General features: G+C 41.4%; 1 protein-coding gene, 1 long non-coding RNA gene and 1 other non-coding gene across 4 annotated transcripts; 2 read left to right on the top strand and 1 right to left on the bottom strand.

Moving 5' to 3' along the window:
- The first annotated feature begins 54,145 nt into the window (after window positions 1–54,145).
- Window positions 54,146–54,279, top strand: LOC123646790. The gene has a single exon (XR_006738040.1). It is a non-coding gene; the product is annotated as a U11 spliceosomal RNA (small nuclear RNA).
- A 12,489-nt stretch (window positions 54,280–66,768) lies between these two features.
- SLC1A1 (solute carrier family 1 member 1) lies at window positions 66,769–143,674 on the top strand. The gene is made up of 12 exons (XM_045563911.1): window positions 66,769–67,086; window positions 105,501–105,641; window positions 120,174–120,266; window positions 121,876–121,990; window positions 123,217–123,259; window positions 124,623–124,721; window positions 127,375–127,559; window positions 128,724–128,831; window positions 131,090–131,212; window positions 131,578–131,772; window positions 139,753–139,887; window positions 141,473–143,674. Exons 1-12 carry the CDS (start codon window positions 66,996–66,998, stop codon window positions 141,717–141,719), a joined length of 1,575 nt encoding a protein of 524 aa, XP_045419867.1. The 5' UTR covers window positions 66,769–66,995; the 3' UTR covers window positions 141,720–143,674.
- On the bottom strand, window positions 79,209–85,189 carry LOC123646677. 2 transcript variants are annotated; one of them, XR_006737969.1, is made up of 3 exons: window positions 84,498–85,189; window positions 81,440–81,670; window positions 79,209–79,532 (listed from the first exon to the last, which is right to left on the bottom strand). It is a non-coding gene; the product is annotated as an uncharacterized LOC123646677 (long non-coding RNA). The 2 variants fall into 2 exon arrangements; XR_006737970.1 differs by lacking the exon at window positions 84,498–85,189 and adding an exon at window positions 81,780–82,380.
- Window positions 143,675–144,179: the final 505 nt, after the last annotated feature.

The following is a 144,179-nucleotide window of genomic DNA, read 5'->3' as shown; positions in this document are numbered from 1 at the left end:
TGTCTGCTTTTTCGTACAGATCTATGAGAATCTCCTGGAAGCCTTTCTGATTACCCCACCCAAACTTGATCTTGTTTATTTTGAATTCCTATGGTTCTCTGGTTCTCTGATTTCTTGAGCATTTCTTCAGGTCTTTTACCATACAGAGTCTTCTCCTAATCACTCTCCAAACCTGAGTGATCATCAGAATTCTCAGAAAAATACAGATACCAGGACCTCACTGCCTCTCCTAACCTCCTGAATCAAAATTTCTGGAATGAGAGGTGGGTGGTATGGGATAGAGAAGGCATCTTTATTTTTTATATTCCTCAGAGAATAAGCCATTCAAGACCAGGGCCTTCTTATTCCTTATGTCACTTTCACTGGGCATAATACAGTTAAACAGACAACAAAAATCTGTCCATTTTTCCAGTGCATCGAATGGAGGAAGATTCCCAGGAAGACCAGGTGGTGTCACTACTGCCTACTTAATATTTCTGGCCCAGTGAAAAGCATCTCACCCAGCAAAATTTGACCTTCCCTGGACTCACAGATTCTACACTTGAATCCACTTTCCCATCTGTCTTCTTTCCTAAGAAGGAGCTGCATGAGCTTCGCCAAGAAGATAGAGGAGAGCAAAACCTAAACAGTGCAAATAATTTGGGTTCTCTGAAACGAAATGATGGCATGCCCCGGGGCTGCTAGGCTTCATGTGAGAAAGCAAGAACTGAAAATAGCAGAAGTAGGCCTCTTATTGGCCCAAGGCCTAAAATTTCATTGCACTAGGTTCTTGGCATTAGCATTCTGAAGAGCAAGCTTCAGAAACACTCTTAACAAACTTGCAAGCAAAACTAAACGCCAGCCAGATTGCATTTCTTATTCACCTTTTGTAATCTCATTAGTTGTCTGTCACATTTGGAGCTGTTGTTTAAAAGTTTAATTTTCCTTTTATGTCTACTACTTTCTCGTTATTGACTTAAATTATTCCTGATTCTTGGATGAGCAAACTAATGTAGCTTTACCATGAGTTGTTTATTATGTTACATCTAAGGTGACATAGAACCCTTCACTTCTGGCAGAAACTTGTAATTACTAACAGGTTAAGAACAGCATGTGTTCAAAAAGCAGTTTCCATACAAACTCAGACCTAGCTATATTTTAGCATTTCCGAATTCTAATTCCTGGATGTATTAAAAATCTATCAAGATGGTTGAAAGAAATGCAATCTAAATTTATGGGTCCAAAAGGGGCCTTCCAATGTCCTGTATAACCCTTCTTAAGTAACACTGCAACTTGATCTTCTCTATTTGAGCACCTGCTTCCAGAAAAATAGATTTCCTGGAGAATCAGCCCTTTCTTTGTGTTGATTAACCACAAAATTATTCTGTGTTCAGAGGCTTACACTTTAATTAAAAGGGAGGTATTGAATGGTAAATGGATCTGCAGTTGTAGAAATCACTTCCCCCCTTGTCTAAAGGCCTTGTTAGCTGGGTGGTGCTAGAGAGAACTTGAATCCCTAATTACCCCGAGATTCCTCTCTTTAAGACTTACACTCCTAAGTACCAGTTGAACTACCCCCACTTTCTCAGGGAACAGCCAGCTTCCACCTACATTTCACAATAATCTGCTGGGGGTTATGGGAGAGTTGTGTGTCCTTGGCTACTGATTAGTCGTTTCACTTACAGGGCAGATGGGACTAGTCTCCTGTCTCCCACTTGGTACGGAAGAGGTTGTGGCCTTTGGGGGTTGCTGCCCAGCACTCTGTTCAAAGACTGTGCCTGTGACGTTTACAAGTTTTCCTCCTGGTCACTTCGTGGAGCCCACGCTTGCAGTGAATCCAGGGTGCTGGGCCTTGATTACGTGTTTTCATCTTTTGAAACAATAGCAACGTGGCCGGTGAAGGGGAAAGAAAAATGGAAGCTACCTTTCAGGTAATACTCTTCATTTAGTTAAGACTTACCCCTCACTGGGGAAGAACTTTCTATAAATTCCAAATGAAGCTCAAAGTTCATTTTTTAAGTTGTCAATATGAGCTTTGTGGTCTTTAACAAGGACTATTACTCATGGTCCATTGTTTGCCAATTAAAATTCATTTTCTTTCTCGCTTTCTCTCTCTCTCTCTCCACCCCCCCTTTCTTTCTTTCTTTCTTTTTTTTTTTTTTTTTTGAGACAGAGTCTCGCTGTGTTGCCTGGGCTAGAGTGAGTGCCGTGGCGTCAGCCTAGCTCACAGCAACCTCAAACTCCTGGGTTCAAGCGATCCTCCTGCCTCAGCCTCCCCAGTAGCTGGGACTACAGGCATGCGCCACCATGCCCGGCTAATTTTTTTCTATATATATATTTTAGTTGGCCAGATAATTTCTTCCTATTTTTAGTAGGGACGGGGTCTCACTCTTGCTCAGGCTGGTCTCGAACTCCTGACCTTGGGCAATCCACCCGCCTCGGCCTCCCAGAGGGCTAGGATTACAGGCGTGAGCCACCGCACCTGGCCACCCCCCCTTTCTTTCTTTCTCTTTTCTTGTCTTAAAAAAAATGTCACTATCTCACTTCTTTTCTGGACAGCAAGATGCCACCCACTGCCTTACCCCGGACCTAAGACCTCAGTCTCCCAGCTTATTGCAAATTCAGGGGCTAGGTAATAAATTACCTTTGCTTTTGAAAAATTTCTGACACCAGCTGGTTAATACCCACAGAGTGGTGTGTCTCCCGCTTACCTCCACCCCTTGCCCCCACTCCCACTCACTCAACCTTCGGCCCTCTGAACACATTCAAAATGTATCAGATGTCCGAAATGTATTGGCTGAAAGACTTTCCATTCCTTGAGATCTGAACCAGGAATCTGGAGCCTCAGTCCAGATGCTGTCGCACAATATGGGGTTATAACCTGTCATTGTTGCCATTTCAACTCACCTGTCAGCATTCAGCTCCTCCAGCTTCATAATGTTGCCCTGCAGAGGACCAGAAACCATGGACAGATGCCTCAGCCTTTTAGAAATTGCTTGTAAAATGATGATGGAGCAAGAGAGTTTGAAGAGTGTTTTGAATTTCTAAACAGAGGAAAATCTCCTGACGCACATCAGGAACAATTTGCTGTCGCCGGTGAACTGAGAGCAGCTAGGATGGCATTTGTCACAGGTTGACTGCAGGGCTGTTTCTCCAGTCCCTTGTATTTCCCACACTCAGTTTCTCCTCTGCTTCACTCGGTTTCTCCTCCACTTCCCTTTGCAAATAAAAATTTCAAGGATTTCCCCAACCTCAAAGATAAAAGTTGCTACCTGATACCTAATAGCTGCATTTCCAAGCCACATAGATGTTAGACTCCTTCCTAGACCTCAGACTTAGCCTGACATTCTAGAAAATGCTGTTCTTTTTCCTGGTGCATGAAGTTCACCCCATCCTGGAGCCCATCCAGAGACTTTTCTAATCTCCTGTAGCACTTAGCATCTGTACCACCCAAGTGACACTTAGCATAAAATGCTTTAGGAACAAATAAATACATAAGACATGGTCCCCAACCTTTTGGGCACCAGAAACCAGTTTCTCAGTAGACAATTTTTCCATGGTTGGGGTGGGGGGAGGGTAGTGATGGGAGCAATGGGGAGTGGCTGTAAATACAAATGAAGCTTCACTGGCTTGCCCGCTGCTCACCTCCTGCTGTGCACTGCCCCTTCCTAAGTTTAATGGAAGTCAAATTTTCCATGGAGATGGGGTATGGGGGGGTGGCAGGGCAGTGGAGCTCTGCAGCCACGATCCTAACAGGCCACGGCCCAGTACCCTCCAGGGCTGGGGACCGCAGCCTTAAGATTATGCATCCCTATCCCCATCTCACCACTCATAGCCAAATAGCAATAACCCCACTGGTTTCTGGTGCCCAAAAGGTTGGGGACCATGTCTTATGTATTTATTTGTTCCTAAAGCATTTTATGCTAAGTGTCACTTGGGTGGTACAGATGCTAAGTGCTACAGGAGATTAGAAAAGTCTCTGGATGGGCTCCAGGATGGGGTGAACTTCATGCACCAGGATGCACTGGGGATGAGGAACTGACGCCCTCCTTACGTGCTTTATTTTGATTATTCTTGTTATTATAATAACACATATCCACAGTAGAAATTTAAAGGAGAAAAAAACAGAATAAAAATAAAATCTCCTCTAATCACCCTTCTTTAGTAACTTCAGTAACTTAGCTGCATTACAGTGTTATCCCATTATAATAATAAAAATTGTATATATAAATATGTGTTACAGGACTCCAATGAACATTTTCATGGCTAAATCTTTGTGTGTAGCCAGGAATATTTTTAAAAATAAATTGGTAGAATTGATGGATCAAAATTTCAATCTGTCTAACAATAGTAATCACAACAATGCCATTAATATTAATGACAATCAGCTGGTATTTATTGAGCACACTGTACACCAGGTACTGTGTCAAGTACTTTATACTTACAATTCCAGGTGGTGGATATAGTGGGAATAAATTTATTTTGAAAATGAAGAAACTGAGGCTTGGAAACTTGCCTAAAATCTCTCAGAAAGTGTCCCAGAAAATTATCAATCGGGGTTCAAACTCAGGTCTGTTTCTGCAAACCATGCTCTTTCCATCATACACATGAAGGAGGATTCCCTCACTGTGCTACAATGAATACATGAATAGTGTTTTCACTAAAGGAATTTAAGTTCAATGAACCAAATGATGTCATATTGGGAGAAGCCACAAAAGTGCTTAATTCAACCCTCATCTGATATGTGAATCATCCTCTCAGCATTCCCAAGGATTATATAACCTTTATTTAGTTATTGCTACTGATAGCAACCTCTGTCTCTCTCTCTCTCATCCTAGACATTTCGCCTTTGTTCTTGTTTTTCTTTTTTTTCATTTTTTATTTTAGAGATGAGGTCTTGCTATATTGCCCAGGCTAGACTTAAACTCCTGGGCTTAAGTGATCCTTCTGCCTCAGCTTCCCAAGTAGCTGGAACCATAGGTACTCACCACCATGCCTGGATTACATTTTACCTTTGGACTATTCTAACAATTTGAAAATTCATTTTATTTTGAGCTAAAAATGATTTCCTTTTAGCCTCCATCCATAGTGCTGGGCACAAGGACATAACCCTCCTTCCTGTGATGTAACAGCCCTCCCATGTGCCGTCCATCCCCCACACCCGCCCTACTCAGGTCTTTCTCAAGCCCCGCATTTCTTTATTCTTTCTATCATAGATCATTGAATGTCCTCACCACTGGGGACCCTTCTGACCACATTCTAGGCTGAGTCTCTTCTAACAAAGTTGGGAACCAGCTGAGACACCAGCATGGCTATGCCTTAAGAGCAAGGAGCATGATCTGGAGCAAGGTTTTCTCTGGACCTGCCCTAACAAGGCCCATAGCAAAGCCCTGGCAAGATCCACAGAGGAGGCAGAATTTAGAAGATGAGTCCTGCCATGTTAGAGGGGCTTGGGACATACCTTGAGCTTTCCATAGATCTTCTCTAACAAAGCATAAGGCCAATGAGATATGAAAAATTCATCAGAAGGACTTACCAATCATATCATGTGAAACCAGAAAGCCTATGAAATTGGAACTAACCAACGAGCACACATATGCACAGAGGACAGTAAAACTCAACAGAAATCAAGCAGGGGGGAGGAAGGGATGGGCGATAACCTACTTAACAGGTACAATAAATACTATCTGGGTGACAGGCACACTTAAAACCATGGACTCAAGCATTATGAAAGTGATTCATGTAGCCAAAAATATTTGTGCCCCCATAATACTTTGAAATTAAAAAAAAAAAAGATGCCTGTATTTGAGGACAGACATAGACTGCCCTGATGCCCAAGTACAGTGGATAAGCGCATGTCCAAGAGAGAACAAAGGTTCAAATCAATTCAACAAGGATTTACTGAGCATCTACTATACCTCAGGCACTCTTTTGTTTATCCTGCCAGGCAATAGTGCCGGCTATCAAGAATCTGTCGGTGGCCAAGAAATAAGAAGCAACATAGTGTGATAAGTAAAATGAATGACACATAAGGAAGGTTCTAAGATAGTGGAGAAGGAAGTAATTAACTTGGTATGGGGATAAGGGAGTCATTCGTTTATTCCATAATCACTTCCTGAACAAATAATATGTGCTACAGGGGGCTAAAACCCAGACAAATAAAAAATTTCCAGCAGAGAAGAAAAGACAAACATTCCAGGTAGAGAAAACCACAGACATGTATAGATGCCTGAAAGATCACGGTATATTTGAGGAACTCTAAGACATTCCAAATTATGGAGAATAAAATTAAAGAGGAAAAGCAGCAGCTGTGGCTGAAGTATGCAATCACTCCTACTGTGTATTGGGGGCAATAATTCACATTATGTGCAGGAAACAGCACAATCCCAGGTATTGTTTGTATTATGCACCAAAATAAAATCTTAAGGCTTCCCCTGCCACCAGCGGACTGAATGGACCCCTTCTTGGTCAAGGGGATGTCTTAAAACTAAACTGCCTGCCACAAGGAGGGAGGTCAGCCATGCCTCATCATGCCCCCCTCCCTTCTTAGAGATATCCTTTGTAGCCCATTAACAGGCCTAAACAATGAAACATACATCAAGTACCTGGTGACTGTTATTCTTACAAATGTCATCTCCCCAGGGGACTTTAGGATGCACTGGTCTATGTAGGACCTACCTCCACCCCACTTAGCTGGGGTCTGTAGCCCCTTCTGGAGAAGGGATACTGAAGTCAATTACCTCTCAGTATGGTCCCAAACCTCAGATTGTATTGGGGGACACAGTTTCAGCTTTTTCTTTCTTACCTGGTCCAGGACTTCAGAATGTTTTCTTCTCCCTCCCAGATCACCCCACAAATGCAAGATCCTTTAAAGTATTGAAACTGGCAAGGCGCAGCGGCTCACACCTGTAATCCTAGCATTCTGGGAGACTGAGACAGGAGGATCACTTGAGGTCAAGGGTTCGAGACCAGCAAGAGCAAGAGTGAGACCCCATCTCTACTACAAATAGAAAAAAAATTAGCCAAGCATGGTGGCACGTGCCTACAGTCCCAGCTACTTGGGAGGCTAAAGCAGGAGGATCACTTGAGCCCAGGAGTTTGAGGTTGCTGTGAGCTAGGCTGACGCCATGGCACTCTAGCCTGGACAACAGAGTGAGACTTTGTCTCAAAAAAATAATAATAAATAAATAAAGAATAATAAAATAAAATAAATAAAGTATTGAAATTAAGGGAGGAGGGACACAGTGTTCATGACATCTTTTTGTTTCCTGATGAATGAATCATTTGCTTTTGCTATCACCCGAGGAAGTACCTCAAAGTGGTCCATTCTCTGAGTCAATCCTATAGGTGCCTATCAAGATAAGTGGAACCACACAAGATTATGCATAGGAACCACGTACCAGAATGAAATAGCTGGGAAAAATCCAGAACTGCTTCTTTAGGTCACTGCTCCTCCTGAATCACTGCTTTGGATGTATTGGACCTTAATTTGTTTTTTAAAGTAAGGGAGTTTTACTTGATCCAGCAATTCCATTTTGGAAGATTTGATAGAAAAAAAATCACTTTGGCATAATGTATAAAATGTGTGTGTAAAATTGTTTATTGTCATAGATAAGTGGCAGCCTTTTTATGTTATAAATTAATTTTTTATTTTGCAATAATAGTACAGGGAACTCCCGTATATCTTTCATACAGATTCATCCTTTGCTTACATTTTCCGTTTTTCCCCATTTGTTATACAGGCTTGTCTGTCTCTCTCTACACACACATTTCTGTTTCTATTTCTAGCTCTCGCTATGGCTTTTTCCCCATAAGTCATTTGAGAGTAAGTTTGGAGACACTATGTCACTTTACTAAATAATTCAGTGTGTATTTCACAAGAAAAAGGATATTCTCTTATATAACCATGCTGTGATTTTTCAAAACCAGGAAATTGAACATTGATACAATATTGTTATCTAATCCACATTCTATATCCATTTTTCATCAGTTGCCTAATATGTTTACTAACCATTTGTTTTTTTCCAGTCCAGGATTTCATCCCGCATTGCATTAGTTGTCATGTTTCATTAGTCCTCTTTAATCTGGAACAGTTTCTCAGTCTTTCTTTCTGTCTTTGGCCTTGATATTTGTAAACACCACAAGCCAGTTATTTTGTAAAAATGTCTCCTGGATTGTGTTTCTTTATGATTAGATTCAGGTTATGTATTTTTGGCAGGAAAACTAAAAAAGTAATGCTGTGTCCTTCTCCATAGATCATATCAGGAGGCACATGATGTTAGTTTGTTCATTTTTAGTAATACTAACTTTGATCATTTATTTAAGAGGAGGAGTTTTTGTTCTTTTTTACTGTTATTGTTGAACATGTAAGAAGGGCCTTATTTTAATCTGATTCTGGTTTTGCTGCCAATAATATTATCTTTTCTGTGACCTCTATGGTTCGATGGGCCTGAATTTGAATTTTTCACTGTAAGTACAGAGTTGCCAAAACTGGAACAGAAAATGTTCCTTCTGGGTGAGCCAGTAGGGGGTAGAATGTGGTGGACTTGCTAGACCCAGTTCCATTAAAGGCCCAATCCCAGGAAAATGACTCTCTGTAAAAACAAACAAACAAACAAAAAACAGTTCATGCTCTGATTTTATTTTTCACTGAATTTATTTCTAAATTTATTATGATTGCCCTTGGCTGCTAACACTGAGGACCCAGGATTCATCTCAAGGAATTAAAGTATAAAGCACAGAACAGCTTGAGTTCAAGTTTGGGGCTTTCATATCATTTTTTCAGGAGACCATGATTCAATTAAAAATTGTTTTTTATTATTTCAGAGCCCCTAACTCAAGGACTAAAGGAGCCATCTGGGGGAGTTCTGAGCCTTTGTTCTCTCAGGGAACATGGGGCTAGGCTTTGGGGTCTGTGTGTCAAATATGGAAGAATTCTTTACGGTTGTAGTTCTTGAACAACAAGCAAAGGAAAACCGTAAACTTCAAGCTTTGATTCGGTGGTTTTATGTATTGTTGAGTGGGTGGAAGGAAGACTTACCCTTCACTTGGGCTAAATGTATGTGAGAGACAATTCATAGCCATTCTGAAAGTAAGCTTCGTATCTTATACCAAAGTGTTTCAGAAAAGGCAGCCCTCTGCATTCATTTGATTTTTCTGAAGAAAACCTGATTTTGCACATCTGCCTCTACATTTGTTTTTACCGAACACAGACTTATGCAAGCACACTTTTCGTTCCTTTCACCACTAATGAGAAAGATTATAACCTCATACAGCTCTCCCTGTATTACAGCAATAGCAAAATGCTGCCAAATATAGCCGTGTCTAACTATTATGAATATCTTCAAGCCTAGAGACCATAGCTGCATCAGCTAGCACTATAATTAGCTGCTTAATCAGTCCGGCTTGGGAAAATACACCGTGAGTGCTATTCTTGCACCGAATATCCACTAGATGACTAATTGCTGATTTAAAAATTCAGAACCACAACTCTAGAATGTCTCTAACAGCGTAAAATACTTTCTAATTATTCATTAAGAATAAAATGGGCATTTATTGTGTGTCTCCAACATACTAAAGGTTAATGTTGAGGGTTTGATGCAGACCATGTTCATAAATTTACAAATTGTGCCCATGAATTTAAATCTTAGTAATTCAGCTTATTAAACTCCAATCACATCTTCTCCCTTAAAAGGCACTGTTTTACAAGTAGAATATAAATGTTTTCATTGATTTGTAATTTCTTATATGACCTTCAAAGCAAGGTGAGTCTCACAGGAGTCTCAGATGTCTCACTCCTATGTTGTTGAGTTGCTGACATGATTTTCTATTAATATTTACCCCTTCTCACTTACTATTAATAATTATAAAAAATCATATAGGGACTATTTAAATTTATCGATGGAGCTGGTTATAGTAGCATTCTCCTAGTCAAGACAATCAAAAATATCTCCAGACATTGCCAAATGCTCTCTGGGGGGCAAAACTATTGATCTAACTTGAATTCGTTGTTCTACAGTCTGATGTCAAGTTTCTGTTGTTGTTTACTATGGACATTGAGAATAACTGGCCATGATTTTCTATTGAATAATATCAAAGGAGGCTATTTTTACTTTTCTAAACAAATATAAAAGTTTCTTCATTCTCTGATTGGACTTCACTATTTTTAAATGAATGGCAATGTTCTTGTGGACTGATTATTTTGATTTCTTATTGACAAACTTTCTAGTTTCCTCTCTTTTCCACTTTTTTGTTATTTTCATAAGCAAGATTATCAAAGAGAGATTTCTAACTAGCTATCACTTTGAAGTCAATGATTCCTAACCATTTCTCCATCAACATTTGATGTGCAATTCAGTATGAGCTAAGTAGCGTCTCCCTGTAAAGATATGCACATGCACATATATATAAATTTTGCATATATTAGGAGATTCAAGGACACCACCTCTTTAGCCCTTTCGTGAACCCCAGATTAAAATTCTGTTTTAAAGCCAGTGCCATGAGTTCTGGTTTTGCAAGTTTGTGAATAAAGCAAGCCTAAATACAGGCGAGGAAGTTTGACTTCAGAGGGCTTTGCTCCTGGGGGCCTGTTTTCTAGGTAAATGCCCCAGGCACTGTTAGCCTTTTCACAGGCAGCCTGTTCTCTCGTGTCCCTTGTCACTGTGTTCTCCTGTATTTTTGCCAACCCATTATTGATCTTTGCTTTAATTACTGATTCTGATAGCAGTAGAGTCATATTACTTAGAAGGTGGGATGTGCCCCACCCTCCCTTCCTGCCTACCCACCACCAGCAGCTGCTCAAGAGAACCCAGCGGGGGCCTCCAAGGCTAGCGACACCCTGCTGGGAGCTGTCCCCGCCCCCCATCCACAGCTCCAAGCTCATTCCCCCTGCAAAGAAATAAAGAATGACATCACATGCACAAAAGCATTGGATTCCTTGAAAGAGATGAAGGAAGATGATTATATTGTCAAGCAAATGTTACCGAACCAAACTGGGGTCCGCTCACCCGGGACAGTAAAGCCAGACACTGAAGTGGAGAGCTGCAGTGGCAGAAGGAGGCGAGATTTGCAGGGTGCCAGGCAAGCAGCTTAAAACCCCAACTCACTGATGGCTAGCCAGTCAGGATTTTCAAAATCAGGGGTGCACATTTCAGGCAGGTCTAGCCACAAAAGGCAGAATATCTTGAAGGGGGGGGTGCAGAGGTGGATTCAGAGATTCTCAGATTAGCAGAAAAGAATGTTAGGGTGAATGCGACAGGCCCCTCATGCGGAAATCTAGAACAAAGAATGGCAGTCAGAGTTCAGTCTCTCAGTTCCCCCTTATCTGCTTTCAGGTGTGAGTTTCTGAAAAACAACTCAAGAACATGTTAAGATGCCAACTTTCAGTTTCCATAGGAAATTCTGGCTGGCTCGAAGGGCCATTGTTCTTACCAGGTTGCCCACTCACTTTTCAAGGCTAGCCGTGGCGCAGAACTTCCCCTGAAGGGATTTAAAACTTTCCTTTCTTTTCATGCTTGGTGGGGGCCAGTAGGCCCCTAAGAGGGGTCGCTGCTTATTCTCACAAATTTCTGAATATCTGTATAGACATTTCTCCAATGTGGGTCCCTGTTTCTCCAGTTCCCCACTCAACTTCTGTTCCCCTGACTCCCCTCTCCGAAGCAGAGCCATTCTGCTGTGCCCCCCAAACCCAGATGTCCCACCCACGCTGATGCACAAAGTCAATGAGACCCCGTCTGGGAAAGCAGTGAAAGATCAACAGTTATTACTTCAATGCGCTTTGGTGAGTCAATCCACCTCCACCTGAACCCCAAGTGATTTATCACAGTATTTTTCCCAAACACACAGAGTATTGTTCCCAAAGGGATCCTCGCACAGTTGCTAGCTGAGAGGCTAATGGGTTTTCCATATCGTTATAGCAATAAGAGGTAGCGTAAGTGGTTATTTTCCACATCCTTGCTACTGGAAGTTAGTTCCCTCAATCAGCAGCATTAGCACGACCTGGGAGCTTGTTAGAGATGCAGAATCTCCATCTCCCCAGGTCTATTGAATCAGAATCCGTATTTTTTTTTTTTTTTTTTGAGACAGAGTCTCACTCTGTTGCCCAGGCTAGATGCCGTGGTGTCAGCCTGGCTCACAGCAACCTTGAACTCCTGGGCTCAAGCGATCCTCCTGCCTCAGCCTCCAGAGTAGCTGGGACGAGAGGCATGCACCACCATGCCTGGCTAATTTTTTCTATATATATTTTTAGTTGTCCAACTAATTTCTTTCTATTTTTAGTAGAGACGGGGTCTCGCTCTTGCTCAGGCTGATCTCGAACTCCTGAGCTCAAAAGATCCACCTGCCTCGGCCTCCCGGAGTGCTAGGATTACAGGCATGCTCACTGGCCCAGAATCTGTATTTTTAACAATATCCCCAGGGGATTCGAGTGCACACTAAAGTGCCCTCTACCACCACCCTCTCTTACCACTCAGGCTGGTGTGGCCTTGGCCGCCTGGACATTGCAAAGGGGCCTGGAGGGCAAGTGATGTGATGACTCAATTCTCTCACACCTTTTCTCCATTTAAATTGCTGTGAAAACTTCACTCATACAATGCGTTGTAATAGCTTTTGTCCTTCCTTTGGTGCAAACACAGTATTTAGATTTTAGGTCTATCTCTACACTTTTTGCATTAGTCTACACAAACACCTGACTATAAACATAAACACAATCCCAGGGATGAAAATTTCACAGCAGTACTGGGTTATGAGGTGGTCATACAGATAACCCATAATGTTCTTATATCATTTGTTTTAATTACCATGAAAATCAACATACAAAAGAATTAAATACTCACAGAAAACTAACATTCCCTAAGAACTTATCTGCAGATTCCAGTTTGGGAACCACCGATTTAGAGGCTAGTGACATCAGTTTTTTTTTCCTTTGGTCCCATCTCCCCATTTTATTTTTATTTTCCACTTGACCTTACCTTTAGAAAATCCATATTTTGGTTTATGAAATTAGACTTAATACGAGTAAGAAATAAATTTTTATCTTGTTAAGCCACCGAGATTTAGTGTTTGTCTACTACAGCAACTAGCACTACCCTAATGTACAACACATAATACAACACATTAAATAGCTGATGCTTTTTACTGGCATTATTAAAGGCAAGGTATCATAATGGTAAGTGTGCTAAATAGAGTTAGACCTGAGCTTGAGTTCTGGATTTGATAGCCACTAACTCAGAGACTTTGGATGTACATTTAACATCACGATCCCAAATTAGGGTTGTTGAGACAAGTAAATGAGATCACATATGGCTGTATCCTAGCACAGTGCCTAGCACATTAAATCACACCTGTAGTGTGACTACTATGGCTGTGAGAAGTACAATCTTCTCTGCTTAACTCATTCTTGATCTCTTCTAATCTCAATGTCTCACTCTTAATCCCTGTTCTAATTAAGAAGGGAGTTTCTGTCAGACTTGAGACTTCGACTTGCCTTCTAAACCTGCACATTTTGAACTCTGATTATTTTTCAGCTATATATTATCTCAAAGGCTGTGCAAGCTCCGGTTTCTACCTCTAAAGAATCATCCTCTTCAATATGTGCTGTTTATGGGCAATCATTAGATTGCCAAACTTTTCAATGCCCTGACAAGGAAAGTTCCGTAAAGTGCCCAGATTTTACTCCATTATTTAGGAAGGAACCCCAATAGCATCCTGAACACTGCCCTCTAGACCTCACATGACATTAAAACGGGGACCCATTTAAGACCCATGCATCTTATACCTGGTAGGGATTGTTTTCCACTGCCCATCCTGACCACTACTTAAAATACCCTCAAAAGATCAATGCTTCTTCTTGGTTGGTAAAACAAAGAAACAAAAAAACCCTAAAAGAATACAACTTCATTTTCCAAATCATTAACCAAGACCATAAAAAATTTAATCCAACTGAAAACTTGGATTTTGCTAAATGAGGTTCTGGCTATCCAAATCGGCTGAACCTTGCCAGATTGTAGAATTTAACTCTACCCAGTGTCATCATCATTTGCCTTTATAGACCTGTAGTCAGATGGAAGTCAGATGTTTCTTATTTGCAGACACAGAAGTCTTGGCCAAGTCAATGAAAGCCAGAACCACACTGTACTTTCAGCGGAAACACTAAAAGGTTCATGTACATTTTCTCTGAACCAAGTGGAATGTGAAGCTGGCCAAAGCAAAATGATGCCTAGCCACAGAGGCCAGAAGAGGGAAACACAAAAGGGTGAAATCCAGGGACAAAAGTCTTGAACACCCACAAAGGCAGGCATCAGCTCAGCATGGTTCAGAATGACGTGGCAGGGGTGGGCAGATTTTAGATTAGATAATCCGGAATTAGCAAGGTTTCTGATAAATGGAAGACACAGCAAAACAAGCATAGCCCAGAGGTGTTTCCAAGCCCTTTGGAGACAGTATAGTTCAGTGGGGATGTGTACAACTTGGGGAATTAGACTTCAAGTCCCAGGCCTACCACTCACCACCTGTGTGGGAGTAAGCAAGTTACTTACCTGCCTTAAACCTTGTTGAGACTCAGTTGTCTCAGTGACATTAGGGTGATAAAGCAATCACAGGATCGTTTTAAGGCTTGAATAAGATGATGCATGCATGATACCAGTTGATGGTTTTTATCCTGCGTGCTTCAGGATTACCTGGTCATTCCTGACCACTGACTAGTCCTTTAAGAACTCTTTCTGGTGACAAAGATTCTTTGTTTGACCCATCTTTGTACAGGCTCCTGAACCTCCTCCTAGGCCCATCTGTGTACCTCCTTGAAAAATCCAGTTTTAGCAAGAACAGTGCTGAATTGTTTAGCCAGAATCCCCCATCCTTGTTATCTGACCACCCTCAATATCTAATTGGGTTCCTCATCCTCCACCATCCCCCAGGGGCTGTCTGGTTACCATGGCCTATCTGCAGCAAGAATCCTGTTGGGTTGGTTTAGCCAGAATCCCCATCACCCCTGATGTTTCCTTTTAGTCATTTTCCATCCACCGACCCTCACCCTGCTCCTTCGCTGTAAATCCCCACTTGTTCTTGTATTTGGAATTCAGCCCGTTCTATTCCAAGGTCTCTTTTCTCCTATTGTGATAATTTTGAATAAAATCTCTTTGTATCATTTCAAACTACTGTTGGACTCTGGGTTTCTTGGACACTGGTTAGAATAAACTTGTATCTCCTGACGTACCTCCTCCTCTATCCAGGAGGCCTCAGAGACTATGATAGAAGGGTGGAAACCTATCGTATAAGTGGATTTAGGGATCTGCCAGGGTCTTTCCACCCTGTAAACTCCCTCAGACCAAATCCTGGTCACCCATCCCGCGTCAGTGGTTAAGTCCTCAGCCTCACCCACATGTGATCCTTCATTCTCTCAGTATCTAAGTCCTGGCAGGGTAAATACACCAATAACCTCAATATGATTTCTCCAAATGCTCCTCACCATGCATTTGACATTTTGTTTGCCAGCCAGTAAACTTTCAGCAAAGTATGCACAAGGTCATACTTTTCTTCCACTGTGTTACCTTTTACACAGATGCATGTTAGTCACCAGACACTGATTGCAGAGGCATTTTGTTTAGGGCATCTGTTTGCAAATTACACTTGAACATCACCATCAGCTGGTCTTGTTCTCTGGCCAATTTTCCCACAGATAAAAGAAATCAACAACTCAGATCATATTCATGCCCGAAGAAATCGCATATTTTGCAATCTTTCTGCTTGGGAACAGCGTGAATGTGACCTTACAGCAATGGATTTTAACCTCTTTGGTGTCATGAATTCTTTTGGAATTCTTAATGAAAGCTTTGGATTATGTCTTCAGAAAGCAAAAACAAATACAAAAACACAGATCATATACACAATTTTTTATTTATTAACTTACCTTTATATTTTTATTAATTAGGTTTTATATTAAAAAGAAATATAGACTAAAGGAAAAAAGTCAAAATGTTCAGAAAGGCACAGAATGAAAATAAAATTTTCCCTTCCCTCCACTCTCCCTCAGCCTCACTCCTCAGAAGTGATCAATAATTCCTTGAATATATGCTGCCATTTAAAAATACACACATAGGCGGGCCAAGTGGCTCATTATTGTAATTCCAGCACCTTAGGAGGCATAGCAGGCAGGATTGCTTGAGCCCAGGAGTTCCAGACCAAGCCTGGACAAAATAGTGAGTCCTCGTCTCTACAAAAAAAGTAATAAATAAAAATGAAATAGCAAGTCATAGTGGTGCACACCTGTAGTACCAGCTAATCCAGAGGCTGAGGAAGGAAGATCGTCTGAGCCCAGGAGTTCAAGGCTGCAGTAAGCTATGATCACACCACAGCATTCCAGCCTGGATGACAAAGCGATACCTTGTATCAAAAAAAAAAAAGGCAAAACAAACATGTATACATGTATAAAATATATTTGCATTTCACATGTACAAGCAGTCCTCATTTTATACAGTAGCATGGGACCAACTGACTACAAACTGAAATTGTGTGAAGTGCTCTTAGTATTCAATGGGAAAAATTATAACCATTCCATCACCTTAAAAATGTTCTGTCAAAGCTGGACGCAGTGGCTCACACCTGTAATCCTAGCACTTTGGGAGGGCAAGTGGGGAGGATTGTTTGAGGCCAGAGTTCAACACCAGCCTAAGCAACATAGTGAGACCCTGACTCTACAAAAAAAAAAAAAAAAAATTAGCTGGGAATGGTGGCACACATCTGTAGTCCCAGCTACTCAGGAGGCTGAGGCAGGAGGATTGCTTGAGCCCAGGAGTTTGAGGTTGCAGTGAGCTCAGCTGATGCCACAGGGCTCTAGTCCAGGCAACAGAGTGAGACTCTGTCTCAAAAAAAAAAAAAAAAAAATGTGTGTAGTGGGGATTTAGAGCTGTCATCCTGAATCCTGGCTGCTCAATGCAACCACCTGGGAAGCATCTATAAACTCCTGGAGTGAAGTCCAGGCATGTGTGATTCTAATGGGCAACCAGGATGGAAAACCACAGATTCCCAAAGAATCACTGAAAAGGAGGCCACTGACCCCGCGTGGAGAGGGAGAAGCAGTCTGAGAATCCACAAGTCCACTGAGTGCCACATTTGCAGAACAGGCCAGGTTTATGGAGTTCAAGAGGGGAAATCATTTTCTTCCATCGCTTAACCCATATACTACCTACTACCTTGAATATCTTAGCTGAGAAAGTGTATACCCCACAAACCTAAAGAGAAGGATAATTAGATGATTATATAGCCAGACAAGCTCTTCTAGCCCCCAACTATTACCTGTAAGGTGTTGTGATCTAAGGAAGGTATCATTAATCACCACTTAGTATCAGGTTAAGCAAGCCAATCAACTTGGGGGGTAGGGTGGCGGAGCAGAGCATGTTTCCTGCTTGGTTTGCATCATAACAGAAAGATGGATTCCCCTGTGCAATTACAATAAAGCAGGTCCATGAGTAACATCTAGTTTCTACAGCCAACTTAAATTGCTGTTTATTTCCCCTAAGCTATTTATCTTTCCCCTATTAAAAAATGGATCCTTCATTTTTATAGCACTTGCATGGATATTTATTTATCCTTAACTGTCTTAGCATTCCAAAATTTTTAAGACCAAGAGTTGCATGTTGGCTTCTGCACTGCTGATATACTGGGAATTTTTTTTTTGGTAGGGGGGGGAAGCATTGAATTTGGTGTCTCCACCAGCACTGAATTTTCACTTAGGTGCTGTCGGTGACTGTGGGCTTGCAAGGCACCGTGACAGCGATAATCCACATAGCACTGATCCCACCAGTTGCTATTCATGAGCACCTGAAATAATCTGTCAGATGACAAGGCCAAATTCCCGGTGAGCCTGCTGTCCCACAGGGCCATCTCTTCCCATAGGACAGGAAAAGGGGTCCACCCAAGACTGAGACCAGGTGGTGAAGGCAGGGCTGGTTCCACCCGAGACATGCTGTCGAGTAAAGGGCAGTGGCTGACAAAAGCTGCTGATGCTGCTGATGGGAAAGGGAACCCAAGGAGAAAGCTGATTGCTCTAAAGGAAGTCTCAAAACACTCGTCCATCATACCTGATGGATTATAGCTGGCGTTTGTCTCTTTCGGCTAAAGAGGCATTTCATTATTCAAATACTTGTTAGCTGTGGGTGAGGTGCTCCCTGGGTTTCACTAGAATACAAAGGGTCTCACCCAAGATACAATCACTATTGGAAATGGTGGGGGAAGGGGGCATTCTCATTTATTACTGACTAGCTCCTGCCCTGCCTCCAGAATTCACTCATTCATTCCGCAAACTTGTTCTGAGAACAGTGTCAGGCACAGAAAAATTCCCTTCCCATCCATCCTTCCTTCCTTCCTTCCTTCCTTCCTTCCTTCCTTCCTTCCTTCCTTCCTTCCTTCCTTCCTTCCTTCCTTCTTTTCTTCCTCCATTCCTTCATCCCTTCCCTCCACAAATATGTAAGGAGTGGCTACTACCTCTTAAGTTAAATGGTGACCCAAACCTAAGTGATATATTCCTGCACAGGAATTCTTAACCTGGGATCCAACAACGCCCTAGAAATGGGTGGGCTTCTGGGAGTAATTAAATGTGGATGGGGGAAACTTAGCATTTTATTCAACTGTGAATCTAGACAACAAACCACAGCAGTATTAAATATACCTGTGCCTCTGTCACCAATAGAAATCACAGTTTTTCTATTCATATCAATTCATAGTTTTGCAGATATCTCAAAAAGTTGATTGTGCTTCATCACCACTCAGAAATTATGGTGGGTTTTCGTTCCTCCACCAGATTTCGTGCTTTAATATGTTGATGAAGAAACATCTGTAACAATATCATGAATTTGTATTTTAACATTTTGGAGATTTTATTTCAATATAATTGGTTTCCCTTATAATCCTATGTTTTATTTTATGCATTTAAAAACATTATTCTGAGAAGGAGTCCCTAGGCTTTACCAGACACCAAAGCAAACCTTGGCACAGAATGGCTCCTTGTCCTAGTAAGAGACACAGGCCTTAAAGAAATAATCTTACAAATTTGTAATTACAACAGTCATAAGAGCTCTAAAGAAAAAGTCCAGGAATGTGAGATGTCAAAAGGAGGAAGACATGGTCGCCCAGTTTCTAGTGGGATCTGGGGTGGTAGATGACCCCCAGTCATCCAGTGAGATCCACCTGGATTCTGCATCCCCAGGAAGACGCTATACTCTTCTGCAGTTAAAAATATTGATTAAGCATCTCTCCTGTGCCAGGCCCTGTGTAGGCACAGGGGACATAGCATCTCTGCCTGCTAATCCAGTCAGGGAAGTCGCAGCAAACCGCACATAAAGAAATACTAAACCGAGATAGTATCAGGTAGAGATCAGAGCCCCGAAGAAAGTGAACCAGGGTCACGAAAGAAAGAGTGGATGCCAGGGGTGCTGCGGGACACCCTGAGTGGGGAGAGGACTGGGGAGGTCTCTTGTGCAGAGGGGATTGATGCACTGAGACCTAGAGGAAGAGATTTGGGGGACTCTGAGATGAAAACAGGTAAACCCTCAGTCCCCTGGAATCCCAGGACCCAGACCTCTCAAACTGTGGTAACAGTTGCCCTGCCATGCCTACTTTTGGAGAAAGAGACAAATCACAGGAGTCAGGAGAGAAAATTGGGGCTGGTCTAAGGGACGGATGAACACAAGAGGCCAGAGGCAGCAGCAGGATGTGCACTGGGTGCCTGAGTCCAGGTCATGTCTGGACCCTCCGCAGGTGGGATGCCTTGAGGAAGGTGGAGGGGCACCTCCCTAACTCTGGGCACCTCTGAGCCTTTCCTAGCCCAGTTTATCACCATCTGCCTCTCAAACAACAAGTTCCTATTATCAGAGGTCCCCTTCAATTTTGGGCCTGACATCACAGAACCGAAGACCCCTGATTTTCAGAGCGCTAAAGCAGCTGAATAACCTCGCTACACAGGCAGAGGCTGCTATTACCTCTAAATGCATTTCAGTCTTACCTTCCAAGGTCTCCTGGTGGGCACAAGAGTTGACTCAACCCATCTCTTCCCAGCTGGATGCAGAGAAAGCTTCTCATTTGCCCTCTCCTTTGGCCTTTAGGAAAACTCCTCTCTTTCCTAATGAAAAATGACACCAAAGCTTCTATCTACCTATAAGACACCACTTATAGCTTGTCAAAATCCACAAAAATCCTACCCAGCAGCCATTAAACAAGCTCATATAAGGGATTTATTTTTTAAAAACCAATGATTTCTAGGGGACATCACAAGATCACAGAACATTCAGCCCAATGCCCTGTAATAAATGTTGGCTAAGTTACAGCACAAATACCATACAGGGTACACCAGATCATTTTAATTGAAAAATGGGCCAATTTCTTCTATCAGGCTACCTTTCTTGATATTTCTAAACCTTTAATTGCCTAACTCTTGTTCATAACATCCACATACACACATATTTTCCAAAATCAGTGGTTGAAGCAATAGGACTTTTGGCAGAAAGTTCAGTTATGAGAAAATCCCCAATATCCTGAACCATTAATATAAAGGTATTCCCTTCCTAAGTGATATTTTAATAGAAGCCTGACATAGCAAGAAGCATTTGGACTCGCAATCAGTTGATGTAGGTTCCAAATCTCACTCTGCCACTGACTCTCTTTATGATGGTGAACTGATTTCATTTTGTAGTCCTTAGTCTCTCTGGGCCTCTGTTTCCCTATCTATAAAATTACGAGCTCAGAAGGGTGATTTTTAAGGCCTCCTGAAGCTCTAAAATTCTATGAATCTCAGCCTCTCTGAGTAGAATAAACCTGTAAGTACCAGGCAACAGATTCTAACCTACATTCCTCAGGGGAACAATCCTAGAAAATAATCTTCAAACTTCCAACGTGGTCTACAAGCGGATGCCCGATCTTTGCCATATGCATTGGGAAATTGCAGCAGTTGCTGGATTTTTTTTAAATCAGAGATTTACTGACTAAAAGAACACGTCAGGCATTATATTTGTGGCCAATGTGTTCTGGACAACAGAATGTAAACAGAACTGTCGCTTGAGACTTCTGGGGGAGTGTTCTTAAAAGGAAGGGAGTTCCCTTCTTCCCCTCTTCTTCCTTCCTCAGCCTGCTATGTGGACACCATGACTGGAAGTTGAGAAGCCCCCTTGAGTCATGAAGCAGCTCCCTAAGTCTGGTGAAACAAGCTAGAGGGAGCCTGGATCCCTGCTAACCATGGAGTTGCCAAACCAGCCCCAATTGCCCAACCTCAGATTTGATTTACATGAGAGAGATACAAATTTCTATCATGTTTAAGTCATCGTCTTGAGTTTTCTGCCACATGTAGTCTTACTCCTAATACACACAAGACTCTGTTTCCCTTTATCAAAGAGTATCATTATGCAAATCATGCCACTAATGGCCAAACCACCGTCTACCACAACTATTTCCATGAATCACAAGATTTGACTGGAAACCTTGTTTTTAGCACTGGCATTTCTGCCTTCCTGCCTTCAGTCACCTCAGCTGGTATCAGGGATGGCAGGGCCTGCCGGGCAAGTTTTGAAATGACATGACAGAGAAGGAAATGAAGAATTTTCTCTTAGGCTTTGCCCACAGGTTGCTTAGTTCTCAAGACTGCTTTAATGCTGAGTGATTGTGGTTGGGTTAAAAGTGCAATGAGTAGAGATCCTTCAAGAGCTGTCATCAGTCCGGAAAGTTCAGCTTCCTATTACCGTTGTAAACCTCCCGGGACAGAGGCTCAAAGTGACCCAGTTCCTACTAACACTTTCACAGTGAGATTTGCCTTTGCCTAATACCTGCCCGGTTGGGAGTGCTAACCAAGCTAACTTGCAATCCTGGGGCGGAGGCGACACAAGGCAGGTATCTGCTGACACACAGTGATAATATTTCTGTGGAAAGTTTGCTTGTGAATCTGGGACTTAAACTCTCAGTTTTGACTTCTGCAGAATCTAGAAGCTAAAGGACACTCCATAGGACATTGGTTCCAGTTTCTGGCTCTAAGGAAGGCTGCAGGGAGGTGGCTGCTGACTCTCTCTCCTTAGAACAGTGGTTTGCAATATTTATTTCATCAGAAACTGTTAGAGAAAGTGACGTATCTAATGGACCATCTCCCTAGACAAGAAACACATATGTTCATGGAACATGAAACTTTATCTACAAGTTGCTAAGGTTCTAAGCCCCCTGACACCCACCCATGGGTCCAGAGCCCCCAGGTCAAGACCTCAGAACAGATTTTAAAACCTCCAAAGTCACCTAATTTCCTCCTTGAGACAAATTCCCCACTACTGCTCCTGACAGAGAGTAGACTAAGTCGATTTTAGAGGCTTCAATTGTTCACAGCCTTTATTTGCTGTTATTTATGACCAACAGTGAGAGAAATGCCACATGCTCCAAAGTTCTTCATCTGAAATTTAAGTCCACACTAACTCTCCTTTCCTACCTTATCTCACACAAACCACCCACACTCAGCCATCTTGGACGCTTTATTTGCAGTTTCTCAAACATGCCACATGCCACATGCCTTCTTCTGCACTCTGCCTTTGCTCAAGCAATTTCCTTCTCCTGGGATACCTCTTTGCCCATCACCATCTGTCAAAATGTTACTCATTCTTTAAGGCCCTGGAAAAACAGATTTCTCTATAAAGTTTTTCTTGAACCTTCCTTTGTACTCTCAGCTTGAGCTTGAACATCTGTTATCACCTTCCATCATGGATTATTTGGGCAACCATACAGCAGAATATTTGAACTCTTGAGGTCTGGAATTGGAATGACTAGGTTTCAGACCTGATTCTGTCCCTGTGTGATTCTGTGCTGTGTGACCTTGTGTATGTTTCTTAACCTTTCTGTGCTTCAGTTCTCTCATTGATAAAGTGGAGACAATAACAGTTTCCACTTCATAGGATTGTGGAAGGATTTAATGAGCTAATCCACAAAAAATTCTTAGCATGGTGCGTGGCACTTTGAAAGTGTTTGATAAGGAATAGTTATTTTTACTTTAGTTAATTGTATAGTTTTGCCCACACCCACTACCATTAAACTATAAAGTAGTTGAAGGTAAGAGGATAGAGCCTGGGTCTTAGTCATCATTTCACACCTCACAGAACCTAGCAAAAACAGCTTTGCAAATAGCATGATATTTGAATGAAAATGAATTATTCATAAACATTTTATCTAAGAACTTTAGACAGCATTGTTGTCATATTATTTTATCAATGGGTGACAGGCCATGGAATAGTAGTAAGATTCGTGTTGTATTGAGACTACAAATCATTCTGGATCTTGAAAAATAATCCTGATTGCAACTTTCGCTTCTAATCCTAGGATTTTTATTCTGTCATGAAGTACATGCCAAGAATTCCTATCTTTTCAATTATATTTTTTCAATTCCTATTCAATTACACAGACATTTATTCAGCAACTATTGGGTGTCAGTGTGGTAAAGAGCGGGAATCAGAGATGTCTTTCTTGGGTTCCTGTAAACCAGCTGCCATCTGCCATCAAACTTCAAGCTCAGGACCTAAGATACATGCACACTTTTATATTTCATGAGCTTGAAGCCAATGCCAGATGACAAGGGGTCTGCAGGATTTCCCTCTGTTGTGACAAGAGGTGCATACTTCTGTTAAATGGCAGAACAGTATGTCATCCTTCATTATAAAATAATTGTACTAATATGTGTAGAAAATTTACTAGACCACCTCTGACCACCCAGCCTACTGGGCTGACCCAGACAAGCCTCTTGCCTCATAGGAATGCTGAATAAAACGTAACAAAAATGTTTTCCACACAACCAAGTTTCATCAGAAAAAAGAAACTCTCAGGTGCCAGGAATAGCACGAAATCAAATCAGAGGAATAAATACGAGCTGATCCCAGGACGAGGCCATCGGAGTTTCAGATAGCCGTATGGAGCCCCTAGGACAAGGGAGCTAGGTTTCTAACGCCTACAAAAAAAACATAAAATTTCCAGGCCTAAAGGATGGAAAGAACGGAACTGAGCTCTTTGTATAAACAAGCCATCGCCTGAGGGTTGGAGAAGTAAAAAAAAAAAAAAAAAATCACCCGTGAAAATAAAACTCTGATCCTTTACTATACACAGATTTGGGGCCTTGACTTACGAAACTCTGATGGTGTGAAAGCTTGAACTGATGATTTAACAGTATAGGTTCATTCAAACCCCCAGGAATCCAACTACAGCCAAGGCAAGATATTTCTGTAGAGACATCTCACAGGCTTTCTCTTGCTTGTTGCGAGGCCACTTTGAACTCAACAGGAAATCATGCCTGCTTACAAAACCAGGTCATCTGCCAAGGATTTTTTCTAGTGCCTTGTGTTCTCAAGTTTTCTCTTCCCACAGAGACTTTTACATGCAGTTCCCACTGCCTAGATTATTCTTCTCACCCCTCTTCAATTGTACAGTTTCTTCTTACCTTCGGATCTCATCTTTAGCAATGCTCCTCTCAAGAGCCTTAGTCTGAACTTCCTGGCCTCCTCAAGAACCTGGTCACACATTCTCTTAAAGCCAAGGTCATCTCCTTCATAGCACTTGTGCCAGGACAATTTTACATTTATGTGTGCGATTATTTGATTTAAGGCTGCTTCTCCCAATAGAACTGTAAGTTTCATGAGAATAGAGACTGAATCTGTTTTCACTGACCATTGAATCCCCAGCCCAGTGCCAGACACAGAGTAAGTGCTGAACATGTTTTCAAATAAATTAAACATTTAAAACTATGAAAGGGAGGAGTGGAGAGACTAGATGCAGAGCGATAAGGGTGGAGACTGGTGTAGGAGAAGGCGAGGGCCTGAATCTAAGGTGTGTTTTTCACGTATTGCCTTGGCTAACCTTCTGAACATTCCATCTTTTGCTTTGGGGATTTTGTAAACAAGGAAACCAGAGATATCAAATAACTCGTGCCCAGGGTCCAACAATGGTAGAGCTAAGATGACAATCCAGGCTATCTGACTCCAAATTCAGTCCTTTTTCTATTAAAAAAAAGTTGAGACAAGCGAAGGAGATAACAAGGAGGCCAGGAATGCAAGCCAGGAACTCTGATGTCTATTGATGCCAGAAAGATAATGTAAAGACTGAGACAGGCAAAGATAAGTGGGGTGTGGGGGAACCACACCAAGCTGGAAGGTGCACGCCCATCTACTCTAGCTCTAACTGATTGTTGATGCATGGGAATGCAGGCTCAGTGTTTTTAGATCATCCTATTTTTTGAGACAATTTCAAACCTGGATTTTCATATGAAATCGTCCTGATTTTAAAACACCACGTGGAACACACAGAATGTGTCTGCAGGAGGAATGTGTGTTGTGAGTACCAATTTGTAGCCCCCAGTCTAGACGCATGGGAGATCAGCAGTAAAGATGCACTGCTGTCAGGATCCGCCTATGGAAAATATTTGGGTGGAGCCCTCGTAAATAATCTTAACAACAGTTATCCAACTTGAACTTTGATGATTCCGTGCTTCTGAGAAGCTAGGAGCAGTTAATCTATAACTGGCTTTATGAGTCCAAGATCACTATGTTCTGTTAAAGCAAAAGAACAACAGCTAACAGGAAGATAAACATCTTCATTCCGTGACCCCCAAGGCAGATAAGGAACCTCAACGGCCACTGTTGGACAATGCGCAGATTGCTGACTAAGCTATTCTCCTTTCGAAGAAAATACAATCCAAAGATAAGCTGGTAACAGTCCTTAATTTAATTCAAACTCCCACCAGGACATACATTATAGTCACTTTCAATATGCCAGAGATCATGGGAAAGTTCATCTTTATCTCTGGGTTCCTTTCCCTAGCATTTCTCACTGAAGAAGGAGGAGGATGTCACCAACTGCTCTTCCAAGAGAGAAGCTGTAATAAAATGAATATCTGCTTTTCAGTTTCAGTTCCTCTCGCTCTGGAGGATCCTGGCATGCAGAAGAGCTTCACACGTTTTCTCAGTTTGTCCTTCCTCACTTGAACTCTAATCAAGTACATGTATCAGAAATTGTTGGAGTCTTTTTTCTTATAGTGTTTATTTATTCAGTTAAATCTTTAGCAACTCAGTCACCATGGACTTCATGAAAGTTATTTTGGGGCGCACATTCTTGATTTGAGGTCTTAGAATTTCTCCTATGGTCATCTGTAATTTTTTTTTTTTTTTGAGACAGGGTCTTGCTCTGTCACCCAGGCTGGAACACAGTGGTATGATCATAGCTCATCACTGCAGCCTCGAACTCCTGGGCTCAAAGGATCCTCCTGCCTCAGCCTCTGGAGTAGCTGGGACAGAGGTGAGCATCACCATACACAGCTAATTTTCCAAAAATTTTTTGTAGAGACCGGGTCTCGCTATGTTGCCCTGGCTGGTCTTGGACTCCTGGCCTCAAGTGACCCTCCTGCCTCAGCTTCCCAAAGTGCTGGCATTACAGGTGAGAGCCACTGCTCTTGGCCTTCATCTATAATTTTAAAAGGCATCAGAAGCCAATAGAAGAATTCAGAAACAACCTCACATATTCCTGGATCAAGGAAAGAAGAATCATTTGATTGCTGTTCCGGATAGTTAACATACTTACATCGCTCTTGTATTACTGAAGCTAGGCTAACTATTAGAACAAATAACTGGGAAGTTTTGGTATATTAACAGAATACAAATTTGTTTCTTCTATTGCAGTTCAATGCAGATTGGTAGGATGGCAGGATGAGGAGTTCTGCTCCAATCAGAAACAGAGGAGTCAGAGACTCAGGATCCTTCTATCCTGCAGTTCCACCATCCTATTAGTCCCGAGTCAGCAAACCTTCTCTGTAAAGAGCCATATATTAAATATTTTAGGCTTTGTGAGCCATGTGGTCTCTGTCACAACTATTTAACTCTGCCAGGATAGCACAAGAGCAGACAGAGATAATATGGAAATGAATGAGCATGGCTGTGTTTCAATAAAACTTTATTTACAAAAATAGGCAGCAGGCAGGATTTGGCCTGTGGACCATTGTTTGCCAACATCTGCTCTTGGACATTGTCCTCCTCTGCATTCAGCCAGTGGATAGAGAAAGAGAGACCACCATGGAAGAGGCACATGTAAAATTAATGCCTATCCTCATGCAAATGTCCTGAGGATGTTATTACACAATGTAAAGTGTTCCATGCAAAGGTCAGTATATAGGAGTAGCTCAATAAATGACAACTGTCATCATTTTTAAATAATAAAATACCTTTGATATTTACAGGAAGAAGTAGTCATGTTTAATTGAAGGGTATCAGGAAAGGCTACAGCTGATTCTCAAAGCTAGGATAGGATTTTAACAAACAGAAGTGGGTGGACATCATGAACAAACATGTAGCATTGTAGGTTGAGTATGTGCATGTTGTTCAGTTTGGCCAGAACACTGTGCTACATGGACGGATCATGGGAGATAAGTCTGGAAAGGTCAAAAGGCCTCAAATGCCAGGTTTAAAGTTTGGACATTCAGTGACTATAGGGAGCCATTTGAAGTTGTTGAGAAGTGGGTACACAAGTTTTGTGTTTCAAAAATCTGTTTGTAAATTCATTGTTTGAAACACAGACTATATTTTCTAACACAGTATAAGCAGTGAGAGTTAGAATCCCAGGCTGGTCCACAGAAGCCTGCTTTCAGGTGTTTATAGCCCTTAAGTATATGCAAAGGAGAATTGTTTTACTCAACCAACATCTCAACCAACATGCCCAGAAAATTATTCAGCTATAGAATTACATAAATGTTGCTCTGCCACTGTTTTAATCTGAAACTGTCTTTTCCTAGGACAAGTTTCTCAGTTAACATGTACAGACATTTATAGCTAACTATTGAAATTCCTAGGAGGGTGTGCCATGATAAAATACAAACTCAATTTTTTGCCAACTGATTTGGACACTGAGAAATGATTTGCATAAGGTGGAACTATGAAGTCAGAGGCATGTTTAGATAGGCCTGCACTTCTAGATCCCTAAAAAGAACTTGTTATCCCTAACTGATGCAAACCTGTTGGGCTTCTTTGTCAGAGCCATCTGTGTTGAAAGCTTGACTTTGGCTGCCTTTTGCACAGAAATCCCCCCTTCCACCTCCTGCTGGAGAAATCTGTTCTGATAGTCAAGAGTGTTCCACTTAAATTACAATTGTGTGGAAAGCCTCGAAATTGGGGGGACCCAAGGCCAGTGCCTCATTCTAACATTTAATGTGTACAGTCATTTATCCTTTCATTTATTCCACGTGTATTTCTGAGCACCTGCTGTGTTCCAGACACTGTACTGGTGCTAGAGGTAGTAGAAGTAGTCTGTGAGAGTCAGCCCTAAAATAAAGGCTAATGCAGCAATATTATAATTTATTTTATGGGGATATGTCCATGCCAAAATGGTGCATGGGAAAAGAAGCATTTAAAACTGTCTATGGGATCAGAAAAAAGATTTTTCTAAGAAATAATATCTGAGCTGAGATACTATTATAAAGAAAAACAGACAATGAGAGGACAGCATCTCAGGCAGAGAAAACAGCAAACACCAAAGGCATGTGATTATGGAATGTTGTGCACAGTCAATGAATGTTTGCTTAGGGGATGGATAGGTAGGTGGATGAATGAATGGATGGAAAGATGTGAGGAGACCTTCTTTAGAAGTTGGGTATTGCCCAGTTCTCCCCAATACCCAGACATAAGCCAGCCCCTCCTTCCTCACAGATCTCTGTGTCTTGAAGTTTAGTTTCAACTTTATTTGTAACTCTCCAGGAGATATTCAGCTTTTCTCACTCCATTAAGTTAAAACTTAAAAATCCTGACATTGAAGGGTTTTCATTCCAATGCCCATTTTAAGCAAATAGGATGCTGACTGTAACCCACATGAGCCCAGGGCTGAGCTGGGTGCTAGAGAGAGATTTCAAAGGAGACATGATCTAGGCCACCAACAAATTATCATCTCATTGGAGAACCAAGAGTTACACTCAAGAAATAAATAAGAACAAAGCTAGCAAGTTCCAAATTGCATGATTTGGACTCAAAGTTATACAAGAATCTGGGTCATTCACAATCACTAACACAACAGCAGCTTCAAAGTTCTGCCTCTCCCAGATAAATCTCTGGAACACTTTGTGGAGATAAGATTGTTTGAGCTGGTTGATAGGTTGGTAGGAATATGGCCCACCTGAAGAACTTCAGTTTTCTCCTTCTACTACTTGGTCCGGTGGACGCTTTCTTTGCTTGCTTTTTTCCTTCTTCTTTCCCCACCCCCGTCACTCTCTCCTCTCCCCATTTCCTGTTTCACACCCAGAATTGCAGCTGGCAGTGTAAATTGAATGACATTGTGAAACTCAGTAGCCAGAGATAGACACAAGGGAGCTGTGTAAAATCCCACAATGACAAGTCAAGAGGCAGAGTTCCCAGAAGCTGAGCAGATCCTCATTTCTTCACATGGGGATGGGACATATTCCTTGGTCTGCCACTCAAATGTCCCTTTGCCTTGTCTGCATCTCCGACTGTTGTCACAAGATTGACAAAAGGCATCCTCTTACAAATGTCCTTTGATATTAATTTTGTTTGATCTTGAATCTGCCTATTGTTTAAAGATAGATTTATCACTCCACGGAAAAGACTGCTATTTAAATCTCTGCAGAGATAGCTGAGACAGTAGCCTGTAACAGGAATCTTCCTCTAAATTAGCTGTGGATTTATAGCTATCTACAGGTTATTAGGTGTAGGTGTGAATATTTGAAAAAAGCTCATTTGTGACTCACAATACTGGCACAGAAATATTTTTACTATTAAAAAAAAATCCTTAGATATTTGGTATAAACTTGGACCCAACAATGCCTCTGATAAGAAGTTAAGTATGAACATGGATATAGCTATGAGGATGCTCATTAAAGCTTTGTGGGCCGGGCGCGGTGGCTCACGCCTGTAATCCTAGCCCTCTGGGAGGCCGAGGCGGGTGGATCGCTCGAGGTCAGGAGTTCGAGACCAGCCTGAGCGAGACCCCGTCTCTACTAAAAATAGAAATAAATTATCTGGACAACTAAAAATATATATAGAAAAAAAATTAGCCGGGCATGGTGGCGCCTGCCTGTAGTCCCAGCTACTCGGGAGGCTGAGGCAGTAGGATCGCTTAAGCCCAGGAGTTTGAGGTTGCTGTGAGCTAGGCTGATGCCATGGCACTCACTCTAGCCCGGGGCAACAAAGTGAGACTCTGTCTCAAAAAAAAAAAATAAATAAAAAAAAAAAAAAAAAAAATAAAGCTTTGTGGATAGTAATAAAAAATTGGAAACAACCACGGGGAAATGATTAATTCATATTATGGGATACTATGCAAAGAAAATGGTGTTACAGAAAAAATATTACAGACAAGGGAAATATTCATAATATATTAAGTTTGAAAAGTTGATTTTAAATTAATATAAACAGTATGAGCTCATGTTAATAAGAAATAGGATTAAAAATTATAACATCACAATATTCACATTCTTCCCTCTACCTGCAAAGCAAATTCAGTCTGCCTGCTCGGGTTCCTCACACCACTGCCGCCAGGACCCCGAGCTACCTTTATTGTCCCTATCAATGACATCTTACCTTAAGAGAAGCTCAGAATTTACCTGTTTTTCCTCAAATTCTTTGAGTTCTGTGATGTGTAATGAGAACAATGTAGAAAGAGCTCAAACTAAAGAGGGAGAAAAAGAAGGATTTCTATGTAAAGGACAGCTAAGTCCGTATAACTAAGTGCTGCACTATAGGGAGAAGGTATCTAGAGCTGGAGAGCAGGAAGCATTTTCTAGGGGGTGTGGAACAGCATCAGGCTATGAGGAAACTGGATAGAGGAGGAAGAGAATTGTGAAACCTTGTTATGGAAACGTATGTGAATCTTTTCATGGTTTCGGTGAAGTGATATTAATGTATTTGACTTCTTTAAATATTAATTTTGGTTGCTGGACCCCAAACTGCAAGAGGGTCTTGAATTTATCAGGGTTATATTTATGTACACAACCACAAGGAAATAAAAGACAGCAGATGTATGCACCAAGATATTAATGTGATTTGGATGAAACTGTTTTATTCAATGGTCCCCAGCCCCTGGGCCACAGTCTGTTAGGAATGGTCGCAGGCACTTCACTGCCTGAGCCCCGCCCCCAGTGCCTGCCCCAGGCTGTGGAAAAATTGCCTCCCATGAAACCTAGGGACTGGGCTGCACAGCAGGAGGTGAGCAGTTGGCTAGGGAAGCTTCGAACTTCATCTGTATTTAGAGCTGCTCCCCAGCCCTCAAATCACTGTCTGAGCTCAGCCGCTCCCAGTTGAAAAATTGTCTTCCATGAAACTGGTCCCCGGTGCCAAAATGGCTGGGGACTGCTGGTTTTATTATTTTTACATATCTGTATTTTCTAAATTTTCTAGTTATGGGTCTGTGTATGTTTATATATGTGATTTTTTCATTTAATTCTCAAATAACTCCAAGAAGTATGCACCACGATGACAGCTATTTTACAAATGAGGAAACTGAGGCATAGAAGGAGAGATTTGGCAACTTGCCCAAAGTCACAAAGATAGTACATTTGGCACTTGAACAACATGAGTTTGAACTGCATGGGTGCACTGAAATAGATTTTTTTTTTCCAATAAAAGCTACTCCCAGCGTGCCTGCCTCTCCTGCTTCCCCTTCCACCTTCTCTACCTCTTCTGCCTCTACTACCCGTGAAACAGCAAGTCGAGTCCCTCCTCCTCCTCCTTCTCCTCCTCCTCCTCCTCCTTCTCCTCCTCCTCCTCAGCCTACTCAGGGTGAAGCAAAGAGAATGAAGATCTTTATGATGCTCCACTTCCACCTAATGGATAGTAAATATATTTTCTCTTCCTTATGATTTTGTTAATAACATTTTCTTTTCTATAGTTTTTTATAAGAGTACAGTATATAATACATATAACATATAAAATATGTGTTAATCAACTGTTTATGTTATCAGTAAGGCTTCTAGTTAATAATAGGCTTTTACAAAAGTTTTGGGGGCTTTAAAAGTCATACATGCACAGATTTTTGACTGTGTGGGGGGGTTCCCACCCCTAATTTCTGCCTTGTTCAAGGGTCAACTATAATTGAAGAATTAGGAAGTGACCCCAGCAATGTAAGTCCAGAACCAGTGCTAAATATGTTAAATATACACAGCTTTTTATTCTTATTTCATAAATTTATTTTCACATGAAATATTTTCATTCTATAAAGAAGAATGATGATGAGAGTAAAATGATGAATGCTCAGGTACCCATCATGCTACACTAATAAATCATAATATTTTGCCATAATTTTTAGATATATAATATTTAAAGAAAAAATGCAGATATAGTTAAAATGTTTTAGTAATGAACATTGTATTAATTAAAAGCAATGAAAGGTGAAATAACAAATAGACTACATCTGTTCATGTCCCAGTAAAGCTCTCCCACTTGGTGATCATTTTCCTAAGGAGGGTGGAATGAGCCAAAGGGATTATAAAATGGCAGAAATGTGAAGTTTCTTTCACCCTGACCCACCCCATACACACTTCAGAAGGAACAGCTTATCTGGAATTTGGTATTTATCATTTCCTTGCATGCTTTGTGTAATCCTACTACATATATAGATTTTCTTTAAACACAGCATTGCTTTGCATGCTTTTAAAGATTATATACATGGAATCATAGTGTGCCATAAAAATCCGGTGGTGAGTGTTGATCCCTGGCAAGCTGGCATCTGTTGTCTCTTCAACTTGCTTTGAGGTTTTTATCCCTTTGTCTATCAGTGCTGCATTCTGAGTGAATTTTTAAGTATTACCTTCCAATTCATCAATTATCCCTACAAGTATGAAATTTTTCATTTCAAAGACTATAATTTTTTCTATTTTCCAAGATTCCTTCTTTCAACAGTTTTATTGAGATATAATTCACATATCATACAATTCACCATTTAAAATGCACAATTCAGTGGTTTTTAGTATTTTCACAGAACTGTGCAACCATCACCACTATCAATTTTGGAACATTTTCATCATTCAATGAAGAAACTCCATTATCTTTAGTAGTCATTCCCCATTTCTCTCCCTGCACCTCCACCACCTTCTATCCTCTTCCTCTGGCCACAGGTAATCAGTTGTCTACTTTCTGTTTCTATATGTTGGCCTATTCTGGACCATTACTTTTACTCCTCCTACCTAACTGTGATTGTGTATCCTTTGAACAATATCTCTCCATCTTCCCTCCTTCCTAATCACCAAGCCTCTGGTAACCATCACTCTACTTTCTTCTATGAGATCAGCTTTCTTAGATTTCACATAAGGGTGAGATCATATGGTATTTGTCTTTCTGTGCCTAGCTTATTTCACTTAACATAATGTCTTCCAGGTTTTTCCAAGTTGTCACAAATGATAGGATTTTATTCTTTTTTATGGCTGCATAGTATTTCATTTGTAACAATAAGTGTCACTCCATCTTAAAGCTAACTAATACCTCTTTCTTTTACACTGCTTAATTGTGTGCTTGCTTAAGAGTCCTCAGGAACTGGCCTTGAACAACTAACCCTGAAACCAAGATTGCAGGACTCCTCCCTTGAAGGAAAATGCTGAACAATGAACCTTCAATTCTGTTATGGTTTAGCTGACACAGGCCAGACTGCCAGACAGCCACTACTCAAGATAACACTTGGAACAAGATATACTGACCTGCACTAGCCAGCTCCTGCACCTAGCTTCCCAGAACTCCTTTCCCTTTAAAGCTCATCAGGCAGTCTGAGGAATTTGAGACAGTCTTTGAGACAAGAGTTCGCCATCTCCTCAGGGTGCCAGCTCTTGAATAAAACTGATTTTCTTATCACCAACATTTGTTTCTCAAGTCTGGCTTTTCGAGCAGCAGGCAGCCGGACTTGCGCTCGGTTACACATTGTGTATATAAACCACATTTTCTTTATTCATTCATCCATTCATAGAAACTTAGCTTGATTCCATGTCTTGGCTATTGTGAATAGTGCTATGATAAACAGACAAGTACCCATGTCTTTTCACCATACTGATTTCAGGTCTTTTGGATATATACCCAGTAGTGGAATTGCTGGATCACCTGGTAGTTCTATTTTTAATATTTTGAGAACTTCCATAGTGTTTTCCATAATGGCTGTAAGAATTTACATTTCCACCACTATTGTGTATGGGTTCCCTTTTCTCCACATCTTTGCCAACGTTTATTATCTTTTTCTTTTTGATAATAGCCATTCTAACAGGTGTGAGGTGATAAGTCATTGTCATTTGATTTGCATTTCCCTGATGATTAGTGATTTTGAGCATTTTTACACATACCTGTTGGCCATTTTTACATCTTCTTTCTAGAAGTTTCTATTCAGATCTTTTGTCCATTTTTCAATATGGCTATTTGTTTTCTGGCTATTGAGTTGTTTGAGCCCTTACATATTTTGGATTTTTTAAAATTTTGGAATATTATGGGGGTACAAACGTTTTGGTTACATGAATTGCTTTTGTACAGTTTGAGTCAAAGTTATAAGTGTGTACATCACCCATACAGTATGCATTATACCCGTTAGGTGTGCATTTATTTACCCATCCCCTCCTCCCTCCTCCCACCTGCTTGATTTCCATTGAATTTTACTACCATCTATGCACATGAGTGTTGATCTATAAGTTTCAGTTTGGTAGTGAGTACATATGATTTTTTTTCTTCCATTCTTGTGATACTTCACTTAAAAGGATGGTCTCCAGTTCCATCCAGGTTGTTACAAAAGGTATTAGTTCACCATTTTTTATGGCTGAGTAATACTCCATGGTATACATATACCACATTTTATAGATCCAGTCATGTATTGATGGGCACTTGGGTTGTTTCCACATTTTTGCAATTGTGAATTGTGCTGTTATAAACATTCAAGTGTATTTTTAATAAAATGTCTTTTTTTTTTCCTTCGGGTAAATACCCAGTAGTGGGATTGCTGGATCAAATGTTAGGTCTACTTTTAGTTCTTTGAGGTATCTCCATACTACTTTCCATAGAGGTTGCACTAGTTTGCAGTCCCACCAGCAGTGTATGAGTGTTCCTATCTCTCCACGTCCACGTAAGCATCTGTTGTTTGGGGACTTTTTGATAAGAGCCATTCTCACTAGAGTTAGGTGTTATCTCATTGTAGTTTTGATTTGCATTTCCCTGATGATTAGAGACATTGAGCATTTTTTCATATGTTTATTGGCCATTAGTCTATCTTCTTTTGAAAAGCTTCTGTTCATGTCTTTTGCCCACTTTTTAATGGGGCTGTTTGATGTTTTCTTGCTGATTTGCTTGAGTTCTTTGTAAATTCTGGTTACTAGCCCCTTATCGGATGTGTAGTACGCAAATATTTTCTCCCATTCTGTAGATTGTCTATTTGCTCTTTGACTGTCTCCTCAGCTATGCAGAAGCTTTTTGATTTAATCAGGTCCCATTTATTTATTTTTGTTGTTGCTGTGATTGTTTGGGGGCCTTCTTCATAAATTCTTTGCATAGGCTGACATCTATAAGAGTTTTTCCGACCTCTTCTTCTAGAATTCTTATAGTTTCATGCCTTAGGTTTAAGTCTGTTATCCATCATGAATTAATTTTTATGAGTGGTGAGAGGTGCAGATCCAGTTTCAGTCTTCTACATGTGGCTATCCAATTTTCCATGAACTATTTGTTGAATAGGGATTCTTTTCCCCAGTATATGTTTTTGTCTGCCTTGTCAAAGATCAGATGCCAAGGTGAGGATGGCTTTATATCTGGGTTCTCTGTTCTGATCCGTTGGTCTAAGTCTCTGTTCTTGTGCCAGTACCATGCTGTTTTGGTTACTATAGCCTTGCAGTATAGCTTGAAGTTGGGTAAAGTGATGCCTCCTTACTTGTCCTTTTTGCTTAAGATTGCTTTGGCCCTTTGGGGTCTTTTCTCTCTCCATATAAAATGTAGAATTATTTTTTCTATATCTTCAAAAAATGACATTGGTACTTTAATGGGGATTGCATTGGATATATAAATCACTTTGGTTAGTATAGACATTTTAACAATGTTGATTCTGCCTATATTTTGGGTATTAACCTCTTGTCAGATATATAGTTTGGAAATTTTTTCTTCCATTCTGTAGGTTGTCTCTTCACTCTGCTAATTATTTCTTTTGCTATACAAGAGCTTTTCAGTTAGATGTAATCCCACTTGCCCAATTTTGGGTTTTTTTGCCTTGCTTTTGAGGTCTTATCCAAAAAATCATTGCCCATACCCATATCACGAAGCATTTCCCCTATGGTTTCTTTTAGTATTTTCATAATTTGGGGTCTTACATTTAAGTCTTCAATCCATTTTGAGTTGATTTTTGTGTATGGTGAGAGATATGGGTCTAACTTCATTCTTTTGCATGTGGATATTCGGTTTTTCCAACACAATTTATTGAAGAGGCTGTCCTTTCCTAATGTGTGTTCTTGGCACCTTTGCCAAATATCAGTTGGCTGTAAATTCCTGGATTTATTTCTGGGCTCTCTGTTCTGTCCCATTGGTTGTGCTTTTGCCAGTACCATGCTATTTTGGTTATAAGCTTTGTATTAATAGCATATTTTGAAGTCAGGTAGTGTGATGCCTCCAGCTTTGTTCTTTTTGCTCAAGATTGCTTTAACTGTTCAGGGTCTTTTGTGGTTCCATACAAATTCTGAGATTGTTTTTTCTATTTATGTGAAGATTTTTACTGATATTTTGATGGAGATTTCATTGAATCTGTGGATTTCCTTGAGTACTGTGGACATTTTAGCAATATAAATTCTTCCAATCCATGCACAGAGAATATCTTTTCATTTATTTGTGTCTTTTTCAATTTCTTTCATCAGTGCTTTATAGTTTTCATTGTAGAGATCTTTCACCTCCTTGGTTAAATTTATTCCTAAGTATTTTTTGTAGCTCTTGTAAATGGGATTGTTTTCTTAATGTCTTTTTCAGATAGTTTATGATTCGCATATAGGAATGCTCCTGATTTTTGTGTGTTGATTTCTTATCCTACAACTTTACTGAGTTCATTTATTAGTTCTAACAGTTTTTTGGTGGATTCTTTAGAGTTTTCTATATATAAGAACATGTAGTCTGGAAATAGGAACAATTTAACTTCCTCCTTTCCAATGTGAATGCCTTTTATTTCTTTCTCTTGCCTAATTGCTCTGGTGAGGACTTTAAGTACTATATTGAATAGAAGTGGTAAAAGTGGGGATCCTTGTCTTATTCCAGATCTTAGAGTGAAAGCTTTCACCTTTTATCCCATTCAATATGATGTTAGCTGTGGGTTTGTCATATATGGCCTTTATTATGGTGAGGAACGTTCCTTCTATACCTAATCTGTTAATAGTTTTTATCATGAAAGGATTTTGACTTTTGTCAAATGCTTTTTCTGCATCTATTGAAATGATAAATTGTTTTTGTCCTTCATTTTGTTAATGTGATATATCACATTTATTGATCTGTGTATGTTGAACTATCCTTGCATCACTGGGATGAATTCTTCTTGATCCCACTTAATCATGGTAAATGATCTTTTTAATGTGCTGCTGAATTTGGTTTGCTAGTATTTAGTTGAGGATTTTTGTGTCTATGTTCATCAGGGATATTGGCTTGTAGTTTTCTTTTTTGGTTGTCCTTGTTAGGTTTTGGTATCAGGGTAATACTGGCCTCATAGAATGAGTTTGGAAAAATTCCCTCCTCTTCAGTTTCTCAGAATAGCTTGAGAAGAATTGGTATTATTTCTTCTTTAAATGTTCGGTAGAATTCAGCAGTGAAGCCATTGGGTCATAGGCTTTTCTTTGATGGGAAACTTTTTCTTACTGATTCAATTTTCTTCTTATTATTAGACTGTTCAGATTTTCTATTTCTTTATAATTCAATCTTGGTAGATAGTACATGTCCTGGAATTTATCCATTTCTTGAAGATTTTCCAATTTGTTCATAATAGTCTCTTATGATCCTTTGTATTTCTGTGGTATCAGTTGTAATACCTCCCTTTTCATCTCTAATTTTATTCATTTGGTCTTCTTCCTTTTTTTCTTAGTCTCGCTGAAGGTTTATCAATTTTGTTTATCTTCTCAAAAGTTCTCCAGCTTCTCCCCTCCACAAAATTTTGACTAATGACTATCTAGTGGCAGGTTTACCACCTTGAACATACCAGAACTTGGGAGCAAAGTTGTGATGTCTCCTTGGAGCACAAAGCCAAGAAAAACCTCCACCAGATGGTAAGGGAAACAATGCTCTATTTTCCAAGATTTCTAATTCATTCCTTTTCATCTCAGATTTTGTTTTTATTAATTTTGTTTTATTATTTCTTATTTTTATAAATTTTATGAATTCCTTTTTCTCCTTAAATACCTTAAACATATATTAATAAATGTATAAATTAATCTCACCTATAATTAATCCATGTCTTTTTTACCATTAGATTCCTTTATGTGTTTATAGTTATTAAAATGAGGCCTATTTTAAATTGAATAAATTTTGTTTTCAATTTCTTTCTCCCTCTTTGCTTTCCTTCATTCTCCCTCTTTGCTGCCATCTGGTCTCCCAGACCGCAATCCAGAACACAACCTCATAATGATAGTGTAGAGATGCCCTAGGGTGATCATTGAAATGCTGCAAATCAAGTCACTGAGTCAGCAGGCAGCTTGATTCAGCTGTGGCTCAAATTCTTGAGTCTGTGTTCTCTTACCTCCCAAATCATGCATTTACCAGGAAGTAGAGGCTCCAAGCATTGGTTGGTGGCAGCTTTTTCCCTCTAACTTTCTTTGATGAGACACTGAGTCCCATTCCAGTATCTGGCTTCAAATAACAAACCTATATCCCATCCTCCAACTCTCATAGAACATTCTAGAGTCTCTGTTTCCAATAACAAGCTACTGTCTGCTTCCAGACTTAGGGCCCAACAAGCCTGTAATTCCAGCCCCACTCACTGCTTACATTGTTCACTTCTGGTAAACAAGGACATTCTGCTAACTTTTTCAGCCTAGTTATATTTTAAGGTGAACCATACAAAATGTTAAAATTTGACAATTTTAATTTTAATTAAATGTTAATGTAATGGCAGCTGCAATCACAGAAGTTTCAATTTAATTTTTTTGCTTTCTTTTTTCATATTTTATCTGTCATATCTGCATTTTAGAGGAGCGAGAATGTGTCAAAATATGAATTTCCTTTTCCAATTTGACCAGGAATCTCTTCTCTCCCTTAAAAGAAAATTCTCACTCATAATGAGTTAGAAGTTGATTAGCAGAAAAAAATAAAAATGAAGATGCAGAGTGCTTAAGATCAAAGAGAAGGATCAAGGGAAAGAAGTGTCACCCAGCTAAGGAGGCTAAATTAGGAAGGAGAAATGATGGAAAAGAAAATACCTGAAGTTTAAAATTAGAACAGGATGGGAGTAAGAAACCAAGAGCACACAGTTGGAGAAATCACTTGTGACACTGGTTTCCAGAGGCCAGTCCAAGAGGTAGATGGGGGGCCAGGAAAAGGAATAAGCTTATATTTTAAGTATTGCAAATCAAAAGCAAAACAAAACAGCTTTTACCTAAATTCCAAATTGCCCCAGGAACTCAGAAAGGTCCTTGTTTTTTCCAAATACAAGAGGAAATAGCTTAGCAGGCCTGAGGTCAAAGAAATTGGCTCAAAAAAGTCAAAATTGTGTTGATCTGTCTCAGCTTGATGCTCTATTATGTGTGTGTCCCTATCTACTGTCTGGCTGTAAAGTAGTTATACCCCAATCTTCTCTACAACAGAGTCAGGGAGACTTGACTCCTTAAGGCTGTGTGATGTTTTGGTGATTCACTACAAATGAAGAGCCCTGGAAAGGATGGGACCATGGTCGAAAGAACAGAAATCTCTTGATCTGGCCAGTGATCATTGGAGGGATGACAAGGAGAAAGTGATGGGAGCTATTTTGTCTGAAACGTGATCCAAGTTTTCATTCAGTTCAGGACACCCTTCTACTAATCAGAATCTCAGACATAAAAAGGCTCTTCTACAAAATAATATACACCACTTATCTTAATTCACAAGAGCATCATAATAATTACTATGTTTCTTGTACATGATAATAAAGATACCTAAGCAATGTCTTTCTGCATCCCCATCAGAGGTAATGTATAATCACATGCCAAGCTTGTTTGTTTTCTAGACTTTTCTGTCTGGGTTACTTAGTATCATTATTTCAATTATCTTCAGATCACATACTTTTCCTGAATGAACAGAATGATGAACTCTTGGCTCTGGTGTGTGTGTCCTCTGCAAATCATGAAGCCAGACTCCTGATAATTCCACTGTATCTCCTGAATTCCTTTGTATTCCAACAACTTCATACTCACTTGTATATGAAGCAAGACATCTGGTTGCTGGACTTGACTTCGCAGGTCTTGTATGCCAATTGCTTTGTTGTTTATCATGAAGAAAGCAAGCCATTCCACCATTAGAAGTCTGGCTTCCTCTCCCTTCAGATAAACATGTAAGAGCCAAGCCCCCTGGGGTATATGGACTAATGGCATTTGCATTCCCTACCTACACTCTCTCTCTCTAACTGCTCAAGGCTTTAATGCATCTGGGGATTGAAAATTTGTTTTCAGACTTGATTACAAAATTGCTTCAAAGATTTCATGCTTGGATAAATTATCTGAAAAGAGGTAAGTGAAAAACCTTCCAATAGGCTCAGTTTAGCTCCTTCTTGCCAAAACATCTTACAAGAAACAGGAGGGTTAAAAATATATATAAGACTATTTTTTTGTTTTTCACATAGAATTTCTCCTGTTGCCTTGGAGTCGCATCTCATACATTTTATCTCACACATGCTGGTTGGTTGCATTTCATTATTCTAATCATTATACATCAACCCTGGGGAATATTAGAAAGAGGAAAATTCAAGCACAGCAGAGTGGGGCAGTGAGGTGTAGGATAAAAGGTGCAGGATTTGTTTGCTAGCCTCATTGGACCTCAGTTTATTCATCTGTTCAATCAGGAACATATTATTTATCTCACAGAGGCTGTAAAAAATGTATATGAAATCTTTGAAAACTGTAAAGTATTGTAGAGTTTTTCATCACTATTTTCATTATAATAGAATCATACAGTGATGGAGCAGGAAGGGACATTAGAAACAAACCAGTCTGGATTTCAGAGCTGAGGAAACAGAGGACCAGAAGGATCAAATGACCTACTGATGGACATAGAGCTTGTTGGGGGCAACTCAGACTTCCAATGCAGGTGTCTGAATCCTTCTCAGGTACTCTCTCCTCCATAAGGGCCACGCAGGTAAGAGGAGAGAGGAAAGCTGGCTGCCCGTGGGGAATCAGTAGAGCATGGTGGGGACTGTGGGGAACTAGAAATGGACCTGCCCTACACAGAGAGGACAGCTAATATTTGTCTCCAGGTAATTTTCACCATATCAGAGTATAGGCCCAGGATTGTTAGATGTTATCTTTTCCAGAAAGACCAGAAATCTAGATTTTTTTATATGTAAAATCTCCCAATTTTTAATATTTTAATTTTTTAAATATGTTGCCAAACAAAATATCCAAGAGTCAAGAGCAGCCCATGGTTTACCAGTTTGTGACCTCTGATTTGCAGGTGCTGTGTCTGACCATGTTCCTCCAAATTCATGTCGAAACCTAACCTCCATTGTGGTGGTATTAAGAGGTGGGTCCTTTGGGGAAGTGATGAAGTCATGAATGGGATTATTACTCTTATAAGAGGAGGTGAAGGGAGTGCCCTTGCCCCCTTCAACCATGAGAGAATGCAGCTAGAGGCACACTGATGAAGCAGAAAGCAAGCCTTCACCAGACACTGAATCTGCTGATGCCTTGATCTTGTATTTCCCAGCCTCTGGAGCTGTGAGAAATACATTGCTATTATTTACAAATTACCCAGTCTAAGGTAGTTTGTTATAGCAGCCTGAGTGCATTAAGACAATAGGGAAACATCCAAATTCTTTTTCATGGTGTCAAAGGCGTCTCATGATCTGGCCCCTGCTTTCTTCTCCAGCTCACTTCCTACCTCTTTTTGCCTGTACGTAGGTTCCAACTGCACTGAACAGCTTGTGCTTCAACAAACACACCTCCAACTCTTGCAAACGTGCCCAGTTTTCATTCTGCTACCCTGGCTCCTTGCTCATTACGTACTGTATGCCTGCAATGAACCTCTGTGCCATAACTCCTTTTCCTTTATTATAAGATACTTCAGATATTATTTCCACCAGGAAATAGTCCCTGAACAGTCTTTCCACCACACTACCACCACCCAACATGTCCATCCATTATATTCTCACAATATCTTGCACAGCTTATTTCATTTACCTCATGACACTGCAAGTGCTTGTTTTATGCCTGTTGCCGGTTGTCCTACCCAGAATCTCAGCTAATGTTGCATTGAAATTAAACTGTTCATTCTTGCTCAGAAGAGACTACTGATCTGCCTGTCTGAACCTCTTTCTGCTTCTAGACTGGTCTTTGACTCCAAGTTTTGCTGATCTTCTGGAAGAGATGCTGAATTTTTTTTTTTTCCCCAATAGATGGCTTCATGGAGAACACTTTCCCCCAGGGATGCAGGTGACTCTACCTCTTCTTTTAACAAGAGGCTATGGAAAGCGGTCAGTCTCCTGAGCTGAGCCATCTGTTCAGCACCTGAGACCAGCCTGTTCCATGTTCTGCTTCTTCTTTTCCTGGCTCCCTTTTACATGACTTTTCTCTGTTTGTTTCTGTCCTAGGTGTGCTTCAGTGAAGTCCACCTTTTCCTGACTGTTCCTAGTCACTAAAGTCATCACCTTAGAGCTCTCCTGTGATTCCTTGTTTCCTGTTCCAACCTAAGGCTGATTGTCTTCCAAGACTCCCTGCTAAGTCCCCATGCCCATTTGTCTATCCATCCATTGGAGATCTTTTCATCTAGTGTGTGCCTAGGACTTGAGAACCCAGGAGCAAATCCATTCCTAACAAACTCACACAAGTAGAGCTGCCAGCCTAGCTATGCAGGCAGCCAGAACTCAACCCCACACCTGTGAGCATAGTGGCTGAGGGTGTCCCATTAGGTGCACAATCTTCTGATGGCAGAGAAGTTGAGCCCCTTCTCAAAGCTGAGCCAGCTGCCAAAGTAACTTATAGGCAGTCAGATATTTAAGTGGTCTCCCCACTTTAACTCAATGTTTTTTCTTTTGTGCATTGTGGTTGTCATTAGATATATTTCTGGTCTCTTCTGGGCACATGGTAGGATGCTCGTCCCCTCCTGCTTTGAAGTAGGTATGGCCAGATAACTTGCTTTAAACAATAAACTATGAGTCAAAGTAACTTTGATCACTTCTGGCCTATATAAGAATCATTATGTCCTCTTGATTCCTGCCTCAACAATCATGAAATCATTCAACCAACAAGTCTCCCACAGCCTGGATCCCTGGATGACCATGATAAACTTTACCAACCAACTTCAGCCATACAGCTTGAGGGAGAAATAACCTTTTGTTTTATAAAGACATAAATATTTTGGAATTATTTGTCACTGCAACCTAGCCTATCCTGATTATACACACAAAAATGTTGACTATGAAGTCATATAGCTTCTATATGAGACCTCACCACGAGTAATTTTCCACATTCTTTTAAGAATTATCTGGAAGATTGTTGCTTTTATTGTATTTTTAAAATCCCAAGTGGTTAGCTTTTAAAATATTATCTGTCATAATTCATAATTTAGAGAATGTAGCCTGAAGATTTCTACATTTGAGATTTTAATGAGTTTTTCTTTTTGACATAATGCTTGATCAATTTTTGTAAATGTTCATACTCTGGAAAACGTGTCGCATTAGTAACATCTACACTTGGATTAGTATAACTTTCCGACTTTTGTAAAAACTGCCTCCCAACAAATCCACTTCAGTCAAGAAGTGCATATTTCATTTTCATTTTTAAAATGATTTTTTTTTCTTTGTCCTAATGAGCAAAAGTTCAAAATCAGGAGATCATACTGGTTCTTCATGAAATATGTATTCTATTGCCATGAATGTATGCAAGGAAAGGAAATTAAAAAAAAAAATCTAGAGATAGAAGAACATCAACTAGTTCATAATTCCCAGAGAATGCAGAGTAGTTTGCATTTTAGTTTAAATTCCACTTTTACTAAAAGGCTAAGCTTCAAATAACTCATGCCAAGAGTTCAGTTTCCCCGCTTGATTTCTGAGTTGGCCGGGAAAAGGAATGTAATTTTTCCTTGGTACCCCAACATCCTGTGTGTGATGCCTTGCAAGTTAAATATGATCATTTTTAACCCATGGGGAGAAAATGAGGCTGACCACAGTTAAGTAATCATATAGTTAGTAAGCAGTAGAGCTGGGGTATAAACACAGAGTGGTCTGCCCAGACGCTCTCTTTGCATAATACCTCATCTGCTTCTGCCTGCTGGTTGGAGCCTAGTCGGGGCTGGTTGGAGCCTAGTCAGGGCAACACGAGGAGTCACTGAAACTTTGTGACCATAGATTTAGATGGAAACAATAACCAGCAAGAAATCTTTATTGGCCCTTAACTATATGCAATGCCCTAAGCTAGTGATGAGAAGCTGAGAGGTGCAGAGATTAACACAACCTTGCTCTTTATCTCAAAAAGCTTATGCAGAAAAGATAACTAAGTATGCAAAAACTAAAATTAAAGTAAATGTGTGCAAAGAAGTTTAAACAGTGGAATAGAGGCAGAAAAAAGAGAAGTGAATCACAGTTTACGAAACCAGAGAAGACTCAACTAGTATTTGAAGTGGGTCTTACAGAAAACACAGGTTGTTATTAGATAGAAATGGGGAAGGGGTTCCTTCTGGGGTAAGGAACAACATGGTCAAACATTCAGAACACAGAAAGAATAGAATGTGCTGGAGAAAAAGAGAGTGGTGATGTATGCCTATAGAAAAGGTGGTAAGGAGCATGAAAGTAGTGGGGAAGATAAATTCGACCAGGTTAGGAAGGATCTTGAGTTCACGTCATGCAATAAACAGTGGAGAGCAGGTGAGTGATCCCTCCTGAGTTCTGTGAAAGTTACTCTGGCAGAAGTTTGAAAGTTGGATTAGAGTAGGCAGAGACAGAAGTAGCAAGGAAATCATCTGGGGACTGTTACAATAACCATAGTGTATGCATTTAGGGTTCTTTAATTGCATGAACCAATAAAAAAAAATACTGGCTAACTTACATCAAAGGAAAAATGTTGAAGCAATATTGGGTGTTTTGGTTCAGATAAACTAAGCTATCTTGTGGTAACAAATCAACCCCTTCATCTCATGGTTTAGGACAGCAAATATTTATATTTTCATTCCTATAATGTCTAAGATTGTGGTGACAGCTCTTTAGAACCACTCTCCTGCATTTGGTGAGTTGGGGATCTAGGATTATCAAAGTAGTGTGTAAGCCAGAGAATTCACAACCACTCTTAGGTAGATGTCACTTTCACTTCAGGTCATTGGCCAAAACTAATAAGATGGCCCCACCTAAACATAAGGAGTGTGGGAAATGTAGGAGTGCATATAGCACATTTGGTAAACACAGGTATCTCTTCTACACTTTGTGACCCAGAGAGTCAAAGGAAGTGTTAAACTACCAGGCCATATGAAAGGCAGGAAATAGGGCAACTCCAAGTTTCTTTGGAGACGAAACTAATGGTGATGTCTCTTTAGAGCACCACCCTCAGAGTGAGGCACTATGTAATGAATGTCACTGAGGCAATAGGAAAAAATTGAATACAATCTGTAGATTACATGAGTATTGTATAAATCTTAATTGCCTAATTTTGATAATTATTCTGTAGTTATATAAGAGAATGGCCTTGTTTTTAAGAAGTACATACTAACATCTTTAAAGTTGAAGGAGTGTTTTGTCTATATCTTACTATCAAATGATCCAGAAAAATTAGATAGATAGATGATAGATAGGGAGATATATAATTGATGAATAAATAGATACATAAACAAATAGAGATACATGGACAAGAGAGAGAAAGAGAGACAGAGATCAAAAGAGAAGTGGTAATCTCTTCTGGGTCTTTGTAGTCAGAAAATAAAAAGGGAAATGGCAAAATGTTAACATTTAGGAAATCTGGGTGAAGGGTATATAAGAATTTTTGTCCTATTCTTGTAAATTTTCTGTAAGTATGTAATTATTTCAAAATAAGTGTTTTTTTAAAAAATTCGCTCATTTTTCATTATTCATAAAGAAGGAATCAGCTACAAATGTTTTCTCAAGCTTGTGTCACTCAGGACCCACATTCCTCTGAAAGTCTTGATCAGCTGGAGAAGGAGGGTGGTAGGATACCTTGACTGACAGTCCTACCAAGACCACATGAATTGGGGAATTAATTGTTCCTCAGAGAATAGACAGAGTGCTGTACCAAAAGAAGGATTATGGATACAAATCCATACCAAACTAAATTAGTGACTACTTGAGCAGTGCAGTGAAAGACCACAAATGTCTGACAGGCCTCCTTTGGGAGGCCAAGGTGGGAGGATTGCTTGAGCCCAGGAGTTTGAGACCAGCCTGAGAAACATAGTGTGATTTCTTCTCTAGAAAAAATTTGAAAATTATCCTGGTGTTGTAGTGCATGCCTATAGTCCCAGCTATTCGGGAGGCTGAGGTGGGAAGGATCACCTGAGCCCAGGAGTTCAAGGCCACAGTGAGCTATGCCTGCATGACTGCTTCCAGCCTGGGTGCCAGGGCCAGATTCTGTGGAAGGAAGGAAGGAAGGAAGGAAAGAAGGAAGGAAGGAAGGAAGGAAGGAAGGAAGGAAGGAAGGAAGGAAGGAAGGAAGGAAGGGAAGAAGGGAGGGAGGGAGGGAGGAAAAAAGGAAGGAAGTTAGTTTTAAGAATAATTCCAGCTTAAATCCCAGGGCTGACTTTCACTAGCTTTGGTCAGCCCAGTTTGGAATTGCATACAGAACTACAATCCCTCACTGCAGCAATGAGGGTTAAAGGGGGAAGGGGAGAAATGGGGAGGAGGTCAGCCCTACCTGAATCACACGGAGTGAAGAGGGATGATTTTCCAAAGGAAAATTCTGGTGCTGTTAACTAAAGAAGGGTCATTGAATGCCACACAGAAAAAAGAACAGATGAGCATTTCACTACATCCCGCAATCCCTGGATCAAGGTTTCTTCCACACCCCCATGCCACCCCCAAATGAGTGGCTATTTGGGTCCTTGCCTTTGGAATCTTGCTGTTAACCAGGGTAAACACTAAAGTTTCGACATACAGTTATCAAATTTTCACTGCAAATTGGCAGAACCATGGACAGCACCCAGGTTTGCATGATAAATTCTCAACATCTGAAGCAGGAAGAAATCTTTGCAATAATATACTAATGCCCTCTAAGTTTACAGATAAAGAAAATAAAGCCCAAAAAGGTTATATATGACTTGTCCAAGGTTATAGAGAGCTGAAGTTCAAATTCAAGTCTTTAAATCCAAGTCCAGGTTTCTTTGCCCTACACCTTGCTGTTTCCCAACATATTACAATGGTATGGGAAAGAAAGCTAAAGAACATTAGTGGACACCTGTTATTTCACCCTTTCCAGCATGCATCTCCTTTTATTTTGGTAAGTGCATCTCCATTTTGAGGAGCTATCTTTTCCTCATCGCAGGGAATATATCTTGCTGTCTTCTAGTCAGTGAGTATTATGTGTTCCAGGTTGGACCAATTAGGTTCTCTCTCTTATGATTTCAAAATGAATGGGGTTGCTCAAGAAAGGACATATAGTTGAAGGTGATACATTCCTTTACTGGCACCCTGAAGTAGTAGAAACTTTGATTTCATATACTCTAGAATTGTACATGCACACACACATACACATACACACATACATACACATATATACCCACACAAACTGCCTTTGTAAATTCTATATTTTCCTATTTTATTTTCCTTAATTTTTGTTTTAGCACTTTCTTATTCTTATTTCTTATTCTTACACCGTTCACCTTCCCAAAACTATCAAGAATTTAGGAGTGCTTAGTGTTTTTCCACTTCACTAAGTAATTTATAACTTTTTCCAGAGTCCTGGGCAGATAGGGCAAAATAGAGTTTAGCTCCAAGATAATAATCAATTTTTCATTATAAAATAGAAATATAAAAAATACTACTCATGATGAGCCTTAAACCTGCCTTTGTGGCATATCCCAAAGTTATTATTCTTTCACATGAGTGAGCCCATAAATTGCTGAGTTCGGATTGATTATATTTAATTCACAGCTACTGTGGAATTGCCTTCCATCTTCTGGTCTTCAGTTATTCAGAGTTCATTTAAAATGTGCCACCACCCTCTTCATAGACAGCCAAATAGTATTCTCTACCAGTTATTGATGGAGAGATTACTGTTAATAATAGAATTATGTGGCTGTAACCTCAGAGGACCTGATAGGAATAAAAGGGCAAGGAAGGAAGGAAGAAAAATAGGCATGTTGCGTATAAAAAGAGCCTCTACTGAGGGTTAAACTGACTTGGGATCTTAGGATTCTAGTTCTATCACTGGCATAAAACAAGTTATCCCAGTTGGATCATAACATTTCTCTGGGTGGATGAAGTTGTCTCTAACACTCCTCCCAAGCCTAATATTGTAGACTTTCTCCAGTCATTTATGCAATTAATTTTTTAAAAAAAACTATATCCTTAATATCTTCATGAAGTGATCAGTAATGGGGTACTCAGGGGTAATGTGTTGGTTGTTTCTTTCCAGATCCTGAAAGTCATACCTCAGAGATATGGTGGGTTCAGTTCTAGACCACCACAATAAAGTGAATATGACAACTAAAGCAAGTCACACAAATGTTTTGGTTTCCCAGTTCATATAAAAGTTATGTTTACACTATAATCTATTAAGTGTGCAATAGCATTATATCTTTGAAAATGTGCATATTTTAATTTTAAAATACTTTATTGCTAAAAAATGCTAACAATTATCTGATCTTTCAGCAAGTCATAATCTTTTTGCTGGTGGAGGGTCTTGCCTCAATGTTAACGGCTGCTGGCTGATAAGGGTGGTGGTTGCTGAGAGGAGCGGTGGCTGTGACAGTTTCTTAAAATAAGACAACAGTGATGCTTGCTGCATCCATTGGCTCTTTCTTTCACAAGAGACTTCTTTGTAGCATGCGATGCTGTTTTGGGGGAAGGGTTCAAAATATTAGGGAGTACAAGATTTCACGGATATCTTGCATAATGCTTAAGCTGGGGCTTTTAGTGTACCTGTCACCAGAATAGTGTTCATTGTACCTGGTAATTAAGTTTTTATATTTCACCATCTTCTACCCTCCCTGCTTCTTGGTTTTCAATGTCCTTTACATCTCTTTGTACCCATGATTTAGCTCCCAATTATTAAAGAGTACATGTGATGTTTGTTTTCCATTCCTGAGATACTTCACTTAGGATAATGGTCTCCAGTTTCAATCTCAGTCACTACAAAAGACACATTGTGGTTTAGAACTAAAAGAAATAATTCTATGCTTCATTTTGGAACCCAGAAAGAGCCCGAATAGCCAAAGCAATCTTAAACAAAAAGAACAAATCTACAGGCATCATATTACCTGACTTCAAATTATACTACAAGGTTATAGTAACCAAAACAGCACAGCACTAGTATCAAAGTAGAGACATAGACCAATGGAACAGAATAGAGAAACCACAAATAAAACCACCTACCTACAATCAACTGATCTTTGACAAAGCAGACACCATACACTGGGGAAAGGAAGACCTACTGAATAAATCGTGCTAGGAAAACTGGATAGCCACACGCAGAAGAATGAAACAGGACCCATATCTCTTGCATATACAAAAGTTAATTTAAAATGGATAAAAGACTTAAATGTAAGGCATGAAACCATAAAGATTCTAGAAGAAATTTCAGGAAAATCCCTATAAGAAAATTTAGGAAAAACTCTTCTAGACATCCTGGTTTCACAGAACTGGTATGAAAATCACATCAAACAAGAGAACATGATGAATGAACTCTGCATATTCTGTAACTTCCTTACAAGCATAGTGGGTTACCATCATGTTCAAAATGGAAGTCCACACCCATGTGGCACTTCTCTAGCCACACTCCCTGGCTGCACCGTGTCCCAAGAAGAAACCAAATACTACAACAAGCGTAGCTGGATATTCAGGCTAGTGCTGGAACTACACATTTTTTCCCCCTGAGTTTAAATATGGGGAGCTCTTAGAAAAATGTTTTGTTAACATCTCATAAAATAGAAAGTAGAAAAAGCCATCCCAAGAGGAGCTTAAAGGAGAAGCAATATAAGGCTGGAAAGAAAAATAAGAAATCATTGGCAAGGAAGGAAAAGAAAGAAGCAAATAAAGAAGTTTTCTTTCCTTTTTTCCTTCTACATGGCTGCCTGTAGTGGGGATTTGTCCTTGCTCTTTCTTTCTAGTTCTGACAAGGTCTTTCAAATCTGAAGTGTTTTTAAAACAAAAAGAAATCTTGAAGAGCTCTAACCCCAGATGAGCCCGATTACTCTTTGGCTGTGTGTTAGGTACTTAAGGAGGCTTATTAATTCTTTGATACCAAAATAGCCCTATCTGAAGAAAGGTGTGAGGGAATTTTGTTCCCATCCACAGAGAGTTAAGAATTTTTAAGGACTGCTAAGATCAGTCTGACTTCTCTGGGAGTTGGAGATGTCCTATCTTATTTTACCAAATGAGGACTTCTCTGACAAATCTCAGAGCCTGAATATATTACTCTTTTTCTGTGATACGCTCACCGTCTAACTGAACCATGCAAATCAAGATAAAAGAGGTTAAAGTCCGAGGCCCCTTTGTTATGACGGGGAGCCCGTTCGTCATCTGTGGCAAATGTATCTTGCTCTTGCTCTGTATTCTCATTTGTGTTGACTTTATAATCATGCTTATTTGTATGTCAGCCTTATATACTCCAGAGTGATGGATAAATTCCCATAATGTTTCTCTTTTTAATATAAATCATCTGTAATTCTTACACAGAGGATACATTTTCCATTTATGACACTTCATCAATTCATCTCACAGAGCCTTAAAAACAGAGTAAAATGTTCACAAACTGGTATTGAAATTAGTAAAAGTATTTTCATCTTTCTTGGTTATGAAATAGATTCCTCACATTTTGAAATGCTCTCTACTCTTTCCTCATCTCTCACCCAGTGTTTACAATGGGTGTGGTAGGTGTTGTCAGGGTCTGGATTCCTTGCTGCCCCTCCTCTCACGCTCCTCCCTCTAGGCAGCTACACATCCCCGCCTCCTTAGCTTCAGGCTTGGTCATGTGACTCACTATGGCCAATGAGACATGAGAGAAAGTACTATGTGTACTTTGGGGCAGAGCTTTAAGAGCCATCATGGCTACCATCTTCCCTTTTCCCTCAGCACAATACTAGCAGTGTCCCAGCTAGGACTACTCCCTCAGCCTGGGTCCTAAAATAAAGACTAAGTGGAGCTGAGCCGACACTGACTCCTGATGGACATATGGCATGAACAAGAAATATGTGTTTGTTGTTGTAAGGCTCGGAGATTTCAGAGGTCATTTATTTTTTTGTTTGTTTGTTTTTGGTTTGGGTTTTTTTGAGACAGAGTCTCACTTTGCTGTCCTGGGTAGAGTGCAATGGTGTGATCATAGCTCACTGCAACCTCAAACTCCTGGGCTCAAATGATCCTCCTGGCTCAGCCTCCCAAGTACCTGGGACAGCAGGTGGGCACCACCACACCCAGCTAATTTTTTCTAGTTTTGGTAGAGACAGGTCTCACTCTTGTTCAGGCTGGTCTTGAACTCCTGGCCCTGGCCTCCCAGAGAGTTAGGATTATAGTTGTGAGCCACTGTGCTGGGCCCAGAGGTCATTTGTTACTGCAGCATAACTTAGCCTGACAGTGAGAAAGTGCTTTAAAGATTCTTTCAGATTTATGTTTACATAGTATAAACTTTATAATAATTGATAACAACTGTAAGAGGACCTCCAAATTTTCTGGGCTCCTAATTTTCTGGCACAATTGAGAAGAATGAGAATAGCAACAAGAATACGCCAAGTGACTTGGCAAATTTATGTTACAAATCAATAATTCTCAGATTATTTCTGTCCATGGACTGTGTTGTTAGATTATGTTAAACTTAAGTCAATAAAAGGACTCCCCAGAGCTGCAGGGGTCTTGTCCTTTCATAAGAGGAACACTCAGAGCACACTGACCAGACCAGTCTATTCAAAGTATGGTCTGCACAGTTTTTCCACCAGTCTACAATAAAATAAGCCCAGAAATTAGGAGTGTTTAGATACTCTTATAGAAATTTGACATTTCCAGAACATCCAAGCTCAAGATTAGAGGAGTTGTCTTGTTGAATGAAGTAAAGAGATCAGTTTTAGTGCTGTCAGACTGTGAGTCACGTGGCACAAACTGTATTGTAGGATTCTACCACAGATCAGAGACGAAGAAGAAGAAGAAGAAGGAGAAGGAGAAGGAGAAGGAGAAGGAGAAGGAGAAGGAGAAGGAGAAGGGGAAGGGGAAGGGGAAGGGGAAGGGGAAGGGGAAGGGGAAGGGGAAGGAGAAGGAGGAGAAGAAGAAGAAGAAGAAAGAAGAAAAAGAGAGAAGAAAGAAGGACAAGAAACAGCAACAGCAGCCTGGTCCTTCACAACCAATAGTTTGAAAAACATTAGCCTAGAATCTGCTTGAAGGTCATCAATATAACTATTGCACTTGAGGGGAAACCTAACATATTAACAGGACCTAAAGGACACAGGAATACTTTATTTAAAATTGAACCATTTTCTTGGGGAAATCTATTTGTGTACTATCTTCCCAGCAATTTTCTGTCCCACTGGAGATTTACAAAGGCAAAGGGATCCAATAGCATTGCTTAGTTACCAATTGTATGTAGAGTACTGTACAGACTGTTCTTGGGTTACCAAATAACTGTGTCACGGAACTCAGTGAGTATGTTGTTCTCTTAGAAGCAATTTTACTAATGATGGGGAGAGTCCTAGCCTATAAAAGTTGACCTAATCTAAAAACTAGCTGAACTGTATCATTTTCTATACTAACCTGACTTCTAGATCTCCGGAACAGGAATTAAGGTAATAGAGTGACAAGGAGGGGAAAAAGAGAAAATGTTAAACTATGCTAAACTTTTTTTGGGGGGAACTCTCTCACCCTCCTGTATTATTTCTCCTCTGTCTCTCCATGACCTCCCAACCAACCCTCTCTCCTCTTATGCTACCCAGTCCCCTAAAATATACTAGTCATCAAAATTATTTCTTTCCCTTTCTTTTAATGTAGGCAATTTTAGGTATCAAGGAAATAAACAGACTGATTAGATTAATTTAAGTGTTTAAAGTGTGTAAACACTTTAATCCTCCTAGAGATATCTGCCTTTAATCCTCCTAGAGATATCTGCCTTTTTAGGAGAACATCCTTATTTTAACCCAAATAAACCTCAAATGGGAAGTCCAAGGAAGAGAAAAGAAAATGTTTGGGAAAATAGATGAAAATGTTCTAGGTCAAGGATGCAGGGTGCCTTTTGTCTGAGTCACTGTCTCCCAATCAATTCCTACTTTTCACAGTTTTCTCCATTTTTCTATTTTTTACATATAATTTCCAAGTTTTTTTTATAGCAACATTCAGCACTAAGAGTGGAGGTGATCATTGGTAGGAAGGAGCCATTTGTATATAAGGTGTAGGTCCAGGACAGCTTGCACGAGTGAGAACTAGGGAGGAAATACAAAAACCCTTGGAAGAAAAAATATTTGTAACGTCATAGATGCTGCAAGTTGAAAGAAACATCAGAGATGATCCAACCCAGTGTGTCCTAAATTGTGGTGCATGAGATGCCTTTAGGGGGTACGCTGGCAAATCATTAAACAAAATGGAATTACATAATGAAGAAATCACTCCATTTTTTATTCTTTTTCACATTTTTTAAAATTATACCAAGAACAATAGTTCAGCTTATGTTGGCTTTGAAGCCTCTCTAACTGTTGTTTATTTTAACAGAGAGCAGGCCTGGGGCTCAGAGTCTTCAATAGGCAATGGTGTATTTGTAACATTTAACAGAATTGTTTTGTTTTCACTAATTTTATTTTTACCATGATTTTGACAAGTGTTACTGATTTTCAATTTGTAATAGTGATATTAAGTTTCTTTTAAAATGCGTTCATTTAAGAAAAAGAAAATGAATGCAAAGCGAATCTTAGGTAAAAAGGGCTTTTGTCATGAGTGGCACATGTAGGGCAACTCAATTGGTCTTCGTGCAAAATCGACATCAAGAGATTTTGGAAACATAATTGTTTGGTAGTTGGGCAGCTGGTGATTGTTGGTCCTGACACATTTACTCGTCCAAATAAGAGAATGCAGTTCTATGTCCTTTAATGATGGGAATAGATCATCAGGTGATTCCATACACAAGCCTAGGTGGTATGGCCTACTATACACCTAGGCTCTGTGGTATAGTCTACTGCTCCTAGGCTGCAGACCTGTACAGCATGTTGCTGTATTGCATGCTTTGGGAAGTTGTGGCACAACAGTGAGTATTTGTGTATCTAAACATAGAAAAGGTACAGCAAAAGACAAAAAAGAAAAATCTTAGGTAAATAATATAAGTGGCAGATAGATGTGGAAAAGAATTATGAAGGTTGTACGCAAAATATTGAAGCCAGGAAACACTGACCTAACCTGAATGAACTTCACACCTGAGTTTAAAACTAATGCAGGAGATATGTGCAAATGTAAGAAGAAAACCCCCCAAATGTTAAGATAAAACACAAACCTGTAATAGGTAGCTGGTGTAGTTAATGCCTCTTGAGCAGATACATTTTCATAAGCTATAAAGGGATATGACCACACGGTTAGAGATAACAAATTTCAATTACATATCTCTTAGGAAACTCTGCCTATATTTGCACACTCAACCTACAGCATTACCAGGGGGCAGCACAAGGCCTGAGGGACGAAGTGTCTGCCCTAGGCCAGAGCAGCAGCTGAGAAGAGAGCAAAAGCGTTCTTCAAAAGTGAAGGTGAAATAAAGACATTCCCAGAAGAAGAAAAAAGAAATTTCTTGTCAGGAGACCTGTACTACAAGAAATACTAAAGGGGATTCTTCAGCAAAAAGTAAAATGATCCCAGGCGCAAATACAGAGTGTAAGAAGAAATTAAGAGCATCAGAAAAGGCAAATACATGTGAAAAACACTAGTACTACTATTAATACTAATTCTGTCTTGAGGGGCTTTAGAGTTATGTAAAATTAAAATGCAAGACAACGTATACACAAGGGTAAATGGAGCTTATATGTTCTAAGGTTCTAGCAATATGTGTTAAATACTAATTTATATTAGACATTAATAACTCAAGACTAAATGTAATAATCTCCAGTGTAACCACTAAAGAAATAGTTAAGAAGTATATAAACAATAAGTTGTTTAGAATAATTACAAAATGCTTAATTAATCCAAAAGGAGGCAAGTGATAAAAAAAAGGGAAAAAGAAGCATAAAACAGGTAGAAAAATACTAAGTTGCTATAAACCCAAATATATTAGTAATTGGATTAAACATAAATGAGTTAAATATACCAATGTAAAAACTAAGATTTTCAGCATGAAAATAAAACCAAAAGCCAACTGTTTCCTGCTTTCAAGAGACAGGCATTAAATAATGACACAGAAGTTTTTATTAAAAGTATGGAAAATGATACATCATGCAAATACTAATTAAAATAAAGGTGATACAACTATACTAATATTAGACAAAGAAGACTTTTAGATAAGAAGCATTACTAAAGATTGAGTGGTATTTCACAAAGAGAAAATGGTCAATATATCACAAGATTATAACTATTCTAAAGTTGTATGCATCTAACAGTACAGCTTTGAAGTATATAAAACAAAAATTGACAGCACTAAAAAAGAAATAGATAAATCCAAACTAAAATACGGGATTTTTAACATATATTTCTCAGTAACTTAAAGAACAAGCATGGAAAAATCAATAAAGATATAGAAGATCTGAATGACCTGGTTGACAAACTTGACATAATTAACCTACATAAAACACAGAACAAAACAATGAAAGAATATTTTTGTTTTCAAGGTCATAGGGAACATTTATTATTAACATTGGCTATATAGTGGACCATAAAACAAGAAACAATAAATTTCAAATATTATAATCATTTAGAATATGTTTTACGAATCCAGTGGAAATGAGTTAGAAAATAATAACAAAACAGATATCTAGAGAATTCTTCCAAATATTTAAAGGGGAGGAAAAAAGAACAAATTTTACACAAATTCTTCTGGGGCCAGGGGAAAGAGTGTACACTTCTTAGCTTACTTGATGACACCTACACAACCTTTATATCAAAATCTAATAAAGCACTTTATAACAAAGTAAAATAAGGCTGGGTGTGGTGGCTCACACTTGTAATCCCAGCACTTTGGGAGGCCAAGGTGGGAGCATCACTTGAGGCCAGAAGTTCTAGACCAGCCTGGGCAACATAGTAAGACCCTGTCTCTACAAAAAACAAAAAAGGAAGAAAGAAAGAATATTGTACAAAAAATGATCACTGGAGCATAAATGTTGTAATTTAGAAAAAAGGGTGTGGTCAGAGGTGCCTTTATAAAGGGAGTGGCTTAAAAGATTTAGTTAGCTAGAGGGGTATAGCCTGCTAAGCAGCTGCCTACCCAGTATTCATTTTCCATTTCTTACTTATTACATTAAAACAAACAAACCAAAAAATGCTTATTTTATCTGGGGCAGCAATCTGCATAGTTGACTCCACTTCCGAGCCCTCCTCATAGCTAGCTGTGTGACCAGGTAGCTAGGTGCTCTCTGGCAAATTTTAAGCAGAAATGCTGTATGGGGTCTACAAAAAATATCCTAAAAGGTAGCAGACTCACCTGGGCAGTGCAACCACTTTACCTTTTCCCACTTCTTCCTTTCAACTGTCTGGCATGTGGACATGATGCCTGGTGCTCCATCAGCCACTTTGGACCATGAGGCTACTCACTAAGATAGCAGAGCAGAGAGGAAGAAGGAGCATGGGACACTGATAGTCATGGAGCTTCCACACATACCCTAGGCTGCCTGCCTTTGGACTTCTTTTCCTAAGAGAAAAATAGGCCCTTACACATATCATAATATGCATATGATCCTAGTGCTAGTTAGTTTAGGCAGATAGCAGAACTTTCTATGCAGGTATAAAAACTAGATATTAATTTATTGATGTGTTGGCTCAAACCAGCTCACAAGAACCAACTGTTAAATTTTCAGGAACATCTCTGAGCTGGTTGTTAAACACTTTCATTTAAAAAATTAAATTATAAGCTTGGTGTCTGCCTATAGTCTCAGCTACTCTGTAGACTGAGACAGGAGGATCCCTTGAGCCAGGAGTTTGAGGCAGCCTGGGAAACATAGGGAGACCCTCGTCCCTTAAAAAAAAATCAAAACAAATTATATAAACATAAAGCTAAATAAGTTACATTTAAAACAAAGGTAATATACTCAGGAGGCTGAGGTAGGAGGTTCACTTAAAACCAGGAGTTCCAGCCAGCCTGGGCAACATAGCAAAACCCCGTCTCAAAATAAAAATACAAACCACAATGAGATAAAAACAAAGGTAATAAATAATCAAAACTCACTACTTTGTGATTATTTTGACTACCTTTTATGACTTGAGATTATTTGCATGTGTTCTGCCTGTATGGTAGAAAACACTACGTAATGGTGTGTTACCTCTTTCTAACTCCACAGTCAATAATTTGGTAATTCGAAATTGGCCACGGTGGGAGTATTTCACCATGGAATTTGGCAAGGATTACATATCAGAGTTGTGATGGGTTTTTTAGGGGGAGGGGAGGGGTTGTTTCCAGAGAGTTTTTGGTAAACACTCACCAGAGCATTATTGAGTGAGGTCAGTGCTATTTCTTGTTGTATTATTTATAATAGCATAATGCTAGAAACAAACCAGATGTCCATCACTAGTGAGCTTGTTGAATAAACTACGGATATAGCCACACAGTGTAGTATTCTGCAGCACAGCAAAGGAATGAGGAAGATTTCTTTATAATAAGACCTACACAGAGGAGTATTAAGTAGAAAAGGAATAAGGAAGATTTCTATATTATGATATTGAGTAAGTACCAGGGTGTATTGTTCAACAAAAAAGCGAGTACAAGACAGGGCTTGTAAACTGCCACTTTGTGTACAAGGAAGGGGAATGTGAATATAAATATTTGTTTATATTTTCTAAAAAGAAGCAACAGAAGGATATGCCAATCACTAATAATTGATTAACTAATTGTTACCTACAGTGGGAGGGAGGGTAGTAAAAGAGAGGGCATGGAGATTAAAGTGTGAATTCTCTGCGCTACTGTTTGATAGTTTTGACTGAACTATACGAGTGTTTTACATAACTTAAAAATTGTTAAATTTTTAAAAAAAAAAATTTCTGAAATTTGAAAACAAATAGATGAATGTGATACTAACTGCATATCAAATTGATGGAATAACCACACAGGGAAAAGAATTATTTCAAGTGACTTTTAAATACAGTAATTGTATCTCTCTAGTGGTGTATATCCTGGGGCCAAAAGAACCACAAAGAAATCTTAAACTTCATTCCGTGGTCTTATTAGTGGAAGTAATATGGATCTTGTGGTTTTTATTTTAACTATTATATGTATATTATAGGATTATGAAATAAGTACTTAAATTAATGTTTTTAAGAACAAAGATTTTCAAAGTAAGGAGAAGAGAAACACAAGAATAAAATGTTAAAAGTTCATTTAAAATCTTGTTAATTCAAATTTTAAATTTCAATTGGTTCATCCCATTAGAATGGCTGTTATTTAAAAAGACAGAATTTTAAAAACCATAAAATAACAGATATTGGTGAGGATGTGGAGAAACTGGAACTCCTGGGCATTGCTGGTGGGAGTGTAAAATTGCTGCTGCTGTGGAAAACTGTGCTGTGGCACCTCAAAAAATTAACTATGGAATTACCATATGCTCCAGTAATTTAACTTCTGGATATATGCCCAAAGAATTCAAAGCAGGAACTCAAATAGATATTTTACCCCCATGTACACAGCATCATTATTCACAATAGCCAAAAGGTGGAGGCAACCTTAGTGTCCATCAACCAATGAATGGATAAACAAAATGTGTTAAATACATAAAATGGAATATTATTCAGCCTTAAAAAGGAAGAAACTTCTGACACATAATTCAACATGGATGAAGTTAAAGGACATCATGCCAAGTGAAATAAGCCAGTCACAAAAGAACAAATATTCATAGATACAGAAAGTAGAATGTTGGCTGCTGGGAGCTGGCCTGACGGGTAGGAGGTGGGAAATAGGGAGTTAGTGGTTAATGGGCATGGAGTTTTAGCCTAGAAAGATAAAAACGTTCTGCGGATGGATGGTGGTGACAGTTGCAGAACAATATGAATGTACTTAATGCCACAAAACTGCACACTTAAAAATGGTTAAAATGGCAAAATTCATTATGCATATTACATCATAATTTAAAAACTGCATTGGAAATAACAGTATAAATGTATTATTTATTTGTCTCTTACTATGAAGTACATATTTCTGAGCTCTGTCCACTCAAAAGGCCTAGAAACAATGACAACTTCTTAACAATGAGCCCCCTATCACCAAGATTATAGTTTCTAAATACTATTCCCCATGAAAAGAAACCTGAACCCTTTGGAGAAATGGCTGATTCCAAATCCAGGGCAAGGAATATTAATCCACAAGATGGTCTTGGGACATCTTGCTGAGACAGAAAACAAAGACACCACTGAAGACAAATCATTGTTGGAAAAATACAGGAGACAAAAGAAGAGGCTCCCATTGGCCAAAGATGGGACAATTTGAACATGGAGAAGAATCATGACTGTAACTGATTGGAACACATAAATCTATCCAGAGCACATGTAAATCCATGGTGTTCATAATACTTAAAACAAAACAAAAACCTGAGCAATCACCAATGGAAGTTGCTAGTGTACTAAGTCATTATTGAGAAAGACAAATAAAGGAAAAGAATTAAGCATTCATCCTGCTTTTTCTGTATAAAATGTATTTCAGGGTAACCAAAAAGTTGATTCCAGTGAATGTATTCAGAAGGAATGATAAAATTAGAATGAATGAAATAAAACAGTCTTAAACAACCACCACCAACACATGCTAAAACCACACGTGAAAGGTCCATGGTGAATTCTTCACAGTTGAATCAAGCTGACAACATCAGAATCCACTGTTCCTAGCATTACCAAATTTCAAACCTCTAGATCTAATTACCAGCTTATAGGATATATTGGGGATAAAGAAACAAATTAATTGCTACCATGAGGAAGCAGTCAGCCAAATCCAGAATGTGGGAAATCTTGCAGGAAAAATGACCCAGAGCCTTTAACAAATAAATGAAACGTAGGAGATCTGTTGTAGAATAAATGGGACTTAGTAAAACTTAACCAAATATAATGTGTGGACTTATTAATATTTAGATCTTGGTGTACAGAGCATTGTCCTTTGTGTACCTGGTTGCACCTTGTTCTGAGGGCCTTTGTGGTTGCAATCGGCTGCTGGGAAGATGTATTCTGTCCTCTCTCTTGGACTTGGCTAGAGCCCAGGGGCATTTACCCATGGCCTCATCCTAACTTCAGTTATTGCTAATGACAAATATGCGAGTCTATGCATCAGGCCAGTTGACACAGATTCCCCCCAGATTCTAAGGAGGGTCACCTTGCCCAGCCACGACCATCCTATGGCTCTCTACTCAGCATCCTTGCCTCCAGTTACCAAAGGTGTTGGGAAATGAAATCTCAGAGCTTCTCTCAGCCTGACCACACTGCTCTGCCACATTTGCATTGATGTGGCTGCACCCCAGGTTGGTAAGAAGTGGCAGCCTAGGAGCCAGCCTCCCACATGGGGAGTTGGGGACAGAGCTGCCACCCTCTTTTTTCTAATATACATCTCCTTCCCGGACAAAGCCTAGAGAGAGAAAACAGGACCACCATCTCTTCTCCTCCCTCCCTGTCTTCTTCCCACCATTCTCCTAACCAGAAAGTGGTGTTTTTCTTCTCATTCCCTAGTCTTAACATCCTGCTGTGACAGAGTGACAGCTGTTATAGGAGGAAGGGTGTCTTACTTATACTACAGAAGAATTCTGTGAGATGGGTCTTCCAGGCTGGGCTTTTGATATTCTAACGGGGAAAGGAAGGAATATGGAATATTCTTTCTCAATAATAGTCTTTCCTGCTATATAATCCTATATATCATGCAGAAGTGGAATGTCACCACATTTTTAAAATTCCTTTGTAACAAATCCTAATCTCCCAAGCATGTGCACATTTTGGCCTAGTAGGACAAAGAGCATGTGCTTTGAAGGGCAATGGAAAAAAAGCACATTAATAATTTTCATGTTACTATTCTTATACACACATATGTACATTTAAATGGAATTATAGAATGTATATTTTAAGTTTTATATTTTCAAGTATACAAGTATATATTACTACATCTTCTTTGTAAAAAAGCAATCCACCTACTTTTATAACTTATTTTGCAAAATAAATTGTGTATGTGTTTACCATTTTCCAGTGTAACTCAGTTTCCCATATAATTCCCATCTAAGTCAGTTCAAAGCTAAAATATGCTTTTCAATCTCTAAATGGTGTTCCATTGTCCAGTGTACTTTTACAGATTTAATCCTTAGGTAATCCATTTTACTAGACAGTTAAGTTATTTCCGGCTGAGCTGGGGTAAACAGCCTCTGTGAATCTATGAGTAGTTTTTTGTTATAAATTTCTAGAGGTAGAATGGTTGAATTAAAGAATACAAGCACTTTTGATAGATGTTACTAATTGTCTAATTGTCCTCGGGAAAGTCATAGCATTTTCTAGATCCACCAGCAGGGTGTGACACTGCCCATTTCTCCAAACCTCTAAGGTTACAATTTATAATGTTAAAAGTATAAATTTTATAATTGTAAATTTTAAAATATTTTATATTAAAATGTCTTTACCCAGCTGGTAAACAAACATTGGTTTAAACTTGTATTTCCTTTAGTTCTAGTGAGATTGGATTTTTCCATATGTTTCAAATATGTATTGACCATTTGCATTTATTACTTCAAATGGTGTCTTCAGATGAGGAAACTGAAGTTCAGAGAAATTAAATGACTTGCTTGAGACCACACAGCTTGTGTGAAGCAGACAGAGAATTTCTTTTTCATATTCTAAAATGAAATGGAATTACTCTTCAGTTTGTAAGAGTGAGCAATAAAGCCCATGGGGCAAGGTTCTATTGAAGCCAAGAGTTCAAGGACATCTTACTAATAGGAAAGTTTCATCTGGCCATATCATCTTTGTAAAATATTGCTTGGAGAGTTATTGTGACAGTTTAACAAATTACAGTTCTTTTCCTCTTTGATTTATAATTCCAAGGTAAGTTAGCTCCAGATCACAATTGGAAAATAAAGAGGAAATTAAAAAGGGTGTCTGGATATGCTGACAGCGTACTTCTCCCCACCCATCGGTCGTGAAAGGCTGCACAGCTGCGATGCTGACAGAGACCCTGGCATCCCATGACCTCGTCCGTTGCCACAGCATGAGGACAAAGCAACCAACTGCATACGTTTTATGATGGCAGAATAAAACGAGCAAACTATTTCTAGAGATGCTCAGGAGCTGATGCCTTACTTTTTGTTTCTAAATGCCTTTTCCATTTATATCCCAATTGATATATAAGGCCAAGCTGTCACCTGCTGGTTTAACCTTGCGTGTCAAAGTCAAAGTCTCCTTTCTTTAATAACTAACAGGAAAGTCCATGAGTCAACATTTTTTTAAGAAAAAAAGGAAACAATAACAATAAAGGAAATACCAGAGTTACTTAAACCTTAAAAAAGTAGAAGCGGCACACTAGCAAAATATAATTAATAAAAATCAGCCGGAGGCTTATTTGGATGAAGGAATTTGAGGGACTTAGAAAAAAGGGAATTGTTAACATTTATTGGCAGAAAAAAAAATTCCTACTTGACTTGGAGAATGAACTCTTCCTTCCAGGAACTGAGTGGTCAAGTTCTCCTTAGGTAGACTTACAAGGGAAATGTCTCTTACCACTTGTCCATTTTGAGATCATTTGTGTCCGTGACTGTCACAGGCAAAGAAAGTAAAAAAGAACAGAAGTTAAGCACTAGGGGTCTCCAACTTGCCCTCTCCCCAAAGTGATGCTTCATATACCATTTCTTACCTAAGGTAGAGAAATCCCAGAGAAGTAGGTGCCAGCAGCTATGAAAAGAGAATTTAGGAGTTCAACGGACTGCCCCATGAAATGCATTGTGTCCACTTAAGCACAGCGTGTTAGAACACCAAAGTGTCTGCTGGACATGGGCAAATGGACTCTTAAAGACCTTGCATAAGTAAAACAAGTAACTCAAGAGTAATTTTCCCATAACATTTTATATTTATTCCTTTTATAAGAGGTGTTGGTTAAATGCACAAATTCCAGAGCCAGACCACCTAGTTCAACCCTTGATCCTCCCCTTACTAACAGAGGGAATTTAGACAAGTAGCTTAACCTGTTTGTGCCTCGTTTCCTCAGCTGTAAGATAAGGACAATGAGACAATATCTCATTTGATTCTTCCAACAGCCCAGTGAGGTAATAACAGTCCCTACCTCACTGAGTTGTTGAAAGGACCAAATGAATTCATATATATAAAGTGTTTAGCACAGTGCCTGGTACATAAGTGCTTTGTAAGCGTTTGCTCATTCTTTTCTGATTACCAGCTAACACAGAACTGTCACGTAGCAGTAAGCAGTTTACAATTCACTTGGCTCACCAGCTTTGAACTTTAAATATTCTTGACCTTTTTTTTTTTAGTCTGGAAGATTTTTATGATTTCAAAATGTGTGCATATATTGAGACATCACTAGTCTTTTATATTGCACTATTTTAAACTTGCATAATTTAAATGAGCATAAAATGGGTGTGCACTATACAAGCTTTAGGTATCAAAGTGCAATGGATGATATAAGGGTTCTTGTATTTCTAAAGGGCAATTACTGTCGACCAAAATGCAAGGATTCTCGTGGTTCTGAAGTGGTTCAGGATGAGTTCACGACAGGCAGCCTCAAGAGAGAGGGAGACAGAAAATGCCCGTCCAGGTAAACTCCAAGTAAAACTAGCAATAATATTTGTTGTATGTCACATACTGTTCTAAGCCTGTCAAACATATTATTATATTCAATTCTTATAATACTTCCATGAGATAAAGATTATTAATGTCCCCATATTACAGATGAAGAAACTGATACATAATAAATTTAAGCAAGATGCCAAGGTCACCCAACTGATAAGTAGTGGTGCTGGGAATTAAACCTAAATATCTTACTCCTGGAACCCAGATGTAATTGCCTTATTACAACCCCAAAAGCTGTGATGTACACAAAGTTCTTCTTAGGTTCATCTACTTTTTTCTCTTCAGGGCCTGTTTATTTTGTAAGTACAGCCCTATCTACAACTGAATGAGCATGGGTGTGTTTATGGTAGACACTTTGGAAACACAGAAAGATAGAAAACAAAAAGATTCAAATAAAATATTATCATCCAAAGATGATCATTGCTAAAATTTTGGCATATTTTCTTCCAGTCTTTTTTCTAAGCACGTGGTTTTGTTTTATATGTTTATTTTATATTGTAAGTACAGCCCTATCTACAACTGAATGAGCATGGGTGTGTTTATGGTAGACACTTTGGAAACACAGAAAGATAGAAAACAAAAAGATTCAAATAAAATATTATCATCCAAAGATGATCATTGCTAAAATTTTGGCATATTTTCTTCCAGTCTTTTTTCTAAGCACGTGGTTTTGTTTTATATGTTTATTTTATATATGTGATCATATTGTATACATAATTTTAATGGTTCTTTTTTCCCTTTATAATATTATGACATATGCCATCCCATGCTATTAAAAACTTCATAAGGCCGGGCGAGGTGGCTCACACCTGTAATCCTAGCACTCTGGGAGGCAAAGGCGGGCGGATCGTTTGAGCTCAGGAGTTCGAGACCAGCCTGAGCAAGAGCAAGGCCCTGTCTCTACTAAAAAATAGAAAGAAATTATATGGCCAAATAAAATATATATATATAGAAAAAATTAGCCGGGCATGGTGGCGCATGCCTGTAGTCCCAGCTACTCGGGGGGCTGAGACAGAAGGATTGCTTGAGCCCAGGAGTTTGAGGTTGCTGTGAGCTAGGCCGACATCATGGCACTCTAGCCAGTGTGACAGAATAGGACTCTGCCTCAAAAAAAAAAAAAAAAACTTCATAAACTTCCTTTATATAGGCTGCATAATGTATTGTTGCATGGCAGTTCCATAATATATTTACCATTCCACCCATGTTGGACATTTGAGATTTTCCAGCTTTTTTACATTGGGATGAATCTATCTTTTCCTTCTTGATAGTTTCCCCTCTTTTGACATTTCTTCAGATCTTCCTCAGACCTTGATATCCTTCTACCCTTCTGTCTCTCAAAGTTTACTTTCTGGAAAAGAGCTGATAAACTCATTCATACTAAAGTGTACATGGCTAATAAAGCTTAATTTTATTATCTCTTCCAGGATACTTGTATCAATGTAAACCAAATGAATGAAGCTCTATTTACAGGGTTTTAGTTATCAGAAAATCTAGTCGAGGAAATTCTCCCTACCCACAAATCAAAAAGTAGACGCCACAGTAGCAAAAAACGTGCAGGGCTCACTTAATTTTAGGAAAGGGGATGAGAATCTAGCTTAGAGCTGCCGAGGTGCTAATGTGATAAAGGGAAGAGGGTAAGAGTTTGTATAAAGTAAGGGTGGAAAAATTGGGTAGAGGAATGCAAGAGAGAAAATTCATTTAGCAATGCAGAATCTATTTGACACCACTAACCTAGTTTCTCCCACTCTCCTGGGTTTGCCTTTCCAGTGCGTTTGGCCTTAGGGATGGGCCCGCCCACCTTCTCCCCAGACCAGCCGGGTCCGGTTCTCGGTCCTAATTACTCAACAAAGTCTCAAAGCTTTGGAGCCTGTGGCGGCCACAGAGTTAGTCACAAGGAGCAGGAGTGAAGTTCTAAGAAGGATCATCACCTCCCTATGCAGGGAACATTCCAAGCCCAGTGTCCACAGACAAATCACCTCCCGGGACTCCGAGAGAAGACTTAATAATCCCCGTGGGATTAGAGGACCTGTGTGAAACTTCCCAAAGTCCTGGCCTGCCCCAGTACTCTTTCCTTCCCTCCCCCCTGAGCCTTCGGGCTTTCGTGGCTGCTGGCGGATGCCAGCCTGCACAGGAAAGCAAGAGGGACCCAAGGTAGAACCAGTTTCCCCCAACTCGAAAGGACACTGCGTTCTCCTGGTGCTGGCACCGGGATGGCTGGTGTGGAGAAGCAGCGGGAGGCTGCAGGATGAAGTTCACGCCAACCCGGGCGGTGGCTCCGCCCCTCTGGATTAGGGGTAGAAGGAAACCTGAAATCCGAAGACCTAACACGCGGTGGGGGCGTGCGGGGACAAGCGACACAGACTCCAGCGGAAGGCTGTGGAGCGGAGCGCGGGGTTCCCAGAGAGGACACCCCAGCTCCCGCCGCAGCGCGCGCCCCCCCACGCCTGCTCCACTGGGACCCCGGGCGCCCCACGCCCGCACCCACCCGCCTCCCCGGGCCCGCCGCTCCTCCCTCCTTTCTCGCTGGTTGGCCCGGGCGCCGCAGAGCGCGGCGGCGGCAGGAGGAGCCGGGCGCGCCCGCCACGCAAAGCCACCGGGCTAGCCGCGCGTCAGGAGCGGTGCGCGACCCCAGGCGGCGGCGGCTGCGGCGGCGGCGGTGGTGACAGCGGCAGCAGCGGCAGCCAACGCTCACCGTCTCCCCTGTGCTCCTGCATCCCGCCTCCACTGCGCCGCGGAGCAGCCTGCGGTCCCCGTGTCCCCCCGCCCACGAGCGCACTCCCGAGCCCCGCGCACAATAGCGGCGACCGCAGCGGCGGCTGCGAGCCCGGGCGCCCGCCATGGGGAAGCCGGCGAGGAAGGGGTCTGACTGCAAGCGCTTCCTGAGGAATAACTGGCTGCTGCTCTCCACCGTGGCCGCGGTGGTGTCAGGTGAGCGGCGCCGCGGGTGGCGAGGCGCGCACACTCCCGCGCGCCCGGCGCCCAGGCCGCGTGCGGGGCGCGCGGGTGCGAGGGTGGGCTCGGCGCTGGCGCGCGCGGTGCCCGCATCCCTCGGCCTTGGCCTCAGACCCCACGCGGGGGGTCCCCCCAAGCGCGCTAATTACTGCGTGCGAAGAACAGAGCTCCTCCGGGACTCCCATTTGGGTGCTCCACGAGCCGCTGGTTCCTGCTTTACACAGAAAGATCTTGAAGGTGGAAATGGGCTTGAAGGTGGAAAGGGAAGCGAGTCGCTCTAGGCTCTGCCCATTTGGAAACGAATGGGGTTTAAATTTGTTTTTAATCCTCTCTGCTCCCCCTCCACTTCCTTTTTTTTTTTTTTTTCCCCTGAACGACGCTGCCCCGGCAGACTGTATGTGGCTTTCAGTTCTCAGCCGGACACTGAAAGAGGCGCCTTGGCCTCCGGGATGACCATGCCCCCGGTAGGCAGGCTAGGGATGGTGCCGCCGCTCGCCCTGGGCCGTGCCTGGAACGGTGGCTTCCCACGCGGCGAGCGCCAACTGCCTGCACCGCGTTCTGAAAAACTGACATTCGTGCCTGAATTCAGGGGCGTGCCATTGTAGCCAGCGGGAGGTCACAGGGAAACAGAGCTAAGAGAACTCAGATGCCCCCCACCCTTAGCTTCCTTGCTCTCCGCGTTGTTTTTCTATTAAAAATAATTTTTAAGCCATCCTAGCCTGTTTTTAAACAAGGGTGTATTTAAGTGATTCACCTCTGGCAGATCACTGCACTAGGTGCATGTCTGAGCCATTCATTGCTCAGAGGTATGAGTTATTCATATTTGGATTCTGAATTTCTGCCAAGGTTGTCTGTTTTCCGAATTGGGCCCCGGGATGCACTTCTTTGCGGCTGGAGCCATGTCTGTCTCTTTGCATATGCGCTCATACAGGTGGGGACTCCCAGCAGGTGAGGGCTGATGCACACTCTGGGGAATGTGGATTCCTTGGGAGGCGCCACCTTCCCTTTGGAAACTGCAGCTGGGTTTGCTGGAAAGGCAGGTGGGGGCAGCCTCTTGCACCTTCCTCTCCAGCTGCCACTTCAGAATCTCAGAATATTTGGTGTTGCCTTCTCCCCCTAGGATTACTCCCCACCCCCTAGAAAACCACCCTTGAAAGTTAATGGGATCTTTGGGGTCAGATTGTACAGAACCTTGTGCAAAGAAAAGTCAGGTTTCTAGTAAATAAATAACATCGGGAATTGCCTTGGCAGAGGCCATTTGTGGGAGGAAAAGGAGAGTAGAGAAGCAAGTGTTGACTGTTACCCCCAAGAAGTGCCAAGTGACTTCGGGAATTTATAGGGAAGGTTCATCCTGCCCCACCACATTTAAATACCAGACTCTACAAAGAGCTATTTGATTTCTTTTTAGCCAAATAGAAGAGATGGCCTTGTTTGTTTTCCTAGTGATAAGTATCCAGAATTAATTGTTGAATCTCTTTTTTAAAGACTTTAGGGGTGCACGTTGGCTTGTGTCTCCCTCCCAATTCCCCATGGAAATGCAGTAATCCTGCCTTTTTGCCCTTGGGGCTCTCCAGAGGTACGCACTTGTTAACCAAGTGTTGCACACCACTGCTCAGTGCACCAATTCGCTAGAGGCTGGTTTGGAAAAGATTCTGAGTAGTTGTTCCCTGGCCTTTGGAACCAGCTGCATAATCCTTCCTGGTCAAGAAGGATTACATGCCTGTTTTGTTAGATGTCACCTTTGGTCTCAGATGGGCACTTGCCTCCAGTTTTAATGGGGGTGAGCCCCAGGAGCTTGATTCGGGTACTTTTCTCCAGAAACGAAAACTACCACTTAAAAATTGTAAGGCTGGGCACTGTGGTTCACACCTATAATCCTAGCACTCTGGGAGGCTGAGGTGGGAGGATCGCTTGAGGCCAGGAGTTCATGACCAGCCTGAGCAAGAGTGAGGTTCCATCTCTACAAAAAATAGAAAAAAAAAAATTAGCTGGTGGTCATGGTGTGTGCCTGTAGTCCCAGCTACTCGGGAGCCTGAATCAGGAGGATCCCTTGAGCCCAGGAGTGTGGGGTAGCTGTGAGCTATGATGACACCACTGCACTTTAGCCTGGGTGAGAGAGCAAGACTGTCTCAAAATAAATAAATAAAAATAAAATATCAAAAGAAAAATTTTTAACTGCACAGCTGAAGTCTTCCTCGACATTTCCTCTTCCAGATGGCAACACGGGGTAGTCCCAACTCAGGGCAGTCCCAATACAAGGCAGGCCTGTTTCTCACTTCTCGTTTGAGAAGTCTCAAGCCTAGGCCACCCCAGTGTGCCCATCAACAGCCACTTCCTGCAGTCCTTCTCTTTTCCTCTTTCTTCAGAGTGTGCTGGGCCTGAGTGGAAAGTCACCTCTGTGTAGTCTGCAAGGGGTCATTTGTTTAACCAGCAGTGAAATTCCAGCGACTTACAGTAATAGTGGCACTGAGTCTCTCCATAAGCCCCTGCATAATTGAAAGAGTTTATTTTATAACTGTCTTAATTGATCCAGAAAAATCACAAGAGCTCTTGTGCAGCCTCCCTTCTGGAGTTTTCTGCATGTGGCCTGTAAAGAAGAAATAACTGTTAAGTTTATTAACTACCCTGAAGAAACATCATCTTCTAATTACAGCCATTAAAATGTTTGGCCCCTGCTATAATGCAGCAGCCCTGACACTTTAAAATATTTTGGTTATTGAAATGAGGGGCAAAGATTTTTATGAGCCAGCTTAAAGCCTCTGATTTTTCAAGATACAGCATTTTAGGGAAAATGCAATTAGAGATCATCTTTATTTATTAGGTGTGGGAGTTAATTCTTCTCATGGACAAGGAACTGCTGAGAACTAAACCTTTCTCAAATTCTTATTCACATAATAAAGGGATTGAATAGTTGGGTGATCATCATTGTTAATTTCTGTGAAACCCTACAAGATCCTGAAAATAATATCTTGAATTTTCACAGGAGAGGCCTTTACTAAAATACCATTAGGAACATTTTCATTGTTTTCGTTACATTTCTTACAAGCTTTTTCTCTCCTTCTGTAGTGTGGCAGAAAGCACAGAGCCTGGAGTCAAGAGTCCTGGATTCAAATTCTGACACTATTAGGCCCTATTATTTAGACAAACTGATTATTCTCTACAATCCTCAGTTTCTTCATCTGGAAAATGGTGCTATTCATCATTACCTCATTTGTTGTTAGAATAAATTGAGATAATGTGAAAATACCCAGTTCTGTGGCTGGCATATTATAAGTACTCAATAGATGTTATTTTAAGATAAATCTGGTTAACTTTATTATGAGAAAATTAGTATTTTCTTATAAAATAAAGTCTCTCATGCTGTGTTTCTTTCACTGTTCCACTTGGTGTCCAGCGTATAATTTAGAGTCCAGGGCGATTCAAGGGTTTTGATGACATGTGCTGTCCAAACCAATGCCAGCCTCTGTAGTAGTATTCATTGTTTTTAAAAGGGAAATGGAAGAAATTAATCATTTTGTTTTGCACCCCACAGTCTAATCCTCAAGTCATTTAAATATAATGCTTAAATATATAATTTTATATAAGGAAGGATTTTTGTGCTCTGAGTGGGAGTTCTGTCCAAGCAGAATTACTGTGTGTGGGAATTCTGCCAGCATTCTGAGTCGAGTCACCCGGTGATGATCACGTAGTGATAATGTTGTTAAGGCACTTGTGGTGTCTCACCCTATTCACAGCATAAACTCTCATCTTTTTCTCCAGATGGGTCATGTGTTATTTCAGTCATTAGAAAATGTGATTTCAAGCTTAGGAATTCTCAGAAAAGGTAATAGGTGTTGGTATTTACACGGAACTGGCAAGCTTATTCATTCTAAGTCATTTTCTTTGGAGCACTAAGGAAGCAATCATTTATAGATTCTGATTCCATTGTCTTAAGAATCTGAAAAGATTCTTCCACATTCTCAGTAATACCCTTGCCTGGCCTCCTGGCTCCTGCCCTGCAGCCCTTGTAGCATATATCTGGCAGTGCTAATTTGAGACTTGGTACATACTTCCTTGTCCTGTCTGTGAAACCCCTGAGGACAGGGCGCCTGGTGGCTCATGCTGGTCTGGGCCCAGCCCCTCCCCTGCACAGAGCCTTGGCTCAGCGGTGTTTAGGAACATCCCTGCAGAACCAAGGACTATTCCAGGGCCAGGTCACACAGCAGGGAACAAAACTCCCCGCCCTCATGGGACTTCTGTTCAAGTGGAGACAGGTAGGCAGTAAAGAGAATAAATAGGTAAAATACAGTGTAGTGTGCTCGCTGGCAGTAGTGCTGTGCAATAGCATAGAGCAGGGGAAGGGGCTGGGAACGTGGGGGGTTGCAACTTTAGAGTGACAGGGAAGGCCACACTGAGAAGGTGACAGTTGCATAAAGACTGGAAAGAGGGGAAGGAACAAGTCGCACAGATATCTGGGGAGCATCCTGGCTCGTTTGAGAAATATCAAGGAGTGGTGTGAGGTGGGGAGAGAGTAGAGGAGCTGGGGTGGGTTAGGAGGGTTCAGAGCAATGGAGTGGTTCAGGTCCAAGGTCCGGTGGAGAGGAGACCAGCACCTCCACTGAGCAGCCAGCCGTGGAATGCAAGGGAAAGACAGACAGCTGTTCGGGGTGCTCAGCAGGTTAACCTGGCAGGGCTGAGCTGGATTTGGTCTGATGGAGAAGGCGGTGGCAGGATAGGGAGTCCTGGAAGGGACACCAGCTTGGAAAAGAACATGGCCTGTTCCATTGTGGACACATGGAGTTGAGGAGTCCGAGGGGCCCTTGGGCATAGGTGGGCAGCCAGCAGCTGGGTGAGTGGGTCTGGGCTCAGGAGACAAATGAGGAATGGAGTGTTGAGTGTGTTGGGCATGTGTTTAAAGCTTTGGGAATGAATGAACCTATTTTGGGAGAAGAGGGAGAAGAGAAGAACAAAGACAGAGCCCCGGAGAACCCCAGCCTTGGAGGTCCAGGTAGAGGAGGCACACAGAGGAGAATCAGATAGCGTGGTAGGAGTTAAGAACTAGAGCGAGTGGTGGGTGAGACTCAGTTGGGGAGGGTGCTCTACAGCGCTGAGGGTGCAGGAGCATGGGACTGACCCTCTGGGCCTGCCTTTGGAGGCGAATAGGTATGAAAGAATCGGGAGGAAGTGGTAGTTAGTTATGTGTAAGATCCAGAGAAGTATTTTCTATTTTGTTTTGTTTTGCGTTTAAGGAGACTTGAGTCTGACTGAACCTGAAGAGAAGCAATCATTGAGAGTAAAAATGCAGAAGAGAGAGAACTGTGAATGACGATGGCTGCAGCGAGGCCCAGGGGAGTGGGGCCCAGGGGCCTGGTCAGGGCTTAACCCTGAACAGGCGACAGGACTTCATGCCCCTGAGATGGAAGGGGAGGTGTTAAGGGTCAATGGCTATATTCATTTCCTGCAGCTGTTGTCACGCACTACCACAAAGAAATTTATTCTCACCAATTCTGGAGGCCAAAAGTCCAAACTCCAGCAGGGCCACACTCCTCTGGGAGCTCCACGGGGGAATCTGTCCTTGGACTCTTCCAGCCTCTGGCAGCTGCCCCGGCATTCCTGGGCTTGTGGCAACATTGCTCTATCCCCTGCCTCCCTCTCCGTATCCCTTTCTCCTGTGTTTGTGGTCTCCCTCTAGCTCTGTCTTTTTGTGATGGCATTTAGAGCCTGCCCAGATAACCCTCCTGTCAAGATCCTTGACTAAATCACATTTTGCCATAGAAGGTAATATTCATTCATTTTGGGGCCAGCACTCAAACCACGGCAAGAGGTAACAGTTAAGGGTTCAAATTGCCGTCAAAGTGACCTTTCTAAGATATGGATTGGATCACATCACTCGGGGGCTTCAGAGAGTTCTTGGCTCTGCACTGCCCTTAGGCGAGGGGAGGACATCTGTTTAGCATGGCATCCAAAACCCTTCACCCTCTGCGTCCAGCCTACCTGACTCATCCTTCAAGACTCAGCTCAAACAGCCCTTCTTCTGGGTCATTCCCCTCATCCCCGCTTCTCCCAAGTGGTACAAAATGCCCTCCCTTCCTGTTTCACATACAATAAGATCTAAGGCTTATGTGTCACTAACTACATGCCCAATACGGTTCCAAGTGCTATATATTAGTATAGTAACCCATTTGACCTTTCCATCAAGCATATTTTCAGGAAACTGAGGCACACAGAATTATGAAACTTGCCCAAGGTCATTGGTCAAGGACAAGGCTGGGATTCAAATCCTGACAGGCTGGCTCCAGACGTTCTGCATCTGTTACGCTCCTCTGCTGCTGCGCAGAACTGGTACCTACTTGGTATTTATTACCCTATATTCTGATTTTTCTGCCTCCCTCACCAACCCACGAGGGAAGGAATTCTGTGTTGCTACTCTCTGTACCCGCAGCACCCACCATGTTACCTGGCAGGCTCAAAACGTTTGTTGAGTCGTTGAGCCATTTATGACCCGGAGAGTTAGTGAGACATTATCTTGTTTGTTGAGGGAATAAATGAGCCCAAAGCTTAGATGAAACTCCATTTCTTCCTGACATTCTTCTCTTCCTACTTCAGCCCCTTTTGATCTATGTCAGCAACACAGATTAACATTTAATTAGTCTCCATAAATATCAAGCATCTTTTCTTCCTCCAACCTAGATTATAGATTCCTTGAGGGCCCTCCTATTATACCTAGTAGGCACTGGAAAGTGAAATGAGACAAAGTAATGAGACTGACTCTTAAAAGCCATGTTTAAAAAACAGTGTATCTGATACCTATACTCCCTGAGCCTTTGTTTCTTATCAGAAAGAAAGGGGTTTGGATTAGGATTCCATTCATGTGCTAATTCTCATTTATAGGTAGTGGGTTGTCTGGTATGATGTCTGTTGAGAAAGTTGGGACTCTGACTCGCGGGGATGGGCGGGACATGGACAATGTATATGACCTAAACTTATGTACCCCCATGATGAGCTGAAATAAAAAAAAAAAAAAAAGAGAAAGTTGGAAACAAAAGTTCTGAAATGGATTACTGCTGTCTGCCATGGATACTTAGGGTCAGGACATAATGGTATGTGTGCTGCATTCCTTGGGTTAGAAAATCTCTGAGGTTTCTTGTAGTTTTAAGAACCTTTAGCTCTATGACTGTATAGTCATCCCTCAGTTCATTGCCAGGAGCCAGAGGAACTCTTCTGTAGTGAGCTAAGGGAGGGTTAGAGGACATTACATGAAGATGAAATGACTTTGATGTTGAGTCACCTGTTCTGTGTGAACTGCCAGTCAGTGACTTAGGGACAATAATGTAAATTGTACGTGGAGCAATTACCAGAGTAATGTTCTATGTCAGGATTAGATTGTTCGTTACAATAGTAATAATAGAAAGTCTAATAAATGTATGTTTTTGGACTTTATATGTCTCTAGGTTAAAATACTTTTGAAGCACAGAATATTCCAAAATCGCAAAATAAAATAATGATTTCCTTTAAAAATTTTCTTTAAAATGATAGGAATAGTCTATTTCCTATATCTTCAAAATCAATCATTTGCACAACGTAAAATTAATGATCAGTTTGACATAGGGAAAGCAAAAATGGCATAGTTGTCTGTATGTAGTGGAGACTTTTGCTTTTAGTGAAGAATATAGCTTTATGTCTATATATTTCTGAAAACTGATGAAAACAGACAAAGTTGCTGGTTTAGCTGTATATATTTTATTTGTATATATATTTATTTGTATTTCCATAGCATGCCACAGACATGACAATATGATTAGTAAAATAATGATCAATACTAATTGGTTTCCATGGTATTTTCTAGAAATTTGGGAGTTGATAGTGTGTTAGATTTGTCTAAGTCACTTTATGTGTGACTAAATGTATACGCGTGTACACTTATACATGTGTCTATAAGGTATTGCATACCTTCCTAAGGTATTTAAATAGATGTGTACTCTCCTTTCTCATTCTCTGGTTCTTTCTCTGTATGTGTGTGTGTATATCTATATAAAATCCAGTATCTATCTCTATCTCTCTCACATATCTGTTTAAGTACCTTAGAGAAGAGGTCCTTTAGCTGGCTTGGCCCAAATTCCACATATTGAAGAATTAAAAAAAGAAATTGGACTTTGAATGCCTATACTGGTGCTTCCGTTTCTGAAACCCAGTCAGAAGCAAATTTGGGGCATCCCTGAAAAGGCTCTGATTTTTAGTTGTCTCTGCAAGGTATGCACCTCAAGTCTATCAAATCAAAACCCCAAACAAAATTATCAAAACACAAAATTATAAAACTAATCTTTAAAAAATTATTTTACATAATTTTGCCAGACTGCACATCAGGCTTGGCATATACATTTTTAATGTCCCCTATTGGGAGGACTTTGAATATAAACTGCTAATGGTTGACAATATAGTAAATCTCTTGTTTCGTGTTGCATAATTTAAGGTATAGTGTTTTATTTAGTACAATAAAACTACAGAATCAAAGTTACCCATCTGTCAAAAATTTGAGCATTGGGCATGGAAGCTTCACATGAAGACACATTATGTAGGAAGTTTTTATGTGCTAATTGAGGATGTAGTTGAGCTCATATATGTAGCTCAGATGGGTAAACTCTGGGTTATACCAGACAAGGTGTAAACAGGTGGGATTAGGAATTAGCTATTAGAAAGCATGTGCATGCATGTGTGAGCACTTGCTTAGCAAGAGAGAAAGCTTTCCACATTAATTACTTGGGAGAAATTGTGATTACCTTTAACAGAGCCAAGACTGAAAATAACTGTCCTAGGGAGTTGGCAGCACACTGGCCCGGCGCCAGGGAGGCTGTGTTCACCTGAGGAACTGCAAATCTCCCCTGTGTCGCTGGAGATCTGGGGTCACATGCACTGTGGAGACTGAAGCACTCTCGAAGAAAATGCACTTATTTTAGATGACACAGAGTGGCCCATTTAAAGCCTCCTGCAGCAGTGACTGTTAAAGTAGCAAGTGTTTTAAATGGCCTTTCCTATTTTGAATGTTAAACATACATCTTCTAATAGAAGACAATATTGGAGACAGTTACTATGAAGCCAGTAATTCACTTCAGAGCTATAGTTTAACTCAATGGGTAGATTTAGAAGGAGCTAATTCATTATACTTGCTGAGGGAACAGCCCTAAACTGCAACAAAGAGTGCTCTGTTGTAATTAGTACACTCCACAGTAACACCTCTGTTAATGGAAAGGAAGTATTTCAGTGACTCACTCCTTGCCAGAAATTTTACTACCTTACTCTGAAAAATATCTGCTGACTGCCTGTTCCATTACCAGAGGTAGAAGATTTCCTTTCCCGCAAATACTCCTGTACTTTCCGGGATGGATGGACCTTGTCCCATCTCACAGACGCTTCACACAGTGTGTCCTCTGTCATTCCTGTCCTGGGCCCAGCCCCAGCTGTGTGAGCTGCGGGCAGCGGGTCCCCACTCAGCCAAGACAGGAAGGGACACTGTGCCTCATTCTCCACTAAGACCCAGAACCAGCGCTGAGAAGATAAGACCCTCTACCAGTCCCTCTGCACTCAGGCTGAGGTCTTTGTTCCCAGGCCCCTTCTTAGTCTCAGAGTCCCTAACTGTGTCCAAGACAGGACAGTTGTCACAGCAGATCTCCACATGTCTAGGAAGTATCTTGATACCAGCATCATGTGACTCAGCTTGGTCTGCACGTTGAAGCAAAGTGGTGGCCTTTTGGACTGGAGGTTTGATTCAGAAACACTCTCAGAGAGGGTCTACAAAGTGTTTTTATTCTTATAACCACTCTGAGACAACTATTTGGGTTCAGCACCCTCTGATGATGAAGACTGTAGCACTCACTCAACCAGGGTGGAAGGAAATCCTTATAGGAGAGAGCTTAAGTGAGATTGTACTATTGTATTATTTTTCTACCACTGTTTATTGCTCAAGAGTTATCTAGTTACTTATAATCAGTAAAGAATTAAGTCAACCAAAAAAATGTATCGTCACCAGAAATGCCTAAACTACAGGGAGCCTAATCTCCGAGCCTCTCCTCATTACTGGAAAATAAACTGCTTTTGCTTAATTTCTATGGGTATCTCATATACGTATTGTTTAGTACTGAGCCACTTAGCTACGTTACAGGTCTCATATAAGATTCTTCAAATGATAAGACATTAAGACAAAGACATATTTTCTCCTTTAAAAAGTTCTCTCGTGTGGCTAACCAAGTCTAATACCAATATTTATTGAGGGCTTAACTGTTAGTTTTGTGCACATTTATTACACTTCTAACTCTCAACACAATAAGTTGGCAGGGAGGTGTTCTTATATTGCAGATGAGGAAATTGAAACTTACAAGGCTTAGGTCATGTGGCTGAGTACACAGTCAGAGCTGGGATTTGCACCCAGCAAAGCTTAGACTGTCTGATTCCAAAGCTTAGGTTATTAACCATCAAGCAAGGCTTCTTCCTTTCTTAGCAAACCTTGATACACCTAATGGGTAGTTGAAATCATTCTTGCAGACAGGCTTTGTTCTTGCAAAGTAGCTAAATAAAGCCCATTATCCTCCCTCTTGCTCCATCCCTTCTTGGTCTCTAGCTCTTCTTTATCTTAACTTGGGGCATTCTATAATTAGGTCTTTCCCCTTCTCTTCTCCTACAGAAACCTTGTGTATGAGCTTGAATTCTGGCGGAACTTGTCTAGTAGTTGCTTTCCCAGGATGTGTTGTACTTTGCTGCCCTAATGCTTTTGCTCAAGTTTCACCCATGGTTATCCTGCCCGTCCTGGAAGATGGATCTAATTCTCACTTTTATCCTATAGACTTCTCTCACTGCTCAGTTGGAGATAATCCCCCTTCTCTGAATTTATATTCACAAATCATCAGCATTTGCACCACCACTCCCACGCCTGCCCTGTGGCAGACATCACTAATTCATTACAGCACTCTACTACCAAGTTCTATTGTGGCCTTAGAATCCTTGAAACTATGTTCCAGGCAACCACCATTAATCAAACAGAATTGGCATGTAGGATGAAAAGTATTGTATGTTGCTAGGTAAATCTATTCATTTGGAAATCAATGAAGAACTTAATTTATATTGAACAATTGCTAGTACTGATGTTACTAGCAAGAAATGCAAAGTCTAAGTCTATGTGTTGGTCTCTCAGTATGTCAGAACAGGATATGCACAAATATCGCTAAATAAGCCTGAGTATGATTAGAGCTGCCAGAAAGCTATGACATGTCTTCTGGGTGGATCTGGGAGAGTCCCTGGAGAAGGCTGTAGTTGGAATGGCCTAGAGTGGGTGTGGTCGGACTCTGAGCTTGAAGATTGGAAGGAGCAAGTCCAGGTAGAGGTGATGATGTGCATACAGAGGCCTTATCCTCTCTTCTGTCCCATGTCAGTATTATGTGGAACTATTATTTAATATATGTGTTGTTATGCTTTCATACTCCTCTGCCTCCTCCCAGTGTCCTGAGCATAAGAATGCTGTTCTACACTGGCCTGGCACATCATAGCATCTAGCATTGCACTTACTTCATAGGAGATGCCCCCAAACATTCTTGGCTGATTATAAAACCTTCTTCATTGAAGAACCAAAGAGGTAAATCCTTGCTGAGCCAACCCCGTCGATCCCCTAGTTACCCACTCAGTTGTATGGGTTTTTGAGTGAAGACCATGAGGAACTTTATCCCAACCCAAGTCATTCCAAACATACTTTACTCCTAGACTGGGGAGGAAAGCCTGGTTATTAACAGTTCTGAAGCCATTTTAGTGTGAGCTTAGCATGGCCCTGAAGCTCCCATACTGGAGAGTGTCTCTTTACCCTAAGGAAGATCTGACTTCTCAAGAAACCAGCACCAGAATGATCCTGATCTCCAGAGAATTCTTTGCACTAATTAGATAAGATGGAAATCTTATCTGGAAGGTACATCTGGCTTCCCATAGTTGAGCTGTGGCTCGGAGCTGAATCAGCCTTGGGTAGTAGGTAGAGCCTTTTCAGATGTGGTATTTAGCAGCTCCTACATGTTTTAGTAAATTTGCTTCTAAGTTTTCTTCCTCAAATTATCCTTTCACATCCTTGTCCAAAGTCTGTTCATTTCCTTCCCTGTCTGGAGATTATTTCTATGATAAGAAATTCATTAGCCTGTCTGTGCTATCTGTTCCAGTAGACCTTGAGCAACTGCCTGAGTAAACACCAGACTTGGTCATTAAATAATCTGAAGATAGGTTTTTACTTTTTTTTATTAACAAAAGTTAATTGTCAACCAGGGGATGTAACAGACTTGTTCCATTTCTGCTTCCTCTTCATGGATTTCTTTCTTGTATCTGGAGAATTGCCTGAGGTTGCAGCAGACCGAAGAGATTCTGAGTTCTGTGGAGTGATAGAGTTCAAGATCTTGTTGCCAGTTCAGAAGCCACAGACCCTGGAACACAAGCCCAGGTTTCCTCTGTGGCAGGTTTGACACCTGCATTGAATATTGGAATTTTCCAATGATCTCCAACTAGCTTGTTTATTTTGAAAAAAAAAAAAAAAAATCAGATGTTTACATCTACTTTTGTTTAAGTGGAAATGATTGAGTAAGATTTGGTTGCTTTTTTAACCTCAAGTCAGTAACCACAGAAGACTGGACTTTACTGCATTTGAGATCCAGAATCCTGAAGTTTCCTAAAGCAGTGCTCATCCTGGAGCTCGTGAATCTTGCTCAGGGCCCTGTGCGCTAGGGCAAAGGGTTGGCCGATTGCAATGGATGGGGGAGGCAGCTGCGACTTTTTGCTTAGATTCTCTCTCTTTCTCCCCTCTTAGAACCTTCCCTCCTGCTCCAGGGAACATCTGTTGTCCATGAGTGAAATACTAAGAAAGGGGGCTGAAGATCTCCACATAAATAAAAGATTCCAAGAAGAGTAAAAAGAATCCTCAAGTGTTCCTGTGAAAAGATTATACTCACCATGTTTGATTTTTTTGGTCCCTGGTGGTCATCTTAGATGCATTTACAGTCATTTCTGGACCTAACTCTAATCCATAGCTGTTACCAAATGAAATGATCCATGTGGGGGTACTTTATAAAATTGTAAAGTGCCTTATAAATGGTTGTTATCATTTCCCAGAAAGACAAACAAGGAAGGATGGTGCTAATAGTAAGATTTTCCTTTGGGGTACAATGTTATTCCTTGAAGGCATTGGTAGAAGATGTCATCTTTGTGTTTTTAGAGGCTACTCTCATCTTGTATGAAGAGGCATCTGGGCCCCTTTTAGTGTCGTGTGACATGTTTAATATTCCATACATGAGTATTTTTCCCTTTGACAAATGATAATGAAACAAGCTGGCCTGTCTTTGCCTTTATTCTTCAGTGAGAATTAAGAGAAGCATTGAGGTATCACAGGCAGAGATTCCTAACCTAGCCTTTCAACACTGGGGGCCACTTTCATTTTAATTTAAGAAATATCACACAATTCTTAAAATATGTCTTAACTCACTTGGAGATAAAAGTAAATATTTCTGTGGTCCTCCTGGAAGTGGGGAAGGAGAGGAGAGTCACAGCTCCACAAAAGTTAGGAGAGGAGGGGAAGCAGTTGTCAGGCAGCAGGGTTAGGAGTCATGAAGATCAAGGTGACACGAGTTTTATAAGCAGACATAAGGAACAGGCTGAGGAAGGTTAGGGAGTCCCAGTTACTTAGACTCTGCATTCTGGGCTCAAGGTTCATCAAACTGGGAATTCCAGGCTTATGGCAGGTCTAGAAAGTCCAGGATGACCTGCCTGCTGCCGCCTTTCTCCTGGAGGTCAGTCTGATCTCAAGTTGCTCCTGACTAAAACCTGCTCCAGGGGAGATGAGCAGATCTTGTTTACAGGCAGAGAGAAGGCTTCCTAAAACTGTGTGGTAAGCCAAGAAGGTGTTTACAGGAGTTGTGAAACTGGCTGTTGTAAAGAGGTAGTGCTCCAAGACCTGGTGTTAAACTTGAGGATCCTTCAGAGAGTTCCAGGGCCTTTCCAAACCATACGAGTCTGGGTGAAGGGCTCATAATTCCTTCAGTGACTTGGAGGCCAAATATTTGCCCAGGTACTGAGGAGGGGAGAGAATGGAATGTGACCACAAGGTAGGTAAAGGTATTTCACAGGCATGCATCAAAACAAGGTGATAGATAGAATCACCTATGAGATTATCAGACATGAGCCATTTTAAGAGAAAAAAAGTAGACTAAAGAAGAGTCAAGCACAGGTAGAAAATGGGAGATTTTAGAACCCACAAGTCATGTCATAGATATGTAACTCAGGACATTACCCCACCACAACACGTGTGGGACTGACACACCTGTCGTTTCAAACAAGATACCTGTGGAGGAGCGCAGGAGTCTGGTTGTTCTGAGATTGAAAGAGTCACCCAGCTGCTGGACTCTAAGTCAGTTGGATGCCTGCTCTAGAGATTGGATTCCTGTGGGCTGGTCCTAACTTCCCAACCAGCCTCATCCTCGCTTGAACCCAAAGGGCTCCCCAGAAGCCAGGGGGAAGTTCCCAGGTGTCGGAACTGGGCACTCGAATTCTCGTGAGTACAGCACCGTCGCCACTGTCGAAAGAGAACACTCCCGTGAGTTATTAGTTTTTGGAAAGGTCATGTTTACAGTACATGTCTGGATCGGATGGCCCTGGGATGATGTGGCAGAATTTGTACTCACATTCCTGTGGCCCATACTCTACTAATGGCATCTTCCCTCAGCGACTTTTTCCTGCCTTTCATCAACAGGTTTGATGAGCAGAGGGTGGACAACGCAGTGGCTGCGGGGGCCCATGCATTAAATAGCAGTTGTCATGCATTCCTGGTTCAGTTCAACACAGCAGGTGTCGATCGACCACCTACAGTGTGTCAAGTTCAGTGCTCAGGGTGATGGAGCACAGGAATGAGCAGACGGATGCTTCTGCCTCAGGAGACGAAGGAAAATAGGAGCGAGACAGAGGCCTGTCAGAGGGGGAAAGAGAGACACAGACGAGCTTAGTAGGGTCCAGAGGAGAGACTCCTTCTACCTCAGGAGAGAGCCTGGCAAAGGCTTCTGGAGGAGGTGGCATGCTAACTAGGCTTTAAGGAGTGGATAGGAGTTCATTAGGCAGAGATTCCAAGGAGGGGAAGCCCTGTGAACAAGGGCATGAAAACCAAAGTGTGGAGCATCTTTAAAAAATTGCAGGGAGTTTGCTGTGACTAGCTATGCTGCGATTGAGGGTGGTAAGGACATGCAGGCCTGTGTCACTTAGGGACCTGGCAGGAAACAGATGGTGCACTTACTCAAAGGGGTTACACAGAACAGAATTTAATCAAGGGACTATTTATAGAGTTAGGCAGGGTTCAGGGAATCAGCAAGGGATGGCGAGGCACCCAGGGACAAGTAGCCGTAGGAAGCTATTAGTTCCCACAGGCCTGGGCGAGCAGGCGGGGGGCAGTGTTAGCACAGTCCTGAGGCAGGGACCCAGTGACAGGACCTACCTGGCCACAGAGGGACAGCTACTGCCAGAGCCTGGTGAGGCAGAAAGAAAATAAAGACCCCAAACTCCCTCTCCTTCTGTCCTTAAGATCTACAGCCAGTGCCTCTCCTTGGCTAAACCCAGCCCAAACCAGAGGGCAAGGAACCCTGGGTCAGCCCCCTGCACTCAGAGCAGGACAAAGAACGACAGAGAGAGTATCCGAGGGGCACACGGAGAATGACCAGCCCAGAGCCATAGGCACGGAGTGCCACACTGAAAGGTTTACTCGGGACATCAAAAGGAACTGTTGAAAAGATACAAGGTCTATGAACGACAACAGAGAAGTTATTTTGATGATGCCTGGTGATCCTGGTGGCTGCCGCTTATGGGCACTGTGGGAAACCGGAGGTAACAATGGCTCCACAAGCTCTGTCGCTGTCTCCCAGAATGACCCCTCTCCTGCCCTTGCCCCGTCCCACAGGCCTGTCCCCGTGGCCTCCACGTCTTGAGGCCCTTGCCCCATGTCAACTAACCTTCCTTCCATGCCAGGAGGGCAGGTGTGGCTGACGGAGGAGGTACCCAGAATACCAGTGACACCTTCTCTGTCTCTGCACCTATAATTCAGGACTCTTCTAGTTGTAACAGAAAATCCAGTTCAAACAGGCTTAAGCCAGTAAGGTCGGGGTTGACATAGAGAATTCATGGCTCAGATAACTTAGGAGTCCAGCAATAGTACCTGGCTTCAGGTACAGCTGGATTCAGGGGTCCACACAATATCATCTGGACCTGTTCTCTCTTAACATATGGTCTCTGCACTCCTGTGTTGTTTTCACTCCCAGGCAAGAACTCTTCCCTGATGGCGAAGTAGCTGGCAGCACAGCTCAAGGTTTCCTTTTCCCAGTTCCACACCCAGCAGAAAAGAGAAAGGTTCTGATCCCTATCGGTTCAAACAAGGCTCCTGGGCCTTAGCGTGAGGCTCACTCAGCCCTGATTGGGTCATAGCCCCATTCCTCAGTGTAGTCTCAGGACTAAAGGAATGTGACGATCTGACTGGCCAGACCAGAGTCACTCCCTCATCCCACCCTGTTCCCCCAAACTTCTGAACTAGTGACGGGTTCAGCTCCACCTGAGGCAGATTGAGCAATGGAAAATGCGCTATTCACAGCAGGGACAATGAATGTGGGTGGCAATGACAACAAAATCCTTGCCTTTTACCTGTTATGTTCCTGAGCTATTTCCTGAAAGCGATCAATACATGCTCACAGGTTAAATTTTATTGAGTTCATGGGGTTACAAGAACCACTAAAGTTGTTTAGTTATTAACCACATAGTTTGAAATCAATTCGATTTAGACAGAAACCACTTTAAAGTCAGAGAGAGGGTGTCTTAGTCTGTTTGAGCTGCTGTAACAAAATACTGTGGACTGGTAGCTTGTAAACAGCAGAAATTTATTTCTCACAGTCCTAGAGTCTGGGAAATCCAAGATCAAGGTGTGAGCAGATTCAGTGTCTGGTGAGAGCCCACTTTCTGGTTCATGGATGGCATGTCCTAGCTGTGTCCTCACATGGTAGAAGGGACACGGCAGCTATTGTTACACACAAAATTTGGATAAATCTCAAAGGCATTTTACTCAGTGAAAGAAGCCAGTCTCCAAGGTTACATAGAATATGATTCCATCTACATGACAGTCTCAAAAAGATAAAAGCATAGTGATGGAGAACAGATCAGCGGTTGCTAGAGGTTGGGAGTAGGGAAAGGGTGTGACTGTAAAGGTATAGCATGAAGGAGTTCTTCGGGCTGATAGAACTGTTCTATATTCTATAATAATTTTGATAGTGGTTATAAGAATTTTGACACATATTAAAAAACCATAGAATTATACACTAAAAAAGTCAGTTTTACTGCATGATAAATATACTTACACACACATACACACATACCCCTTAAGAGTGAGGTCGGTCCATACACATCCAGTGTATGGCTGTGCAAGAGGTGATCTGTGTTTAATGATGAGCAATTCTTGCTTTCCGGTGGTTCCTCATCCCTGCGAAGAGTGAAGCTTCTAGTGGCCTGATGCTGCCCTAATTCCCACGGATGATATCTGACTTAATCGTTCTGGGTACCGTTGGGCGTGGAAGGTACAGGAACTTCTTAACTCAACATCTGCAGGGCCAGCCAGGGCCTCCCTGGTTATCTGGCTTGGGGCTGCACGTGTTGTGTGGGTCATGGAGGAGATTGGGAAGGCTTTCTAACACCCTTGAGCTGAGTTTTGAAGTAGGTGAAATAGTAATCAGGTAAATGGGAGAGCAAAGGGAGCAATAAGCCCTTTGCTCAAAGACAAGGGCACAGGGCCAAACTAACACAGTGGGGCTGGGGCTGGGGACGAGGTGGACCCAGGAGCTGGCGTGCCACCCTGTGTCAGGGAACCGGTGGAAGGGCTTTCAGCAAGAGAGTGACTCAGGCAGATTTGCATTTTGGAAAGATGGCTCTGGCTTTGGTTTCCAGAATGAATTGGCAGAAACAAGACTGGAAGCAGCAAGAGCTTTAGAAAGTTGATAAATTAGTTTTCATGAGAAATGAGGTGGACCTGAACCAAGGCAATGCCAGTGAGGACAAAGGGAGAAAGACAGACTTGAGAATTATTTGGCCAGTAAAATCAGAAGAACTTGGTATGTGGCACAAGACACAGAGTCATCTAGAATGTCTCCCAAGTGTATCTTGCATGTCTCAGCTTTATCACTTATTTCCTGTGGGGCCTTAGGCACGTTACATCACCCACTTGTGCCTCTCTCTCCTGAAATTGAAGTCACCTCATAGTGTTGTTTTGAGGATCAGAGTTAATTATGCTTAGCCCAGTGCCTGGTACCAGGAAAGCCCTCAAAAAACGTTTGCAGATAACACAGTTGAAGGACATATATTTTTATGTGACAAGTCACCCCCAAATCTAGTGGCTTAAAATAACAATGATCATACCATTATTGCCCCCATTTCTGAAGCCTGACTGGGCTCAGCGAGGCAATTCTCCCTTGGGGTCTCCTTTGTGGTTGCAAACTGGGGCCGGGATAATCTAAAGGTCATTCACTCATCTGCTGCCTGGGCTGGCAGGGTTCAGACAGCTGGGGCTCCTCTGTCCCCTCTCTCCCTGTCTCTCTTTCTCTCTCCCTGTTTCTCCCTCCCTCCCTCCCTCTGTCTCTGATTTTCCCGTGTTATCTCTCCAACATGCTGGCTTCAGAGTAGCTGGGCTTCTTACATGATGCGTCAGGGCTCCATCATGAGTGTCCCAAGAAGGGAAACCAGCAGAAGGTGGCCCTTTCTAACCTAGTCTTGGACTCCACACAGCCTAGCTACTGCTGCCTTCTGTCTACCAAGGCAGTCACAAAGGCCCACCCAGGTTCAGGAGGAGGGGACAGAGACTCCATTTCCCGATGGGAGGACTAGCAAATATTCTGTAGACCTATTTTTAAACCACCAGGGAAGCCAGGATGAAAAGTCTGAGTTTTTTCTTTGTTTGTTTGGTGGTGGAGGCAGGGTGGTGCAGAGGCAGAGGAGGAAAGATGAGTTTATTTTTCCCATGCTAGGTCCCATATTGAGGTATATATCCAGGTAGAGATTTCCAGAAGGCAATTGTGTATTGAGTTTGCATTTGGGAGACAGATGAGGCCGTAGATAGAAGTGGAAACTGAAGCTGTAAGAGCAGACAGGAGCGCCCTGGGAGAGTATGCAGCCCAAGGAGAGGGCAGAAGACAAAGCCGTTGGTGGACACTAACATCGAACTGGAGCAGAATGTCCAAGGGTGGAGAGATGAGAGCTTACTCAGCCTGGCTGAGTCTCTCCAGATGTCCATCTGGGTCTCAGCATCCTCGTGGCAAAAGGAGAGTCGTCTTTCGAGCAAGACTGGACCCTTGTTTGCCCAGATCGGGTGTCTTCTCCCTCCTCTCCTGGCAGGCTGCTGACGGTCAGAATCCCTCCTCCCCTCTAGGCAAGGCCATGTCGTGCAGAGGATCTGATTACTCTGCTTGTGTGTTTCTAGTATGGGACAGGGAATCCTCTGTCCTCCTTCCAGTCAGGTGTTTTCCCTGAAATGAAAGTCTTTGAACAGGAAAGTTCATCCTCTCCAACCACTTCAAAATGTTCCTTTGAATTCAAGCCACATCCCAGTAATTAGCCTTCAGTTCAGATCCTTTTAGAGAACAATAGTGGTGCCAGGACTAGCCAGGTTCCTCTTTCCTGAGTTGCCACAGGGAAAGAGAAGGTGACCTGCAATCTATGAAAGAGCAGGTTCCCAGACAGGTGTGGGCGACTTCAGAGCCCGCTCCTCACCCGAGGCATCCCTCCAAAAGACACCAGTGGGAGCCAACCGGGAATGGGCCTGAACATTTGACAGCTGAATACAATACACCCCAGCTGGCTGCCGACAGATTGCCCTCTAGTCTGGTGGGTTCAGTTTGAGCAAGCACTTCAGATAAAACAGGGCTTGCCGTGGGGACATGGCAGAGTCGGAATGGCTTCTCTCAACCTCGCTTTCTCTCTGGGAAACAAGATGAATTAATGAACTGATTCATACTCCCTCTCACCCAGACTCTGAAATAAACCCCCCTTATCATCTCACCAAACCTTTCCCTGATCCAATCATGGATCTGGGATTCTCATTCTTCTCCTGCCCTCAGTCTTTCCCACTCCTGATGAAGCTCCTTTTCCATCTTCCAATCCCATGGACTTCACTTTCCTGCCCATGAATGGCCTCCAAACTGCTTGATCTCCCAATTCTAGTCCGTCCTACACACCTCAGCCAGGTTTATCTCCAATCTAGGCTGGCCCTTACACAAACACGTTCAATGGCTACTCATTATCTCTACTAATAGCTAATCTTTGTATATTACTTTATAGTTTAACACTCGGTTTATCGTGTTCAATCCTCAAAATGACCCTGTTCATAAAGAAGGGAACTAAGGGTCAGAAAAGTATAAATTCTCCTCCCTAACATTCAAGGCCTTTCCTGGTATACCCCAAGCGATGTGTCTAGCCTGAGTTCTCTAAACCACCCCTCAAGCACTAGCCAAACTATTGACTGACATACTTTTATCACCTCTTCATGGAAGGAACAGGCCTTTGGGGTCAGGGAGACCTGGGTCTCGAGGCTGGCTGTGTCCTCCTGGCCAAGTTTCCTAACTTTTCTTGCATTGTGGTCTTTATCTGTAAATTACAGGCTTGTTAGTTTAGATTCAACAATTAAAGAAAACAATATATTAAGAAGTGTTTGGGACAGCAGACACTTGACGCGTGTTAGTTTCTTCTTCCCCCGACCCGTCTGTGTTTGGTTCTCCCCACTCTCTTCCCTCGTTCTTACAGACTAGCACATCCTCTGTTGTCGCCCATATGTCCTGTCCTGCCCTGCCCTGCCTACTAGAATATAAGTGCTCAGGGGCAGGAGCAGCATCCTCTCTTTGGCCTCGCCACATAGCACTTCCCATGGTGCTGGCGCAGAGAAGTCACCTAGGTAGCATTTGTAAGACTGACTTAAGACCACAGGCGGCTTCATGTGTTCATCGTGCTCACTTCCTGATTGCTATGATATTTGCTTTCAAATTTGCTTTCAACTGAACACTGGTTGTTTTCCCTGTTCTGTTATTGTGTACCAGAATAAAAGACAACAGCCCAGGAGGAAATTGGCTTGCAGAGGTATTTGGGATGACCTCACAGAATTTAACAATTGTTTTTAAGCTTTAGTTAAACATTTAAAAAAATTGGCTAGTTTCACACAAAGACCCAGGTTTCTAGTTTCTCTAAAAAAATTCAGAAGACGAGGCCACCCTGGCCCCTCACTTCCATGTGACGGTGCTTGGCTGGAGCTGTCAGGGCCACCACAGACCCACAGGCCCGTCTCCCTGACTGCTGCCCTGACCCCGGTAGCCTTGGACGTTTGCGATCTCTGATGTCAGCTGTGAAAATTGTTGAAATGTATTTAAACTCTAAAAACAGGGTTGTTCTTGTTTTTGATTTTAGGACAGATGACCAAGAAGGTGTTATTTCCCAGAGTGATGAAAGGTTCTTCTTCTGTTGCCTGTTTTTTAAACGTCTTTGTGCTCTCCGTCTGCAGGCATCTTTCATTTGTTTAGAATCTGTAGTGATGGAGGCCTCACGCCCTGTTCCAACTCCAACCACCCGTCGATGCGGTATCTGTGGCTTCTTACAGATGGAAGGGCCATCAGTCCATTGTGCCCATCAGGGTCGAGTGAAAAATGCCGGGTCACTCTGCTCCCTCTATGGCCTTTCAGCACAGGTCCTTCCACTCCCTGAGGGGAAAGGCAGAAGGAAGGGAAGGAAGAAAGAGGAGGAAGAAGAGAATTTTCTCACTTTATTGATTTATCACATTTAATACTCTAAGTTTCTAAGTCAGGTATCATTCCTTCTTGACTTATGAGCAAATTAAGGCACACAGAGGCTGTCATTTATTTACCCTGTGTCCCAAAGCTAGAAAATAAATGAGTGGAGTTTGGGCCCAGTTGTATTCCACTATTCTGTCTGCCTTGGGGTCTTTACCCCTTCTTGTGAAAATAAGAATAATGCATGACATTGGTTTAGATCACAAAGTGGAAAAAAAGAAGATCACAAAGTGTTTCTTATGTATATTTTCCCATTTGGTTCTCATAATGTTTTTAAGGTACCTTCACTGAAGTTTTTAGATAAAGCAATAAAAAAAACAAAAGGATTAAATGACATGGGTAAGTAGGTTGTGGAAGAAATGGAATTAGAATCCAGATTCTTGACTTGTCTTTCCATTATCTGATCCTGCTTAGTTTTCACTTCTACCAGGAGATGTGTTAATTTTGAAAGCTCTGTTCTCTCTGCTTTTGCTGTTATTGTTAATCACCTGTCATTATTATTCGATCATAGCTAACACTTACTGAGCCTTCCTGTGGGCCAGAGGCAGGGCTGAGTCCTCTGCATTCGTTATTTCACTTATTGCTCTCGACAGCCATGTGACGTAGGTGCCCTTCGTATCCCCCCTTTAACTGATGAGGATATTGGGGCTTAGAGGGGTTAAGTAGCTTACTTAAGGTCGCACCGCCAGTAATTGGTTGGGAAGACTCAACTCCAGATCTGTGTGACTCATAGAAATTTCTGCTGTGTCTTTTCCTTCACCTAGATTATAAACCACATGGGAACCAGGACCACCTATACTCCATAGAGCTTAGCAAAATAGTTTTATGCAGCTATGCAAGTCATTCCTTAATAACAGCTGATTTTTTTTCTAGGCAGATAGTTTTGATTTTTCTTTTCCTACAGGAATTTTCGGATCATACTGTTCTCAGAATAATCCTGGTTTTCTGTTGGCTGTTTTGATTCATTTTTATACACTGTAATTGAAAATTAAGCTCTCAGGCATCTCCTATGTGGGCTATGAACCACAATCTGTAATCACAACTTTTCTTTAAATTGATCGTCTTCTTTTGAGCTGTTAATAAACATGTCTGGCTTCATTTGGGTTTTCCAATTGTTATTTCCAGATAGTAAGGCTTTTGGATCTGATAAACTCACACACATCCTACCAAATGGACGTTTGAACAGAATGCCACATTTTTGACAATATTTGTGCTTTTAGCACAATGATAAAAAGAAAAAAGAAGTTTACCTATGTTTTTGTCATTTCTCCCACCCCATGATAAAGCTATCAGTTGTTAACCAATCAAAATGGAAATGAATCACATTTAATATCATTATTGTCTGCTTTTCTTTTTGCCATTTTTAAAATCAATTTTGTTCTTTTACTTTCTGCCTCTGGATTTGCCTGTTCTGGGCATTTTATATAAGTGAAATCATACAATATATGGCCTTTTGTGTCTGACTTCTTTCCCTTAGCATAATGTTGTTAAGGCTTATCTATGCTGTAGCATGTGTTAGTACTTTATTGCTTTTTATAGCTGAGTAATAGTCCATTGGATGGATATACAACATTTTATTTATCCAATAATAAGTTAATGGACATTTAGATTGTTTTCACTTTTTGGCTATTATGAATAATGTTGCTATGAACGTTTCTTATACAAGTTTTTGTGAGGATGTTTTCAATTCCCTTGGGCATATACCTAGAAGTAAAATTGCTGAGTCATATGGTAACTCTGTGTTTAAGTTTTTAACAAACTGCCAAACAGTTTTCCACAGAGGCTGCACCATTTTACATTCCCAGCAACAATGTAGGAGGATTCCAGTGTCTCCACATCTTCACCAACACGTCATTTTCTGGGTTTTGTAGGGTTTTTATTTAATAGCCATCCTGATTAGTAGGAAATGGTATCTCATTGTGGTTTTGATTTCTATTTTCCTAATGACTAATAATGTGGGACATCTTTTCATGTGCTTATTGTCCATTTGTATATCTTCTTTGGAGAAATGGCTATTGAAATCCTTTACCTATTTAAAAAAAATTGGGTTGTTTGTCCTTTTATTGTTGTGTTGTAAGAGTTCTTTATATATTCTAGATCTTCGTCAGATATATGATTTGTATATTTGCCTTTCTTGAATCAATTGCAAATTCAAGAAAATCTGTATTTTGCTGCCATATTGTAAAGCATAGTTGTCTCTGCCGGGTGCTAACTCCCATTGGTATTTGGAAGATCACCAGAATTTATCCTTAAACATGGGAATTGGGGTAAGAAGGAAGCATTTTGTGTGCAGGGGATTTCACCATTGAGTCATGCATTAATCCTCTCTACCACCTTGAGGAAAGCCATGGTCACCATCTCCTATAGTGGAAAGTGCTGTGTAGATTGAGGATGCATGTCATGGCAAAAGCTTGTGGAGTTATCACATTTTTGTCCATGGTAGGATGCAGACATTGGTTTTGCTTCAAAATTTGCTCTTAAAGAAAAATTCTGGAGCAGATGAGCCCCCACCATCATCCAGGAAGAATATGTACAGCACATTTCTTCTTGTCAAGATGAGTTTGCCTGTTTGAGGTGGTGTACTGGAAGCTTTGTAATGACTGGCTGGTCTCGTTCTCCCTCATTTGGACTCCACTGTAACTTCAGCCCTGCACACCTTGTGGGATGCCTGGAACCCCACACTGAGACAGAATAGGGAAAGGGGAAGTGCAGCTAAAGAAGGTGGCTAAGCGGGAGAGAGAGAGAGGGTCTCTCCCACTTAGTTATTTGTTCAGGACATTGACAAAAGGAGCGGCCCCCTTGTTGGCATGCTGAGTGAGCCCTACCTCACTATCTAGTTGCTCGAGGCCTGCAGGAGGACCTTGCTGCTCTGTCAAGGTGGATGTGGCCCTCTAGCAAAGTCTTATGCATGCCTTGCTGGGCTCATTTACTTCTATGTTACTCCAAGCATGGTCCTACTGAATCTGAACCTGCCTTTTAATAAGATCCCGAGGTGATTTGTGTGCACATCAAAATTTAAGGAGCATGTACTCATGTTCTATTCTCCCTATTCTTGCATATCTCACGTGGTTACTCAGTCTATGTCTGAATCAGCCTTCCTCTTTCTTTTGATGGGTTTGGCCTGATGTACTCTGGATGCCATCCTAGTCCTGGTTGCACCTTCCTTTCACTACTGGATGAGGAAAACTAATCTCTTAATCGATTGGCATTTCCCTGAAGTGCTCTCGGGCTTGTAAACAATTCCATAGAAATCCTGAGATAGGTACCTCTTTGTGTTTACTCTGGAGCCTTCCCCAGCTGTCTCCTCTTCCTCCTCTTCCCTCTCCCTGTCTTCCCACAGCTTGATACTTCCACCTTCCATTGTGCATTGTGACCCACTCTGACTCATGCCTCTGCTGGGTTGAATGTATGATTGGCCCTCATTACATGTGAGCTCCTTGAGGGAAGGGTCTTATATCATCCATTTTTATATCTTCACTCCCACCCCTGGACCAAATATACTTAGTAAATATGTGCAGAATTTAATTAGGTTATCGAATCACATTGAAAATTGTTTCAGAAGACACCAAAAAAATTTTAAATGCCTTTTCTCCTAGTATCACTTTTATTTCAGTGATGTGAGTGGTACAGAGATTAGCAAACATTACATTCAGAGCATTTCATGCATCTTTTATGTACCCCCTAATGTTAACTCTGAAATTTTTAATTTATAGAATAAAAGTGAATATTTCTCTACCAAAATAAAATATAATTGACAGAAAGAAGAATTTTGTAATTTTAGTTACACTGAAAATATTTTACATTAATTTCTCCCCTCAACTTTACTGCTTTTTACTGTTTTGAGCATTTCATGAGAAAAATCTATAAAGAGTGTAGAGCCTATGATAATAGCAAACATTTATAGCTGTACTTACTATGTGAGCCAGGTACTTTTTATTCTAAGCACTTTACATATTATCTCATTTTTAAATGTCCCAGTGCCTCTATGAGGTTGATATTTTATTATTCCCATTGTTATAAATAAGGAAACAGAGGCACAGACTGCAGGCTAATTTTGCCCCAGATTACACAGCGGATAAAGTGGTGAGGCCAGAATCTGAACACAGATAGTCTGACTACAGAGCCTCCCTCCTGAAAAGCTGCTGCTAAATTAGTTTCTTCCTTCAGAATGCCTCATGTGATTTAGCATGCCTTATTTCATCATGAATATTAAAGGCCCTTTGATTATGCACTACTCTCATCCATATTTCCCTATTGATCAATGATTGTTGGCTAATTGATTCCATGAGCTTACATGGTAGTGCTTAGAAAAGCAATAATTTCTTTAGTATAACAAGTCCTTGATATAGCAAGAGCTTTCCTATATATTTTGGAACTCTGAATTTTAGTCTTCATTAGCTCCATAACCCATCTATCCATATTAAAGTGGACATATTGGAAAGGGTAAGGAATAAATAATGGATGGTGGTGTCACATCTAGTAATATGGTAGTTGAGCTAATGTAGATGGATTCTCCTACCATCTCAAACACATAGAAATATAACACTCCCTGACAAAGTTTAATAGAGCCAAACCCAGACTACAAAGAAGTAAAGGAAAATCCCCGTGTGCCAACATCCCCAATGTGCCATTTTTAGGTTCCCATAAAAATGGAACTCAAAGCCAGAAGTATAAACAAGAGTTATGCCAAGATCTAGACCTGTCTTAGTCTGTATTGTGTTGCTAGGACAGAATACCTGAGACTGAGTAACTTATAAAGAAAAAAGGGTTATTTAGCTCACAGTTCTGTAGATGGGGAAATTCAAGGGCGTGGCCATGGCTGCTGGCAAAGACTTTCATTCTGTGTCATAACGTGTTAGAGAAAGTCAACAGGGAAACACAAATGTGCAAAGAGGCAAAACCTGAGTGCCATCCTGGCTTTGTAACAGCCCATTTTAAGGGAACTAATCCATTCCCAGGAGAATTAATCTAGTCTGACCAGAGTGAGAACTCACTACCTGAAGAATGGCACCAAGCCACACATGAGGGATCGGCCCTTGTGACTCAAGCACCTCCCACTGGGCCCCACCTCCCAACACCTCCTCCACACTGGGGATCAAATTTCAACATGAGTTTTGGTGGGGACAAACAAACCGTTTCCAAACCATAGCAAGACCCAGATATAGGCCTTAATGATGAGAGAAAGAGATTTTAATATCCCTATAGCGAAAAGAGATATGATCTTGGCCCGCATGAGTGAAGGAGAGAATCAGACCTTTACATAAAGCCTAGAACCACAAAATTTGGCCCTGTCCTTAGAAAGAAGAGCAGAAAAATTCCACCCAGTGACTCAGGAAAACCTCACAAAAGCCTACCATTTGTCCGTGGCTGAGAGTAAGGGGCAAAGAGGGTACCTAGGGGAAAATTAAAACCCAGATTTATACTTTTCCCTGAGTGCATGGTCTAAATTTACACCACCATATAATGCTGACTTCTAAAGCTGAAAACCTAATATGAAAACTGTGCTGGAAGCCTTGAAACTCCAAAGTCCCCAACAGAAACAAGTAGCCTACAGGGACACTTTCACAACTCATAAAAAAGCCACCCCCCAAAAAAAGATAAGCCTACAATGAAAAATTACAGACTATACAGGAAAGGACAGCAGGAGAATAGGCATCCCCAAAACTGGAGGTGATAGAACAATCTGAAAGAATATATACTAAATATATTTTAAATGATTAAAGAAAAATAGATGGAATAGGAAATGGAAAATAGAAAAATGATAGTGTGAAAAGGACACTGTAACTTCTAGAAATGAAACTTAGAGTGGAATTTAAAACTCAGTGGATGGATTAAACATCCAGTAAATACAGCTGATGTAAGGATTGGTAAACTGTAAGACAGAGCTGAGAAAATCAGTGAAAGTGCATCACACGGAGATAAAAAGAAGAAACATAAAAAGTCCCCAAGTCCTCATACATTTGGATACTGAAAAGTGTATTTTTGAAGAGTTTACAGCTCGAAGAAGAAATCACAAAAAAAATTATAAGACATTTAGAATTAAACAACAGTGAAAATGCTATATAATAATGTCACGGGACACCAAGGCAGAATTCAGGAGGCAATGCCTTAAATGCATATATTGAATAAAGAAAACAAAGCTAATGGGCTAAGCAATCAACTCAAAAAGTTAGAAAAAAAACAGAGTAAACCTAAAAAATATTAAAAGGAAGGAAGTCATTAGAGAAGCAGAATTTAATAATACAGAATGCAAAATAGGGACCGTGGTATGAAATACTGAACAGCACTTTAAGTGAACTAAATCTACTTGTATTAATATTAATAAGTCTCAAAAATATAATGAAAAAAACTCAAGGGAATACATCCAAACTGATACTATGTGAGTCAGATTTTTCAAACACAAATAGCATAATACATTTTAATGAATAGAGATATATATAGTATATGTATAAAAACATGGGCCAAAAAAATAGGCTCAAAATAGTGATTATCTGTGAAGAGGGAAAGAGAGATTGGAACTAGGGGAGATATGATGGACTCTCAACCATAATGATTTATTTGGGGAAAAAAAAAGATGTGTAGGAAATCTGGTAAAATGCTAAAGATTTGGTCAGTCTAGATGGTGGATGTGTGCATGTTTTATGCTTCTTTTACTTTTCTCTGACATATTTCAGAATAATAACTTTTTCAAAGAATCAACAGTTCAGATTCTGTACATGGAATAGCATTCTGACAAAATTACTGTCAGGAAATAAAGTTAATGCTAGTGTCGCATGAGAGTTTCACTCGGTGTGGAGGGATATGAAGTAGGTGCAGTAGGCAGTTCTAAGATGGTCCCCAAGATTCCCACCCCTTGGCGTACGTGCGCCATATGATCTTCCTTTAAGTGTGACTGTGACGGGACTTCACTTCTGTAGTTAGGTTATGCTGTGTGGCAAAGGTGAAGGCATTTTGCAAATGTAATTAGGGTCCCTGATCAGCTAATTTTGAGGTTATCCAAATGGAGAGTATCCTAGGTAGGCCTGACTGGAGCAGGTGAGGGCCCTGAAGAAAGAGCCTGGGCCCATCCTGAAGACACTCCCCTGCCGCTCTGAAGAGCTGAGCCTCCATGGGGTGGGAGGGCCCCCTGGCAAGGGAGAGTGGGGGCCTCTAGGAGCTGAGAGCAGCGGCCGTTGACAGCCAGTAAGAAATCAGGGGCTTCAGTCCTGCAGCCACAAGGCAGCGAGTCCCGGGAACAAACGCAGGAGCTGGGAAGAGAGCCCTGAGCCCCAGAAAGGAATGCACCCGAGTGCAGCCTTGTGAGACCCTGAGCAGAGGACCCCGGGAGGCTGTGCCCAGACTCCCGATCCACGGAAATTTTGAGATAATATTATACGTGTGTGTTGTTTTAAGCCACTAAATGTGTGATTTGTTACATAGCAATAGAAGATGAATACAGTAGGTGTATCCACCCTGTTGTGTAAAAACAGCTCGTAAAGTGACATGCTCTATAAACAGACAGTGCTGGGTTTTGTTATGGGATTGATTATTCACATTTTATCTGAGCTTCTGTGATCAATAAACTAGCCTATTACAGTGTACTACATTTACTATCTTCTCTACCTTCTCTTGGATCTCAATTTTGATTGAGATCATCCAACCAGGCTCTCATTTTAAACAAAATTGCCATAAAAGATCCACAAAAATTGCTTCTAAGCTTGTATAACAAAAATGACAGCGTCCACCCAACACTAATGTCTGTGCAAATGTCTCCCTCATTTGCAGTTTGAGTTTTGAGACCATTGTGTTATATGTTGTTGCTTTGAAGCCATGCTGTGGAGTTTACCTCCTTGAAGGAGTAGACATTCTGGGTATCCATCATGGTGAAGAGATGAGTCTTCTGAAAAGAGGTAGGAACTTGAACTTGAACTTTAGAATATGCAAGAAATGAAGCTACTCTTGGAGTAAGACCAGAGCACATCTGGAGACTTTCTTATGGGGGTCACCACTAAGAATGGATGAGTACTGGCATCTAGTTACCCAGTTTATCCCATCCTTCTTGTCATTCCCTATCTTTTAGTAGAGTCTCATTTAAACCTTCTAGTCTGTTCTCTGCTGCACTGGGGTATTAAGACAATGGACACTTTCATGCGTTGGGCCATGATGTGGTAATAGTGCTAATTAGAGAGTTCCCACAGGGAAAGGCATCTCCAGAAACAAGATGCTTAATAAATAAATGTTTATTAAAAATGCAAGTTTGATTTCCTCATCATTTGAGAGTATTGTGGTTTAAGAAGGTGGGAAGAAGCAAAACTGGCTGATGGTCTAATTTACAGAGATGATGCCAGGTCTTTGATAAATGGACCACTGACTTTAACAGGACGTGCTCCCCAGGGTACAGTCTGAGCTGGCCTCACCACCCTCACCTCTTCAGTTGCCTTCATGCCACTGACATCTGTATCAACATGCCTTGTCCACATCTCTTTCCTGTGTTCTGTACTCATGTGTCCCTCGTTCATTAAACATCTTCCCCCAGTGTCCCATCTAAAAGTGAATTCATCATCTTTCTCCAGAATTACCTGAATCCCACATTGCAGTAGGTGTCGCCACGCACACTGTTGCCCAAGCTAGAAAACCAGCAAGAATCCCAGAGGTCCACTGTCTTCCTTTCTCCGCTCCTTAGCACCTCTCACCTTGAATCACAGCAGCCACTTCCTAAGTGGTGGCCCTGCTTCCAGGATTTACTCCCTGCTTTCTAATGCAAAACTCCTTCAAGTGAAGGAATAAATCCTCCAGCTTCCCACTGCCTTCAGGATCAACTTCTAATCCTTAGCTTGGTGTATGGGGTCCTGCTTCTCGTCCTCCTTCCTAATCCTGGCTGTGCTGAATTGCTTGAAGTCGTTCAAATATGCCAAGATTTCCGACCCCCAAGCATTCGGGGTGTTCTGTCTTTCTGAAATATCTTTCTTTTCTTTTCCTTTCCCTTCTTTCTTTTTTTTCTTTTCCTTCTTTCTTTCTTTCTTTCCTTTTTTTTTTTTTTTTTTGGTCTTATTAATTCTTACTCCTCCTTTCCCTGACAGACCTTTCTACCCTCTTGAAGAGACTGTGTTTACCTCCATGCCAACACTCTCACCATTGTGTTCAAATGGTTTGTCTATCTGCCTCTCAGAGGTAACCCCGTGAGGGTGGGGCCATGCATCACACAGAGTGCCACACTCCTGTTTGTGTAGGTGGTCAACAAATGCTTGATGCATACTTACTAGTGAGTGGAATAATAAACCTATGGACAAGCTAACCAATGACTATGCAGATGAGTAAGTGTAGGAAGCAATGAAAGATGAATTAGATAAGCAGTAGCCTCTGCCTTAGGTCAAAATGCAGCTCTCATTATTTTTAAATATGTATTTCTTTGGTTACTTCACTGCAATAGGGTTGTTTTGCTCATGATCTGTGGGCCTAGTCCCTTTTAGAGTTCTGAGTTCTTTGCAAGATGAATGCTTTGAGTGCTCTCAGGTAATAAAGTGGAGTTGGATAATGAGGCAAATTTTGTGTATGAATTTTCATATTTATTTAGACCAAACAGACTGAGAGAGTAACTTGAATACTTAATGTCTTCCTAAAAATGCACCATAAACAATGGAAAGTGACTGACCTGACTCTTTCCCTTATTTTGCTCTTGTTTTTATTTGGGTTGACAAAAAGGAAGAGGTTCGGGGAGGGGGAGGAATTAGGAGGGGATTAGGGATCATGCTAAGAAGAGGGCCCAACTCTTCCCTCCTCTCCAATTCCATAATATAACAAGCTCTGATGTCTGCCATGGTGGAGAATGGAATATTGTGGATACTCAGAAATCTGAGTAATTGAAATGTCAAAACTCTCCAGAATGGACCACTAATTTTTCAAAGCATTGAAAGCACAACTGAGTGTACTCAGTACGGTAATGATGCAGAACAAAGTGCAACCTTTGATTCAGGAGCAGCTTCTGAGGGAGGAGCCACTCTTAATGGGCACATAGGTGCTGGTTTAACACAGTAACGTGCCAGACAGAAACTGTACTTCCTGTAAACCAAATCTCTTCCCTGGAGAAACCCATTAGATCCTCACCAAAATCAACGTTCTTCCTGAGTCAGACTGAGTTCTTAATTGTAGGTGGTAGACAAAAAGGGATAGATGACTCAATGTAAACAGCACAAACCACATTTCCTGTTGATAGTGGACAGAGTCATCCATGCAGCAAAACATTTCTTATGGCCATAGTAACAAAATTATATTCTTTTTTAACCCCTCCCGGGACTTCAAATCCTTTAGCATTCAACATAGTGCTTGGCATATAGTTTGATATTAATGCTTGTTAATTGATTATTGCTTTTTATTGAATTTAGATTCTACAAAGACTGTGTTTAACGCACTTTCTTCCCTTAAACCTGAAAATGCATCGTATTTCATGCTTGTCTCCTTTGGTTGTTAGGAAAAGTCAGCAGCATTCAGCAAAATTGTCAAGAATTGAAGTGTTTAACAGTTGGTTGCTGGTCAAGAAGCAAGTCCATCCAAACAACTAAAAAGATGAAAATATTTAACTTGGGGTAAATGCTTATGGTAATGGCAAATGAAAAATACTTTAAAAATAAAAAAACCACTACCTGCCATACCATAGGTGAACCTTGAAAACATTATGCTAGGTGAAAGAAGCCAGAGGCAAAAGATCACATATTGTAGGATTCCATTTATGTGAAATGCCACATTGCACAAATCAATAGAGACAGAGAGTAGATAAGAGGTTACCGGGAGTCCTTGGGGAGAGGGGAAGTAGGGTTTCTTTTGGGGTGATGGAAATGTTTTACAATGGTGATGGTTGTGCACCATTGTGAATATACTAAAAAGCAATGAATTGTACATTTTAAAATGAGAAATTTTTATGTAATGTGAATTTTATCTCAGTGTAAAAATTACCAAAAAACGTTATAGTTATATAGCCATTAAAAATTATAAGAGGCTGGGCACAGTGGCTCACACCTGTAATCCTAGCAGTTTGGGAGGCCCATGCGGGAGGATCATTTGAGGCCAGGAGTTCGAGATGAGCCTGAGCAAGAGAGAGACCCTGTCTCTACAAAAAATAGAAAAATTTACTGGACGAGGTGGCTCACGCTTGTAATCCCAGCAGTCTGGGAGGCCGAGGTGGGAGGATTGCTTGAGCTCAGGAGTTCGAGACCAGCCTGAGCAAGAGCAAGACCCTGTCTCTAAACATAAAAAAAAAGAAAAATTAGCTGGATGTGATAGTGCATACCTGTAGTCCCAGCTACTTGGGAGGCTGAGGTCAGAGGATGCGCTGGCCCAGGAGTTTGAGGTTCCAGTGAGCTATGATGATACCACTGCACTCTAGCCCAGGAAACAGAGAAAGACTCTGTCTCAAAAAAAAAAAAAAAAATTACAAGAGATGATATACAGGAGATAATTCCTTTGAAGTGTTTAGTGCAGTACTTAACGTATACAATGTGCTTAATATTGTTAACTATTATGGTTTACTACAATAGTATATGGAAAAATAAAAACATTTCACCTTGCGTGTATTTGAGTTGGTGAGTTGTAGATGAATGTTCGCACTTATTTTTATTTCCAGCAGAGCTGTGATCATATATTGCCAATATAGTAAATACTCTGTTTAAGGATTTGAAAACAAAAAATAAAAGCTTTACAGACTCAGACATGTTTTTTAAGCCAATTTCTTGTTTTTTTTTTTAATTTCAAAATATTACTGGAGTACAAACATTGAGGTTACATATATTGCCTTTGCACCGCCTGAGTCAGAGCTATTATACAAGCATGCTCATCCCCAGCCAGTGCGCACTGCACCCATTAGGTGTGAATTTACCCATCCCCTCCTCCCCGCTCCCTCCTGCCCGACACCCGATGAATGTTACCTCCATACGTGCACATTAGTGTTGATCGATTAGTACCAATTTGATAATGAGTACATGTGGTGCTTGTTTTTCCATTCTTGTGATACTTCACTTAGAAGAATGGGCTCCAGCACCATCTAGGATAATATAAGAGATAGTTCATCATTGTTGTTTGTGGCTGAGTAATACTCCATGGTATACATATACCACATTTTATTAATCCATTCATGTATTGATAAACACTTGGGTTGTTTCCACATCTTTGCAGTTGTGAATTGTGCTGCTACAAACATTTGAGTGCAGGTGTCTTTATTACAGGATGAATTTTTTTCCTCTGGGTAGATACCCAGTAGTGGGATTGCTGGATCAAATGGTAGTTCTACTTATAGTTCTTTGAGGTGTCTCCATATTACTTTCCATAGTGGTTGTACTAGTTTGCAGTCCCACCAGCAGTGTAGGAGTGTTCCTATCTCTCTGCATCCCTGCCAACATTTGTTGTTTTGGGACTTTTTGATAAAAGCCATTCTCACTGGTGTTAAGTGATATCTCATTGTGAGCCAAAGTTTCTTGTAAAGACCTGGCATTGGTGGAGCTACTCTGCTCTTTAGGGAGAGAGAAAAAGATAAGAAAAGGGTACAAATATATTATACCATAAGGACAGGATAGAGAAACCATCCTTCCATTTGTCCAGCATCTGCACATAGTCATTTGTTAATAAATATTCATTCTATACTTATTTTCTCATCATCAATGTTCATCTTAGATTAGCTCCCAAAGGGCAAAAAAGCACATAGTTACTTTGATAATGCCCAACATGATGGTATGGCTAGATAACTGCTAAAGTGATAATTAAAAATATTTTTTCCTTTTACAATAATTCCTATTTAATCAAGCTAAAATTTATTTGCGTACTGGAGAACTATTCTAGGGCTTTGATTAAAAACACCAGAAAAGATTTTAATCTCTTTTCTGCAAATACCCCAAAACAGGAACAATACTGTTTTCATAAATCTGAGACACATGCAATTCAACTACTATCCCCAGGTTAATTTTATTAATATAACTGTAAAAAGTGCATGTGCGCATGAACATGGACTGGTTAAGACTTGGAAAAAATGAGAGAGGGGAGATAGGCTGATATAATGATACTATATGTGACATTTTTATTATTTTCTGATTTCCAGTATTGCTTCCTGAACAATAATTTTTTTAATCAACTTAGAAATAAAAAATGAATCACCTCACAACCTCTGAGACAAGGCTACTGGACCGGCAGTTTTTCCAAACGTCAATGACATGAAGAGATGACATTCTGGGCATCTTCTATTTTAAGCTTGCATCTTTAAACTTGAACTTAAAGAATCCCCAGCTGATGTCTTGCTTGTTTTCCTCCTGTGTTTCTTTCTTGCCTATTTTACCAACATACTTATATTTAGCATAAAAGCTGGAGAAAGCATAGACAGCTTTCTTGGAACTGAGATCATGTGATCTCATTTTAAAATTGAGGAAACCAAGCTGGGCACGGTGGCTCTCGCCTGTAATCCTAGCACTCTGGGAGGGCGAAGAGGGTGGATTGTTTGAGCTCAGGAGTTCAAGAACAGCCTGAGCAAGAGCGGGACCCCGTCTTTACTAAAAATAGAAAGAAATTAGCTGGACAACTAAAAATATATAGAGAAAAAATTAGCCGGGCATGGTGGCGCATTCATGTAGTCCCAGCCACTCAGGAGGCTGAGGCAGAAGGATCGCTTGAGCCCAGGAGTTTGAGGTTGCTGTGAGCTAGGCTGACGCCACGGCACTCTAGCCCGGGCAACAGAGTGAGACTCCGTCTCAAAAAAAAAAAATAAATAAAATAAAATAAAATAATATTGAGGAAACCAAGGCTCAGGGGTGATCACAGCATCTTGGGCAGTAGAAGGGACCTCTGAAGGCAGCTAATCCAGCCCTTTCCCCACCGCTTGCCAATAGGAGAGGTTGAAGTCATGGCCCAGGTTACACACCTCACAAATGGTGGAACCACAACTTGAGCCTGCTTGTCTAACCCCAGTGCTTTTCCCAACCTACCCCTATGCCTGCTTCGGATCATTTTGCTTGGTGGGAGAAGGAGGCCCAAGAATGGTGTCCTGGGTCCATTGCTAGGGATTCAGGGGTCCCGGTAACTGCTTTACCTTTGGGAGTTCCTTTTTGGCTCTGCTGAAGTCCTATGTAGAATTACACCATTCAGGGAGGTTCTTGATCTTCGCCTTCCCTAGTTCTGGGCGTGGCCCTACCCGGCGAGCCTGGCCTGCACACCCCCAGGAGGGCAGTTCTTCCCAGAAGCTTTTGGCCTTGGGGACCTCTCCACGCTCCTTAATCCAGTCAAGGTTCTGACTCCGTTAATGGGTAAGGGTGGGTTATGCCCTGGAGATCCTGACCTCATCTTGGGACCTGAAAAATCTTCCAGTGATTTTCCTTGTCCTGAATCTGCTATTTCCAAACTTGTTTGAGACCAAGATAAAGCACCCCCATTTATAAGCTGTAACTCCTAGGTGAGGTCATTCACCTGCCACTTCTTGTTCTTGAGGATCCCGGAGTAACATCTCTGACTCTCCCAACTGCTTTTCCAACACTAGGTTGGTATTTCTATTCTTTTCAGTAAAAAAAAAAAAGAGAGAGAGAGAGAGGGAGAGGGAGATATTGGAGTGCACTTTTTGGTACTCAATTTTGAGAACAAGCTTGATAGAAAGTTTTAATTGCTAAATACAGTAACCTATTCATTGTTCATGTCACCTTTGATTCCTTCAAACTTCCCCACCTGGCAACTCTTATTTCTCCCATAAAAACCCATATCTGGCTAAAGGCCGAAAAATAGCAAGTACATTTCTTTCTAACTGCTCTGCGTTCGTTTGGGGTGGGGATAATTAGAGGCACAGTTAATCATTAGTAATATAAACCCTAAGACTGGGGCACATGAGGTTCTTTTGCTACTCAACAGAGTGCCCTTGTGGCTGGGTTTTGAGCACAGACACATCTTTATTTTTACATACTGAGCTTTCTTTGACATAGAAGCCAAAAATTTACTTGAAGCAGCCTAAATAGTGTGAAAGAGAATGTTTGTTTTTTAAACCCCTGAGCATTACAGAGCATCCTTACAGCGTAATATAGGTATGTTCATATAGAACAGCTGAACACAGGCAATTTATAAAGCAAGAAGTGAGACCATCATGCTTTTAAAATTTACTTAAAATATTTTGAATCTTGCTGCTCTTAGGCATTCAGAAGCCTCTAACACTAGGTTTTAAAATGTGAACCAAACAGATTGATAGTAAAGATGTTTTGTTTGTCTTTGCTACAGTTTGGCAAATGTTTATGTGTATACTTTTGCTCCAAAAATGATTATGCATTCACAATTTGGTAGTGTATACTGAAATGCATTTAGTAATGTTTGCACAAAATAAAGAGATCAAGGCAAAGGTATTCATAGAATACGTAGGAAGATAAAATTAAGCTAAGTATAAGGTTATTATAGAAAATGCATCTTGTGAGGTTCACCTATTTGGTCCACTAGTGGGCATGGGAAAGATACCTGAATTTAAATGAAAATTGTAGTATTGGTTATAATTCGTGTCTCTTTTCATTGCCCTAGAGTTTTTAACTCTGTCCAAACAACTCTGGGTTTTCACAAACTAATTATTTGAGTCTGTGAATTCACATATCTAGTGATATCTTCCTTGAATCTTCCTGCCATTTAGTCAATTAGCAGGTCACCCATCACAGGATAATGAAGGAAAACAGATGCGGAAGTCATCTTGACTCATTTATTTCTTGGTTTTAAAAACGGGTGTGGGTATTGAGGGGAGGGATGAGTGAAGCTGTTAAAGAAGAAATATTAAAAATTTGTGATTTTTGGTTATCAAAAGTTTACACAACTGAAGGATTTCATATAGGCATCTTGTTAAGGCAAAACTTTTGGAGCAGGTACAGCATTTCTTATTAATAAAAACGAACATGTCCCTATACTCATGTAATTATAAACCTGTTCATACAAGATACTTGGGATCAGAAACTTCATAAAAAGCTTCTTAATTAGATATACCTGAACAGATCATTATCTGGAAATACCTGAAAAGAATGCAAAGAATTAAAGAGCATAGTTGTTCGATACTGTGGTAAATATATCAAATCAATAGAATGTTATGTTGCTATTAAAATTATAAAGGTTGCATAAAGAGGGAACAGTATTTATCATAAAGATCTACTATAAAAAGAGTATTTATTATACATATATGAGAAAAATAAAAGCCAATATGTAAACTACAAATTATGTAAAATATTTCTGCAAGTTGACAAAAAATAAAGGTAATGTGTGAAAACAAAATAGTTATATTAGGTTGATGCATTTTTTTTCCTCACAGCATTCTTTGATGTTTTGTCATAATATATTTATTATAATTGATAGGGACGAAATGACAACAAAGCTTTCATGTTAAGAATATTTTTTACAGCTTTACTGACTAATGTGTACTTTCTGCTCACTGTCTTTTAAAATATGACTTTAAAAAGTCTTAATTTTATAGACTCCTCGGAGATTATCTGCTGGTTTTCTTGACATTAAAATTTGCATTTTTTGGTATTTTCCCATCAAAATGTATGCAGGAGAACTCAACAATCTTTCCTTCTTCTTCTTTCCAACTCTTGATTTTCTTAGGCATTACCATAGGAGTCTTGGTTCGAGAACACAGCAAGCTGTCAAATTTGGAGAAATTCTACTTTGCTTTTCCTGGAGAAATTCTAATGAGGATGCTGAAACTCATCATTTTGCCATTAATTATATCCAGCATGATTACAGGTACCTTGAGAAAACGGATGTTCTCTGTGATTACTTAAGAAGCCTTCACCTAAGTTGTTCTTTTCTAATTATGGGAAAAATTGAAATGCAGTAGATACATCTCTCTCTCTCACACGCACACACACACACACATACTCCTCATATATTTGCTTGGGTGGAGAGATTTCATTATTTTCAAAGTAGCTTTGCTCTGTCATACTGTGTCTACAGTACTGCCTACCACAGCTCAAATCTTCATTTGACCAATATAGGATGACTTGGGAGGAAGATGCCATTTTCAAACATATAAATAAAACGCTATCTGGGGCACAGAAGGAAGAAAAGGCATATTTGGTCGCAGCGGCATCAGCTAGTGTCCTCAGGAAAAATGTGGTTGTCAATTCTGCACAGTTCTCAGTGGTGCACTGGTTTGTTTCCCAGCTGCAGCTGTCCCGCCCCTAACCTCCCAGCAGCTGTCTGCAGGGACCCTCTCCCCCTCACTCCTCACCCACTTCCACTGCTCCACAGACCTCAGGGCTTGCTGTGTACCTGCCCTGGAAATCTGCCCTGGGGACCAGCAGCCAGGTTCTGTGAGAAAGGTTTAAATACAGGCATGTGCTATATTTTAAAAGCCCGGTATTTTTAAATCAGAACTTGTGATACAGTTAAATTTGGAAATGACTTTTCCCTTATTGATCATGATATTGCAGGGTTCTTTTAAAGACCAAACTCCATCGTGTAGATAGAGATTAAGCTGGTTTACAAAAACGTCATTCATCTGGATGTAAGTTTCTCTGTGCATTGGATAGTTTCTTCTACTTACCTTGATTCTGGCAATTGGGAAAATGTGGCATGACAATCACTAGTGTTGTCAGCTTGAAACCAGGGTTTTATGTAAACATGCAATTAGAAGTCTTGACATCTCATCTTCTAGGACATTAGTCTCCCCTGCCACTGAATGGCCTGGGACTGATCCCTGTGGAGTACTGGACATTGGCTAGGGGAAGGGAGGGTGGGTGTCAGGGTCTGCTGCATTCAGCAACTGCATTACTTGAAGAGCTGTCACATTTGGGCGTTGAACTTCCCAAGTGCCAAACTCCAGTCAGACTAGAGTCCCTTGGTAGCTTTGCTCTTAAATGGTCTTGGTGTTCTTGGCTTATGAGAAATCTAAAGAAGGCATTTAATTATTTTTATGTATGTATTTAATTATGTTTGGAAATACCTGGTTTCATTTAAGCCTAGTAGCTTGAGGGACAAAGCAACAAACTAGTTGTTTGTCACATATAATGTTTGTTTATTCATTTAGCTTTAAATTGTCATATGCATTTAAAATTTGGAAAATTTCATGTAAATATTCAGGTTTCTGGCTTTCTCTGAAAAAAATTAAGATCTGACACTAGACCCATGTTTCCATACACCAATAGTGGTCTGGAGCCAAGACACAGTTACTCCATTTAGTTGGAGCAAATGCATTTGAGGATGCCACAGTCCTCACTACTCCCTATTGCCTAATACTTTGTCCACTTCACTCTTTTACATTACCTGAATGGCCCCTGCAGACATTTCAGTTATAATCCCTTAGAATTTTCTCCATACCAAAGATTCTTAATGTTTTCATGGGCTCCTTCAAGAACTTGAAAGCACTGGGTTCTGTCCCAAGAAAAATAGTCACAATTTTACATATATACAGTATTTTGCATGCAGCTACACAAGGTGCATAAACCAAGTGAGGAACGATATTATTTAATTCTTGTGTCTATAGGAGAAAGTATAGGCAGCAAATCCAAAACTCAAGTAGTAAACCAGGTTGTAGAAGAAAAGATAAAAATACATAATGAATATACTAGTTCTATAATGTTAGATGTTTGAAAATATGTGCCACTCTTGGTAGTCAATAACTCGTGATATTTTTGCAGTCTGGATGTTTTGTGTGCTAGCTCAGCCTTGCAAATAATCTAGGAAAATAATTTACAACTCAGAGCATTCTGCTGACATAGCCCAGTTGCTTTTTGAAGCTGTAGCACAGGTCCAGTAGTTTCTATACTTTTCCTTCACCAAGCTTCCAGCAGCTAGTCAAGAGCTAGAAAGAAAGAGAACAAAACCACTACCCTTTCTTTTGATGTAAAGCAATGAAATAGTCAAAGATTCAAGGGGCATGAAGGAAGTGCAGGGGCAATGATGCCATATTCATGCTTTAAATAGTGAGATTAAAGGGAAAAAGCAACAATACTAATGTTGGCACTGTTGTGGGCAAATGAGTTCATTTATACATTTTTAGTTATCATATAAATTGGGACAAACTTTCTGGAGGACAGTTTGGAACATGTTCTGATCTTTCCGCCTAGTAATTCTGTTTCTCAGAATTTATCATAAAGATATAATCAGAGATATATTCGAAGATTTAAGTACAAGGATATTCATGGTAGCATTTTTTAATAATTGTAATAAAATATAAGCAATCTAAATGCATGGTATACCCATAAATTAGGATACTATGCAACTATTAAAAACCTTGTTTTGGAAACATTTAATGACATGTGGAAATATTCCTAATACAGTATAAAGCGGGAGGATAAAACAAATTATACATCCAGATATTATGCACAATCCAAATTTTATTAAAATTTATATACATTTTTAAAATTTGGGACCAAAACCAAATAGTTAATAATGATTCAATCTGGATAGTAAGAAAACATGATCCATTGTACTTTCTTTACACTTACGTGTTATTTTTGCTTTATATATTTTTTGAAAGAGACGGGGGTGGATTCTGCTCTGTGATCCTCCAGCTTTGCCTCTGGTGGTTTCTCTGCTCCCCTCCTCCCACCTCTGCCCTCTGTCCCTGCTAGGTCAGTGCCAAGGTAACCCAGGTATGTGGCCCCTTCCCCAAGCCTCGCAGCAGGCTTCAGCCTCCCCTCCCAGAAGGTGGCCAAGGAAAATACACAGGAAGAGCTGTTTTCACATTGCAAAAGCCTTCATAAGTCCAGCAGGCCAGTAGCTTAATTTATACATTTATTAGGCCAAAGAAGGGTACTTGTGGGAAGCTGGGGAGAGTTGAATGCATCCTCTAAGGACACATAAATCAGAGGCAGCAAAACAGCTAAAATTGAGACCCAAGATGAATAATCTGTGCTCCTGCATAAAGGAAACTCTCTTGCCACATTAGCAGGTAGAAAAAAATTCTGCCATCAAAGCCTCTGGTGACATAAAAATAACCTACAGCTATTTTTTTAAAACTGGAAGAATCCCTTTTTGTGTGATGATGAGGTTAAGAAGTCATGGTAATCAGGGAAATTTGCATATAGACTGGCTATTAGATGGTATCAAGAAGTTGTTGATAATTTTTGTTAGAGGTGATAATGGCATATAGTTGTGTAAGAAAATGTCCTTATTTTTTAAATGCATATGGAATTATGTAGGGATGAAATGACATAATGTCTTGAATTTTCTTTAAAACAGAAAAAAGAGGAAAACAGCACAGTAGGTATAATCTGAAGGTGTTTGCAGAGACAGACAGGTGGGCACTAACAGACAGAATCCTACCTCTGATTTACATCCCGAAGATCACACTCCTGCCATGCCCAGGAATATCTGTTTGGGACCTGTTAAGAGTTAGGTTTGTGCACTGTATTTATGTCCAACCACCAGAGAAATCGCAGAGGAAATGGCTTATGAACATGCCTGAGAATTGTAGCTCTGGAATAATCCTGATCCAGGTTGTACCAGCCAGGGAGTTTAAATTCAGGTCACGTTTTCTTTAATGTCCAAATTATGATGACTGCAGCCTCCTACGACCAGCACAGGAACAGACAGCACCTCCAGTACCACTCCCAGAGGTGCCCTGAGCATCCTTCCTGGATGCTCTTAGCCAGGCTCAGGAAGAGGTAGGTCCTTCCTGGCTCTTCCACTCCAGCCTCTCTGCCACCACTGCCCAGGCCAGAGGCGCTCCACTTGCACAGCTACGCTCCTGGTGTCTGCCGTGCTGCGGCCACCCGCTCTGGCCTGAGGAGCTCCCCGCTTTGCTCCTCCATCCTAAGAGCAAGAGTTCAATTCTCCATAGCATAGCTGAGACCAGACTGTTACTTGGGACAAAGCTTTGCTAAAGGTTTAGGAATAACCAAAAGCAGATGTGACACCAGTGGTGACATCCAGCTGCTCCCTAAAGGGGCTCCCAGGGTCCCTGAAGCAGGCTAGCTTCTCTCCGCACATGAAGGTGTTCCAACCACTGCTGCACCCCAAACCCTGGAACCTGATGCCATGTTTTAAGAAGGAGAAGTTTTACTATCACCCAGGCTTTCCTGTCCAGACTGGGAATGACATCTTCCTGGAATGTCCACTTCAGAGAAACGCCCCGCGCAGCCACCAGGGGATGGGCTTGCCTTGTGGACCCCATCAGCAGACTTGGGTAGAATCCGTACCCCAGTACCTGCTGGGTTATTGCATACCCACCCAGCTTGTAGAACTTGGATTCTGTCCAGGTCAGGCTGGGCCAAGTCCATGCTGGTTCCTGTGCACATTTGCTCCTCCAGAGCAAGGAGGAGCTTGTTCCTAATCATTCCTGTGACATCTCAGCCCTGGATTTCCTACAAATGCCTGATGAAACAAGAGCACACACGGCTCTTCAAGAAGCAGCACTGTTCATGACTCAATGTACTCTAAGTTTATACCATGCCCAGAGAACTCCCTCCTTTCCCTTCCCCCTGCCCCAGGCCACAGATTGTGGGTCCTCATACCAATTCCACTTCCTGGGCAAGTCCCAGTACCAAACAAGACGTCAGTAGAAAATGTTTACGTTCCATTTATCAATAACTTCATTTCCACAAGAGCACTGGTTGGGTAATTAGATTTACAATTGTGGGGAGCATCTCCAAAGATAAATTTAAGATAAATTTTTAACCTTGCAAGGTTAAGAAAAAAAATTGCTCCAGGCTTTTAAATGACTGTTATTCCGGCTTCTATATCAGGATTTCAAAATTTTTAGGGCTTGACCTCAACCATAAGAGCAGAGGATTTCCAATACTTTTTAACCAAGAAAAAAAATGTTAAAACTTTCTAAAAGCTTAGCTATAAACAGGATTTATTAAACAACAGCCAAATGTAGAATACATATGTGAGCCAGTTACCTTTCAAGCAGCAAGGTTGTTCTATAAAGGGTCAGATAGTGAATATTCTAGGGTTTGCGGACCCTCTGGTTTCTGCCCAACTACCCAACTCTGGTTGTCATGGGAAAGCAGCCACAGACCATATGTAAATGATTGAGGGTGAGTCTGTGCCAAAAACCATTTCTTTACAAAAACAGGAGGTCTGCCAGCAGCTGACCCCTGCCACAGATGAAAGATGAGACTTGACTCTGACTCTCAAGATACAATCTAGTTGAGACTGACTACAGGTGACAAAATAAGCCACCACACCAAGCAATGATGAGTTATAAATGCCCTGAAGAGACTGAAGACTAGAGGAGCAGAATAAAGTCAGTCGAAGTTTTTGGAGACCTTTATTTTTAAATTCAAGCTTTACAGGAGATGACACACTTGGATCATTTGGGCTGGGGAAGGCATTTTTTTAAGGCTATGTATTCATTTACTCATCGGCAGCTGTGGATCTGGAAACAATCCCACATCCTCCTATGGAAATAACCATGCCATGTGCCTCCCTGAGACAGGGTTCAGTTTCATTCAACTAATGTTTGTCAACCCCAACTGCATGAAAGCAGACTAACAGAAAACCACCTCCAAGAGGGTGAGGTCCTGCCACCCACAGTGTCATGGAGCTGAGGTCTTCTGATAGCTGGGTCCAGGAGTCCCCCTATTGGCAAGAAGATGTAGACTTGAAGATGCACATATCACTTCCTTGTACAACTTGCTATCAAATAAAAGCCGCTGCTCATAAACACAGGTGGCTAAGAGCATTCAGTGTCAACTTCAGCTGGAGGAAAGTATGTGTGCTTTTCTTGAAACATTGCTGGTTTGTTATACAGCTCAGTTTCTATGAAAATTGCCATTTCAAGGTGGTTTATAAACTTAAAACTCCATGCCGGGAAGACAAGGTTGTTTCTTTAAAAAGGAGGGAGAAACCATGCAGGGATTCTAAGGATCCTCCTACGTGTTGCGTGCATGGACCTAGGAGACCATTCGGTCATTCATTCCTTCTTCAATGAGCCGGGCTGTGTCAGGCACACAAGATATAAAATTAATCCCTATCCCAGCAAGAAAGAGTACATTATGTGCTGTGTGACAAGTGCTTTGTGGGACTAAGGACAGTGGAGAGGACACTGGGAGGGGGTATTTTGAAGGAAGGAGAAGAATTGAGTGAACGGGAGAGGGAGGGTTTTTCCAGGGTGAAGAAAATAGTAGAAGGCCTAGCTAGTATCTTGGGAGGACAGTGAGGTGTTAACTGGAATGCTGGAAGCCTGGGGAGGAGGAATGGGATGGACGGGGTGAGCATGTGGCTTTATTGGCTTCACGTGCCTTGCTGCGGGGACTGGTCGTGACCCTGTGGGCATGGGAAGCAAGTGATAGCAGTGACTCCCGCCTGTGCCATCCTCCACAGAGGGACACACTGAACAAGCCTCAGGTGGGGAAGCATCCACAACTGAGGGGCAGGAGAGTCTAGTGGTTAAGACCACTCAGGAACCACACTGCCTGGGTGTGAATCCCGGTTCTGCCATTTATTAGCTGTGAAACCTTGGAAAGGTTACTTAACTTGTCCTTAATTATAAAATAGGGATAATAATAGTACTGAGTCATAGTGCCTTTAGAGTGCTGTATAATTTTTTCTTTACTCTTTTTTGTCTGATACTTTCGGAAGTTTCTAGAAAGTCCCTGAATTGGCACCAGAAGCTACACAGCCAATATTCAAATTGAGCTACACACGTACGAGTGCACCAACTATATTCATTCTGGAAATGAAAACAATATAAAAAGACTTGCTCTGCCACTGGTTCTTAAAGTTCACCAGCATGTAAGAAGCTTCTACCTTGAAGCCTGGGCTACCAAATTCATAGGATAAGGAGAAGCAAAGAGACAGCTCTATAATATTCAGGTTGTGGCAGAAAACCAGAAAAGTCTCACTGAGCTGTTAACTAGCTGCTGATGTCAAGACATTCTTACAGACTTTGAAAGAGAACAGTTGAGTTCCTCAGATCCTCTGGGGTGTGTTTGATGCTTTCATTGAACAATTTTATATTTTTTCATGGAGTCTTCTGAAAAATTGGTCCCAACTACAAATACCACCATGCTCCACAGTATAAAAAAATGTTAAAACAGCTCCTGGACTGCTGAAGAATCCGGACACCAGCCGACTGCTTCTTGATGCGTGTTTTGAACATCAGATGTGGACCAGCTGACAGTAGCTGCAAAGGGACCTTTAGTTGCCTCTGCTTGAGGACCAGGTTATTTTGTCAATGTCACAGAATCGTCTAGCATGGGGATATAACCTATTTTTAAGGGAATTCTTGGTATTAATAATCTCTAAGAAAAATAGACATCATGTATGTGCACGGAAGTATATTCTGCGTGCTCCCCTCTGCCTTTTCTCTTCTGACATCCCAGGGGTGCTAAGCCAGGCCTCAGAGATGTCCCTGTGCCCTGAATTAATGAAGTGAGATCCTAGCCGGCCTCGTTTTCCCTGGGGAATAAAAGAAACATTTTGTAGTTTAAAAATTGTGGGCCGGGTGTGGTGGCTCACACCTGTAATCCTAGCACTCTGGGAGGGTGGGGCAGGAGGATCTCTTGAGCTCAGGAGTTTGAGACCAGCCTGAGCAAAAGCGAGACCCCATCTCTACTAAAAATAGAAAAACTAGCCAGGCATGGTGGCACCTGCCTGTAGTCCCAGCTACTTAGGAGGCTGAGGCAGGAGGATCACTTGAGCCCGAGAGTTTGAGGTTGCAGTGAGCTACGATGAGCCACTGCACTCTAGCCCAGGCAACAGAGAGACCCAGTTTCCCCCCACCAAAAAAAAATTGTAAGCATGTTTATTTAATCCTCATAGCATCTCTATGAAGTATATAAAGTATCTTTAAAGATAAGGAAACAGGAGGTTGAAGACAGATTAAGCCACTTTTTCAAGATCACACAGATCATAAGGGCAGCACCTGGGACTGACAAGTTCTATTCTGGAACGTTCTGCTGCCGAAGAGCCACAGCCTGGGAGCGGGATCTGGGGCAAGTGACCGTACATAAATAACGATGCTATTCATTCGATCAACACGTTTGCGGAGTGTCTCCGCTGTGCTGGGCACTGCCTGTGCGTTGGCGAACAAGCAGATATTTAGGTCTCCCGCCTTCATAGAGCTCACAGTCTAGGGAGAAAGACAGACACTGAATAACGAACCCGTGATAGACATTGTGAGACATGATATGCACAGGATGCCAAGAAATGAAATCAGGGCAGCCTGGTGTAGCCTGGATGCTCAGGGAAGGACTGTGAGGAGGGGACTTACAAGCCCATGAAGAGTGGGGACGAGCAGTCTGGGCAGAGGGAGGAGCCTGTGCAAAGGCCGTGAAGTGGGAACAAGCTTGGTCTGCTGGAGAAGGTGCTAAGACAGGAAGGTGACAGAGGGTGGGCTGGAGGGCAGGCAGGTGTCTCCTGCAGGTCTTATTTACTGGGGTAACGATTTTCTCTTTTATCTTCAGTGGCACTGGAGGGTTATCCCAGAATGTAAAATGACCTCGTTTGTGTTTTTAAAAGACCTCTTTAGTGACCGTGTAATGAGTGAGTGAGGGAATGAATGAGTTAATGCTTGTTGAGGGCCTTCCACTGCTCGCTGACACACGTCACATTCGTCATCCATTCAGTAATAGTGGGGGCTACTGGGCTGTTGACTGAGCACAGTGAAGCTGTAGGTGCCGTACTAGGCACGTTATGGACGTTATTTCTAATCCTCACGACAGCCATGCAAGCTGAGTTTGTTCGCTTTGTTCCCCTCAATTACCCTGGGGTTTTTTTAATAAGCATTAAAAAACCTCCACTTTATAGATGGGGAAACTGAATCGGCGGTTGGAGCCCAGTCTGTCCCCTCAAAGCCCATGCTTCTTTTTGTCTGTGCAGGTGGCCTCTCTGCTGATGACAGAGAGACAGGACTCATCCACACAGTGGGTTTTACCTCCCAGGCAACAGTGAGTTTCTTGGATCTTGTGTCCACTCTCAATGGTGAAGCGCCATCAAATGCCAGACCTAACAGAACTTCTAATAAGGGATCTAATTTTGATACCTAAACAGCAAGGTGGAGAGAGATTGTCACGAAAACTTTGTTCTCGGTGGGTGGTAGCTTAATCAGAGAGCTCTAGGAGGAGTCTTTTGCCCTCGGATGTTTATTTTTAAAACATGCTATTGTTTAGCCAAGCAACGGCTTCCTTTGTAGCGTTTTTATAAAAAGTTCAGATGATTACTTCTTGGGCTGGGAGCCAACACCCCAGCTTGTCAGAGCCTTCTCCTGAGGTGAAGAAACCAAATGCTTTTTTCTAAAATAAAGAGCTAGCAGGTGCCCTGAACTTCCAAGGACGACCTTGGATTTTATCCCTGTTTCTAGGCCCCAGCCCAGCCTCAAAACTCTCCCTGGTTCTAAAGGACAATCCTGGGCTCACTGGTAACTGGAATCCTGCTCATCTTTTTCTGCCCAATTCAGGTGCCACCTGCTCCACCAAGTCCCTCCTGGGCATCTCAATCTGGTGACACCTTAGGGCCCTCCGAAAGCCCACAGTACCTGCACCATGGCTTCACAGAACATGTTGTGAATGGGGAAATCCAGTTGTTAAAACTTCTAATCTGTCAGAGATCACTAACCTTTGTAAATGATACGAAAAGGAAATTACTAAGCCAGGCGTGGTGGCATATGCCTGCAGTGCCAGCTACCTGGGGGCCGAGGCGGGAGGACTGCAGTGAGCTATGAACGTGCAGCTGCACTGTGGCCTGGGCAACAGAGCCAGACCCTGTCTCATTAAAAAAAGTGAATTACTAGAAATATGATGCAAAAAGTAGACATATAAAATACTGGCCCTATGTTTTATTATTACCTTCAGCAGAAATAACATTACTGTCCAATTACTATAAACGTTTTTAAACATTGATTTCTGTGCAGATCCTGTCATGCCTGTTTTGTAATATACGAATGCACGGTTCCCTCGTGTTTGTTACCTCCCGCAGGACAGCTTTCAGCTCCCAGGAGAAATGAGCTCTAGGAGTGGCCTGTAAGGAGAGGGGGTCCTGTAGACCTTGCCAGGCACCAGGGGTGGCCTGAATGCAAGAAACTCAGGTGGTTGTTGAGAGTAAAAACCCAAGGACAAAGCTCAGTGGGGTCTCATCTGGGACTAAGGTGGGCAGCCGCCAGACCTCCCCCCGCTAAGAGAGGGAGAGGTGCCGTCCTCAGATAGAGGCGAGTATGGCCCCCAAGGCTGCAAAAACTGTTTTTATTTGGTGGGGAGGTAGGGTAGGGAGAGAATCTTATTCTTTTTATGTAAAAAAAAAAAAAAAAAAACCCATGTACTCATCTAGTATATAAACAGATATTCAGTTTGTGGTATTAAAATTTCACAAGGGTGGTGATTAGGGAAAAATGTTTAAAAGGCTTGGGGGGAAGCGGGCCCACAATAATAAAAAAATCAAAAGGTTGAGAAACACTAAGATGCTAAATGTGTTCTCGTGTGGTGGTCTTTTAGGGGTGAAAAGTGGTTTCGTTGGCTGCCCTGGGAACCGAACTAAACCACCACGTACATGTGGTTTCTAAGAGACTAGGCTACCTGCTGCGTTCCAGATTTCTCACCCACAAATGGACCTTTGAAATGGGCTAGTTTGTAAGGGCAGGATTACCTGTTACACGCGCAGCTCTTTCTGCCACGTGGGACGTGGAGTGCTTAGAGCAATACGGTCAGCACAGTGACGGAACTAGGGGCCAGGAGATTTCAGTTTATTGTCTTCCCCTCCCTGCCCCTGTGCTGGCAAGGTAAAGAGCTTTTACTGAATTGGATCATGTAGTTAAGCTTGAGTTAGTTTACTTCAACCTTGTTGAGCGCTTACTAAATGTTAAACACTCTAGGAGGGTCTAGAGATTGTGCTGTCTGACATGATAGCCGTTAGCCACCTGTGGCTATTTAAATTGAGATTAATTAAAATTAAATAACATTAAGACTCAGTTCCTCAGTGAACTGGCCACTTTTTCAAGGGCTCATTAGCCATGTGTAGCTTGTGGCTACTGCACTGGACAGCACAAATATAGGACGTGTCCATCATCGAGAAGCTCTACTGGGCCGTGCTGGACAGAGCCAGTAGGGAACGGTGGTTACGAATGTGGCCTATGGGGTCACCTGTGCTGGGATTCCGGCTCCACCGCTCACCTCACCAGCTTTATGATCACAGTATGTGGGTTAGCCCTCCCGAGCTCCAGCTTTCTCCTCTTTAAATGAGGGTAATACTGCCTGCCTCCTAGGGTTACAATGAGAATTAGAGATGATGCATTTACATGCAGTCATTGCTCGATATAGTGTCTGTTGTCATCATTATCATTATTTTTATTATAATTATCACCTTCATCATTATGGATATAATTGGTAGGTGGGGTGTTTACACTCATCCAGACAGACACTTTATAGTCATTAAGTTTTGTAATGTTCCTAGTATAGAGGTTTTCAAAGATTAGGCTGTTTCCCTGATTTGTTCCCTCCCTCTGTGGTGGTCACCACCAAGAGCCTGGATTTGGGGACCTGCTGTGCCCCTGATCATGGATGACTAGAGAGGGAGAGGGGTAACTATAGAGAAGCATGATTGTTGACTTGAGTAAATTTCTGATATATCCAGGAAAACTGCAGGGACGGAGGTGGATTAGAGGAATGGGAATTAAAGCGCTTCCTTAAAGTGACTACAAGATAGTTGCTGCGCTGCAACAGAGAGGAGCTGGCTGCCTGCTTGGGGATGTATTTGTTTAAGATATTTCCACCATGAACTTCATTATTATGAAGCCTTTTATTGCCAGCTGAGTCCTGAAGTACAGGCAGAAGCAGCAGCCCATGGCCAAATCATTGAGACAAATTAAGACATATTAACATATGCTGGGAACAATTACTCACACAGGTTTAATTTGTTTCACTGCTGGAAGAAAATCCTGAGAGGGCACCGAACACATACCTGAGAACCGTTCTGTAGCCACCCTGTGACTCTTGTCACTTGTGAGCACTTTAGGGGCTAAAATCTACTTAAATTGGACACCTACCAAAGAAGGATAATATGTCTGAAAATAGATCCTATATTAGATGAGGATGATAAGTGCTTGTACAAATTACTTACTGTCTTCTAAGGTGGTGATGTTCTAGTTTATTTTTAACCTACAGTTATTGTTAAAAATAATTATAGCTGTTTATCAAAATAGTATACTGAGCTCTAAAATGAAATGGGCACATTTTATAGTCATATAATATACTTAGCAAACTTGTATATTTGCATTATGGTTTGCTCTTTCTTTAAGAGACCTAAACTGAATATGAGATAGTTCATTTGTTTCTGAATTACAGCCTTTGATTCCTGCTGATGTTTTTGTTGTTGCTGTTGTTGTTCCTTGCGTAATTGGTATTTTTAATGGTCTTACCATCAGGAAAAGAAAGTCCCAGCACACCAAACTGCATTTTTCCCAAAGAAAGAGAACAGAATCTATCATCAAAGTTATTCTAGGATGTGAGTGTTGCAATATGCCCACCAGATGGTAATTGCAGTCTTGTCCCGGAGGTTGGTGAATGGGCCCTGAACAACATCCTGCGGTAGTCACTGCAGAGGTCAGAGCACCTTCCTCAAAATATTAACTCCCAAAGGAGCAATCAGCCACAGGAGTGGTGTGTTTAGAGTGAGAATTGACTTGTCCTGTCATCATAATGGCCATAGTTTCCTCGCAGATTTTTCCTGTACATCAATATGTATGCTTATATGTGAGGAGTGTAATCCCCCAGTCACTTAAAAACAAATGGACAGGCCTTTTATGGCGTGAGAAGTGAATATAAAAGCTACCTATGCCTGCTTATGGCCATACAGGTTTACTGCCTTTTCCTTGTGATAGCCTCGTCCTTTTTTCCTGCTACTTTTTTCCTGTGCTTTAGGCTTTGCAAACAGTTATGGGACAACTCATGCATGTTAAAGACGCAAAATCATTTCGTTTAACTCAACACGTGAGACCTTCATTTTGGAAATAAGGCAGGGTAGCGTCTGAAACCTCCAAATGACAGCTTGAAAGATGATTTGGTTGCTTCTCAGCTTGCCACCTTCCCATGAAGAAGTCCAGTTAGAGAGCAGAATTTGACCCCATTTATATGAGCATCTTTGCTAGAAAGCACGAGTTTTTACCAAGGAAGAAGGCCTGCCTGCCTCCTTGAATACGGCTGTCCTTGGCATTCCAGACAGCCCTTTCATGTCTAGTCAACACTCAGTCATTTTATTGGTAGCCAAAGACTATCTGAAACTAGATGTATGTGACCACAAGTCTCTGAAATTACCTGTGTCCTCAGAGAGTATTATTTATAGTCTTCCTCTTTCAAGCAGAAATTTTAAGGTATCCCACAAAAGAAGCCACACACTGTAAGGTTGTTCGCCTAGAAGCAATTTGAAAGTCATGAAAAGAGGAAGGAAATGTGCTAGCCAGGATGGATAATGACATTACTGAGATTTATGATTAAATCTGGCCCCGAGACGATCTGAAGATCCAGCAGTAAGTGGGTGATTAAATACATGATTGCACAGACACGTGACAGAAGATTATGTGGCCATTAAAATTATCCTCAGAGACAGTTTGTAGTGATGAGGGAAAATGCTCATAATACAATATTAAGAAAAGAGAGGGTTGAAAACTACAAAATTCTCTCAGCTATGCTTCTAAAAAATTGAGGAAAAAAATATTGGAAGAGGAGTCACCAGAATATTAGCTATGGCTGGTAAGATGAAGTGATTTTTGTTTTCATCTTTGTATTTTCTCTTTTGTCAGATCATAGTAAGGAATACATGCTATTAACTACTTTATAATCACACATAAATGTTATTTTTTTTCAGTTGACTGAGCTTTCTGAGAGAAAAGGTTACGTGAGTTACATGATTCTCATTATGTGATAAAAGAACGACCTCAGTTCTTCCAGATAAATTTTTCCTGGATACTGAATTCCAAAGGGAGTTTATCATATAAGAGATGTCAAGTGCCATAATGCCCAAATCTTGATAAAGTTCTTAGTGCGAATGCAGAAGGTGTCTCCTTATGACTGTTTCATGACCACCTAAGGATTGGAGCCAAAGGCCCAGCACTCTAGGCTACGCCATGGGATTAGCCCACAGGGGACTTTGCTCCTCACTGGGCTTCTGGCTCCTAATTCTGTGTTTAGAGTTTTTGAGCGATGCTTTTTCTCACTGCGTCTTACCCAGACAAGCTGGGCCTTGTAGATGCAGAAAACAGCTTTCAATACTTTATTTCACACTTTGAGGATGGAATCGCCAGTCCTGGAACTGGCGATTAAAATCGCCGGTTTATTAAAATCAATGTAATTTGATTATTAAAATCAATGTAATTTGACTTCTCCCCCCACCCCTCAGGTGTTGCTGCACTGGATTCCAGTGTGTCTGGAAAAATTGGTCTGCGTGCCGTCGTGTATTATTTCTGTACCACGGCCATTGCTGTAATTCTAGGTAACGTTTCTTTCTGAATCCTTATTCCTCTATATAATTGCAACTTTTCATTCAGAAAGTAGTTGGGCTTTATAAAATGCACAATTTTTTTTAAATCAGAAAGCAGTATTGTCAAACCATGAAGCTTTTTCCCTTGAAGTCTACATAGCACCTTTTATGTGAAGAAAATGTAACACTGACTGAATCTGAGCCATGGTACTTCCTAGTAAAGTCTCAACTGTCACTCACGGGTGACAGTTCTATGCCTTGTCAGGATCATTGGGTAAAAGGAAGTGAAGCCAAGAGCTTATATAAGTCTTAAACTGGATAATTAGTCTATAATAGTGGAGTTGAGTATAATTATAAAGTATTTTCAGAAAGATAGCATTTTAGTGTATTTCACATAGTTCCAAGATCTAACGGCTAACAAAACCTTGCCAAGTATAAATCCCACTTGTAAGAGGGAGAAAGTTCCAATAAGGGTATCTTTAGCATGGTTCTGTGTGTGGTCTATCCTTTGTGACCCAGCATGACATTTTAAGAAGGATGCCTAGAGTGGAAAGGAAGGAAGGGAATGTACTCAGATGCTGCAGTCAGCTTGACCCTTGCAGTCCTGCTTTAATGAACTGGTAAGTGATGGGACCCTGCCCTAAACCAAAGCCCCATATCTTCATGAGGTTCTTGAGAAAGACAGACACAAAGGAAAAATAGCAGCGAGAAAGCAAGATACTGCTTTATTATTAGCTGGGTGTATAACCCTTCTGCAGCCCCAAGAGGAAAGAATGGACCATGCCCATTCATGGCCCTCTTATTGCCTAGTGACTCTCCTACTAGCAAAACTGGCCCATTCAGCATCCCGAAGTCCTACCCCTCAGATTAGCATGACCTTCTCTTGGGGTGGGAGCAATGCAGAGCATGAGGACCCTCTTCTTCCTCACTCTGTCCAGTCAAACAGCCTCCCACCTCTGCTTGGACACTCAAGTGACGGGGACTCATTACTCCCAAAGGCCATAATGGCTCTTTCAGTTGCTCCACCATGTGGACAGTTCTTCCTTATGGTGAGATGAACCCTCCCTCCCTGTAACTCCCATCTTTTTGTCCTCACTCCACCCCTGAACAACATATTCCCACATGACAACTTTCCAGATATTCAAAGGCCCGTGGTATGGAATGAAGGCAAGGCTAGTTCTGTATGACCCTCAGGAGGGTAACCAGCATCTGTGGATAAAAGTTACAGAAAGATACTGAGTGAGTTCCCTGGGCTGGAAAATGAATCACCCTTATCCTAACACCTGCCTAGGCTGATCTCATAGCTAAAGAAAAGAAAAAGAATATTCTCATCAGCAGGTGTTTCCAGAAGCAATTCTGAGATGCATCCCCTTCACCTCAAAAAAAAAAAAAAAAGGGAAGAGTTCTTTCTGCTTACTCATGTAAATGGAAAAGTAATTAACGGGCTGCTAAAGTCCCAGTGGGGGCTCAGCATTTTGGCTGGACCTCAGGGTCTTCCCCACCACGGTATTACCTGGTGCCACTGTGCCTGCTGGTCCTAAGAAGGATGCCTTGGGGTGCCAGGGGTGCCAGCTGCCCTGGAAGTTTCCTAATGCTCTGTGGGTGCTGTTCTTGGCCGCAGGTATTGTGCTGGTGATCAGTATCAAGCCTGGTGTCACCCAGAAGGTGACTGAAATCGACAGGACTGGCAACACCCCTGAAGTGAGCACAGTGGATGCCATGTTAGACCTCGTCAGGTGAGGGTCTTGCCATCAGGTGGCTGCATGGGCATGTGACGTGTATGGTTGTACGAGGCCCTGTGCATGGTTTAATGCTCTGCTGTTGCTGGCCTGAAATTTTTAATAGTTTTTGAATTGTGCATTTTCGTTTTGTTCTGGACCCTGCGAACTACATAGGCAGTCCTGCTTTCCAGGTCATAGTTCCAAGAGGGAATGGAAGGAACAACCTCCTTTGTCAGGATTTAGAATGAACAGAGATGCCGAAAGCATACTTGTTGCCTAGGGATGCTTGGCTGGGTTGAGTGGTCAGCTCCAAAGTGCACTTAGAGAAACACATTTTTTAATTGTACAGGAGAAACTCTTTATCTAAAGCAATCAGAGCCGGAAATAGGTCGATAAAAATAGCAATTAAAGCAGAGACTCATAAAAAATGATATGATACACATTACGTATTTTGTTTCCAGTCAAAACGTAAAGGCCCTTATTCACTCATTTTTTGATGTAGGGCCAAGGTCTTTTCTTGGAGTTTGTCAGTTTACAATTTCATATGGTTTCTTTTGCATATGCAGCCCTTTTATATGCATCATTTGCAATTTCCAGATTAAGTTTCCATAGATGAGAGCAATGAAACCCTTAGAAATTGCAAAGAAAGCTGAGTGCCAAAAAGACAAATAAAATCTTTTTATTTCAATTGTCTTCCCATACCTAATTTAACCATAAAAATTTTAGTCATTTGCCTTTATTGAGTTTCCAGGCATTCAGCTTAGTTTTTATAGAAACCATACCTTCCTTTTCATACTCATATTTCATTGGCTCGCATAATATTTAATTCAGTAATTATGATGATATTTGCAATTGGCATAAAGAATTTGGGAACAAATACATTGGACTCTTGGTATGCATTCATTCTCACTGATGAAAACAGAAATGTGCAGAATTTTAAAGAACAAATAGTCTCTTTACTGTGAGTATCCACCTGCCAACACAGTGTTTCACCGAGGATAGAAAGCGTGTCAGTGAATCATTTAAGTGACGATTCATTAGGAGAGCTTTCTACACTTGAAGCTCAGCAGAAGAAAAGACGACTTAATACAAGGAAGTATTATGCAAAGGAAAGGCCAGAAGAGGAACCAGAGTACTCATTCTGTATTATACTCATTTCCACCAATGTATTGAGTGTGATTAAAAAAAAACAAAACACTTTTTTTGTACTGTCATAATGCTGCTTTTCCTGTCTCCAATAGGAATATGTTTCCTGAGAACCTCGTCCAAGCCTGTTTTCAGCAGGTAATATTAATGACTTTTGCCCTTAAGTTGCTACTCTCTTCCCATTACCAATTAAGAATCTTTTTCTCCTGTAACCCATCAAAAACAGCAGCAGGAAGTGCATCTGTGGATGGCGGAGTTTCTGGGGACTCCTGTGTTCTGTGTCCGGCCTTTGCAACCCACACTGAAGTGCATGTCGTAACTTACACCGCTCCCTTTTCCTTTGTGCTTTTTCCCCCAAAAGGGCTCAACTAGTGCAAGTCAGGAATCTGTCAAACAATAAATGTTTTAAAATGTGGCCTCTAGTACCTATTTCTGGAGAACCATGTTATATTTGTGCAGAAACTTAATCTCTCTGCAGAAAAAAAGCAGCTCTCCACCTCCTCTTTCCTTTTCCTCTCACACTGGAGCCCAGGATCTAACCCACACGGTGTGGTTCACACTCTGGATTCGGTCTTTTACTTAATCATTATGTCCCCGTTGCTGGCACTGTACCGAGCAGTGTAACAAAGCCATGATTTTTTTCTCTAGGAAAATTTAACAATCTCTTTAGTTGACTTTGAGCCTTTTTCTCTTATTTATCTATGTGCTTTAAGACAGCTGAGTCTATCACAAACTGCTGTACTCATTTGCATAAATTACATGAACAGAGACTTCTGTGTATACCAACAAAACAGCAATTATACTGCTCCCCGCTGGCCTCCACGAGGCACAGAACCACCTCTATTTCAGGGGTACCTTTGCAGATCAGCCACAGTGGTCATTTGTAAGGTTCTTGGTGTTGGCAGAGCCTTGTAGGGGGGACATTTATGCCTGGCGTAAGAGTATACTAGCTCTTTCTTAAACCTCCGTGTCGAAGCTCCACAAAGCCAAACAGGGCTGAAGGAGGAGAATTCAACAGAAATCTCACTCATGGAATAGCCCTAAAGGGGCTGTTGGTTTTGGAACAACCATATAGTTTAAACCTTTCTTGATGTTTATTAAAATTATGGTGACTTTACCAAAGTGATGAAGCGTTTTCTCCCAGGATTCAAAATAATTCATTAATTAATAGAAACAAAAATGATGGACAGGAATCTTTATAGAGTCTATGAAAGCACCTACAGGTAAAACCTATACTTCCTTTCGCATTATTGCTCCATTACTTTGTCCCTTACTGGGAAAGTGAGCGATCATTTTGACATTATTGAATGGTGGTATGGGAGTCAGGGGTTGGGTTTCTCAGTCTCACTTTTAGTTCCAAAACCTCCTGGGAGGCACCACAGACAACCAGCAGAGGAGGCCTCAGAGGTAGAACCCTACAGTGGCACCTATTCGGCCAAAATAACATGTTCCTGTGGTTTAGCCATTTTATTGTTTACTTGTCTTTTTCTCCAATGCGCAGTACAAAACCACGCGTGAAGAAGTGAATTCTTACAGTGATTCAGAGACAAACGTGACAGAGGAGTCCTCCACAGCCATCATGACAACTGCGGTTTCCAAGGTACTGTCCTGCTGGCCTGCCCCTTCCCCAGCAAGCAGCCTCCGAGTCAGGAGTGAGCAGGAGATGAAAATATGACTGTATTTCTCGTTCCTCGCAGAATCCACGTTTGTGAATCCATCTACTTGCTAAGCTTTATTTTTAATGCCAAAATCAATACTTGCAGGGCTTTTGCGGTCATCTGCAGCACACAGGGGATGGCAAAATATCTGAGTCACATGAAATACATGTTCCCAGCTGAGGTCGAACAAGGCTCTGCTCTGCCTTCTTGTTTGGGTTCTCATATTGTAAATGAATGTCCGTGTTGCAATGTGTCCTAGCATCATATTTTTTTTTTTTTGCATTTTTGTGTTTTTTTCTTGGTGATTTCACTGTTTAAAATGGACCAAAGGGTAGTACTAAAGTCCTCTCTAGTGTTCCTAAGCACAAAAAAGATCGTGATGTGCCGTACGGAGAAAAGTTGGCATTAGATAAGCTTCATTCAGGCATGAGTTATAATGCTGTTGGCTGTGAATTCAATATTAATGAATCAATAATATATATTAAGTAAGGTGTCTTTAAACAGAAACACACAAAACAATGTTAGGTATTGATTATTTAATTAAAATGATGTGATCAGCATTCCCAGGAACCTAGCCCCCTGTATTTCCCCTAGGAGCAGTGATTCAGTATTTGCTAATTCAGTGTTCATGAGGACTTTATAGAACATAACGATTGGGAATAAAGAGAATCAGCTCTACCACAGAGAGATAAGAATGAGCCCTGTTGCCTCTATGTTTCTGCCACTGCCCAGTAGAGTTGGGCACCTCTGGGAGCTGCTGTAGATTTGCAAGCCTGCGTGAACATAGAATGCAGACCCATCATTCCTTGCATGAATCTCTCTGCCCAGATGTGATTCAGAGTTCAGAGTGTCTCAGACTTCAGAAGGGCCGTGTGGTGTACGTTCAGCATATTATGCAATATCCATAAGTGGGATTGGCGACCACACTCCGGAATCAAGCATATCAATATTTCTGCAACAAACTCATGAATGTTCTGCCAAGTGAGAGAAATAGACTCTCTGTAGCGTCATCTCAGTTCAGCGTAGGCTTTGCCACCGAGAGAATTGGCCATAAATGTAGCAATAAAATCAGTGGCTTTGAGAGCTGTCAGGATCTCATAATTGAGGATTAGAATGTGTGGGCCTGAAGAGGCACCTTTGTACACCTGTAGTAAATTAGCCCCCAGATGTTCTCTGCCTCGCACAGGAAGAAAAGATTTCAAGAAAACGAGTATCAGTAGCCTTAAGAATTCAAATGAAATAGACCACGGTTGGCTGCCTGCTTCCCACTGCAGAAAGCCTTAACCCCTCCAGCTGGGTTCAGAGGCCCTGCAGGACCTGGCTTCTCTCTGGTTTTCTCACTTACTCCCCCATGGGCCCCCAGTGGGGTCTGTCCAGATCCGCCTCCTCTATTACTCCTTATTCCTGCCTTTCCATGTGGTTCACGAATATTTTCTGAGCACCCTCCACATGCCAGGCCTACTGGGCACTGGGATTATAAAAGTACAAAGACAGATGTGGCATCTGTCCTCACTCAAAGAAGGATGAGTATCACCATCAGGAGGAATGGAGTGCTCTGGGGGGCATTCAGTGGGGGTGAAACTAGTTTGGGGGCCATAAAGGATGAGTAGGAATTATTCAAGCAGGGTACAAAGGCCCAGCGCATGATGACTTTTCCCTTGGCTTACCGTTTTTCTGGAACGTGCTTTGTCTCCTGCCTGCCGACTCCTCAGGTCTCGCTTTCCCTAACCTCGAAACCCTCATTCATGTCCCAGTCTCCATATGACGCTTGTAATTCATAGCTTGGCTGTGTGGTTAATTACATACTGTCTTACTATTATTGGCTTATGTTTCTCACAGTTAGTCTTGTCTCTCCAGCTGAATTTTAAGACCTTATGCTGTTGCTAGTGCAGTTAGAACACTCTAGCTGCTCCCTAAATATCTGTTTGATCAGAAGTAAGAAATGACTGGTAGCCCAGTGGCTCCTTGACATAATTCTTTATAAACTTGGATTGCACCACTCAAATTACGCTATCACTTGGTAATCTCATGCTATTTTTACCCAGGATAAAGTGAAGAAATGGCTCATAGTAGTAGATATCTGGTTAATTTTTAGATCTGTAAAATCTTATGGGTCATCCAAGACCAGAGTCAGTAAAGAATGTTCCTGTGCTTTATTCTCAAGGTAAAACAGATGGTAAAATCTCCTAAAAATGTTCATGCTGGCAAATATTTTTCACTTCCTGCATTTATTAATTCCTTTCTTTTTTTTTAAAGCAGACTCCAAATGTAGCCAGTAGTTAAAATAACCCTGAAAAGTGCCCTGATTCTAAAATTCATAATAAAAATGTGAAACATTGCTGAATAAGAAATCTTCATAAGAAATATTCAAATATGGACTTGTTGAGAGGAAAAAAAAACTTTAAATTTTAGGGTGGAGTAAAATCTGTTACATGTATAGGTTTTATTATTATCTTTCCTAAGGTATTGTTGACTCTGATATGGTAGGTCACTAGTTTATTATGTTTGGCTATCATATCTTCTCATTTCAGGGCCTGTGCATTCTAACAAGATTATAATGATGCATCAATGTATTTTCTTGGTTTTGATCCACAGAACAAAACAAAGGACTACAAAATTGTAGGCATGTATTCAGATGGCATAAATGTCCTGGGCTTAATTGTCTTTTGCCTGGTCTTTGGACTTGTCATTGGAAAAATGGGAGAAAAGGGACAGATTCTGGTGGATTTCTTCAATGCTTTGAGTGATGCAACCATGAAAATCGTTCAGATCATTATGTGGTGAGCAGACACTGTTTAATGTCACTTTGCTTCCCCTGACAATTCTGTCTCCTCCAAATTAGAAAGAAGAGGCTTATATTTCTCCCCTGACCTCATCCTAGAGAAGCTGTACATTTAATATCAAGTCACTGGAGTATGAAATAGTTCCACATACTACTCAGGAGTTAGTTCATTAACAAAAGTCTAGTTATCAGCCATTGTCTTTTCCCTCAAAGCCCCGGGAGATCATCTTTCTCTCAGCCATGGAAGAAGGAATTCTTAGAGGGATGATTTGAAGGAGTTCCTTGCACAGGAGAACACAAAGTGCTTTCCTTATTAGGCACTGTGCAGGAAGTGAGATTCAAAATATTTACAACTGTTACGGCATGGCACTAACACGTCTGAGTGAAAGCTGCCATCTGTGAGTGTACCAGTGACACCACCTGAGTGTCTTCTCTGTCCCTGGAGATGCTAAGAAGTCTTCCTATCCTAGGAAACATCTGCCTTACTTATCTCATATCGAATTAGAGCAACATTGTTTAATCCTAAGTGTAGACTTTGACAGTGACGTAAAAGGCTCAGTAAAAATAGCCAGGCAAGTCATTTAATCCTGCAGAAACCTCAGCTTCATGGTCTGTGGAAAAGAATAATAATATCTACCTCGAGGGTTAGGAGAAGTACATTAAATGAAATGATGCATGTAAGATATATTCCCTAACACAAAATGTAATGAGAGCTCCACAAATAGAGCCATTATGACCACTTCCACTGCTAATGCTGTTGCTTCTATTGCTGATACCTGGGAAACAGGATGTCCATGGCTAGCATCCATATTTGGCAGTGAGGGTCAAGCTCAAATGAGATAAGCAGATATGACAGTCAGCAGGATACATGTGCATTGGGAACATGGCATGGGAATGCACCAGTCTGACCACATGTTCTTACCAAGTTTGCAAACCACTCTTCTGGTAGTTTCAATGGGTAACGTTGAAAGTGCATGCAGGAACCAAAATCTAGAGCCAACAGAGTCCACCCAGGACTTGAAAAAGCCCTTAGCTGCATTATGTATCCTGTGCCCCGCCAGCTGAGTGCACACGCCAAGCTGGGGGTGCATGCCCTACCTTGTTTCTTCCCCAACAACCCCAGCCTGAGAAAACACATGTCTTTGTTGTGCTTACTTTCTAGTTACATGCCTCTCGGTATTTTGTTCCTGATTGCCGGGAAGATCATAGAAGTTGAAGACTGGGAAATATTCCGCAAGCTGGGCCTTTACATGGCCACAGTCCTGAGTGGGTATGTCGGACTCAAGAGAAGCAACAGAAACTTCTGTGATGCAATGGGATGGCTGCTGAGAGGCTGGGTTTCAGTTGGTTCAAATCAGCTTCTCTCCCATGTGCAGGGGGAGATCGGGTTCAGAGATAAGAGAGCAGGGGAGGAGGGCTGCCCTTTAACAGCTGTACCGTAGGTGGATTGCGCCGCGCTAATTGCCAGCTCTTGGCAGAACAGCCTGGACCAGGCTTTGTCACTGCCTTTATTGGCTGTGTTAAAATCGTTTTTTTAAAACAAAAGAGAAACCCACTCGTAGCCTCTCTTGGCTCTCTCCTGGACTTCACTTCCTCAAGAATGTACACTAGCCAAGCAAGTAAGAATAGCCCCCACGTACCCTGAGCCTGAAAGAAATTAAGAAGGGCCTAAATGAAGTCAAGGTCAAGAGAGTAGAAGCAGGATGGCCAGCGGGTTCCCACGCTGGTGCCGGGGCTGCCGACCACCATGTGCCCTGCCTCATCAGTGGTCAGAGAGCGTGCTGGGGAGATCTTGAGGCCAGGAGGAACTGTGGGGCTTTTTAGAAGCCGTAAGACAGGAAGGCAGCAGGGGATTGGTCATTTGCATATTTATTACAGCCCAGGTATTGATTCCTTGAAAGAGATGCGATGGAGTAGGTTATGAATGTGCCCCCAGACACCTAGCCAGCGGCAGGGTATGTCACACAGACTAAGAAATATGGACCAAGGGATGAGTAAATATCATTGATACGACCCCCACAGGTCAATACCCTCAGACTCCCAACTTAATCAACTCACCTATTGGACCTGGATTGCACTGGGGTAGGGGGCAGTTTCCATCACACAGCATTTGGTTCTTCATCTGTTTGGCAGAAGCACAGCGCTGCTAGCAAACACAGAAGCAGCCTGGGTCCCTACAGTGTGAGGGCCAGGGACAAACCCAGGGAGATGGGACCTCTACCTCGCTAGAGGCCACCATGCTCCGGGGCTGCTGAACCAGGCAGTACCAGGGACTGTGTCCAGGCAGTGACGTGGCTGAGGGATACCAAGCCATTTCATAATGGAGTTCTGCTGCTTTCTATTCTCTCATCCTGTCTAGATTTCTAACAGAATGCTAAAAGTCAGTTCTGGGCCTGGCACAGTGGCTCACGCCTGTAATCCTAACACTCTGGAAGACTGAACTGGGACGATCACTTGAGCTCAGGAGTTTGAGACCAGCCTGAGCAAGAACGAGACCCATCTCTATTAAAAATAGAAAAATTAGCCAGGTGTGTGGTGCACGCCTGTAGTCCCAGCTACTTGAGAGGCTGAGGGAGACGGATCGCTTGAGCCCAGGAGTTTGAGGTTGCTGTGAGTTATGATGATGCCACTGCACTCTAGCCGGGGCAACAGAATGAGACTCTGTTTAAAAAAAAAAAAAAGTCAGTTCCTCATAGTTCTTAGCTATATGCTCTCTGTGGAGAAGACCCTCTCCGCAGACCTCCAGGATCTGTATTTTCAATGCCCATTTCTTATTGTTTCAAACTCACATGACTGATCTGTAAACTAGAAATTGTCACTTACATATATATGCTATCTGCCAAATGGGTCTCATTTCTTAAGGCCTCCCTATATTGTGTAACCTGTATATTTTCACGTGAAACAAGAAATGGTTTTGGAAGGCAGGAATAAAAGAAAAGAGGGTCAGTCCTAAAGTATGCAGGGACTTTTTCCTTACTGCAACTCTGACTTCCCTCTTGGACAATGGGCATTGTCCAGCAAGGCAGTGGGGTCCGGGGATGGAGGGAGCGGGGTTTTGGCGGGGCTATAATGAAGTATCAAGTATAGGGACACAGAGGGAGCCAGGAAGGGAAGGATCAGCTCTGCCTGGGTCAGTGAGGGAAGGCTTCCTGGAGGAGGGGGGAGGTCTAGCTGCGTCTCAGCAGAGGTGTAAGAATTCAGCAGCAGCAGAAGGAAGTGAGGAGCATTTCTGCACATGTAGCAGGAAAGGCATGCACGAGGTGTGGCAACATGATGTAACCCTGTTTTGTGAGCTCTGAAATTTGGATTCAGCTATTGGCTTTGCCATTAACTCTGACAAGATGCTTTGTCTGCTGAGTGAGCCTCTACATCCTCATACATGGAATGGGGACATATATTCCCGCCCTACTTCCTGTGTTCTCATTGGGTCATTATGAAAGTTGAACAAGATCATGAATATAAAAGCTGTTTGATAAAAGGGTTAAGTATGAGGAGGTGGCATTATCTTTGAAACTGTTTCTGTTACAGGCTTGCAATCCACTCCATTGTGATTCTCCCGCTGATATATTTCATTGTCGTAAGAAAGAACCCCTTCCAGTTTGCCATGGGAATGGCCCAGGCTCTCCTGACGGCTCTCATGATCTCTTCCAGGTAACTAGAAGGGGGGTTTCTGGAAGAAGCCTCTACCCAAACTCTATCAACTCTCACCTCACTTGATGAAAACAGACTCCAGCTTGTGGTTTTTGTAGCTGCTTTTAACTTGAGAAATGACCTCCATATTCTCTGCACCCTACTTAATACTGTTCCCTGCCATCTTGGCGTGGCCTGCACCCAGGAAGGGGTCGTAGTGTGGCTGGGAGCAGCAGTGGGCACAGCACCTTCTGATTCCTGGGCCCGCCAAAAGGGCCAGCACGCTTTTGGCCCTTTGTTCACTTTTTGGAAGAAGTGTCTCTTCAGGTAGGAACCCAGGGCCAGCATTCCTAGACCACAGGTTCCTTTCTTTTTTTATCACACAGTTCAGCAACACTGCCTGTCACCTTCCGCTGTGCTGAAGAAAACAACCGTGTGGACAAGAGGATCACTAGATTTGTGCTACCCGTCGGCGCCACGATCAACATGGATGGGACCGCGCTCTACGAGGCTGTGGCAGCCGTGTTCATCGCACAGCTGAACGACTTGGAGCTGGGCATTGGGCAGATCATCACCATCAGGTGGGGTGTGGTGCCACACTCGTTTCTCATCACTGTTACAGGGATCGCCTCCAGTACAAACAGTTTGTAAAGGGTCGCCAAGAATCGCCCAGTGATGGATCATTTTTGTTAGTCTACGAAGTCCCTTCCCAGGACTAAATACAACTATATTATAAGTAGAGGACTCATGATGTGCAAGATTTCTGCTTCAGGGTCTGAGTAGCCAAAGGCATCAGTCTGTGCTCAGATCAGTGTACCCAGGTGCTGGGCACAGAGTAGGCACAAAGACTCAAGGTTGGATAAAGGTCAGTCCCTGCTTTCAAGAGGTCCCTGATACGTAGGGATACAGACATCCAAATGAACGCTCAGGGCTGTGATGAGGGCTCTAACAGAACCTTGTGTGGTGGTCACAGAGGGCACAGAGGAGGAAGGGCTAGCTCTTCCTGGGAAGGTGAGGGAAAGCTTTCCAGAGGAGGGGAAAATTTAGCTGAATCTTAGAAGAGGAATAGGAATTTAGCAGGTGAAGAAGGAAGCTCAAGAGCATTTTGGATAGCAGAAATGGATTGTGATGTAGCCATGGCCTAGTTACAGAGTACAGATTATTTGTTATGGCTTGTATAAAGGGTACAATGTAGAGAACATACAGGAATGAGGAGGCAGGGATCATATCATGAAAGACTTTGTATGGGGAGCTCGTGGAAGGGTCTCAGACACTTTGTCATATTGTGGACAGATCTGCATTTTAGAAAGGTAACTGGCAACATGGCAGATGGATTGGATGGGGGCAGAGACCACAAACTAGAAGACTGGTTAGGAGACTTGCAGAAGCCCAAATAAGGTATTAAAAGGCCCACATCAAGGCACTGACACTAGGGATGGAGAAGAGCTAATGAATGGAAGAGGCATCTGTTGGAGTCGGGGTGAGGGACAGGGAAAGGCTAGAATGACTCTCAGGATTGGTGGATGCTTCTGGATTCATGGACAGGTCTTACCAAAACAGGGACTGGCACAAGAGAAGCAAGTACGGATGGAAAGATAAAGAGTTAATACTTTTTGACACATTCAATTTGGCTTTAAGACCTCCAGGTGGAGACATGCAGTGATAAATGTAGATCTGGACTACAGGTACAGAAGTCAGGGACGTCAGCTTAGTGGTGGTCTTCAAACATGTGGGTCTTGGGTCAGTTGTCTGTTTGAATCTCAGCTGCCACATGGTTATCTGTGACCTTGGGAAAGTGACTTGAATGCTCTAAGCTTCTGTTTCCTCACCTGTAAAATGAAGATACTAATAGTACCTACAATTATTCAACTAGTGGTGATTAAGTAAGATGATGCGTATAAAATGCTTAGAACAGTGCCTACATGGTGAGCACTCAGTGAATGTTGGCAATGGATGGAGGACGCAGGGAGAGTTTGTAGGGAAGAGAAGGAGATTACGGATTGAGCCTTGGAAACTCCTAGTACCAGAGGCAGGCAGAGAAGGGGGAACCCCAAAGAGAGAGTGAGAAAGACAGAGAAGTGGGAGGGGAGTCAGAAAAACTTGGTGTCATGGAAACCCAGAGAAGAGAGATTTTCAAGGATGAAATGGTCCACAGAGTCAGATACTGCAGAGAATTTTCATCAAGCAAGGACAGAAATTGTTTTCTCAAGTAGATGGTAGAAATATCATTGGTGAATTTTGCCAGAGTTGAACCAACTGTTCAATATGGTAGCCACTAGCCACATGTGGCTAATGGTTAACTGAATTTCATGGCAGAGGTTTAGAACATTTCCATCACTGCAGAAAGTTCTGCTGGACAACACTGTATTGGAGTGATAAGCTTGGATTAGAGCTTACCTGGAGACTTTAGTGTAGAGTAGAAGTATAAGACTAAACTGGGTCCCTAGGCCTATTCAAAGTTGAATTTGAACCTTTTCAGAGTTAATTCACTCCTGTGTCCCCAGACTAGACATAAATTCTAAGCATAAAGTAATTTTGTTAATTAATGATGTTCTAAAACAGTACATTTTAAAAATCCTCCCCAACCCTAAAACATAAAGTATTTATTGTTGTTTGCTTGAAATTGAAGACAAGTACAAAATATACCAATTGGCACAACAGCTGGGGAACTATCCAGATACTACATAATCTGTAAAAAATGTAAGTGGCTAAAGAAGCCCAAGCCAAAGGGCTTGAGTAAAGTCCTATAGTTATAACAGCAGAGTACGTTAAAATTAAAAGCTTGAATCATGCCTGAGAAAGGTTCTGCCCCACAACCATCTATGTGGTTGTTACTTTTACATTTCCGAGGGTTTCTCCCTACCTCCCTTCACCCTGACCTGTGGAACCCAGTCTGCACTGAACTGATGTCCAAGGAGTGGTTGCATGAGGTGCCAGTTCTTTCATGTATTTGCCACTTTGTGATGAATTTCTTTCCTCTTCCTTAGTCATAAGTTTTCTAGATCTTTTTAACCATTTCTTTCTTTCTTTCTTTCTTTCTTTCTTTCTTTTCTTTTTTTTTTTTTTCTGCCTGACTACTAGAGGAATCTACTTTGGGCATAGGGGCTAAATAGTCAATTCACATTAAAACCTCTTTCCCTACTCTCTGGCTTATTCTTAAATTAGACTTGCTGATAACTACTCGCCCACAATCAATAATAACTGTGAGACCCAAAGTAATCATCAACTTAAAATCCTCCCTGGCTCTACCTGGGAAATAACAAAAGTTGTTTTAACTTTACAGGTTATAGTATATACTGTATAGTGTGTAGTTACAGCTCATGTGACTAATGGTTAAAGAGAGTTTTAGACCCATAGTATATTTCTTTCTGTGGACATCAAAGAAACATAGGGTACCATCTACCTAAAACGTACCCTTTTGTGATTTTATCATAATATTCACTGATTGAAGTTTATAACTGATTGAAAATTGGATAAGTTTTCGATATAAATTTTCTATAAAGAAAGATAATTATAGGATTTGGGGCCTCGAAAGAACTTAGAGAAGAAAGGTAGTACCAGTAGTAGCAGTAGTTCTTGTAATAGTGGTTGTTGTTTTGATTGTTGCTACAGTATTAGCAGAAGTTGTAATACTAACAGCAGCAGCAATAATAGCAGTAGAAGTAGCAGCAACTGCTGTTGTTGCAAAAGTAGCAGAATAATGGCATGGATTTTTTTGTTTTTTTTATTGAGGTAATATATACAAATATAATTTGCCATCTTTACCATCTTTAACCGTACAGTTCAGTGGTAATAAATGCATTTGTATTCTTTTTTTTATTTACTTCATCTCCACACCTCCCCTTTCCAGCCTCTGGTAGCCACCAATCTACTTCTATTTTCATGAGATCCACTTTTTTAGCTCCCACATATGAGTGAGAACATGTGATATTTGTATTTCTGTGCCTGGTTTATTTTACTTAATAGAGTGGCCTCCAGTTCCATCCATGTTGCTGCAAATGACAGGATTCCATTCTTTTTTATGGCTAAATAGAATTCCATTTTGTATATACATCATTCTCTTTATCCATTCATTTGTTGACAGGCACTTAGGTTGATTCCATACCTTGGCTATTGTGAATAGTGCTGTAATAAACATGCGAGTGCAGGTATCTCTTTGATATATCGCTTTCCTTTGTTTTGGATCTATGCCCAGCAGTGGGACTACTGGGTCAAATGGTAGTCCTATTTTTAGGTTTTTGAGGATCCTCCATACTGTTTTCCATAGTGGCTGTACTAATTTACATTCCCACCAACAGTGTGTGAGGGTTCCCCTTTCTCCACATCCTCACCAGTATCTGTTATTGCCTTTCTTTTTGATACAAGCCATGTTAACTTGGGTGAGATGATATTGCATTGTGGTTTTGATTTGCATTTCTCTGATGCTTAGTGACACTGAACATTTTTTCATATACCTGTTGGCCATTTGTATCTTCTTTTGAGAAATATCTGTTCAGATCTTTTGCTTGTTTTTTAATCAGATTATTTATTTTTTTGCTATTGAGTTGTTTGAGTTATTTTTGCTATTGCATTGTTAAGGGTTATTAATCCCTTGCCAAATGGGTAGTTTGCAGATATCTTCTTCCAGCTGTGGGTTGTCCTTTCACTTTGTTGATTGTTTCCTTTGCTGTGCAGAAGCTTTTTAGCTTGATGTGATCCCACTTGTCTATTTTTGTTTTGATTGTCTGTGCTTTTGAGATCTTACACAAAAAATCTTTGACCAGACCAATGTCCTGGAGCATTAGAATGGCATATTTTTAAGCATATACTATGCAGGTGCTATAACCAATACCTTAAATATAGTATCTCATTTAATCTTGACAGTAGCCTGCAAAGTAGACATACTGTCCCCCTCTTACAGGCAAGAAATTGAGATTCAGAGAAGTAACTTGCTTAAGGAAATGTTGTCAGTAAAATGGCAAAGCCTGAGATAACTCAGATGGATCTGACTGTAAAAGACTATGTTCACTCCAGTTCACAACCCAACCTTCAGCCCATTTAGAAAGCTGAATTCAATGGCCTGTCCTAAAACTAGGCCTCAGTGTGAGGAAAGCACTTTGTCCCAAAGACTATTGTGTTGTCTTCTGTGAAAACCCTCTAAGTCAAAGTAGGATATGTTCAAGCAGGAATAGGTTTTTATATTGTTTTCCTCAATCTGAAGATTTATAGTTCTGAGTATCAGACCAAAGCCAAACTCCCAAAGCCTGGCAAGCAAGGTCAAGGCTCAAGGGCAGAGTTTTCTTTGACTACATGATTTTGAGTTTCAAGCCCAGCCTCAGGCTCTAGAGACATGGTTAACTGTGACATGTCAGGGCTTCCAAGAGGGATCAATGGGTATGGGCACAAATCACTTCTGACAAAGAAAACCCATTGATGCATTCAGTTTAATTTTTTTTCAACCAGCATTAAAATAAACTTGCGTTTTCCAAAGAGTGCTTAGGTCAGAACAGATCTAAAGGATTATGCAGAGGCCTGAAACCTTTAGAGAAATTGGTACAGCCCCAGAAATCTCTAAGTTACTGTAAATTAGTGGCCGCAGCCACTGAATGAAAACACTTGTCAAAGAACTCTGGCCACGTTTGACTGTACCCTCAAATGCCCTCGGCAGCACATCAGTTGGCAGATGAATCAGCTTCCTAATTGAGCCCAAAAGAATATGGATTTGTGGATAGAATCAGGGATTCTTCTAGTTTAAGTTAGCAGTTTCTACATTTTCACCTTCAACCCAGTGCCATCTGGGGATCAGTTTAGGTGTTGCTCAAGGGCGAGGACATATCTCCAGAAAGTATCTTGGGTGTCCCCTCAAGCTCATCCAAATTAAGGGACTTTTCAGAGCATTCTGAGCCCTCGTTTCCTCCACAATGATCCCATTAAAATAAGGAAGATGTTGCTGGATGAAAACCTGCACATTACAAGGAGAAAGATCTCTAGTGTCACATCTTACCTGCCCAAGAGTGATTTTTTTAAATTTCAGACTATTATGGGGATACAAACATTTTATTTACATGAATTGCTTTTGCACAATTTGAGTCAAAATTATAAGTGTTTCCATCACCCACTCTAACGGCATCGTACCCATTAGGTGTGAATTTACCCATCCTCTCCTCCCCCCTCCCACCTGCTTGATTTCCATTGATTTTTACTACCATATGTGCAATTAAATGTTGATCTATAAGTTTCAATTTAGTAGTGAGAACATGCGGTATTTGTTCTTCCATTCTTGTGATACTTCACTTGAAAGGATGATCTCCAGTTCCATGCAGGTTGTTACAACGGGTATTAGTTCACCATTTTTTATGGCTGAGTAATACTCCATGGTATACATACATCACATCTTATTAATCCACTCATGTATTGATGGGCACTTGGGTTGATTACTCATCTTTGTGATTGTGAATTGTGCTGCTATAAACATTCTAGTGCAGATGTCTTTTTTACAGAATGTCTTTTTTAAATGGTAGGTCTACTTTTAGTTCTTTGAGGTATCTCCATACTACTTTCCATAGAGGTTGCACTAGTTTGCAGTCCCACCAGCAGTGTATGAGCATTCCTATCTCTCCACATCCATGTCAGCATCTGTTGTTTGGGGACTTTTTGATAAGAGCTATTCTCACTGGAGTTAGGTGTTATCTCATTGTAGTTTTGATTTGTGTTTCCCTGATAATTAGAGACATTGAGCATTTTTTCATATGTTTATTGGCCATTAGTCTATCTTCTTTTGAAAAGCTTCTGTTCATGTCTTTTGCCTGCTTTTTAATGGGGTTGTTTGATGTGTTCTTGTTGATTTGCTTGAGTTCTTTGTAGAATCTTGTTATTAGCCCTTTATTGGATGTATAGCATGCAAATATTTTCTACCATTCTGTAGGTTGTCTATTTGCTTTATTCATTGTTTCCTTGGCTGTGCAGAAGTTTTTTAATTTAATCGGGTCCCATTTATTTTTGTTGTTGCTTTGATTGTCTTTGGGGTCTTCTTCATAAATTCTTTGTCTAGCCCAATGTCTATAAGAGTTTTTCAAACCTCTTGTTCTAGAATTCTTATAGTTTCATGCCTTAGGTTTAAGTCTGTTATCCATCATGAATTAATTTTTGTAAGTGCTGAGAGGCACGTATCCTGTTTCAGTCTTCTACATGTGGCTATCCAGTTTTCCCAGCACCATTTATTGAATAGGGATTCTTTTTCCCAGTGTATGTTTTTGTCTGCTTTTGTCACAGATAAGATGGCAATATAATGATGGTTTTATATCTGAGTTCTCTGTTTTGATCCATTGGTCTAAGTCTCTGCTCTTGTGCCAGTACTGTGCTATTTTGGTTACTATAGCCTTGTAGTCTGGTAAAGTGATGTCTCCTGATTTGTTCTTTTTGCTTAAGGTTGCTTTGGCTATTTGGTGTCTTCTCTGGTTCCATACAAAGCGTAGAATTATTTTTTCTAGATCTGCAAAAAATGACATTGGTGCTTTAAGGGGGATTTTATTGAATCTGTAAATCACTTTGGGTAACATAGACATTTTAACAATGTTGATTCTGCTGATCCATGAGCATGATATATTTTTGCATTTGTTTATATCCTCTGTGATTTCCTTCCTCAGTATTTCATAGTTCTCCCTGTAGAGGTCTTTCACTTCCTTGGTTAAATATATTCTTAGATATTTTATTTTCTTTGTTGCTATCGTGAGAGGTATTGAATCTTTGATTTGATTCTCAGCTTGACTGTTGTTGGTGTGTAGGAATGCTACTGATTTGAGAGATCTTTTTAAATACATGGTAATAAAGTTCATCTGGCTGCCTCTCCTGGATTCCAGATCTCTCTTCCTTTTGTGCAAAGTGCATCCTCTGGCAAAAAGTAGTAGTCAGGAGTAAATGTTTGTACCTTGGACAGGAGTCATGGCTATTTCTCAATTCAGTGCCCTAAAGGGCAGCTTACAGAGAAGTGAGGAGTCTTGTGATATCAAGAGAGTACATAAAACCTGCTTAACCATTGCCTCATTCCTTTGCCTTCACTTGAAATTCCCTTGCCATCCACCCCTACCACCATCCCTCTACCCATCCTTCAAAGCAACTTAAGTTCCTGGCACATATTAGGTGCTCCATGAATGATTGGGTGGGTGAGTAGATGGAAGAAGGGAGGAGAAAGGCAGGCGGAGAGGTACATGGCACTTATTCAGGATGGATGCGTGCATAGATGCGTTGGTAAAGCATTCTATATACTTCCCGGTGGGTAAACTTTTGCCTTCCTCGTGAATATCTCTTGCTCATTTTGTGGTGCCATTCATGTAGTTCTTCCTTGCATTAGAGCTATGTGCCATATCTCCCCCTGCAAGGAGACAGCATCATACTCTTCCCAGCCCCCCAACAGCTCTCATCCTATAACGAGGCAGAGCTGGTGCTCCTCAGATAACAGATTCTGACTGCTCAGTTTGGGGACACAGCAGGAACAGCCAACGGGACTAATGATTTCAGGCCAGAGGCCTTAATGGGATAGATGGGTGTCTGACTCCTTTCTTGTTGATGTGTTTTGGCTACAGTGTCACAGCCACAGCTGCCAGCATTGGAGCTGCTGGTGTGCCCCAGGCCGGCCTGGTGACCATGGTGATCGTGCTGAGTGCCGTGGGCCTGCCTGCTGAGGATGTCACCCTGATCATCGCTGTCGACTGGCTCCTGTGAGTTGGAATAAATGCACTGCCTCAGCCGGATGGGCAGGCAGGCAGCCATGCAGACTGCAGTCTGTCATCATTGTCCCCTCAGATTGCCTAATGAGCCACCTGTTGCTGCTTTAATTTCCCTCTGATCAGGCCATCTGATAATGTGCTTAAAAATTAACTCCTCATAACTTGGGATAGGGATTTTAAAAAGCCAGTGAGCCGCATCAGCTCATTATACCTGTTAATGCTCAAGGTTAGGAGCTGGGTGTGGGGTGAGATAAATAAACAGAGAATAATAAGGTGAAGAAGCTGGGCAAGGCCATGCTGGCCTATCCCAACCCTGGTTCAGCAACGTAGGCTCAGAACCACCTGCTTCAAAACCAGTCCATCTTCCCAAGCGTCTTCAGAGCCATCGGGGCAGTGGCACAGGCAGAGGCTTTGGGGTAAGACTGACCTGGGTTCGAATCCCCTATCCAGTGTCTTACTTGCTTTTTGACCTTAAGCACGTTCCAGAAGGCAAAAAGCCCCTGCACCTGGCTTGGAAGCTGTGCCATGTGGGGCTGCTTCGGCAGCTAGGACCCTCCAGGTGGCACCCTTCTTGCAAAGAGACCCTGCCATCAAGGCAAGATTTGGTTTTTCTTTCTAGTGGTCATGGTGGACGTGCACTTCTCTCCTTTCCCTGGTTCTTCCTGGAACCAGTGCCCTTCACTGCCAAGACACCCAGATGAGTCAAAGGTCCAGTCTGAGGTCATGGGACAGAAAGACATGAGGGCCAGTTCAATGTGGCCTTGTTCTGAGTAACAGAAGGGCATCCAGAGTGCACGTGTAAGCACTGCAGGCCCCTTCTGCCCTGCAAGATGACCCATGCACACAGTTCCTATCACAAAGCTGGTATCAAAATAGATACTTCCCCTCTGCAGTGTGCCTTCTCCACACACCTTCCTGCCACCCGCCTCTTCTCCAGGCTGTTTGGGATTTAAGGCTGGCTGAGGGTGTCTCGAGGAAATCCACTCCTGGGCTGACCTGTGTTTTCTGACCCTGTGCTCTGTGGCATCCCTGCTGGCTTGTTCATAAACAGCATATCTAGTTTGGTAAACAAACAAGTACGTCAGGGACATGAACACACACACACACACACACACAACCACACACACACACAGAACACATACACTACCCACAAAACATCCCAAGTTCTCTCACCTTAACCAAAAGAGAACCCACAGTGTAATTTGTAATGAACTAGAAAACCCCCAAGACAGAGGTTAGAGCTGAAAGATTTATTGAATTCTGAACCTACTTTAGTCTCCAAAAATATCTGGGAAGACTCTATTTACATTTCTTTGGAAGCAAAGGAGGGCATTTAGGGAGATTTAGGAGAATCGCTGCTACTCGTTGGGAGCAGAGACCTGGTGGAGCCTGTGTGCTCACTCTGTGCCTTTCCAAACGACCTGCGGCCCCTAGCCTGTGAGGAGCCTGCAGTCCGTCAGTCATGAGGATGGTGTTTACTTAAATCTGTACTGAACACTTCAGGTCATTTGGTCTCTAAAAGGCAAAGGAACATGAAATCTGGGCCTCCTGTCTGACCCTCCTGTCTCTTCCTCAGGGACCGGTTCAGGACCATGGTCAACGTCCTTGGTGATGCTTTTGGGACGGGCATCGTGGAAAAGCTCTCTAAGAAGGAGCTGGAGCAGATGGATGTTTCATCTGAAGTCAACATCGTGAACCCCTTTGCCTTGGAATCGACAGTCCTCGATAACGAAGACTCAGACACCAAGAAGTCCTATGTCAACGGAGGCTTTGCGGTAGACAAGTCTGACACCATCTCATTCACCCAGACCTCACAGTTCTAGAGCCCCTGGCTTCAGATGACCGGGAGCTACGAAGGACTTCTCCATGAGGGTCATCTCGTAGTGAATTCAAACATTAATTAAGGAAAAGAAAAACACTAATGTCCAATTGTACATTTGATTTGATAGACCTCCAGATTATTTTCTATATTTGGATTCACAGCCTTTGCTCTCCAGGTTTTGGGATTTGAGGGTGGGATAAGATGAAAGGAAATTGATTAAAAGGAAAGTTGTATTATCTGGGTTTTAGAAATTCTATGAGACAAAGTTTGGAACTATATAAAGTAATAACTGTCGGAATTACTAATGGATATGGAAGAGAAATTGCTTTCTCATGCACAGACCATTGTTTTGGATTTTTTAAAAAAGTATCCTGTCGTTGGTTACAAATTTTTACTCAGGCTTTCTATTGGCATGGATTTCCTTTGTCCTCTCACTTTTTTATAGATTATAATGCATCTAAAAATCTCCTCCCCAGTTAATGTGCCAAATTGTTCATTTTGAACTCATCTTCAGCCAATTTCAAAGAAACTGCTTTGAAAGAAAACAGACCAGCACAGTTCTGCAATAACAGTTTTAAGATGGGCATAGGGTTGGGGGGAAGGGAGAGGGTTCTTTTTTCCATGTACTGTATTGGGACGCTGGTAACTGTTAACCCAGTGTTCGGTATAGAGCTATATGTGTGTGTGTGTGTATATATATATATATATTTATTATTTTCATATAATTTGCCAGACAAAGATCAGAACTGAACTGTCAATGTGAAATAAAGAGCTCTCATGTACTTGAATAATAACTACAATTCCAACCCAGGTCTCTTTCAGGGCTTATCAGAACTCCTTTCTCAGGAGCACTAGAATGAGAAATCATGTTGTGCAACCCCTTCACCTCTGTGTATCATCAGCCCTAAATCAGAGATGTATGATGGTGATACTCCAAGGTAGCACAGCCATTCCTTTACAACTTCCAGATTCGAGCTGCCTGTAGGAAATCTATATACGATTTTATACAAAGGTGTCGCTCACAAAAGGATGGAGTGTTCTTTTATCCAACTGGAAGGCTTCATTCTTCCAAGTTCATTCATACTCATTTAAAGAGGCCAGTACTTTGCCACCCTTGCGCTTTTGTATCCATCAGGGCCCAAACAACAGTGGCAAACTACCAACTAAGTTGTATTTTAATATAAATTCCATGGGTTGAATAAGCTACATTGCAGGGAAAAAAAGCTGTCCCTACTCTGGATTCTTGCAGAGTAAATCCCACAACATGAGACACTGGTGTCAGTGGTTCAGGGGAGATTATTCTATTCTACCATACTTGTCTCCTCCTCCAGAAAGGAATGTTCTAACTATTAATAGTAATCTTGGCCCTGCTCATTAAAACCCTCTGCTTGTCATTCTCCTGCTAATTTATGAAGATAGCTTATTAAAGTCTGTGCTTCGGTTTTCATCTTGTAAATAATGCTTAACATAAACTTGTGCTTACCCTGAGATCCAGAATAGTCATGTTTCTGCAGTATTGTTTAGCCACCTTAAACCTGTGCTTTTATATTTAAGAAACCAGAAATTGTGCCAAAGATAGCAGAAAAGTAAATAAATGCTCAGTATTGACCACCTGCACCTGAAATCTACAACAGAATGATATGGAATTGTCATGTAAGATCATAAATAGCAGTGATTCAATGTGAATTTTAAAATGCAAATATGGGTATTATTTATAGGAAATAAATCTAAATATTAATGAAGTTGAATCAGTAATTTCTCTTGGGCCAAATGATTTTACCCCCATATCAGGTTGCTCCAGCTAGTGGCACTGGAGTTGGCTGAGCTGGTCCTGAACTGCGGGTCATCCTTATTTTGGAGTTGGTCTGTAACCAGCCTCTTCACGCTGTGTGCTGTTAACTCATAAAAGAGAACAATGTTCCATTTCAGTCTCAATAAACGTTTCCCTCATTCTTTCTTCCCCTCCTTTTTCTTCCTCTTATCTGTTCTTTTATCGTACTTACTTGGACGGGGGTGGGAAGGCAGAGATATGGTCGGTTGAATCAGACTGAATACAAATTATTGTTTTTAAAACTTTAGACCTCAAGAATAAACACACACACACACACACACACACACACACAAAAGAATAAAAACATGAGGCTTGAAGAAAAATAATCTGATTCCTGATTTTAACCAGTGAGAATTACAAGGCCAAAATACAGTGCCATTATGAAGAGTTGTGCCCATATTTTGTGACTTGAGATGAAAGTAGAATTTTGTTAGAAATTATTAGAATAGGAGACAGTCTTATCTCAGTATGACAGTGACTTGGTTTCACTGAAGGACCAATCCTGTCCTCTGAAATAGGGCTATGAACTACAAATGGCTGTATTCAGAGTGCTCTTTAAAGGAATGGCACAGTCTTGCCTGGAATACTTGAGTCAAGAGGGCATTCTGTGGGGCACAGTGGACTCACTTC

The sequence above is a fragment of the Lemur catta genome, chromosome 10, assembly GCF_020740605.2.
Source record: "Lemur catta isolate mLemCat1 chromosome 10, mLemCat1.pri, whole genome shotgun sequence".
NCBI classification, from domain to species: Eukaryota; Metazoa; Chordata; class Mammalia; order Primates; family Lemuridae; genus Lemur; species Lemur catta.
Note: the sequence above shows the minus strand (reverse complement) of the source record. Positions and strands in the feature narration are given on the sequence as shown.

Coding starts and splice junctions, on each gene's coding strand:
- SLC1A1 (XM_045563911.1), top strand. CDS start 66,996: ATGGGGAAGCCGGCGAGGAAGGGGTCTGACTGCAAGCGCTTCCTGAGG. Junction 124,722..127,374: donor TGACAACTGCGGTTTCCAAG/GTACTGTCCTGC, acceptor TTTGATCCACAG/AACAAAACAAAGGACTACAA. Junction 131,773..139,752: donor GGGCAGATCATCACCATCAG/GTGGGGTGTGGT, acceptor TTTTGGCTACAG/TGTCACAGCCACAGCTGCCA.